The 116227-nt window shown below is 43.4% G+C and overlaps 1 protein-coding gene across 1 annotated transcript; it reads right to left on the reverse strand.

Annotated features, from left to right (window-relative positions):
* Positions 1 to 5789: 5789 nt before the first annotated feature.
* LOC135520013 (2-oxoisovalerate dehydrogenase subunit beta, mitochondrial-like) lies at positions 5790 to 100066 on the reverse strand. The gene is made up of 11 exons (XM_064945319.1): positions 99841 to 100066; positions 85809 to 85886; positions 85594 to 85662; positions 83025 to 83158; positions 74238 to 74393; positions 73887 to 73995; positions 66328 to 66425; positions 64812 to 64922; positions 24475 to 24561; positions 6892 to 7053; positions 5790 to 6275 (listed from the first exon to the last, which is right to left on the reverse strand). The coding sequence occupies exons 1-10, from the start codon at positions 100034 to 100036 to the stop codon at positions 6913 to 6915; spliced, it is 1179 nt and encodes a 392-aa protein (XP_064801391.1). The 5' UTR covers positions 100037 to 100066; the 3' UTR covers positions 5790 to 6275; positions 6892 to 6912.
* Positions 100067 to 116227: the final 16161 nt, after the last annotated feature.

Raw genomic sequence — 116227 nt, forward strand, 5'->3', positions numbered from 1 at the left:
ATACACTGAACGGTGACCAGCCCTCCCACCGGGTGGTTTCGTGTTTCATGTAAATATAGTGCCTAATGACACAGTGTCAGTGCATAGATGCTATTATACCCTCCCAACCAGAGGTCATCTCTGCTGCCTGCCACGCCCTAGGGTGTGGCCACCTCACCACTGCGGTTACAGGCCTGGCTTTTGCCCTAACCAAAATGACAGACATTATTTTATCTTAAAAATTTCTCAGGGTTTTCGCAGTCGGGGAGTGCTGAGAATTCTCGGCGAAGCGAGCATGAGGTTGGTAGAGACTGGGTGATTAGTGGCATTGTCTCAATGGCTCAACTTTCGTTACTTTCTCAGTTTATTTGGTCGCCTTTGAAAGCCAATGCCGCAGCTTCCTGTTGATGTGAACCGCAATAACTTTATGATAGGTGGTGTTGAATGGTTGCGGAAGAGGTCAAGGCATCCATCCATCTTACTTTGAAGTGATTGTGAGAGCCATCACCAACAGAGAATAAATATATTGCTCTCGGCAAAGCCCTGAATCAGTCCTAGGCATTGTAATACCTCAACTAATGTCCTTCAACTAATGTTCGACCTGCTTTTGTTAAAAAACAAAACAAAAAAAACAATAGGACATCACAGCAAGCAAAGAAAAGTAACACATTGAAAACATTTGCTCTCAACAACACGTCACTCCAATGTGTGGCCTACATTTCAAAAAACACAGAAAAAGCCAAAAGTGCACATTGACAAGTGGTCACAGTCCTCTCAGAACAACGTCCAACACTGTGTGTTTCTGATTAGGCCCACGAGACACATCCCCGATGTCCAGATCTCCTAAGCCACGCTGTCCAGGGCATCATACGAACAAGGCAGAGCCAGCTCCGTCCGCTTCATTTGATCTCATATGGCGCTGGCCATGAGGAAAGAATTACTGTACGCCAAGTGCTTGTTAGTGCTGCTTTGATGTACGATTCACCTTTCTCCTCCAAAGCGCGCCGATGGTTTGAGTTTTACATTTAGAATGCAAACTAATCCCCAGGATGAGGCCACGTACAGTATATTTGGCCGTGGCCACAGCAGGCCACTCCCTCATGCACTTAGTCAATATGAGTAAAGGTTTCATCGTTGCAAAGTGTATGAGATGATTAATCCTAACAAACACACACATTTTTTCACCCCGAAAATGTAAATCTTACATCATCTCAGGTGCTTCACACATTCCATCCCTAATCTTTCCAAAGGCTCATACTTTACGTGTAGGGGGAAGCTGGCCCTGTTATTGGGGTCATTTGTTTCATACTGTACGTTAAAGGGATAGTTCGGAATTTTGGCAATGAGGCCATTTATCTACTTCATGTATACCATTTTTACGTACTGTTTCTTTGTCCAGTATGAAGGAAGTTAAAGGTAGTTTCGCCAGCCAATACTAACTGGCTTTAGCACAAGGACTGGAATTCTACAGGAATAGCTAACAAGCTCGCTGTTCCCATAGAATTACAGTAATTGCTAGAAGGAAAGCTCTTTCAAACTACACAGAAACATTAATTCTGAACTATTCCAGGGCCGGCCAGAACGAATCAGTTGGACGGGCATTTGATTTCCATAGGGCTCACAGGACCACCTACATTTTTAAAATGGGTTTTATAGTAAAGACCTGTAATTTAACTGTAAAAATGTTTTACCTTTTAAAGTGGCATGAACACAACAAGTCATGAAGTTGTCATCTCACTGTCAAACAAATCACTTCAAAAAGTAAGTTACCTTCCCACGTTTGTCCAAAAATAATTCCAGCATCCGAACAGGCACTGTGCACCTGCCAACTTTAATTCAATTCGCTGAAATTAATCTCACCGGAGAAAGCATCCGAGCGAGTGAAACAGCGCCCCTTTGCCTTACTATACTGTATGCTGTATGACAAGCCATACTCTTTTTGTCCAGACAGCATCAGCTCCATGGGCTACACATACTGAGCCAGTAGGGCGCTGTTTCCTTCACTCCGATACTTTATCTGAGATTGATGCGTCTATGTCAGTGCGCATCTTGGTCAAATCAATATTCATTTTATTTGGATGGGCAAGGAGGTACGGTAGAGTGGGCCTCCCAAGGCCTGCCCATAACTCTGGCCCTGAGCCTAGTGAACATCTAACAGACAGTGACATACTGACCTCTAATACACTTTCACTGCTCTCAACTAAGGTGTAATCTGTAAACATAGTATCTATTGCACTCTAAATTGCAATTTTTTACTGAATACTTGAAACAATTTAAACCTAAGTGTAAAAAAAGTCATAGAAATACATAAAACATTGGGTATGCACATATTATAAATCACGTATTTTCATGTCAAGTTCAAGATTTATGAATCAGTCTTGGCATGGACTTTATTGTACGCACAATTTAAGATACAATCTGTGCATTTTATTATACTGAACAAAAATATAAAATCAACAAGCAACAATTTCAAAGATTTCACTGGGTTCATATAAGGAAATCAGTCATTTGAAATAAATTCATTAGGTGCTAATCTATGGCTATTCCCATGACTGGGAATACAGGTCTGTTGGTCACAGATACCTAAAAAAAAGTAGGGGTGTAGATCAGAAAAACAGTCAGTATCTTGTGTGACCACCATTTGTTTCATGCTGCGCGACATCTCCTTTGCATGGAGTTGATCAGGTTGTTGATTGTGGAATGTTGTCCCATTCTTCTTCAATGGCTGGAACACGCTGTTGTACACTTCAATCCAGAGCATCCCAAACGTGCTCAATGGCTGACATGTCTGGTGAGTATGCAGGCCATGGAAGAACTGGGACATTTTCAGCTTCCAGGAATTGTATTCAGATCTTTGCAATATGGGGCCGTGCATGATCATGCTGAAACAGTAGGTGATGGCGTCAGATGAATGGCATCGACATTGATAAAATGCAATTGTGTTCGTTTCGGTAGCTTATGCCTTATATTGTCCCCAGCACAAGGTACACATGTGTATGAACATTCTGTTTAATCAGCTTCTTGGTCAGGTCAGATAGATTATCTTGGCAAAGGAGAACTGCACACAAACAGGAATGCAAACAAACTTCTGTACAAAAGTTGAGGGAAATAAGCTTTTTGTGCATATGAACCATTTCTGGGATATTTTAATTCAGATCATGATTACATGTCATTAACACTTTAGGCCTCAGCTCTTTCAGATCATATTACTCTGTGGGTGAGACAAATGAGCACTGGAGGCCCAAAGTGAAATAAGATGCAAGGTGAGGTGCTGTTGAAACATGCACCCTGAAAAGGGAAAATAGATAGAAAGGCAGAAAACTTGGACTGCATGGGAGTTAACTGTACACTAGTCCCTCTATGTGTGTGTGTGTTGAAGTGTCTGACTCTGAACACCTGTGTGCAGTTACAGATTCTCAGGGTACTTAGTAGGAACACCTACAAGTCAGGGGATTCGGTAGTATGTCATCTAAACTCAGCAAAAAAAAAACATCCTCTCACTGTCAACTGCATTTATTTTCAGCAAACTTAACAAGTGTAAATATTTGTATGAACATAAGATTACACAACTGAGACAAACTGAACACATTCCACAGACATGTGACTAACAGAAATGGAATAATGTCTCCCTGAACAAATGGGGGGTCAAAATCAAAAGTAACAGTCAGTATCTGGTGTGGCCACCAGCTGCATGAAGTACTGCAGTGCATCTCCTCCTCATGGACTGCACCAGATTTGCCAGTTCTTGCTGTGAGAAGTTACCCACTCTTCCACCAAGGCACCTGCAAGTTCCCGGACATTTCTGGGGGGAATGGCCCTAGCCCTCACCCTCCGATCCAACAGGTCCCAGACGTGGTCAATGGGATTGAGATTCCTGTCTTGCAGGTAATCAGGCACAGAATGAGCAGTTTGGCTGGTGGCATTGTCATGCCGGAGGGTCTTGCCAGGATGAGCCTGCAGGAGGGGTACCACATGAGGGAGGAGGATATCTTCCCTGTAACGCACAGTGTTGAGATTGCCTGCAATGACAACAAGCTCAGTCCGATGATGCTGTGACACACCGACCCAGACCATGATGGAACCTCCGCCTCCAAATCGATCCCGCTCCAGAGTACAGGCCTCGGTGTAACGCTCAATCCTTCATCGATTAACGCGAATCTGGCCATCACCCCTGGTGAGACAAAACCGCGACTCGTCAGTGAAGAGCACTTTTTGCCAGTCCTGTCTGGTCCATCGACGGTGGGTTTGTGCCCATAGGCGACGTTGTTGCCGGTGATGTCTGGTGAAGACCTGCCTTACAACAGGCCTACAATCCCTTGGTCCAGCCACTCTCAGCCTATTGCCGACAGTCTGAGCACTGATGGAGGGATTGTGCGTTCCCGGTGTAACTCGGCAGTTGTTGCTGCCATCTTGTACCTGTCTCGCAGGTGTGATGTTCGAATGTACCGATCCCGTTACCCCAGGTGTTGTTATACGTGGTCTGCCACTGCGAGGACAATCTGCTGTCCGTCCTGTCTCCCTGTTGCTCTGGCCACATCTGCAGTCCTCATGCCTCCTTGCAGCATGCCTAAGGCACATTAACGCAGATGAGCAGGGACCCTGGGCATCTTTATTTTGGTGTTTTTCAGAGTCAGAAGAAAGGCCTCTTTTGTTTCGTAAGTTTTCATAACTGTGATCTTAATTGCCTACCATCTGTAAGCTGTTTGTGTCTTAATGACCATTCCACAGGTGCATGTTCATTAATTGCTTATGGTTCATTGAACAAGCATGGGAAACAGTGTTTAAACCCTTTACAATGAAGATCTGTCAAGTTATTTGGATTTTACGAATTATCTATGAAAGACAGGGTCCTGAAAAGGGGATATTTCTGTTTTTTGCCGAGTTCAGATACCCTAATAACAATGACATCTCTATCTGTGAGACTGTTCCATCATCAAAATCCCATAGGCCTCCTTGAAGCACCATTAAAGCTCATCTCTCGTCTCAGGGTCTGAGCTGTGGTATTTTGATTAAAGTGGATCAGGCTGTCTACGCTCCCCATGAGTCTTTTTAAGGTCTCTTTTCATGTGTGCATCTGGCTGGAGGGCTGGGACATCAGAGAGGGAGATTGATAGGGTGCCTGAAGGCAATGGACAGAACATGTGGTGACACACACTTTGCCCCGGGATGTGATTCAGTCATCCATTTCTGTGTTCAATCGGCCGCACTCATGTTGACTATCATTTATCAGGGTCGTGTTCATTAGGCACCAAGTGTAAGAACGTTGATTGAAACAGGGAGGGACTGTTTGGACTTTGCCCTAATGAGCACAACGCAGTTGAGGTATTCCACAACAGATTCAGTAGAGCTTACTCAAATATTCTCAAAGGTCACCTCCATAGCTTCATCATAAAGGTGAATGACCAGTATAAAGACTTCACCATCTCAGCTATGAAAACCATCAAGACATTAAAATGTGGCAATGAGCAGGTGAAACACTCCACGCCACTGTTTTGCCAAAAAGCTGAGGGATGGGGTGGGGAAATGTAACCACTCAAATTCATAGAGCTATGGATGCAAGGACCATTATATAAAAATTATAGTAACCATGTTGAGTCGATACAGTGTTTGTTTACATTGACTGTGTTTACAAACATTGGAGTAAAATAAGCTTATATTGTGGGTTTTGATGGGTTATGACAGTTGAACTCATGAGACAATTATAAGATATATTTTTCAAGAATCAATGGGTACATATCATTAATTTATAAGTTTAAAAAAATTGGATGTAGTTACTTCAGATTGCCCCTTTAAAGTACTGTCAAATATAATGAGGCCGAAGGTCAATTAGTTTATTTTCATAAAAAAAACAGGTCCATTATTTTTAGTACAGTCAACTTGATGTCAAACAAAACTAAGATTAGAAAGGCAAAGAGTCATTCAAAGAGTAAAATTAAACGGGGAAGACTGAGGCAGACACACATTCAACTATTCTAACAGTCAGTTCCTATAGAATAACAATTACTGGTACTCACACTAGTGTTTGTGAAACTGTCTGTGTGGATTTGTTTTACCATGGAAGCTCGAAAACGTACAGTAGTAAGAGAGTCAACCAAGAGGACATCTATTCCCCATTTACAGAAAACGTTCACTAAACCAGAAGTAACAGTCTGTGCTTGCACAGGGAGGGCCAAGAGCTCCATCTGGATGCTGCTTCCTGATTGGATGGCCGACAACGTGTATTTTTCTGCATGATGTCCATTGTTGAGAACAATGGAGAGAGAGAGCTCGGAGTCTTGGTCCTCCGAGAGGTGGCTCTGGGAAGAATAATGAGAAGAGAAAGGTTCAGTACGTCAGTCCGGATATCTTACTTGACATAGCAGAGGGAGAGAGAGGAGAGAAAGGCGGGGGTTGACCACTGTCAAATTCAATTTACCATCCCTTTATTGACTTCTTTCCAGGCTCGTTTTTACAACATGGTGCTCAAAACGACATAGGCAATTAAAAAAAGGATTAAACACAGCCGATCGAGGCGAATGACAACAGCGCTCTCCATTTCAAAGTGAATTACTCATCAATTCTGCCACAAGTATAGAGAATCGTTTGCAATACACAAACTATAAAATAACAGCATGGAGCTACACAAGTTAAATCGGAGACATGAACCATAATCATTAAATCTAGACGGGTTGTCAGTCAGCCATAGTGAGATGTTTGAGGACAATTGCAAGGAGCACAGAGATCACAATTGCATTCAGTGGAGTGTAATGTTTGATTTTTCAGATAGAAATATATCATGCAGAACAGGCGTGTTCCTCAGTCATGTCAAAAATGGAATCATGTCAGCTCCACAAAATATTGTGGGGGGGGGAATTCAAAAAGCTGCACAGTTAAAAACTACAAACTCCAGAGAACTTCCAACGTGGTACTCACCTGGGGATCAGTAGTTGGAGATCAGTAGCTGATCAACTTCTTGACAGCATCAAAGCATTTCCACTTGTCTGGGATGTAGAAGGGTTCGAAGATGTGGGGGAAGGGAGTGTCGTAGCCGCAGACTCTAGCGATGGGCGCCTCTAGGTTGAGGAAGCACTCCTCCTGTGGACACACAACAGGGACGTGGTCAGTTTCACTCTCTCAGCAGTCACATTACATCCCTCTTGACATGGACGACAGGCTCTGCAGGTGTGTGGGTAATCGCAACAAGTCGTGTTCAATAGGGCATACGTCGGAAAAATGTAGCAAGAGGAAATTCAGAAATATTTATTGTCCGACAAGTTGAAATAGAAACCTAGTAAAACGGGGACGTACTATCATTCTTGTGCCTAAACATGACCCAGTAAATGCAACTCTTTACCTGACTTTGCGGTACACGAGGCCAGAGGTTTTCATGACCACATTCTCTACGTTCTAGACCTCAGCTGAATCTGGTAATGAATTGTGTGGCTGTTGAACAAGTTGAGGAGACCAAATATTTTGACCTTACCTTAGATTAGAAACTATCATGGTCAAAACATACAAGATGGGGAGAGGTCTGTCCGTAATAAAGAGATGCTCTGTTTTTTTGACACCACACTCCAAAAATCAAGTTCTGCAGGCTCTAGTTTGGTCTAATCTTGATTATTGTCCAGTCGTGAGGTCTAGTGCTGCAAGGAAAGACCTACAGTTGAAGTTGGAAGTTTACATACACCGTAACCAAATACATTTAAACTCAGTTTTTCACAGTTCCTGACATTTAATCCCAGTAAAAGTTCCCCGTTTAAGGTCACTTAGGATCACCACTTTATTTTAAGAATGTGAAATGTCAGAATAATAGTAGAGAGAATTATTTATTTCAGCTTTTATTTCTTTCATCACATTCCCAACGGGTCAGAAGTTTACATACAATTAGTATTTGGTAGCATTGCCTTTAAATTCAAACGTCAAACTGGTCAAATGTTTTGGGTAGCCTTCCACAAGCTTCCCAAAATAAGTTGGGTGAATTTTGTCCCATTCCTCCTGACAGAGCTGGTGTAACTGAGTCAGGTTTGTAGGCCTCCTTACTTGCACACACGTTTTCAGTTCTGCACACACATTTTATATAGGATTGATTGAGGTCAGGGCTTTGTGATGGCCACTCCAATACCTTGACTTTGTTGTCCTTAAGCCATTTTGCCACAACTTTGGAAGTATGCTTGGGGTCATTGTCCATTAGGAAGACGCATTTGCGACCAAGCTTTAACTTCCTGACTGATGTCTTGAGATGTTGCTTCAATATATCCACATAATTTTTCTGCCTCATTATGCCATCTTTAAAAAAAAGTACACCAGTACCTCCTGCAGCAAAGCATCCCCAAACATGATGCTGCCACCCCCGTGCTTCATGGTTGGGATGGTATTCTTCGGCTTGCAAGCCTCCCCTTTTTCCTCCAAACACAACAATGGTCATTATGGCCAAACAGTTAAATTTTTGTTTCATCAGACCAGAGGACATTTCTCCAAAAAGTACGTTTTTTGTCTCCATGTGCAGTTGCAAACCGTAGTCTGTCTTTTTTTATGGTGGTTTTGGAGCAGTGGCTTCTTTTTTGCTGAGTGGCCTTTAAGGTTATGTCGATATAGGACTCGTTTTACTGTGGATATAGATACTTTTGAACCCGTTTCGTACGGGATCTTAACAAGATCCTTTGCTGTTGTTCTGGGATTGATTTGTACTTTTCGCACAAAAGTACGTTCCTCTCTAGGAGACAGAACGTATCTCCTTCCTGAGCGGTATGATGACTGCGTGGTCCCATGGTGTTTATACTTGAGTACTATTGTTTGTACAGATGAACATGGTACCTTCAGGTGTTTGGAAATTGCTCCCAATGATGAACCAGACTCGTGGAGGTCTACAATTGTTTTTCTGAGGTCTTGGCTGATTTCTTTTGCTTTCCCCATGATGTCAAGCAAAGAGGCGCTGAGTTTGAAGGTAGGCCTAGAAATACATCCACAGGTGCACCTCCAATTGACTGAAACGATGTCAATTAGTCTATCAGAAGCTTCTAAAGCCATGACATTTTCTGGAATTGTCCAAACTGTTTAAAGGCACAGTCAACTTAGTGTATGTAAACTTCTGACCCACTGGAATTGTGATTCAGTGAATTATAAGTGAAATAATCTGTCAGTAAACAAAATTACTTGTGTCATGCACAAAGTAGATGTCCTAAACGACTTGCCAAAACTATAGTTTGTTAACAAGAAATTTGCGGAGTGGTTGAAAAACGAGTTTTAATGACTCCAACCTAAGTGTATGTAAATTTCCGACTTCAACTGTAGTTAAGCTGCAGCCGGCCCAGAACAGAGCCCAGCAAATCTGGTTTCAAAAAACAGATAAAGCAACACCTCACGGCACAACGCCTCTCCCCTATTTGACCTAGACAGTTTGTGTATGCACTGTTACATAGGTTGCGTGTGCCTTTCCAAGAAAAAATGTATGGAGTTGTGTCCTTGTCCATTAATGCTCTGCATTATCTAGTGTTTCATGTTTACTGTCGACCCCAGGAAGAGGAGCTGCTGCTTTTGCAACAGCTAATAGGGATCCTGATAAAATAACTAACACCAGGAAAAACTCCAGGCCCCTGCTCTTGTGCTTGACAGAGAGACATTGGAGGGGAATCAGTTTCACTGTCATGGCTGTAGCCACAGTAAGACTGGAAATGATTCACTGGAACATTACTACCAGCTTCACTACCACCATCCTTAAAAGTTGGAGACAAATGGCTTATTTCAAATCACAGCTCAGAGCTGGCCAACGCGCAAAGCTTTGTGTTTTGGCAGCGCTGGAAAACAAGCCATCGCTTATGTCTCTATTGGCTTTTGACCTCCTCCCACAGCATCTGAAAGCAATGGAGGGGCCAATAGCTTCCACAGGAGAGGAGAGCCATCGCTGAGCCAAATTAACCATAGGGTCTTAGTAACTAGCATTCACACACACAGAGACCGACACACCACACATTCACACACCCTCTTAAAATGTGTATGTGATGTGTGCTCACAGCCCACCCAATCAAACCTACACAAGGCAAAAATCAGTCACAAACTTGAAAACTGAGACAAAGACGAGTAGGGAGTCGTTGAGCTTTTAGAACAGATTCTACAGACCCCTAGCTAAACTAAGGCTAGCCCTACTCTGTGGACATTGTGTTGTGTTTGCATGTTTCTGCAGCAATATGTTGTTCCATCTCCTCCAAAACATCTGGCAGGGTTCAGAAGAAAGTCAGGCTCCATGAGAAAGCCTTTGTGTGTCTCCTTATTTCATGGGCTGTAAAAACAACAGAGAGCCTGTAGATGCGTGTCGGCTCCACGTCCCCAGTATCATGCCAGGCCCGCCGGGTCTAATTTACAGATATAGCTTTAGCATTGCCAGCAGCGGCATGTCTCAGGTTGCTTTGATATGTTAAAAAGGAATTGGCAGGCGGACAAAAGGGTCCTCTGGGTCATTAGAGTTTACTGTACCACGCGACGGGAATACATACGCAGTATACATTATTACCACAGTGGTACAACAAAGGTCATACATCAGTGTTACAAGCAATTTTACATGTTTACAACGTACAGGGAAAACGATGGGCTCATGTGTATGGCTCACGGCCCACTGTAGTGTATCAAAGGGGGGTTGGGGGTGTCATTACTCAGCCCACTACAGGCAGCCCCGCTCTGCCTCGCTAATTAGTGGTGATTAGCTTTAAAAAGGATGCCAGCAGTTAGTGCCAGCCAGCATCCCCTCCCCATCCAACCCCACGCCGCCTGCCACTCCATGGCCAAGTGGGCCAAACGGTTTCTGTGGAGAACTCCTTCTGTCCTCTCCAACAGTCTAGGGCAGAGCTGGGAGACTGGACATGATGCATTGTATGTAGAAGACCAGAAGTTCACATATTCTATAGTCAAATATCTCTATTCCCCCTATTGCACCTCGTTGAGGCAAGAACATGAATCAATTTAGCCTCTAAGGTTTTCACAGTCCTAAAGAACTTGAATAGCTCTTCAACACTTGGAAGGTGGTTGATTTCCTTGATGCAGAACTCTCAGAAAGGACGCTCACAATGTCTGGCAGTGGCTAAGGAAAATAAAAAACATTGAGCTGCGACTAATTATATTCTTTGACCAGGTTTCCTTGTCTTGTTGCTCAGTGGGGGCTAGGAGTGTATCAGGCAGACACTTGTGTGGCAGCTGGAGGGGGCCTGCAGTGGACTTCAGTGACAGGATTGACAGCACACTTAATCACAGAGATAAAACGTAAAACAAATTAGATGAGTCTGGTCAGGCCTGCATTTTTGTAGAGTTACATCAGAAGTGTGATAAATCCTGTCAGACTTTTTGAAAGAATGGCTGAATCCGTATTGTGACTTGGAATCAACGTGGAAAATACATTGGATTTGAAATAAGTAATCAACCAGTTCTGCTTTGATCTCATTTGAACCAGCATTGTAAACATTGCAATTAGGGTAAAACTTTCACTTAAATACATTGACTTAACAACCTGTTAGTCAAGTTACATTAATCTAATTTCAACATAATCATCAGAACTATGTATACTGAAATTGCATTGAAAGTTCCATGTAGAAACATAAAAAATATTTTTCATCCTATATTAAATTGGGTGGTTGAAATTATGTTGAATTTCATATGTACTCTGGACATTTTTAGGACTGACCTTCGTTAGTAGACTGGTCAATTTTCTGATTGATAGGCTGTCGGTCAACCAATATATTTTTTTTAGTCGAGCAACACAAATATCGTGCCTTCGGGAAGTATTCAGACCCCTTGACTTTTTCTACATTTTGTTACGTTACAGCCTTATTCTAAATGGATAAAAAATAATAATAAGAATCCTCAGCAATCTAAACACAATACCCCATAGACAAAAGCGAAAACAGGCTTTAAGAAATGCTTGCAGTTATTAAATCTAAAAAACAAATACCTTATGTTAAAGGGTCAGAATGCTTATGTAGATGAGACTCGACATTGAGCTCAGATGCTTCCGGTTTCCATTGATCATCCTTGAGATGTTTCTACAACTTGGAGTCCACCTGTGGTAAATTCAATTGATTGGACATGATTGGGAAAGGCACACACCTGTCTATATAAGGTCACACAATTGACAGAGCATTTCAGAGCAAAAACCAAACCACGAGTTTGAAGGAATTGTCCGTAGAGCTCAGAGACAGGATTGTGTTGTGGCACAGATTTGAGGAAGGCTACCAGAGCTGTCCGGCCAAACTGTGCAATCGGGGGAGAAGGGACTTGGTCAGGGAGGTGACCAAGAACCCGATGGTCACTCTGACAGAGCTCTAGAGTTCCTCAGTGGAGATGAGAGAACCTTCCAGAAAGACAACCATCTCTGCAGGACTCCACCTGCCAGGTCTTTATGGTAGTGCCCAGACAGAAGCCACTCCTCAGTAAAAAAAAAGGCACATGAGAGCCAGTTTTAAGTTTGCCAAAAGGCATCTAAAGATTCTGACCATGAGAAACAAGATTTTCTGGTCTGATGAAACCAAGATTGAACTGTATACCAAGCGTCACGTCTGGAGGAAACCTGGCACCACCCCTACGGTGAAGCATGGTGGTGGCAGCATCATGCTGTGGGGATGTTTTTCAGTGGCAGGGAATGGGAGACTAGCAAGGATCGAGGCAAAGATGAACAGAGCAAAGTACAGAGTACCTTGATGAAAACCTGCTCCAGAGCGCTCAGAACAACGACCCTATGCACACAGCCAAGACAATGCAGGAGTGGCTTTGGGACATGTCTCTGTCCTTGAGACCAGTTTTTTCCCCCCACCTTTATGTAACCAGGTAGGCCAGTTGAGAACAAGTTCTCATTTACAACTGCAAACTGGCCAAGATAAAGCAAAGCAGTGAGACAAAAACAACACAGAGTTACACATGGGATAAACAAACAGTCAATAACAATGTCCTTGAGTGGCCCAGACTTGAACCCGATCAAACATTTCTGGAGAGACCTGAAAATAGCTGTGCAGTGACGCTCCCCATCCAACTTGACAGAGCTTGAGAGGATCTGCAGTAACTCCCCAAATACAGGTGTGCCAGGCTTATAGCGTTATACCCAAGAAGGCTGGCTGTAATCGCTGCCAAAGGTGTTTCAACAAAGCACTGAGTAAAGGGTGTGAATACTTATGAAAATGTCATATTTAAGTTTTATTTTTTATAAATTTGCACAAAAAAACTATTTGATTGTCATTATGGGGTATTGTGTGTAGATTGATGAAAAAAAAATCTATACATTTAATACGGCTGTTACATAACAAAATGTGGAAAAATTCAAGGGGTTTGACTATTTTCCAAATGCACTGTGTGTGTGTGTAATATATATATATATATATATTTCTAAATGGCACACAAGACACCTTGTCTGATTCACGCCTGTCTAAGTGGACTAATCCATTGCAGGGTAAGCCTACATTTCCAGTAAATTCCCATCATTTGTAATCTACAATGTTTGTTTGGTTATGGTCATTTCTGTTAATGCACTCAATATATTATGACAGTCGTACTGTTCTCATTGTAGGAATGGACACTGTTTGCAGAGAGCACAACCTCGGCTACACTTGTGATTAATAGGTGTTGGTTCATTTCATTCCATGTATGACTTATCAATTTATTAATCGTCTTTTGTTTGGTGCGCTCCTGTCAATCTTGAGAAAGGAAACACACCTGACTACATATAGAAGTAGGCCAAGGCTACCTTGCCTGGAAGCAAATGTAGGCCTATAAATGTGCCCAGATCTGGGGATCTGACACCATTTCTGATTATCTTAACTCACCATCACTGTGAGGCTTCTCAAAGTAATTTTTTCTTCGCCTCTAACAGCAAGTAAACAAAGTCTGTTTTTACATCCATTGAGAATGACAATAGTTCCTCAATGAAGCCTATTTGAAAAATCTTTCCAGGGCTCTCCCTTTTGATAACCACTCAGCATGAAAGGGGAAGAAAATGTCATGCTCTGATCGATGGAAACTTCATAAAATAGGCCTACCTGATTACTTCTTATCGCTTGCGCAAATAGCCTACAGCTGTGTGTCAGGAGCTCACTGGCGTGGGAAACTGAGCGCCCAGAACATTTTATATCATGTTGTAAGTTTGCTAGCACAAGCTTCGGGCTGGACCAAGTTAATAGTTGATACGTTTCAAGTTCCTTGCAGACAGACCATGTGTAGCTAATATGATTTATAGGATATTTCTTTTTATCAGGATATTGGCAGTGGTGGAAAAAGTATCCAATTTTCATATGAGTAAAAGTAAAGATACCTTAAAATATAATGACTCAAGTAAGTCACCCAGTAAAATACTACTTGCATAAAAGTCTAAAAGTATTTGGTTTTAAATGTACTTAAGTATCAAAAGTAAAAGTAAAAATCATTTCAAATATCTTATATTAAGCAAACAAGACAAAACATTTTTTTTAAGGCTAGCCAGGGTCACAGTACAACATTCATAATAATAATTCACCAACAAAAATATAAGTTAAAGAATAGCACTAAATCAAATCAAACTTTAAATGCACTTTAAAAAAAGTTTGATTTGATTTTGTCTTATTCTTCAACTTCGATTTTTGGTTGAGATGGAGGCATGAAGCCAACATAGTAATAACTTGTAGACTACCTTTGAAATCAAATCAACCATCCTGCAAATACAAGACAATATCCAAACGTAAAAGTGTTTTATTAATATCATGAATTTGGCATCCTAATTATAGGGCTAATGGTACATTACTAAAAGTATGTGGACACCTGCTCGTCAAACATCTCATTCCAAAATCATGGCATTAATATGGAGTTGGTCCCCCATTTGCTACAATATTAGCCTCCACTCTTCTGGGAAGGCTTTCCACTAGATGTTGGAACTTTTCTGCAGGGATTCACCTACAAGAGCATTAGTGAGGTCTGGCACTGATGTTGGGAGATTAGGCCTGGCTCACAGTCGGTGTTCCAATTAATCCCAAAGGTGTTTGATGGGGTTGAGGTCAGGGCTCTGTGCAGGTCAGTCAGATTCTTCCACACCGATCTCAACCTCTCTCTGTGCACTGGGATATTGTCATGCTGAAACAGGAAAGGGCCACCCCAAATGTTGCCACAAATTTGGAAGCACAAAATTGTCTAGAATGTCATTGAATGCTGTAGCGTTAAGATTTCCCTTCACTTGGAACTAAGGGGTCTAGCCCAAACCATGAAAAACAGCCCCAGATCATTATTCCACCTCCACCAAACGTTACAGTTGTCGCGATACATTGGGGCAGGTAGCATTTGCCTGGCATCCGCCAAACTCAGATTTGTCCATTGGATTGCTCGATGCTGAAGAGTGATTCATCACTCCAGAGAACGCGTTTCCACTGCTCCAGAGTCCAATGGCGGCAAGCTTTACACCATCCAGCCGACAATAGGCATTGCGCATGATGATCTTAGGCTTGTGTGCGGCTGCTGGGCCATGGAAACCTATTTCATGAAGCTCCCGACGAACAGTTATTGTGCTGACGTTGCTTCCAGAGGCAGTTTCGAACTTGGTAGCGAGTGTTGCAACCAAGGATTGAATACTGTATTTAAAAAAATACATTTCCAAACATTTCTTAAAACCTGTTTTACTTCGTCATTATGGGGTATTATGTGTAGATTGATGTTGTTTGGGGGGGGGGGGGGGGGGGGAGACAATTAAATCCATTTTACGATAAGGCTGTAATGTGACAAAATGTTGAAAAAGTCACAGGGTCTGAATACTTTCAGAATGCACTGTGTGGAGCAGTACATAAGAAAGCAACAGTGAGATCTCACTGCTGGGGTACTTTCCTCTGCCTCGTCTCTCAGCAACGTTTAAACTGTATCGTTGTCAGTCTTACATAGGCCATTTCAACACCGCTCTGACGTTGACAGCAGTCCATAGATTTTTTTCTCCATCAGTGTTCTTATTTTACTGGGTTTACAAGTAATACATGGTGTGGTCTATTTAATTTTTTTTAAATTTTAAGACATCTTGGAAAATCCATTTTGATCTTAAAAGTATTTGTTTATTTGCTTCCATGGTTCCCCCTGATGAACAAAGGTTTCAGAGGGTTCAAAGACAGCCGCAGTTAGTGGGTTCATCAACACTGGAGGCTTTTAGAGACTGATTAGAAGAGTTAATTATAGACTTCCTGTGTACTGGTACTTAAATATATTACTTACTAAGCACCTTCCTGGAAGGAAAACTGAATCACACATTCTGTGATCACCCAGTTGAAGGTCAAATTTAGGGGAAATCCTTACAATTTGGATTCAAATCTACCTCTGCAGGTAAAGGATGGCCCAGTATGGATGAATTAATACCCAAACTGGCCAAAGAGGGTTTCATGCTAGAATGTGGCCATTCAACCCATCAACTGGCAAAGAGGAGAACATGGAGCTTGGAGCGATACCTCATGTCCATACTCTACCACAGCCTGTATACTATCCAATTTTACCTTCCTCAGTGTGTGTGAAGCTTAACATCCCTCTGAAGGCGATTGGTGTATCCTGTGAGGGAGAGAGACAGAGGGTATCCAGCCATGGTTTTACAGTGGAAGAAGGTGCAGGAAAACAGGGCCTGAGGAAACAAACCAGCTATCTTTTTTTTCTTTTTTTAACCAGGAAGGGCTGATTGAGATTTTGAAATCTCTTTTTCAAGAGCGTCCTGGACTTGTTAAATGACCTGACAGGCAAACAAGGGTTCTGCTTCTGATTCGGGAAGGCAATTATGTCAGAGAACCGCAGGCTTTCAACTTGGACCAACCCCAACTGGGCCGGAATGGAAGACGGACCAGTAGTACCACAACTCAGCGATGTGCGTTGGGTTGGAGTTTGATGCGGGACTCCGCGTCATTCCCATTACACAAATAAAGGAAGGAACTCGGCAGAGCAACCAGTGTGGATGATTCCAACGCATCTGAAAGCTGTGGTAGGTCAACAGCAAAGGTTACGGGACCAAAGGCAGTGTATAATTAAAAAAATAAGGCCCGAGGGTGTGTGGTATATACCACAGCTAAGGGCTGTTCTTAAGCAAGACATAACTATTGCTATTATCAACTGGTTGCCAACTTAATTAGAGAAGTAAAAATATATGTTTTTTCATACCTGTGGTATACAATCTGATATAGCACGGCAGTCAGCCAATCAGTATTCAGGGCTCGAACCACCCAGTTTATAATCTGGGATTGGTGTTTGCAGTGACTGGGGAGATAGAGTATCAACTGTAGGTACTCAATAAAAAAATAAAATGGACGTTCTAGTTTTGCTTGTGTATCTCAAGTAATGCTAAGTGTACTTCCGTCTATAGCGTGAAACAGAGACTTAAAGCCGCAGTGTTGCTTGTAAGCACAGCCTCTACTGCACGATCCAATCCCAGGGGTCTAGCCTATAAATACTATATACTACCTGTCAAAAGTTAGGACACCTACTCATTCAAGGGATTTTCTTTATTTTTTACTATTTTCTACATTGTAGAATAATAGTGAAGACATCAAAACTATCAAATTACACATATGGAATCATGTAGTAACCAAAAACAAGTGTTAAACAAATCAAAATATATTTTACATTTGAGGTTCTTCAAAGTAGCCACCCTTTGCCTTGATGACAGCTTTCCACACCCTTGGCATTCTCTCAACCAGCTTCATGAGGTAGTCACCTGGAATGCATTTCAATTAACCTCTTACATCTATGGGGGCGCTATTTCATTTTTGGATGAAAAACGTTCCCGTTTTAAACAAGATATTTTGTCACAAAAAGATGCTCGACTATGCATATAATTGATACCATTCGAAAGAAAACACTCTGACGTGTCCAGAAATACCAAGATATTCTCTGTGCGTGCCCTAGAACGTGAGCTTCAGGCAAAACCAAGATGAGATGGCATCCAGGAAATGACAAGGATTTTTGAGGCTCTGTTTTCCATTGTCTCCTTATATGGCTGTGAATGCGAGAGGAATGAGCCTGCCCTTTCTGTCGTTTCCCCAAGGTGTCTGCAGCATTGTGACGTATTTGTAGGCAGATCATTGGAAGATTGACCATAAGAGACCACATTTACCAGGTGTCCGCCCGGTGTCCTGCGCCGAAATTGGTGCGCAAAAGTCACCTGCCAGTATTTTTCCATGCGATACAGAGAGGAAAGCAAGCTTCCACGAACTGCATATCAATGAAGAGATATGTGAAAAAACACCTTGAGGATTGATTCCAAACAACGGTTGCCATGTTTCGGTCGATATTATGTAGTTAATCCAGAAAAAGTTTTACGTTGTAGGTGACTGAATTTTCGGTTCGTTTCGGTAGCCAGACGCAATGTAGAAAACGGAACGATTTCTCCTACACACAGACGCTTTCAGGAAAAACTGCGCATTTGGTATGTAACAGAGTCTCCTCATTGAAAACATCAGAAGCTCTTCAAAGGTAAATGATTTTATTTATTTGGTTATCTGGTTTTTGTGAAAATGTTGCGTGCTAAATGCTACTCAAAATGCTATGCTAGCTTTGCATACTCTTACACAAATTAGTCAATTTCTATGGTTCAAAAGCATATTTTGAAAATCTGAGATGACAGTGTTGTTAAGAAAAGGCTAAGCTTGAGAGCAGACACATTATTTTCATTTTATTTGCGATTTTCAGAAATCGTTAACGTTGCGTTATGCTAATGAGCCTGAGGCTTTAGTCACAAACCCGGATCCGGGATGGGGAGTTTCAAGAAGTTAACAGGTGTGCATTGTTAAAAGTTAAATTCCATAAATGTTCCTTCTTAATGCATTTGAGCCTATCAGCTTTGTTGTGACAAGGTAGGGGTGGTATAAAGAAGATGGAACATTTCAAGAACTTTGAAAGTTTCATCAAGTGCCGTCGCAAAATCCATCAAGCGCTATGATGATACTGGCTCTCATGAGGACCACCACAGGAAAGGAAGACCCAGAGTTACCTCTGCTGAAGAGGATACAATCATTAGAGTTACCAGCCTCAGCCCAAATAAATGCTTCAGAGTTCAAGTAACAAACAACTCAACATCAACTGTTCAGAGGAGATAGCGTGAATCGGGCCTTCATGGTCGAATTGCTGGAAATCTGTCCTTTGGTCTGATGAGTCCAAATTTGAGATTTATGGTTCCAACCGCCATGTCTTTGTGAGATGCAGAGTAGGTGAACGGATGATCTCAGCATGTGTGGTTCCCACCGTTAAGCACGGAGGAAGAGGTGTGATGGTGTGGGGTGCTTTGCTGGTGACACTGTCAGTGATTTATTTAGAATTCAAGGCACACAACAGCATAGCTACCACAGCATTCTGCAGTGATACGCTTAGTGGGACTATCAGTTGTTTTTCAACAGGACAATGACCCAACACACCTCCAGGCTGTGTAAGGGCTATTTAACCAAGGAGAGTGATGAGTGCTGCATCAGATGACGTGGCCTCCACAATCACCCGACCTCAACCCAAGTGAGATGGTTTGGGACAACAAGTGCTCAGCATATGTGGGAACTCCTTCAAGACTGTTGGAAAAGCATTCCTCGTGAAGCTGGTTGAGAGAATGCCAAGAGTGTGCAAAGCTGTCATCAAGACAAAGGGTGGCTACATTGAAGAATGTAAAATATATTTTGATTTGTTTAACACTTTTTTTGTTACTACATGATTCCATACTTTTGACTGGTACTGTATGTAGCCCAGCGAGGTCCATGTGTTAATTATCACAAAGCTGTACGCACAGTAGTATGGGAGAGGCTGCTCAAGTTTACCATGGCCCTCTTTGTATCCCGGAGGTCCATTGTAAGTCAGCAGAGAAGCACTGCTCTGAGTCGAGGTCAGCCAATGACAACACCTTTAACGAGGTGCAGCTAATCCACCGAATGGAAACTTTCAAACCCTTAACGCCGCTGTTCCAAATTTGAAAGAAAGTCTAACTAATCCATAATTGGACCGTGCTTTCACTGCCCTGAGGCAGTTGGCTTTGAACCGATTATCGTTCAGCTTCACCCTGCTGTCCAGACATAATACATTGACAAAAGCCTTATGTATAGCCACTCCTGGAGTCACTAACACGTGGAAAGGGGTGGAAAGAGTTGGCACATGCCTCAGAGCCAGATAACAAAACAGCTGAACATTTGCTAAGACAAAACAGCTGAACGTCGGGATAAACCTACTGACGGCCTGATTTCAATTATTTATTCTTCAACAAACCAAATTAAACAACAAGCTCCAGGGTGGGTAAATCAAGGCATACTCCCAGCCCTGTCACTTCAAAGAAAATCTATTTGCACATCGTTCAAAGTATATTTCACATAAAGAATAGAAGAAAAGTTGAGTCCTGGACTCTGACAGCTGAGCATGCATTTCGTCAATTGTAATAGTAACCCATACCAAACCATAAGCCATTAGTATCACAGCCCTTCATTTCCGCCATGTGCCCCTGGATGGGATATTCCAGGCCGAGTCTTGCCTTTGACTTTGGTGGTAAGGTGTGGTGTAGGTCTCGCTCTCTGCTTCTGACTGGTTGTGAGGTGTGGTGCAGGTCTCGCTCTCTGCTTCTGACTGGTGGTGAGGCGTGGTGCAGGTCTCCCTCTCTGCTTCTGACTGGTGGTGAGGTGTGGTGGTCTCCCATCTCTGCTGTTGACCCTGGTTGTGAGGTGTGGTGCAGGTCTCCCTCTCTGCTGTTGACCCTGGTTGTGAGGTGTGGTGCAGGTCTCCCTCTCTGCTGTTGACCCTGGTTGTGAGGTGTGGTGCAGGTCTCCCTCTCTGCTGTTGACCCTGGTTGTGAGGTGTGGTGCAGGTCTCCCTCTCTGCTGTTGACCCTAGTTGTGAGGTGTGGTGCAGGTCTCCCTCTCTGCTGTTGACCCTGGTTGTGAGGTGTGGTGCAGGTCTCCCTCTCTGCTGTTGACCCTGGTTGTGAGGTGTGGTGCAGGTCTCCCTCTCTGCTGTTGACCCTGGTTGTGAGGTGTGGTGCAGGTCTCCCTCTCTGCTGTTGACCCTGGTTGTTGCACCCTCTCTGCTGTTGACCCTGGTTGTGAGGTGTGGTGCAGGTCTCCCTCTCTGCTTTTGACTGGTTGTGAGGTGTGGTGCAGGTCTTCCTCTCTGCTTCTGACTGGTGGTGAGGCATGGTGCAGGTCTCCCGTTCTGCTTCTGACTGGTGGTGAGGCGTGGTGCAGGTCTCCCTCTCTGCTTCTGACTGGTGGTGAGGTGTGGTGGTCTCCCATCTCTGCTGTTGACCCTGGTTGTGAGGTGTGGTGCAGGTCTCCTCTCTGCTGTTGACCCTGGTTGTGAGGTGTGGTGCAGGTCTCCTCTCTGCTGTTGACCCTGGTTGTGAGGTGTGGTGCAGGTCTCCCTCTCTGCTGTTGACCCTGGTTGTGAGGTGTGGTGCAGGTCTCCCTCTCTGCTGTTGACCCTAGTTGTGAGGTGTGGTGCAGGTCTCCCTCTCTGCTGTTGACCCTGGTTGTGAGGTGTGGTGCAGGTCTCCCTCTCTGCTGTTGACCCTGGTTGTGAGGTGTGGTGCAGGTCTCCCTCTCTGCTGTTGACCCTGGTTGTGAGGTGTGGTGCAGGTCTCCCTCTCTGCTTTTGACTGGTTGTGAGGTGTGGTGCAGGTCTTCCTCTCTGCTTCTGACTGGTGGTGAGGCATGGTGCAGGTCTCCCGTTCTGCTTCTGACTGGTGGTGAGGCGTGGTGCAGGTCTCCCTCTCTGCTCTCGACTCTTGTTAAGTAATGGATTAGGTCTCCCTTTCTGGTCGTTCCACTGAGAGCACTTGATACATTGTTGTTGAAGTTCCCAGAGGCTTGACCCAGGTCCGATAGCTCAGCACCTTCCTACTAAAAGCTCTATTTTTAGCGCTTTTTCCGTTTCATGGCATTATCAGCGTGGAACCCACGACACATACCCGTTGTTAGCGGGTGAGTCACCACAGTCCGGTGAGTCGCAGTACTGACCGCCACCCTTGGCCATCTGTACAGGCTGCAAGTGGGCCCTCTGGAGCCTGCGAGGTCACGTTGCCAAGGGAACTTGGCCCACGAGAGTGTGTGTGTGTGTGTGCCCTGCTCTAGAGGGGGGACAACGTGGCATGTGGCCGCAACACCTGGATACACTTAGACATGAGGTGCAAGTGCGTGTGATCATGTATTCTGTCAGTAGTGGTTGAGGATTCATTTGGCGTGAGATGAAAGCAGTCTCAACAATTCCTCATCATACACAAAGCTCATAAAGCTAATTGCTATGCACAATAAATTCTATAAACCGTTCTATTCACCATATGCTTTCTCACATTCAACAGTGGAGCATGGCGGTCCATTTAAAACCTTGGTTCATGACTAAAAATACTGCTGGTTACCTCAGGACACAAAACATGTGAAAACATGGCTATGACTCATAGACCAATAATCCTACCAATAAGCAGGTCTGGGGATAAACAACAACAACATGAGTGACAGCCAGGGAGATGAGAAGGTCCAATTCGAGGGCCCTCAGCGCCACACCAAAGCTGATGCAAACACACAGAGCATCATCCACTTGAGGTAATGCCTACACTGAATAGCATGCCATTAACTGGATTCCTTTGATTGTGGTCTAGGGGGGGGGGGGGAATTCTAAATAATAATTTTGAAAAAAAACACCCTGCCGACAAGGGTCATAATCATAACTCAGGAAAAGATCAAGGAAGTGAAACTATGGCTCAAACCCTCTCACGTTCTCCCTGAAATGAACACAGAATCAAAAACTTTGATCATGCCCTCACCAGGCCAGAGCAGAGTCTTCATTAGACAGAGGGCGGGAGGGAGGGAAAGGGGATACACCCCCAGTACATTCCATGAGCAGAAAATGTATCCACAGACAAGGTTGAGTATTAGTTTCAACTGGCTTGATTCAATATATATTACTCATTTCAACTGACAAAGTTTAGCAAGTTTCAGTATGACATATCTGTTTTAGAACACCTACTCATTCAAGGGATGTTCTTTATTTTTTAAAACTATTTTCTAGATTGTAGTGGAGACATCAAAACGATGAAATAACACATATAGGATCATGTAGTAAACCAAAAAAGTGTTAACAATTTTTACATTTGAGATTCTTCAAATAGGCACCATTTGCCTTGACAGCTTTGCACACTCTTGGCATTCTCTCAACCAGCTGCACCTGGAATGCTTTTCCAACAGTTTTGAAGGAGTTCCCTCATATGCTGAGCACTTGTTGGCTGCTTTTCCTTCACTCTGCAGTCCGACTTATCCCAAACCATCTCAATTTAGTTGAGGTCAGGGAATTGTGGAGGGCAGGTCATCTGATGCAGCACTCCATCACTCTCCTTCTTGGTCAAATAGCTCTTACATAGCCTGGAGGTGTTTTGGGTCATTGTCCTGTTGAAAAACAAATGATAGTCCCACTAAGAGCAAACCAAATGGGATTGCGTATCGCTGCAGAATGCTGTGGAAGCTATGCAGGTTAAGTGAGCCTTGAATTCTAAATAAAATCAGACCGTGTCACCAGCAAAGCACTCCCACATCATAACACCTCCTCCTCCATGCTTTACGGTGGGAAATACACAAAGAGTTCATCCGTTCACCCACAATGCGTCTCACAAAGACACGGCGGTTGAAACCAAAAATCTCCAATTTGGACTCCAGACCAAAGGACAAAATGTCCACCGGTCTAATGTGCATTGCTCGTGTTTCTTGGCCAAAGCAAGTCACTTCTTCTTATTGTTGTTCTTTAGTAGTGGTTTCTTTGCAGCAATTCAACCATGAAGGCCTGGTTCATGCAGTCTCCTCGGAACAGTTGATGTTGAAATGTGTCCTGTTGCTATTACTCTGTAAAGCATTTATTTGGGTTGCAATTTCTGAGGCTGGTAAATCTAATGAATTTATCCTCTGAAGCAGAGGTAACTCTGGGTTTTCCATTCCTATAGCAGTCCTCATGAAAGCCAGTATCATCAGAGCGCTTGATGGTTTTTGTGAATGCACTTGAAGAAACTATAAAAGTTATTGAAATGTTGACTGACCTTCATGTCGTTTCTCTTTGCTTATTTGAGCTGTTCTTGCCATAATATGGACTTGGTATTTTACCAAATCTTCTGTATACCACCCCTACCTTGTGACAACACAACTGAGGGTGGCTATTTGAAGAATCGCAAATATAAAATATATTTTGATTTGTTTAAGACTTTTTTGGTTACTACATGATTTCATATGTGTTATTTCATAGTTTTTATGGCTTCACTATTACTTTACAATGTAGAAAATAGTTCAAATAAAGAAAAACCCTTGAACGAGTAGGTGTTTTAAAACTTTAGACCGGTATAGTGTCTGTCAGTGTCTCTTAAGCTCAGATTTATTGCCTGACCCCGAGGACACCCACTGACAGACATTTGAACACATTTCAACAGAAAAAGCCCAACCCAAACCCCCATCCACACAGATATAGATACCCTACTGTCCATGTGCAATCCGTCCCACATCTCACCTCTGAAGGCCCCCTGGGATTCCAATAGAACCCTCTGCATGCATGACCACACACAAACACACTTACTTGCACTGTGGAGCTGATCTCGGCAGCAAAGCCTCCGGTGATTGGAGCCTCGTGACTGATAAGCAGCCGTCCGGTCTTGGCCACCGACTGAAAATCACAACACACACAGTCTGATCAATACAGTGTGACACATCACCCATTGACAAAAATCCATGGTTACTGTAGACATAATGTCTCTCCCAAGCCTGCCTGTGGTGTTCGAAGGCAAGCATGTGGCAGGCATTGAGACCAGCATTGTATTATGGTACCCATGACAAATGTACAACGGGGTAGAGGGTGAACATGATTTGAGTACGCAAATACAGTTTGTAGCAACCTTTCCCCCCCAAGGGACCCCGATCTCACATTTGATACATTGTAGTACAGTTAGTTCAGTCAGCACATGAGTAACAATTCATCACACTATGAATAGCCCCCGGAGATAATAAATACGCAAACTCAGACAAATCCCATTCTAAAAGTATTTGTGTAGCATATGTGTGTGTGCGCACAAACGAGTGCAGTATTTTCCACAAGTGCTGGCCTTTAGCGAAATAGCTTCAGATAGTTAGCCAGCTACTTTTTCCACTTAATTAACTAGGCTTCTTTCATTTAAACGTTTCAATTCACTTGCCAGAAAAGTCTGTATAGCCTTCTCCCAATAGAATGAACTAAACTCTGCAAAAAAAGAAAATGTCCTCTCACTGTGAACTGCGTTTATTTTCAGCGAACTTAACATGTGTAAATATTTGAATGAACATAACAAGATTCAACAACTGAGACATAAACTGAACAAGTTCCACAGACATGTGACAGTATCTTGTGTGGCCACCAGCTGCATTAAGTACTGCAGTGCATCTCCTCCTCAAGGACTGCACCAGATTTGCCAGTTCTTGCTGTGAGATGTTACCCCACTCTTCCACCAAGGCACCTGCAAGTTCCTGGACATTTCTGGGGGGAATGGCCCTAGCCCTCACCCTCCGATCCAAAATGTCCCTAACGTGCTCAATGGGATTGCGATCCGGGCTCGTCGCTAGCCATGGAAGAACACTGACATTCCTGTCTTGCAGGAAATCACACACAGTACGGACAATGCAATTTATTGCCCTGGCCACATCTGCAGTCCTCATGCCTCCTTGCAGCATGCCTAAGCATGCCACATACACACAGATGAGCAGGGACCCTGGGCATCTTTCTTTTGGTGTTTTTCAGAGTCAGAAGAAAAGGCCTCTTTAGTGTCCTAAGTTTTCATAACTGTGACCTTAATTGCCTACCGTCTGTAAAGAGGAGACTAGATTTAGTATTTGCCGGAGTAAATTAATTTGTAAGACTAGTTTTTCTGACTAGATTACTAATCTACCACCTTCCCTCAAAGTCCCACCCACAGTGATTGACAGGTCTGGAACCCTACCAACTCTGACTCACAAACATCCTGCCCCCTCCCCTGACAATCCCACCCACAGTGATTGATTAACTGTTTGTCAAAGGGACAGTTCACCTAAATTACAAAAAGACACATTGTTTCCTTATTTTATTTTTGTTTCACCTTTATTTAACCAGGTAGGCTAGTTGAGAACAAGAGTTACACATGGAATAAACACACGTACAGTCAATAACACAATAGAAGATTCTGTGTACAGTGTGTGCAAATGAAGTAAAGAGTTAAGGCAATAAATAGACCATAGTGGCAAAGTAATTACAATTTACACTGGAGTGATACTTATTTTCCACTATAATTTGCAAATAAATTCATAAAAAATCCTACAATGTGATTTTCTGGATTTTTCCCCCTCATTTTGTCTGTCATAGTTGAAGTGTACCGATGATGAAAATTACAGGCCTCTCATCTTTTTAAGTGGGAGAACTTGCACAATTAGTGGCTGACTAAATACTTTTTTGCCCCATTGTATATATATCTTTCAAGGAACAGAAACAGATCCTGGAACAAAAATGATCCATACTGTTCTGGAACAGAACCTTTATTTTAAAAGCTTGGGAACCAGGTAATACTGTTATTTTACATGCCACAACAAGGTTTCCAGTCCCACAAAAAAAGCAGCAAAGTGCCTACGCAAAGCCCTCACTCTGTCACTCAGAACCTTATTCAAGTGTCTGCCTGCAAGCTGAAAATCTTGCAAGTATGTGTGCGAGTTCAGGCTACCTGACCCTCTGAAGCATAGGCTACTGTACTGATGTACAAGCATGATTCAGAAGATATAAGCAGCTCCTCCTAGACAGAATTCTGTGAACCTAATTTAAATAATGCATGTCATAACAAGATGCCCAGTGCTTCAAGCCTCCTCAACACTCTCCCGCTAGCCGCAACATTTCTGTTGCATCTTGCTCCATAGTATACACTTGTCTGTCTATCATGCATGTAAACCACCAGCTTGCCTGCTCTATCCGCACTGATTGGTAAAGTCATTTAAGTAGCTAAATGTAAAAAAAAAAAATAATAATAATAATAATAATTCACAAGTTAAAAAAGGAATGATATAAACCGTTGCTTTTTTTGTGGTTCGAACTGCTTCAGAACTTTATTTTGCTGGTTGGAACAGTGGAACGGAACGAACAGTATGTTTGCACGGCCAGGCTTTGTGTGATATGGATGTTGGAGAGCAGTAGGATGTGTTCTTTCGAAATGTTATTGGGGTTTGACTTAGGCTTGTAGACAACGAGCTGGGTGACATGCTGAGAGAGCATGATGATCATGGAGATCTATTCTCTCAGGCTGTTCATCTGGCTTTACTGTGAACCCTGCTTTAACAGCAGCAGCAGCAGCAGGACAAAGAATAGGTTACGTTGGAGGAAGAAGCAACAGACCACAACATATAACTAATAACACTGTCGTATAGTCTGATCTCATCCAAACCTCGTCCGTCTCTCAACTCCATCTCTGCTCCGTCGTCTCCAAGTCTCCTAATCACATAGCTCTATCCTCAATAGATTATTTCCCTACTCTTGATTAGGAGACAAATAACAGTATAGCAATTATACTTGACGTAAGTACAGTTAGCTACTCCATCAATCCGGTCTGTAAAAACCTGCTGGTGTTGTGTGGTAGTAATGGACTGATTCAGCTGAAGTGATTCTATTGGATCGTGCAGCCCTGAGCTGTGAGTGGAGAGAAATTCCTCCTCCGGTTTGGAATGAGAATATTGTTTCCACAGAGATGATGCACTATACAGACAAAGCCGTGATTCTCCCATTGCCCTATACAAGACGGTCTACTGCAGGCATGTGACACACTGCAACTAGAACAGACAGTAAAGCAAATTATCACCTGGCTCCTCCACCTTCTAAACCACTTGGCAAGTGAAGTCCCAATGTATCACAACATGCCCCATCTGCAATACTGCAGCTTATATACAGGGTTATTTTTTTTACTTGGTGTGGGGACTCCTGACCTCACTCAAAACATACCCGAGAAATACGCAACATATGGATATAGAAAAAAAAGACAAAAATATAGTTAAATTTGTTTACACCAAAAGGACCACAGATACAGTATCAGAACCAAAAGTGTTCTGGGCATCTCTGATGTTCAAGAGGTTGGTTGAGTGTTTGTTGACGTTGCTGAGGTCCCTGGTTTGGTTGCAACACACTGACTCGGTCAGAGACCACATACTAATATGGGGATCTCACCATGACAGTCTCCAGAGTCAACTTATTGGAAGAATGCCTGCTTTGACAGCCATGGCATTTCTAGGTATGGACCTCCGGTTGGGAGTAGGACTGTCCGATCACTCAGGAATATATTTTTATACCATCCCTTTAAAATAATAAATTGCCATTAGATTTGTATCCCTGTCTACTGAGCATGATGAGTAACTGGAATCAGATCTGGAAATTGGGAGAACAAGAGGGTAACGGTGAAAGAGATAAAGCAGAGAGCAAAATCAGGCAAGGGGTGAAAGAGGGCACCAATATCATGCTGTGAAATGTTACGGAATATGACTCACAGGTAGAGTGAAGTCAGGCTACCGCCCAATTCCATGCAGCTAAATTGACCCCATTCCTCCTGCTTGTTGTCACACACGCACACGAGAGATTGTGTTTAAATAAGCATTGCACTTCACTATCTCAGCTAGTGCCAGGAGTGGAGCTGCACACCATACTCCAACACAAGCACAATCTTCAAATGCTTCTAACACAAACAGGCAGCAGCACTGTTATTTCAATTTCTTGAGATAGCATTTCACCCCCCGGGGGGCCTGGGAATCGAATGATCCATTTAGTAATCACACTCCAAATGCCTTCTGGATTTCCGCAGTACTAGGTGGGACGGTGGTCTGGGAAAGTCTCTCCCTAGGCCGACGAGTATTCTGATGTGTGATTGTGATTCCAGTGCATGCTGTGACATAAAGACAAGACAAAATGTCTGGAACACACCGTAGGGGTATTACTGAATGTAAAGCAGGGGTGCCCAAAATGTTGGACTATGTGGACTAAATAGGAATATGAGAACCAGGTGAGGCTTGGGCCAAAGAGTACGTGAGATCACACTCTTATTAATAGTCACAAAACATGTCATAAAATAAACACTATCAGATTCAAACTCAGGATTATTCCAGCTCGCAGATCGCTTGCCTCAAATGCTAGATCATACCCAGCAATTTTCTGTTATGAAGAAACGTACATTTTATTGTGAGCTAGACCGTTTAAAGCTATAATCACTGCTTATCCTTTTGGATAAAGAGTTTGTGGGACAGACAACTAAAACGACGGAGAAGAAACGGCTTCATGTCCATCTAATCTCTACTTTTCTCTCAACCTCCAACACGTCCGTCTGTCTTCTTTCAGTCCGTCTATTTTCCTTCTGTTTTCTGTCTGCCTTCCATCAGTCAGTCAGTCTTCCGTTTTCAGTCTTCCGCCTCTCGCGTGTGTCTGTCCATCGGTCCCTCGCCTGTCGGTGCGTGTCTGTTTGTCCATCTTCCTTCCGTCTCTTTTCTTCGTGTTCAATTTATCAAGTTCAAGTTTTCCGTCTGCCTGTCTCACTCTCTCAGTGTCTGGCACACAGCGCTTTTAAAAAAAGGGCAAATACCATGGTGGTTGCTGTCAGACCTCAGCTTATATTGCTAACCTCACTGGCACTGTCCTACTCACTCATCTCAAATCACTGCCTCACCCAGGGGACAGGGATGGGCCAGACACTTTTCTTGGACACACAATCTCTGACAGTGGTGTACTCATTTACTCAAAACATAGTAATTGAGGTCGGACCTTTAACCCTGACTCTTCCGAGGAGCCAGTGACCCTTTCTCAGAAGCACACTACCGATTTATTTCACTCATCAAAACCAATCATGGTGGTGAACATAGTCCCAATGTCGTAATGTCAATTTGCCTTATATAGACAGTTGTGGAGCAACAGCAGAGGCCCCATGAGCAGTAGGATTTATGTGCATGAGAATTATACGCTTGGAGCAATGAGAGCACACAGACATACCATGAATCTCACTGTACACTCCAGCCAGACAAAGACAGGCATGCATACTGACAGGAGGCTTTTATTGCTACGATTTTACTCCTTGGACAGTGGCCTGATGAATCAGTGTGTGTGTGTGTGTGTGTGTGTGTGTGTTGTGTGTGTGTGTGTGTGTGTGTGTGAGAGAGAGAGACCGAAGGAAAGGGAGATGAGGAGAGGAAGAGTGTGTGATCCGTGTAATCAAGACTCAAGTAGAGCTTTCAAAAAACCTCTGAAACGATGAGTACGGAGCTAGGAGGCTACGCGATAAATCTCTCCACCGCCTCCGATATGAAAGAGTAAAGCATGAGAAGAGGAAGACCAGAAGGTAGAGGGGGAAATGTGGGGAAATTAAAATAAGAGGAAAGGAAGAGCGAAAGAGGAGAGGGAAAAGGAAGGGAAATCTGAGAGAAGCAATGAAAGGCAGGAGTGTAGAAGGTCGGCAGATTTGGGTGGAAGGTAAGAACCCAGAGTCAGTCGGGTGGAAAGCAGAAAGGAGGAGAGCACAGAGAGAGTCAGCATGGTGTATGGTGGGAGAGGTTAATGTCCTCTCTGGAAAATATGGAAGACTTAAAAGAAAGGGTTGAAAGGGAAGAGAGAAAAGGAAGGGAAGGCAGAAAGAGGGCAACAAGATAGAGCGTGAGAAAATAGAAATGGATTTGAATGGATGTCCATTGTAGTCCTATTTCAATATGTGGGACAAAGGGGTTAATGTCCACTCTGGGTCTGTCGAGTCGCAGTCCCGGCGGTAGGGTGGCGACAGTGGTGACTGCACTTTACGGCTCATTGTGCTGCAGGGCTTTCATTAACCCGGGCCCACTCGCCAGAGAGGGAATGTCATGTTTACAGGCGTTCCCATACACACCCAACATAACGAGCAGAGCTCAGCTTCACTCTACTCTGCCTTGGAGTCCCAGGCCATGCAGCCTACGCTCCGGTCCCAACCACACTACCACCAACCAACATGCAGCCAGCTAACCCAGTAGCACAGCTGTCAGGCTTGACCCACTCAGTCCAACTCTGCCTCCGGGCCACTGGATCCACTCATACGGACACGGTTCAAGGCTAAAATCCCTCAGTCGAACAGAAACTTGCCAGGAAATCAATTGAAGTTGAACCTCGACTGATTGACAGTTCTATTATCGCCCAAGACCTGCCAACATTGCAATTCTGATGGCAGTTCAATAGATTTTCCTGGCTGCTTTGAAAATCTTCAGAAGCCAATATTGATGTCTCTGGGAAAGCAGAATGAAAGAGAGACACAAAGTACAAACACAAACTGATCATGGACTCTCACTCTGTAGGACTGTGTGCAGTCAGAGAAGCGAACAAACACTGCGGTTGAGTGGTACAGAAGAAATCAATGTGTTTCATATTGGCAAGTCCAACACAACAAGTTTTAAATGAGGAGAAATATTTTATAAAATGCACATGTGTGATCTAGCCTATACTTCACATGGCTAATTTGGTCCAACTCTTTCCAAGAAAACAAAAACAAATAGCAGGGTTCACAAAAACAAAATCCATCACACACGCTACACACACAAAAACATCCCGGGAGAGTCGCCAGAGCACCTGCAAGAAGAAGCTCCCAGCGTTTTCCCCAACCCTCCGTTTCCACAGGGCACTACGTCAAAAACCCCGGGACAGGAAGTGAAGACAGTGAACCCTGCCACCAGCGAGGAGTCGTGGCCCCGATGGGCTTTGAGTCGGCCTACCCACCCTGTAATCGCCGCCGCTGGGTCCTAATTCACACCGCCGCCTTGAGATCTCAATGACAAAATGGTAGTCGCGGCGCAGCTTGACTCGTTACACAGCCCTTTTAAGTGGCGCTGCACAATTAGCGAGAGGGGTGAGTGCCTGGTGAATGGGAGGCCAGTTAAAGCACCGAGTGTGGGAGGAAACACACAGTCTCAGCACTGGGCCCTTAGCCAAGCCTGCCTACAAAGAGAAGAGTCAGGACGCCTGGGGAGACCTCAGAGAGAAATAACTCCAGACATACCATAAAGGCCCAATAAACCCAATTCAAATCAATTACACTAACTTTCTGCCCTTAAACCATATTGCCATCAACAACTCGGAGTGCAGACCACAGGACGAACAGGCGTGAGCAGTGGTCTGTAAATGTAAGAAAGGGGAGGTAAACTTGTGTCATATGATCTTGTTTTTTAAATTTTACCTTTATTTAACTAGGCAAGTCAGTTAAGAACAAATTCTTATTTTCAATGACGGCCTAGGAACAGTGGGTTAACAGCCTTGTTCAGGGCCACAATGACAGATTTTTACCTTGTCAGCTCAGGGATTTGATCTTGCCACCTTTCAGTTACTAGTCCAACGCTCTAACCACTAGGCTACCCTGCCGTTCTTTGTAGCCAATGTGAGTAAGACCTTGAAACAGGCTAACATACTCAAGGCTGCAGGAACAGACAGGTTACCAGGATGCGTGCTCAGAGCATGTGCTGACCAGCTGGCAAGTGTCTTCAATAACATTTTCAAGATCTCTCGGACCCAGACTGTAATACCTACGTACTTCAAGCAAACCACCATAGTCTGTGTGCCTAAGAATGCCAAGGTAACCACCAACTACCACGCCATGGCACCCACATCTGTAGCCACCAAATGCTTTGAAAGGCTGGTCATAGCTCACATCAACGCAGTCATCCCAGAAACCCCAGACCCACAGATGACGCAATCTCTATCGCAATCTCTACTCCCTGACGACCGCCCCCAGGTGGTGAGGGTAGGTAACACATCCGCCACACTGACCCTCAACACTTGGGCCCCTCGGGGGTGCTCAGTCACCTCCTGTACTCCCTGTTCACCCAAGACTGCGTGGGCACGCACAACATCATCATCATTAAGTTGGTCGATGACACGACGGTGGTAGGTCTGATCACTGACGAGGATGAGACAGCCTATAGGGAGGAAGTCAGAGATCTGGCAGTGTGGTGCCAGGACAACAACCTCTCTCTCTCACAATGTGGGCAAGACAAAGGAGATTATTGTTGTGGACTACAGGAAACGGAGGGCCGAACAGTGGAGCGGGTCGTTGCTTCAAATTCCTCGGTGTCCAGATCACTAAGTACCTATCATGGTCCAAACACCAACAAAATCACGAAGAGTAAACAAAATCGTGCCTCTTCCCCTTCATGAGGCTTAATAGCTATATAGCTGCACCATTGAGAGCATCACTACTTGGTATGGCAACTGCTCAGCATCTGACCACAAGGCCATAAACATTTTCAAAGACTTCAGCCAGTCTAAATGACTATCAACCTGTATCACTCAGATCCACAGATGTTGCAATATCTATTGCACTTCACACTGTCCTTTCCTACCAGGACAAAAGGACCACCTACGTGAGAATTCTATTCATTGACGACAGCTCAGCATTCAACAACATTAGTTACCTCAAAGCTTATCACTAAGCTAAGGACCCTGGGACTAAACAGCTCCCTCTGCAACTGGATCCTGGACTTCCTGAAGGGCCACCCCCAAGTGGTAAGGGTAGGTAGCAACATATCCGCCACGCTGATCCTCAACACAGGGGGCCCTCAGGGGTGCGTGCCCAGTCCCCTCCTGTACTCCCTGTTCACCCATGACTGCATGGCCCAGCATGACTCCAACACCATCATTAAGTTTGTCGACCACACAAGTGGTAGGGCTGATCACCAACAACGATGAGACAGCCTATAGGGAGGAGGTCAGAGACCTGGTAGTGTGGTGATCAAGACATAGTTGAAGATTGTGGACTACAGGACAGGGAGGACCGAGCACACCATCATTCACATTGACAGGGCTGTAGTGGAGCAGGTTGAGAGCTTCAAGTTCCTTGGTGTCCACATCACCAATTTACTATCATGGTCCAAACACTCCAAGACAGTCGTGAAGAAGGCACGACAAAGCCTATTCCCCATCAGGAAATGAAAAAGACTCCTGAACAGCTAATCAAATGGCTACCTGGACTATTTGCACTGTTCTCCCCCACTTTGCACTGCTGTTACTCTCTGTTTATTATCTATGCATAGTCACTTTACCTCTACATACATACTACCTTGACTAACCTGGTCCCCCTGCACATTGACTCTGTACATAGCCTTCGCTACTTTTATAGTTGCTCTTTAAGTTAATACTTGAAGTTACTTTTCTTAAAACTGTATTGATGGTTAAGTGCTTATAAGTAAGCACTTCACTCTAAGGTCCCTCTCTTTCTCTCTCAGCCCCTGCTGGTTGTGCCAACTTATGAAAACTAAAAACAGGGATGACACAGCAGTTGAGTGTTATGGGGAATTGATGGCTCATTATTAACTAGGCCTATTCTCCATCACTGTGTGTGTGCGCATCTTTGCCAATGTGTGTGTATCTGTACGGTGCCAATGGGTGTGCATCACTCACTTGTATACAGTAGGGTTGTCTCACAGCACCAACACTGACTGTATGTCAACCCTGAACGTAAGCTTCCTCAGTGGCCAGTTAGACCACTTTAGATTCAATGTGTACCACATCCCTGAATCCCTCCAGGAAAAAGCACCTCCAAAAGGATAGAGAGCTCCTTGTTCCTCTCACCCTTCTTTAAATGCCTCTGTGTGGATTTAGCAAATGTAAGCCTGGCCTCCGCTAGAAGGTGACACAGAGAGGAATTCTAGAAATCTCCAGTGTCGAGGAATGTGGAACGAGGGCTGCAGCCTGGAAAGTCAAGGGGAAAGCAGTGTGAGTCAGTGAGTGATAGGAGGAAAAGGCGATGAGAGAGAGCGCCTGAATGAAGAGATGGAGATCAAGTGACACCATATTAAAATCGCACAGTGTTGAAGCAAAGGCAGTAAAAATCTAATCAACAATGGGCTTAATAAATCCCTGTAGTCTGAAAAGCTCCTCACCAATCCACCACAGTGTTAGCCTTTGGTAGTGTCGGGTTACACACCATACTTTCACCAGGCAGCGAGCGATAGAGCGGGGGGGTTCATTTTCCACTGATATAACCACCGAAACATCACCACAGTAAGGACACATGACAAGGTTATGACATACTGGCCAATAAGCACGCAACCCCACTGGGCCAGACCAGAGTACAGTGTTAATATTGTAATTACAGACATCGGCTACAACAATAAATATGTAGGAGCCATCCCCAAAACCACTGGGCTCTTTCTTCGTGAGACATTTTCTCAAGGGATTGTTTCCAGTGCCTTTCGGCCTACAGCGGACTAAAGATATTATTGAATAAGTGCGACCCAGGAAGCAGAAACAGGCTCTATCCTTGAACAAAAATACAAAATTAAAAAACACTTGAATGAGTAGGTGTGTCCAAACTTTTGACTGGTACTGTGTGTGTAACACTGCTTGCACCCAGCCAGTCGACTGTAATAACCGGTATTCTTAACTCAGACTGAGTTGCTTGCTGAGGACATCTACAGTGCATTCAGAAAGTATATTTACCCTTTTACATATTGCATATTTTGTTGTGTTACAGCCTGAATTTAAAATATATGAAATATTGGTTTCTCATCCATCTACACACAATACCCCACAATGACAAAGTGAAAACATGTTTTTAGAAATGTTTGAAAAAAACAGAAATATAATTTATAGGGTTGCACAAATATATATATAAATATATAAATATATATATATATATAAATAAAAATCGGTGAACATATCAGAATCGGTCGATATTAGCTAAATATGCCAACATTGGTATCAGCTAGTTTGACGCCAATGTTAAAACTCATGTCAAAGCTACCGTGCATACCTATAGAACGTAGGTACGACGCCACGTAATGTCTTGCGCTACACGTGCAACACAGCATTCCTAACCTAGCCCACATAATGTCTGCTGTGTGGATCGAGCAGTCAACAAGTAAGCAGTCATTTGAAAAACAACATTTCAGCGAGACAACTCAAAGGCGAAATCCGTTAAAGCCAAGATAATGGAATTCATTGCCCTTGACAATCAACCGTTCTCTGTCGTGGGTGATGTTGCAATAGTGTCACTGCTATTAGCTTCACGACATACATACTACTAGACAACCATTCTCAGGTCTAGCCATAGATTTCCAAGTAGATTTAAGTCAAAACTGTAACTCGGCCACTCAGGGACATTCACTGCATTTTTCTGTAAAAATCTACCGTGTAGATTTGGCCTTGTGTTTTAGGTTATTGTCCTGTTGAAAGGGAAGTTCAGACTGAACCAGGTTTTCCTCTAGAATTTTGCCTGTGCTTAGCTCCATTCTGTTTATTTTTTTCTCCTGAAAAACTCCCCAGGCCTTAACGATCACAGGCATACCGATAACATGATCCAGCCACCAATATGCTTAAACATATGGAGAGTGGTATTCAGTAATGTGCTGTATTGGATTTGTCCCAAACCCAGCACTTTGTGTTCAGGACAAAAAGTGAATAGCTTTGCCAATATTACTTAAGTGCCTTGTTGCAAACAGGATGCATGTTTTGGAATATATTTATTTCTGTACACACTTCTTTTCACTTTGTCAATTAGGTTACTATTGTGGAGTAACTACAATGTTGTTGATTCATCCTCAATTTTCCCCTCTCACACCCATTAAACTATGTAATTGAAATCCCCGAGCAGCTTCCTTCCTCTCAGCGAACTGAGTTAGGAAGGACGCCTGTATCTTTGTAGTGACTGGGTCTATTGATACACCATCCAAAGTGTAATTAATAACATCCCCATGCTCAAAGGGATATTCAATGTCTGCTTTTAAAGTTTGTACCCATCTACCAATAGGTATCCGTCTTTGTGAGGAATTGGAAAACCTCCCTGTTCTTTGTGGTTGAATCTGTGTTTGAAATTCACTGGAAAACCTAGAGGTTAGAGCGTTGGGCTAGTAACCAAAAGGTTGCAAGTTGAATCCCCGAGCTGACAAGGTCTAAATCTGTTGATCTGCCCCTGAACAGGCAGTTAACCCACTGTTCCTAGGCCGTCATTGAAAATAAGAACTTGTTCTTAACTGACTTACCTAGTAAAATAAAGGTAAAATAAAAAACTGTTACAGATAATTGTATGTGTGGGGTACAGAGATGAGGTCGTCATTCAAAAATCATGTTAAAACACTATTACTGTACACAGAGTCCATACAACTTGTGACTTGCGCATATTTTTATTACTGAACTTATTTAGGTTGCAATAACAAAGGGTTTGAAAAATGATGGACTCAAGATATTTTCATTCATTTGCAATAAATGTGTACTTTTACATTATGGGGTATTGTGTGTAGGCCCGTGACACCATAATAATTTAACCAATTTTAAATTCGGGCTGTAATGTGGAAAGTGTAAATGGGTGTGAATACGGTATTATTAAATATATTGATATAAGCCTATTAACTTGATCAAAGTGTCGAAACTGCAGTAGTCTACTGTGTGCGTTCCGTGTAACAAAGCCCGTCGCAATTTAATCTATTTTAAATTCTAGCTGTAACAACAAAATGTGGAAAAAAGTCAACGGGTGTGAATTCTTTCTGAACTCACTGGGTTCAGTAAAAGGTTAAGTGTAGAACAGGGGGTAAAGTCTAGACCCCTTTCCAGAACCAGGAAATACCGGCTGTACCAGTCGTCCTGGATCCGACATAGAAGCCACTCTGATTGCCCACACCTGCAGACGGGAGGATATTACCTGCCTCAAAACAGGCACCGAATCCTCAGGGACAGTTGAGGTGATGACCCTGCAGAAGAGTGGGGGACACGCAACAAATTGTAGCCTGTACCCCCAATCAAAGTTTAGTCGCGTACAAAGATTTGCAGATGTTATCGCAAAGGGGCAGCGAAATGCTTGTGTTTCTAGCTCCAACAGTACATTAATACAATACACACAACATTCAAAAAGTTCAAAAGAAAGAATGAGCAATGTCTGAAATATAGATATATTCTACCCAGGCTGCCACACCAAACCTTGTCACTGTAATATTGTTGTTGTGTTTATATTGCATATTTTAACATTGTATTTTATTAAGTGTTTTGCTAGTTCAGGATTTTACTATTTGATCATTATATGATGTTATGATTGTAAATTGGTTAACAATTCAGTCTGACTGAGAAACCAATAAAACCTACTACTAGAACTTACAACAGATCTTCCAGAACATTCTCTATTGATCCCCCACCTACATCACTTATGGAGGAAGATTTTAACCCACTTAACACCAAAAGTTTTCACCATCATTGTGAAGACCCTACTTATATACTCATTTCTGAAGAACATTTATTTTGTGTGATGAGTGATACATGTACATTTGTCCTTCATTTTAGGTTCAAACCTGCACACTGAACACTTGTTTTAATATGGTGAAACTATTCCTTGTTAAAATATTTTTTCAAAAGAAACATTGAACGTAAATAGTCAAATCATAGTGTGAAAGCAGGTGAGCTGGTTCTGCTCTTTTTGGTGATTTTCTGGGGTTTGGTGGTAGAAAACAGAGTGTAACCCATATAGATAGGTTGGCTAGGCATGTTTTAACAAGTAACCTTCTTGTTAAGCTTGCATTAAATTGCCCCTCCCTGATGCACACAACATGCTTTCATTCCCTGTCACTTGGGGAGTTATGGCTGATTTAAGATGAAATCGTCAACCCTTTTACAGTCAACCCTGTTACTTTAATTGGCACTTTTCTTAAATTTGAGCTCTTGAAATGGGAAAACATGATTTATGAAGTGGAACGTGCTCTTTATAGCAGAATATTAAAATGTGGTTAAATATATATATTTTCTACAGCATTGCACTACCCAAAATGTGCACTTTCGTTGAACAACCCATAAATAAAGGATTAATAAAATATTTTAAGAACTCATTGAACTTCATTTACTGGAAAGCATAGTCTTCTGTTGGAGCAGGCTCGTCATAAATCTACTTTAATTGAAAAGTGATGTCCCTGACACAATACTGGGGCCATGTTCCATGTTTGTTATTGTTTGTTTGAAGTCATGTTTTTCGATGCATATGTAAACTAATGAGAGATGGGTTTCTGCCAGTGAGTGGAGAGATGCTTAGACAAGTCAGCCTCCTTTAGCGCTCAACAACTTAACTCAAGCCTGCTGTGTCCCAGTCTCCCACTATGCAGTCTCTGTCTCGGCCATAAACACATGCTCTCACCGTCACCCTCGCAACCTTACGACAGTTCAATTAATTCACATATTAGTGTTCTGCGATGCCGTTTGCCAACTGACTCGCTTCGACACATCCCTGTGGCCGCTCAAGGACCTGGTGTTTGGATGCAGTCCATGTTATGTTCATACCTGAACAGAATCACAAAAGAAACATGGTTCGGTCCCTGAGACCCCAATGGAACTGGGCAAGCAGTCAGACAGCAGTACAGCCGGCTTAAAATGAAATGGAACTCACATTCTAAATCCAAAAAGGCTTTCAGGATCAGTTTTACAGTTCAACATATTTTGGGGGTATTTAAGGAGCTAACATCATTTCGCCAGTACTCATCCTGTACAAGCCAAAACCCTTCTATCAAACGTGTACCTTTTAAGTAATGATAAAAGGGAAGCAATCCAGCACAAAATCAACAGAACAAATTGAGGTTACTAAAATAGATCTGGATCTACAGGTCCAGTGTCCACAAGGTTTCTCTTTGAACTTCTCTTCTAGAAAGAAGTATAGCGCTAACTAGGGCTAACTAGGGCTGGGCGATATGGCCAAAATCTCATATCCCGATATAGGTCATTTCATATCCCGATAACGATACCATAGCACATTTTCTGTAAATTCAATGAATAAATAGTTTACATAAAATGACTACATGTAAAGGCTTATTTCACATTTTGAATTATACTCAACAAATAAAAGGCACTTACTCATATTTGATGGTCAATTAATCATGTGGCGAGATATAAAATTATGGATGTATAAAATCTAAAAAGGTAAATAGAAAACACTTCAACTATAGTTGCAAACATAAATAAGGGGCTTGCCTGTTTTGCATGTTGTTATTTTGGCATTAATACGTGTTACATATCAATTTGCATTTGGTACCTTCGGTCGAGTGTTAGCACCAACTCATGAAACCCACGTTTCTGGACCGTGTAAATTGGGGCCCTGTCTTTGCAGATGTAAGGTGTAACAGCAGCTGTTTTCTCCTTCCGTCTTCATGATTCTTTGCCATATGGTGTGCCGCGGGCAAAAGCCTCTTGCAACGTCTGAGTCGGGGTTTGTTTTGAGCACTCAACTGTACTTTTTTGGGTCTCATCTGTAGACTCTCTCTGTACTGTTTCACATGATTCTTGCGTAGGTGGTAAAAAAGAAAAAAAAAAAGGTGGTCAGTGGTGTTTGAGCCTGATGTTGGGACCGGTCTGCGGCATATTTAGCAGAGGACGGTTTTCTGGTCTGTCAGACTTTTCATACCCAAACCACGTCCATGCAACCGAAGTAGCCCCTCTTTGTATGAGCTCCATGTCTCCGTGCTCTGTGTCACGTTCACTCTCTTCCACGTTTGTTTGTGTTGCAAATTTCCTTCCACATTCCTTCCGCAAAGCGTTATCCAAACGAAGAAAAATATTGCCGTAAAGAGTGTGATTTGCGACACAACAAAATAAACGATACAGCATAATACGTTTTTTTCTATTGTCACGCGATATATATCGTCATATTGCCCAGCCCTAGTGCTAACCTGAAGGAAATTCTGCCCATTGATGTTCTGATTAATTTGAGTTGAAAATAATAAATACAAAAGTATGTGGACACCCCTTCAAATTAGTGGATTTGGCCATTTCAGCCACACCTATGCTGACAGGTGTATAAAATCGAGCAAACAAGCATGCAATCTCCATAGACAAACATTGGCAGTAGAATGGCCTTACTGAAGAGAAAAGTGACTTCCAACGTGCCACTGACATCGGATGCCATATTAACAACTCAGTTTGTCAAATTTCTGACCGGTCAACTGTTAGTGCTGTTGTTATTGTGAAGTGAAAAAGTTTAGGAGCAACAACGGCTCAGCAGCGAAGTGGTAGGCCACACAAGCTTAGAACGGGACTGCAGAGTGCTGAAGAGCGAGAAAATTGCCTGTCCTCGGTTGCAACACTCACGACTGAGTTCCAAACTGCCTCTGGAAGCAATGTCACCGCAATAACTGTTCAGCAGCAGCTGTTCAGCAGCTGAGGATGGCTTTCACTTCAGCAGTAATAAATTCATGAACTTCTTTGAGGAAAAGGTAATGATTATTAGAAAGCAAATTACGGACTCCTCTTTAAATCTGCATATTCCTTCAAAGCTCAGTTGTCCTGAGTCTGCACAACTCTGCCAGGACCTAGGATCAAGAGAGACACTCAAGTATTTTAGTACTTTTTCTCTTGACACAATGATGAAAATAATCATGGCCTCTACACCTTCAAGCTGCATACTGGACCCTATTCCAACTAAACTACTGAAAGAGCTGCTTCCTGTGCTTGGCCCTCCGATGTTGAACATAATAAATGGCTCTCTATCCACCGGATGTGTACCAAACTCACTAAAAGTGGCAGTAATAAAGCCTCTCTTGGAAAATCCAAACCTTGACCCAGAAAATATAAAAAACTAAAAATCGGCATATCGAATCTTCCATTCCTCTCAAAAATTTTAGAAAAGGCTGTTGAGCAGCAACTCACTGCCTTCCTGAAGATGAACAATGTATACGAAAGGCTTTTTTAGACCCCATCATAGCACCGAGACAGCACTTGTGAAGGTGGTAAATGACCTTTTAATGGCATCTGTCCTCGTGCTCCTAGACCTTAGTGCTGCTTTTGATACCATCGATCACCACATTCTTTTGATGAGATTGGAAACCCAAATTGGTCTACACAGACAAGTTCTGGCCTGGTTTAGATCTTATCTGTAGGAAAGATATCAGTTTGTCTCTGTGAATGGTTTGTCCTCTGACAAATACATTTCGGTGTTCCTCAAGGTTCCGTTTTAGGAACACTACTGTTTTCACTATATATTTTACATCTTGGGGATGTCATTTGAAAACATAATGTTAACTTTCACTGCTTTGCGGATGACACACAGCTGTACATTTCAATGAAACATGGTGAAGCCCAAACATTGCCCTCGCTAGTAGTCTGTGTTTCAGACATAAGGAAGTGGATGGCTGCAAACATTCTACTTTTAAACTCGGACAAAACAGAGATGCTTGTTCTAGGTCCCAAGAAACAAAGATCTTCTGTTGAATCTGACAATTAATCTTAAATGGTTGTAGTCGTCTCAATAAAACTGTGAAGGACCTTGGCGTTACTCTGGAGCCTGATCTCTCTTGACTAACATATCAAGACTGTTTCAAGGACAGCTTTTTTCCATCTACGTAACATTGCAAAAATCAGAAACTTTGTCCAAAAATGATGCAGAAAAATGAATCCATGCTTTGGTTACTTCTAGGTTAAGACTACTGCAATGCTCTACTTTCCGGCTACCCGGATGAAGCACTAAATAAACTTCAGTTAGTACTAAATACGGCTGCTAGAATCCTGACTAGAACCAAAAAATTTGATCATATTACTCCAGTGCTCGCCTCCCTACACTGGCTTCCTGTTAAGGCAAGGGCAGATTTCAAGGTTTTACTGATAACCTACAAAGCATTACATGGGCTTGCTCCTACCCATCTCTCTGATTTGGTCCTGCCGTACATACCTACACGTACGCTACGGTCACAAGATGCAGGCCTCCTAATTGTCCCTAGAATTTCAAAGCAAACAGCTGGAGGCAGGGCTTTCTCCTATAGAGCTCAATTTTTATGGAATGGTCTGCCCACCCATGTCTTAGACGCAGACTCGGTCTCAACCTCTAAGTCTTTACTGAAGACTCATCTCTTCGGTGGGTCATATGATTGAGTGTAGTCTGGCCCAGGAATGTGAAGGTGAACAGAAAGGCTCTGGAGCAACGAACTGCCCTTGCTGTCTCTGCCTGGCCGGTTCCCCTCTTTCTCTGCCTCTAACCCTATTACAGAGTCACTGGCTTACTGGTGCTCTTTCATGCCGTCCCTAGGAGGGATGCGTCACTTGAGTGAGTTGAGTCACTGATGTGATCTTCCTGTCTGGGTTGGCACCCCCCCTGTGGGTGTGGGGGCTGTGTTTTGGCAAAGTGGGTGGGGTTATATCCTTCCTATTTGGCCCTGTCTGGGGGTATCATCGGATGGGGCCACAGTGTCTCCTGACCATTCCTGTCTCAGCCTCCAGTATTTACGCTGCAGTAGTTTGTGTCGGGGGGCTCGGGTCAGTTTGTTATATCTGGAGTACATCTCCTGTCTTATCTGGTGTCCTGTGTGAATTTAAGTATGTTCTCTCTAATTCTCTCTTTCTATCTCTCTCTTGGAGGACCTGAGCCCTCGGACCATGCCTCAGGACTACCTGGCACGAGGACTCCTTGCTGTCCCCAGTCCACCTGGCCGTGCTGCTGCTCCAGTTTCAACTGTTCTGCCTGCGGCTATGGAATCCTGACCTGTTCACCGGACGTGCTACCTGTCCCAGACATGCTGTTTTCAACTCTCTAGAGACAGCAGGATTGGTAGAGATACTCTTCATGATCGGCTATGAAAAGCCAACAGACATTGACTCCTGAGGTGCTGACTTGCTGCACCCTCAACAACTACTGTGATTATTATTTGACCATGCTGGTCATTTATGAACATTTTGGCCATGTTCTGTTATCTCCACCCGGCACAGCCAGAAGAGGACTGGCCACCCTTCATAGCCTGGTTCTTCTCTAGGTTTCTTCCTAGGTGTTGGCCTTTCTAGGAGCCACCGTGCTTCTACACCTGCATTGCTTGCTGTTTGGGGTATTAGGCTGTTTGAGATAATTTGAGATATCAGCTGATTTGATTTGATCAGGGGCATCATGAAATTGGTTTCCGTGGCCGAGAAACCGCACACAAGCCTATGATCACCATGCGCAATGCCAAGTGTCGACTGGAGTGGTGTAAAGTTCGCCGCCATTGGACTCTGGAGCAGGGGAAATGATGAATCACGCTTCACCATCTAGCAGACGCAAATCAGGGTTATGCATAGTTCCAACTGTAAAGTTTGGTGGAATAGTCTGGGGCTGTTTCATGGTTTGGGCTAGGCCCCTTAGTTCCAGTGAAGGGAAATCTTAATGTACAACATACAATGACATTCTAAACAATACTGTGCTTCCAACTTTGTGGGGAAGGCCCTTTCCTGTTTCAGCATGACAATACTCCCATGCACAAAGCGAGGTTCATACAGAAATAGTTTGTCGAGATTGGTTTGAAAGAACTTAACTGGCCTGCACAGGGCCCAGTACTCAACCCCATCGAACACCTTTGGGATTAATTGGAACACAGTCTGCGAGTCAGGCCTAACGTCAGTGCCAAACCTCACTAATGCTTGTGGCTAAATGGAATCAAGTCCCGCAGCATGTTCCAACATCTAGTGGAAAGCCTCCCCAGAACAGTGGAGGCTGTTATAGCAGCAAAAGGGTGGACCAACTCCAGATTAATGCCCATGACTTTGGAATGAGAATGTTCGACAAGCAGGTGTCCACATACTTTTGGTTATGTAGGGTAGATTTGTTTCATTGTGGGGTATTTACTGAAAGATTGACTTATTAAGCAAAAAATACGAGGTCATGGCTTGGAAGTTTGAAACGCAGCGTGGAGGCTTCTTGTTTACCTCACCATCATAATATGGTTTTCTTCTAAACTGTCAAAAAAATCAGTTGTACAAACATGATACAATGCAAATAGCTCGGGTAGCCATTTCAATACGTTCAGGAGTCTAATGGCTTGGGGGTAAAAGCTGTTGAGGAGCATTTTGGTCCTAGACTTGAGGCTCCAGTACCGCTTAACATGCGGTAGCAGAGAGAACAGTCTATGACTGGAGTGGCTGGGGTCTTTGAAAAGTTTTAGGGCCTTCCTCAAACACCGCCTGGTAGAGAGGTCCTGGTTGACAGGAAGCTTGGCCCCAGTGATGTACTGGGCTGTTTGCACTACCCTCTGTAGTGCATTGCGGTCAGAGGCATTTCAGTTGCCGTACTAGGCAGTGATGCAACCAGTTAAGACGCTCTCGATGGTGCAGCTGTAGAAACATTTGAGGATCTGAGGACCCATGCCAAATCTTCTCAGGCTCCTGAGAGGGAATAGGCGTTGTAGTGCCCTCTTCACGACTGTCTTGGAGTGTTTGGACCATTCTAGTTTGTTGGTGATGTGGACACCAAGGAACTTGAAGCTCTCAACCTGCTCCACTGCAGCCCCGTCGATGAAAATGGGGACGTGCTCGGTCCTCCTTTACCTGTAGTCCACAATAACATCCTTTGTCTTGATTATGGTGAGGGATAGGTTGTTATTCTGGCATCACCCAGCCAGGTCTCTGACCTCCTCCCGATACGCTGTCTCATCGTTGATCGGGCCTACCACTGTTGTGTCATCTGCAATTTTAATGATGGTGTTGGAGTTGTGGCTGGCTGTACAGTCATGAGTGAACAGGGAGCACAGGAGGGGACCGAGCACGCACCCCTGAGGGGCCTCTGTGTTGAGGATCATTGTGGCAGATGTACTGCTACCTACCCTCACCACCTGGGGGCAGCCCGTCAGGAAGTCCAGGTTCTAGTTGCAGAGGGAGGTGTTTAGTGTAGTGGATAATGGTGTTAATGTGAGCCATGACCAGCCTTTCAAAGCACTTCATGGCTCCGAATGTGGGTCTGTAGTCATTTAGGCAGGTTACCTTAGTGCTCTTGGGCACAAGGACCATGGTGGTCTGTTTGAAGCATGTTGGTTTTACAGACTCAATCAGGGACATGTTGAAAATGCCAGTGAAGACACCTGCCAGTTGGTCAGCACATGCCCGGAGCACACGTCCTGGTAATCCATCTGGCCCAGCGGCCTTGTGAATGTTGACCTGTTTTAAAAGGTCTTACTCACTTCGGCTGCAAAGCGCGTGATCACACAGTCATCCTGAACAGCTGATGCTCTCATGCATGCATGCATGCATGCATGCATGCCTCAGTGTTGCATGCCTCAAAGCAAGCATAGAAGTGATTTAGCTCGTCTGGTAGGCCCTTGTCACTGGGCAGCACACGGCTGTGTTTCGTTTTGTGGCCTGTAATAGGTCCGACGAGCGTCGGAGCCAGTGGTGTACGATTCAGTCGGAGTCCTGTATTGACCATTTGCCTGTTTGATGTTTCGTCGGAGGGCATAGCACGATTTCTTATAAGGTTTTGGGTTAGAGTCCCGCACCTTGAAAGTGGCAGCTCTACCATTTAGCTCAGTGCGAATGTTCCCTGTAATCCATGACTTCTGGTTGGGGTATGTACTTATAGTCACTGTGGGGATGACGTCCTCGATGCACTTATTGTTAAAGCCAGTGACTAATGTGGTGTACTCCTCAAGTTTGCAATAAAGGCATTTCACTGTACTTGTACATGTTAAAAGCCCATTTTGAAAGACAACACAAGTAAAACAGTCTAAGTAAAAATGTATTCAAAAGTTGTTGTTTTTTAAGTACTACTCAAAAACTACAATACCACTACACCCACAGCCATAGACTGAGGAAAAGCCTGTTACTTCTGACATTGTATCCAAAACACTCCATCTATCTTAAAAACAGTGTTTGAGTTCTCCCGGGTGGTGCAGTGGTTAAGGGCGCTGTACTGCAGTGGCAGCTGTGCCACCAGACACTCTGGCTACACTGGTTTCGCGCCCAGGCTCTGTCGCAACCGGCCGCAACCGGGAGGTCCGTGGGGCAACGCACAATTGGCCTAGCATCGTCCGGGTTAGGGAGGGCTTGGCCGGTAGGGATATCCTTGTCTCATCGCGCACCAGCGACTCCTGTGGCGGGCCGGGCGCAGTGCACGCTAACCAAAGTTGCCAGGTGCACGGTGTTTCCTCTGACACATTGGTGCGGCTGGCTTCCGGGTTGGATGCGCGCTCTGTTAAGAAGCAGTGCGGCTTGGTTGGGTTGTGTATCGGAGGACGCATGACTTTCAACCTTCGTCTCTCCCGAGCCCGTACGGGAGTTGTAGCGATGAGATAAGATAGTAGCTACAATTAGATACCACGAAATTGGGGAGAAAAAGGGGTAAAATAAAAAAATAAAGTGTTTGCATTTCGCATTGCTTCCATCCCAGTTCATGACAAACAAACAAAGTCTGAACACTCCGTCTCACTGCCGGTACAGTATATTTGCTAGATTTCTTTGAGTAAGACGGCACTTAGTGGGCCAGATTGGTAAGTCTTAGCAAGTGAACAAGCTCTAGAGCTCCCGATACAGTCAGAAACAGTCTTGGAGAAAAGGCCACACTGCCGATATTGCATCCATGTCCCTCCGTTCTCATACCATCACTTAGTTCTCTCTCACTGGAACTGACGAGAGACATCTTCATTTAGCAGAGAGATCGGTGGGTGCCTCTTATGGGTTCAGCCAATGGGTTGCGTCACCTCGAGGGACTTTGAGGCAGTCTAACTGCAGGTATGACCTTTTCACACCATCGTACCAAAAAGGGTAGGCCCATACTCGTGTCACCAGTGGACCCATAGGCAGACAGACCTCTCCACTGTGCATTATTGATAACGTATACAAGTCTATGTGAGGGATGTGCTAAAATTTAAATTCTAGGCCGATACTGATTTAAGTGATATTTTCTTGGTCAGGATTTGGCCAAAAACCATACGAAGAGTCTTCCATTTACTGCTACAAATAAATCAATAGACAAATGGAATGACAGATGCTAAAACACTATGGATAATATACAGTTTCTGTAGTGACAATCACACCTTTCATATCCACGCCTTTAAGTACCCATGCAACCCTGGGGCTTTTAAAAAGAAAAAAATGTTCCACTCCCTGTGAACTTTGAATAAACAAATGAAACTGCCAGCCAGCACCTGCCCACCTGCCAACACATCTGTGTTACCATGGCAAGTGTTAGCCTTCAGTGTGAAGTGCCGACTGCCGGGAACACCAGCCCCACGGGTAACCAAGATCAGCAAGCATGCTATGCCCACACCACTCACTCAGAGCAGATAGAGAGAACATGTCACTGGCCGTTTGATGTTTACACATCCCTTTCTACTTGTCAAATAGGACACACCAGCAGCTATCTGTGGCAGTTGTGCTTGAATGTAGCAGAAGGATAGAGGAGTTTCCTTCATGTTGCGGAAAGTCACAGTGGTCTGTTAAGCCTTTGCTCTCCTTTACTTTTTGCTCTGTTACAGTGGGTGTTCTGGCTTTTCTTTGGCAAAGTCATACATATTTCTGGAGAGGAGGAAGGAGGAGAAGTGAGCACACACACATTTCCTGGGGTCATTAAGGGACACCATATGATGTGGCATGTGTGCTGAGGCCGGGGAAATGGGAACGGTGTGTTTTATGGGAGCAGATAGGACTTGCAGATTCCCAAACCAGAATGGACTTGCTGCCTGCGAGGAGGACAAACGCCACACGAAGAAATATTGTGTGCGATGACAATAGCAATGTTGAGAGAGGGGAGAGTAAGCAAGTGAGGTCAAGAAGGTAAAAGTAGTCAAGTAAAAGTGGATATCGATGACCAAGAGAAAGTTAACAGACCATGACCAAGTGTGTGGAGAGATGGGAGACAGGGAGATATCTAAAATAGCATTTCCCAGCCATGACCTAAGGGTGTGAGATCAATCCCAGGTGAAATAAGCTAATCTTGACAGTTCATCATGAAACAACTTATTTCATCAGTGCCTTGGTGACCTTAAAAAGAGTCTGAGAATAAGTCTTTGAAACATCTTTAAACCCACTAACTGAAGGCAATGAGGACACAATCAAATGAAACAGTACATGACCTCTGCCGTCCCGGATACTAAAAGGACAGTGCGTGAACCCTCCAGATGCCAACCACACGGACCTGGGTACAAAACGCCTTTACAAGTCTCACTGCAAAATCAAACAAACACATCAATTCACCGTGAATTGTCTCAAATTCATTTTATAGGGGACATGCGCGCATGGAGCTTGGAACCTCAAAGCATAAGCCCGAGTCACATCTTGATCACGTTAGCCAGTTTCTTTGCTTTGGAAAGACCCCGTCTGGAAGGGTATTGTGTGTCATGGGAGGTCGAAGCAGTCAAAATAGCCATTTTGGAGAGAGCTGAAGCTACGGGTGGAAAGTAATAAGAGATTCATTGTAGGGAGAGGGCCTGAGCTCCTCAAGGTCTTCCAGGTCCCAGATCCACCACTCTATTACTGACTGCACACCCTCAACAAACGGTTTCACACTGGCCAGATCGTAGTCTGACCAGGACTGGAAAATGCCTCTGAATCACTGACTAGGCACTAATATGAATCTGGACTAGTTTTGAATATTGACGAGGAGCCGTACGATGTGATAGAAATCTCTGATCAAAATTAGATTGTACAAGAGCCAACTCAAGAGTACTTAAGATGTAGGCCACTGAAAACAAAAACAGACTGAAGGTCTGTCAAAGAGGATGATATGGGTTTTTATATAAATTACCACACTGGCTTTTGACCCAGGAGCAAGAGAGAGGGAGACTTTCCACATTATATCATTTGAGCCTGGTGGTCTGGCAGGGCCAAACCAGCCATTTTGTTTATCCCTTAAATGAACGACTATTACATTTACTGGACTGCCGCAGACAGCGGCACAAAATACAGTTTTTCCCTCCATTTCTACAGCAATTTCTGTCTATTCCCTTTGTCAACAAGAGACTTGACTGTATATTTAGATCCCTGTGTCGCCGCCGGTTACCACCGGGGTGGATGGCTCCGGATGGAGGGAACAGGAAACCCAGAGCTATCGTGCTAATGATCACACGTACTAAGAGACACACGTCTATAAAGACCCACCGGGATCAAACAGATAAGAACTGATTGAACTGACTCATATGGACAATCTGGGCATGGATGTCCGCTGTTCAAAGACGCTGAGGAGAGATGCAGGAGCCGACTGTGACTCATAGATTTATATGTAGTCCTAATTGGACTCCCGTGTTCGGATGTGGGTCCATGGACCAACAAGCTGAGCGTGTGTGTACTCACTCACGAGCCCATCAACCCATTTAATGCAATACGATGTTAGCGCAGGCAGGTATTCCTAGAAACGCTGGAGATCAAGCGAACGACCACTGAATTAAAAACAGACTGAATTCTTTCTGACGTACTTGAGGCCAAGAACAGCACTGACAGTTGAAATCAATGGATCAGAGAATAATACTATTTACTATCCTCTGATGGTGCCAATTGTGCCAGCGATTTTTCTTTCCTTATGTCAGCATATAGACTGGCACATAATGAATCATAGGAATTCTCAAAGGAGTCGGAGAAAGCCAACTCAGATGGAACAGGATAAAGATTGGAGGTTACAATGCTCTGTGAGTTATTCCTCTGAGCAATCGTTTGATGAAATGTCACATCTCCCCTTTAGTAGCAAAAGATCTAAGGCTCTGAGGCCAGAGATGGCTGTGTGACTTGGGCAATTCTGGCCACAGTCGTCCTCTGTAAATCCAAAATAGCTGGTGAGTCAGAGGGCTCGGCGGGAGGGTGAGTCAAGAGAAGGAAAGAAGAGGTTTGTGACAACTGTGCCGGCTGACCGGCCCTACATGTGTAGGACTAGTTTCAATAAAATGCGAAATGTAAATTAATGTGGAAATTCCTGAAATAGCTGCCTTGTGTGAATGACCCCGTGTCTGAAAAAGGCTCAGCATCAGCAGAAGTTCTAGCCACAGAGCCAGGGCAGGGAGCACCCAGGGCTAGTCCTCAGTCAGTCAGAGTGACCAAGGGCACCAGGGTTTGACCTCACTCTTCACCTAACCTTTGAATATTAGGCCTACTTTAGGATTGGAAGTGGAGGATTCTGGGTAGTCAGAGGGGTAACAGAAGCAGTTGCGTAAGCACACAAAGGGTCTGTTTCACATTAGAGATTAAGCAGGGACGTGGACTAGATTGCACTTTTAGGTAGGATGAATGATAATTTTGTTTCATAGACATATTCCTGGACAGCAGTTCATTTGATTTAAAATGGTTCCACTCACACTCAATAGTTCTGGGCCGGTGTCTGATTTCCCAGTTACATCAATGCTAATTAAATACAAATTTTAGTTCTCCGTTACTCCTGGATTTATTCAATATGGGTTAGTGAAACCAACCATAAAAGTGAAACATTTCCCCTATCGTCAGGCAACTATGCCCCCTAAATTGCTGTGCAATGCGAGTACAATCAATCTAGCTCTTCAAATGCAGATATGGAAAGGTAGACTAGTTTCAAAGGCGACCTTTATGTGCTATACATTGTAGCACCTAAGGGGACCTACACTGGTAAAAACCTGTAATTCAACCACTCAGCAGCCAGCACTTCCCAACTAAGACGACAGGAGTATTTCACACAAGAAATCCATTATGGCACTCAGTGGATGAATACCTATGTCAAGTCTTGTCTAGTCTTCACTCTAACACACCCCCCATTGCAGAGGCAGACCATTGGCCACAGGTGGGAAAATAAAGTACACACTCAGACAGGGCAGACCATTTGCAATGATGATACTGAACCATGGGGGATTTGGTTTTCTGTGCGTTGTGACCAAAACAAGCACTGCCAAGACAGACAAATAAAAAAAAAAAATTAAAAAAAAACAGTACTTCAGCATAGCCATTTCTGGGTAACCGAACCCATTTCCCCGTCTACGAACCCACCTTTCGTGCATAAAAGGAGCCAATATTCTATTTCATGTCAGGGTTGTTTTCATTAGCTGGCCCCACTGTCTGAAAACATAAAAGGGATTCTCTGCTTTCACTTTGAGAGGAATCAGTAGTCTTACGTAAGCTTTTTATTTTTTTTAAACAGACACCCGCATTTGTTCCTAATTTAAATCTGGACCATGAAGTTTTTTATGATTCAGATTTATTAAAAGATAAAACAAAATATTTGAACGTTGCATTCATGACATATCGGGTACAAAGAACATGGCGATTATTTAGCCTGTGGTTAATTCATCCTCTCCAGTTAATTGCGTGATTAAAAAGCTTCTCCACTCATCCACAACCACCAAATAATGCCACATGGGGCATATAGGGCAACACACAGAGACTGCTGCACAACAACACATTCCCTGGCAGTGTTGTCGGCTTTTGAATTTCACGGCTATAGGGCTGAGTGAGGACATAATAACTTACCAAGAGAAAACAGAATAATATGTAATAAGAGAATGAGGAGATAGGGGGCTATGAACTGACAAGGAAATGGGGAAAGTAAAAAGGTATGAGGGTGGACAATCCACAACACGTTTAGCTGAAGGAGAGAGGAGAAAACAGTGGAGAGGAAGACAAGTGTTGTTGGCAAGGTGAAGACGGAGGCCTTGCCCCCGAGAACCATAAGCGGTGTATAAACACACTATTCAATTTCATAGAGCCGGTTTAATGGGGGCGGCCGTTGCTGAAAATCACCCCGTTTATTTGAGAAAATAGTCTCTGAACAAACGGCCCATAACAGACTGTTGCTGACTTCATTTGAAGCGTCCCGTTGCCAAGACAATAACAATATATGCCATCGATTCCAATTGGGCTCGCCTATTAAATTTCTGGTCTGAGACCATAATTTTGATCTTGTGCCTTAACTGTCAGTTATAAGATTTACTTGGCAGCGGCAGGCCTCGCAGAGCTTACCAACTGTGTCATGTGCTGCACCAGAGGGACTTTAAAACTGCATGATAAAACAGGCAATATAACAATCCATCCAGCACTTTTGCCAGAGTGCAGTGTCCCCAGCGGTTTGCCACGTTCACAACAAAACAGAATGTGGCGGCACGTTTGAAGTGGACCATTTAAAATACGTGGCATTGGCACATCACGGGGGGTGACAAAATACAGTGCCTTCAGAAAGTATTCGTACCTCTTGACTTATTCCACGTTTTGTTGTGTTACAGCCTGAATTCAAAATGTATTACATATATTTATTTCTCACCCATCTGCTGGTGAAGTAATCTCCCAGTGTCTGGTGGAAAGCAGACTGAGTCAGGTTTTCCTAAAAGATTTTGCCAGTGTTTAGCTCTTTTCCGTTTATTTTTTTTGCCTGAAAAACTCCCCAGTCCTTGAACAATTACAAGCATACCCATAACATGATGCAGCCACCACTATACTTGAAAATATGGAGAGTGGTACCCCGTAACGTATTATATTGAATTCTTCCCAAACATAACACTTTGTATTCAGGACTAAAGTCAAAAATGTGGCAAAGCAATTCAGTTAAAGTGCCTTGTTGCAAACAGGATGCATGTTCTGGAATATTTTTATTCTGTACAGGCATTCTTTTCACTTTGTGAATTAGGTTAGTATTGTGGAGTAACTACAATGTTTTGTTATCCTATCACACCCATTAAACTCCAACTGTTTTAAAGTGACCCCAACCCACCACACTAATCACTGGACCCTTATGATCACTCGGCTAAGCATGCCTCTCCTTAATGTCAATATGCCTTGTCCATTGCTGTTCTGGTTAGTGTTTATTGGCTTATTTCACTGTAGAGCCTCTAGCCCTGCTCATTATACCTTATCCAACCTTTCAGTTCATCTGGTTTCAATGATGTTTCTAGAGACAATATCTCTCTCATCATCACTTAATGCCTAGGTTTACCTCCACTGTATTCACATCCTACCATACCTTTGTCTGTACATTATATCTTGAAGCTATTTTATCACCCACAGAAACCTGCTCCTTTTACTCTGTTCCGGACGTCCTAGAAGACCAATTCTCATAGCTTTTAGCCATACCCTTTTATCCTACTCCTCCTCTGTTTCACTGGTGATGTAGAGGTGAATCCAGGCCCTGCAGTGCCTAGCTCCACTCCTATTCCCCAGGAGCTCTCTTTTGATGACTTCTGTAACCGTAATAGCCTTGGTTTCATGCATGTTAACATTAGAAGCCTCCTCCCTAAGTTTGTTTTATTTAATGCTTTAGCACACTGCCAACCCGGATGTCCTAGCCGTGTCTGAATCCTGGCTTAGGAAGACCACCAAAAACTCTGAAATCTTCATCCCTAACTAAAACATTTTCAGACAAGATAGGATGACCAAAGGGGGCAGTTTTGCAATCTACTGTAGAGATAGCCTGCAGAGTTCTGTCCTACTATCCAGGTATGTACCCAAACAATTTGAACTTCTACTTTTAAAAATCATCCTCTCTAAAAACAAGTTTCCTACCGTTGCCGCCTGCTATAGACCACCCTCTGCCCCCAGCTGTGCTCTGGACACCATATGTGAACTGATTGCCCCCCATCTATCTTCAGAGCTCATGCTGCTAGGCGACCTAAACTGGGACATGCTTAAAACTTGAGGATAGGGGGCAGTATTTTCACTTTGGATGAATTGCGTGCCCATAGTGAACTGCATCAAACTCTGTCCTAGATAGCTAATATATGCATATTATTATTACTATTGGATAGAAAACACTCTGAAGCTTCTAAAACCGTTTGAATTATGTCTGAGTATAACAGAACTCATAGGGCAGGCAATCTTCCAAACAAGAAGTGAAATTCTGAAAGTTGGGGCAACTTTGACGTCATCGCCCCTTCCTTTCACAACAAGATATGGATCTGGAAGCACTTCCTACGTCTTCCACTAGATGTCCTCATTCAGTAGAAAGTAGAATGGAGCATTTGCTGTGAACTTTGACCTAATGGGAGGGGAAATAGTCAGTGTCCCGACAGAATGCCATTTTCCTGTGGCGCATTTCTCTGTGGGTGCTACCGCTGTTCCATTTGGCTCCAGATGAAAACGTATGATCCGGTTGGAACGTTATTCGATATATATGATAATAACATCCTGAAGATTGATTATCTACTTAGTTTGACCAGTTTATTCGACCTGGAATATATCTTTTGGAAGTTTTCGTGCGAGTTATCTTGGACCAGCAGTCAGTTTTTGGGCACGTGAGCTGAAAGTGATAGCAAATGCAGCTACTTGGACACTAGTATTGGACATTATGGAACAAAACAACAATTTATTGTGGAACTAGGACTCCTTGCACTACATTCTGATGAAAGATCAAAGGTAAGGGAATATTTATGTTGTAATTTCGTATTTCTGTTGACTCCAACATGGCGGAGAAATACTGTTACTTCTGAGCGCCGTCTCCGATTATTGCAATGTTAGGCTTTTTCCGTAACGTTTAAAACAAAATCTGACACAGCGGTTGCATTAACCTGTTGAAACTCTAGGGGCGCAATTTCATTTTTGGATGAAAAACGTTCCCGTTTTAAACAAGATAATTTGTCACAAAAAGATGCTCGACTATGCATATAATTGATAGCTTTCGAAAGAAAACACTCTGACGTGTCCAGAACTGCAAAGATATTTTCTGTGCGTGCCCCAGAACGTGAGCTTCAGGCAAAACCAAGATGAGACGGCATCCAGGAAATGAGCAGGATTTTTGAGGCTCTGTTTTCCATTGTCTCCTTATATGGCTGTGAATGCGAGAGGAGTAAGTCTGCCCTTTCTGTCGTTTCCCCAAGGTGTCAGCAGCATTGTGACGCATTTGTAGGCATATCATTGGAAGATTGACCATAAGAGACCACATTTACCAGGTGTCCGCCCGGTGTCCTGCGCCGAAATTGGTGCGCAAAAGTCAGCTGCAAGTATTTTTCCACAGAATTCAGAGAAGAATGCAGGCTTCCACGAACAATATATCAAGAGATACACCTTGAGGATTGATTCCAAACAACGTTTGGCATGTTTCGGTCGATATTATGGAGTTAATTCGGAAAAAGTTTGACGTTGTAGGTGACTGAATTTTCGGTTCGTTTCGGTAGCCAAATGTGATGTACAAAACGGAGCGATTTCTCCTACACACAGACGCTTTCAGGAAAAACTGCGCATTTGGTATGTAACAGAGTCTCCTCATTGAAAACATCAGAAGCTCTTCAAAGGTAAATGATTTTATTTATTTGGTTATCTGGTTTTTGTGAAAATGTTGCGTGCTAAATGCTACTCAAAATGCTAAGCTAGCTTAGCATACTCTTACACAAATTAGTCAATTGCTATGGTTCAAAAGCATATTTTGAAAATCTGAGATGACAGTGTTGTTAAGAAAAGGCTAAGCTTGAGAGCAGGCTCATTATTTTCATTTTATTTGCGATTTTCAGAAATCGTTAACGTTGCGTTATGCTAATGAGCCTGAGGCTTTAGTCACAATCCCGGATCCGGGATGGGGAGATTCAAGAGGTTAAGAACCAGTGTATCTTTAATTATATGTAGAACCTGTATCTTTAGTCAAAGTTTATGATGAGTATTTCTGTTATCTGGCGTAGCTTTCTATAATTCTTCCGGATATTTTGGAGGAATTTCTGAACATGGCGTCAATGTAAACCGAGATTTGTGGATATAAAAATGCATATTATCGAACAAAACATACATGTACTGTGTAACAAGTCATATGACTGTCATCTGATGAAGATTTTCAAAAGGTTAGTGATTCATTTTATCTCTAATCCTGCTTTTGTGATTTTATCTTTGGCTGGAAAAAAATGGCTGCGTTTTTCCTTTGATTTGGTGGTGGTCTAACAAATATATATGTTGTATTTTCTCTGTAAAACATTTTAAAAATCTGACATGATGGGTAGATGAACAAGATGTTTATCTTTCATTTGAGGTATTGGACTTGTTAATGTGTGAAAGTTAAATATTTCTAAAGAATATTTTTGAATTCCCTGCACCACCTTTTCAGCTGAACGGGGTGGGGGGGGGGGGGGGGGGGGCCATAACAGGTTTTAACACCCCAGCCATTCAATCTAAGCTTAATGCCCTCAATCTCACACAAATTATCAATGAACCACCCTCAGATATCATCCTAACCAACTTGCCCTCTAAATACACCTCTGCTGTTTTCAACCAAGATCTCAGCGATCACTGTCTCATTGCCTGCATCCGTACTGGGTCAGCGGTCAAACGACCTCCACTCATCACTGTAAAACGCTCCCTGAAACACTTCAGCGAGCAGGCCTTTCTAGTCGACCTGGCCCGGGTATCCTGGAAGGATATTGACCTCATCCCGTCAGTAGAGGATGCCTGGTTAATTTTTAAAAATGCCTTCCTCATCATCTTAAATAAGCATGCCCCATTCAAGAAATTTAGAACCAGGAACAGATATAGCCCTTGGTTCTCTCCAGACCTGACTGCCCTTAACCAACACAAAAACATCCTATGGCATTCTGCATTAGCATCAAACAGCCCCCGTGATATGCAACTTTTCAGGGAAGTTAGAAACCAATATACACAGGCAGTTAGAAAAGCCAAGGCAAGCTTTTTCAAGCAGAAATTTGCTTCCTGCAACACAAACTCAAAAAAGGTTCTGGGACACTGTAAAGTCCATGGAGAACAAAAACACCTCCTCCCAACTGCCCACTGAACTGAGGATAGGAAACTGTCACCACCGATAAATCCACTATAAAATTCAAAAAGCATTTTTTCTACGGCTGGCCATGCTTTCCATCTTGATACCCCTACCCCGGTCAACAACCTGCACCCCCCACAGCAACTCGCCCAAGCCTTCCCCATTTCTCCTTCTCCCAAATCCAGTCAGCTGATGTTCTGAAAGAGCTGCAAAATCTGGACCCCTACAAATCAGCCGGGCTAGACAATCCGGACCTTTTCTTTCTTTATAAAACTATCTGCCGAAATTGTTGCAACCCCTATTACTAGCCTGTTCAACCTCTCTTTCGCGTCGTCTGAGATTCCGAAAGATTGGAAAGCTGCCGCGGTCATCCCCCTCTTCAAAGGGGGTGACACTCTAGACCCAAACTGCTACAGACCTATATCTATCCTACCCTGCCTTTCTAAGGTCTTCGAAAGCCAAGTCAACAAACAGATTACCGACCATTTCGAATCCCACCGTACCTTCTCCGCTATGCAATCTGATTTCAGAGCTGGTCATGGGTGCACCTCAGCCACGCTCAAGGTCCTAAACGACATCATAACCGCCATCGATAAGAAACATTACTGTGCAGCCGTATTCATCGACCTGGCCAAGGCTTTCGACTCTGTCAATCACCACATCCTTATCGGCAGACTCAATAGCCTTGGTTTCTCAAATGATTGCCTCGCCTGGTTCACCAACTACTTCTCAGACAGAGTTCAGTGTGTCATATTGGAGGGCCTATTGTCCGGACCTCTGGCAGTCTCTATGGGGGTGCACAATTCTCTTCTCTGTATACATCAATGATGTCGCTCTTGCTGCTGGTGAGTCTCTGATCCACTTCTACGCAGACGACACCACTCTGTAGACTTCTGGCCCTTCTTTGGACACTGTGTTAACAACCCTCCAGACGAGCTTCAATGCCATACAACTCTCCTTCCGTGGCCTCCAACTGCTCTTAAATACAAGTAAAAATAAATGCATGATTTTCAACCGATCACTGCCTGCACCTGCCCGCCCGTCCAGGATCACTACTCCAGATGGTTCGGACTTAGAATATGTGGACAACTACAAATACCTAGGTGTCTGGTTAGACTGTAAACTCTCCTTCCAGACTCACAATAAGAATCTCCCACCCAAAGTTAAATCTAGAATTGGCTTCCTATTTCGCAACAAAGCATCCTTCACTCATGCTGCCAAACATACCCTCGTAAAACTGACCATCCTACCGATCCTCGACATTGGCGATGTCATTTACAAAATAGCCTCCAATACCCTACTCAATAAATTGGATGCAGTCTATCACAGTGCCATCCGTTTTGTCACCAAAGCTCCATATACTACCCACCACTGCGACCTGTACGCTCTCGTTGACTGGCCCTCGCTTCATACTCATCGCCAAGCCCACTGGCTCCGGGTCATCTACAAGACCCTGCTAGGTAAAGCTCCCCCTGGTCACCATAGCAGCCAGCACCCACCTGTTGCACGCGCCGAGCAGGTATAGCTCTCTGGTCACCCCCAAAACCAATTCCTCCTTTGGCCGCCTCTCCTTCCAATTATCTGTTGTCAATGACTGGAACAAACTACAAAAATCTCTGAAACTGGAAACACTTATCTCCCTCTAACTTTAAGCACCAGCTGTCAGAGCAGCTCAGATTACTGCACCTGTACATAGCCCATCTATAATTTAGCCCAAACAAGTACCTCTTCCCCTAATGTATTTATTTAGCTCCTTTGCACCCCATTATTTCTATTTCTACTTTGCACATTCTTCCACTGCAAATCTACCGTTCCAGTGTTTTACTTGCTATATTGTATTTACTTCGCCACCATGGCCTTTTTTTGCCTTTACCTCCCTTATCTCACCTCATTTGCTCACATTGTATATAGACTTATTTTTCTATTGTATTATTGACTGTAGTTTTGTTTTACTCCATGTATAACTGTTGTTGTATGTGTCGAACTGCTTTGCTTTATCTTGGCCAGGTCACAATTGTAAATGAGAACTTCGAAGAGCCCTTACTGCTGCTCGATCATCCTATTTTTCCAACTTAATTGAGGAAAATAAGAACAATCCGAAATTCCTTTTTGATACTGTCGCAAAGCTAACTAAAAAGCAGCATTCCACAAGAGGGGATGGCTTTCACTTCAGCAGTAATAAAATCATGAACTTCTTTGAGTAAAAGATCATGATTATTAGAAAGCAAATTACGACTCCTCTTTAAATCTGCATACTCCTTCAAAGCTCAGTTGTCCTGAGTCTGCAGGACCTAGGATCAAGAGAGATACTCAAGTATTTTAGTACTTTTTCTCTTGACACAATGATGAAAATAATCATGGCCTCTAAACCTTCAAGCTGCATACTGGACCCTATTCCAACTAAACTACTGAAAGAGCTGCTTCCTGTGCTTGGCCCTCCCATGTTGAACATAATAAAACGGCTCTCTATCCACCAGATGTGTACCAAACTCACCAAAAGTGGCAGTAATAAAGCCTCTCTTGAAAAAGCCAAACCTTGACCCAGAAAATATAATAAACTAAACTATTCGGCATATATCGAATCTTCCATTCCTCTCAAATTTTTTTTAGAAAAGGCTGTTGGTCTGGTTTTAGACCCCATCATAGCACTGAGACAGCACTTCTGAAGGTGGTAAATTACCTTTTAATGGCATCAGACCGAGGCTCTGCATCTGTCCTCGTGCTCCTAGACCTTAGTGCTGCTTTTGATACCATCGATCACCACATTCTTTTGGAGAGATTGGAAACCCAAATTGCTCTACACGGACAAGTTCTGGCCTGGTTTAGATCTTATCTGTCGGAAAGATATCAGTTTGTCTCTGTGAATGCTTTGTCCTCTGACAAATACATTTCGGTGTTCCTCAAGGTTCCGTTTTAGGAACACTATTGTTTTCACTTTATATTTTACCTCTTGGGGATGTCATTTGAAAACATAATGTTAACTTTCACTGCTATGCGGATGACACACAGCTGTAGATTTCAATGAAACATGGTGAAGCCCTAAAATTGCCCTCGCTAGTAGTCTGTGTTTCAGACTAAAGGAAGTGGATGGCTGCAAACTTTCTACTTTTAAACTCGGACAAACACAGAGATGCTTGTTCTAGATCCCAAGAAACAAAGAGATCTTCTGTTGAATCTGACAATTAATCTTAAATGGTTGTAGTCGTCTCAATAAAACTGTGAAGGACCTCGGCGTTACTCTGGACCCTGATCTCTCTTTTGAAGAACATAAAGACTATTTCAAGGACAGCTTTTTTCCATCTATGTAACTTTCTGTCCAAAAATTATGCAGAAAAATTAACCCATGCTTTTGTCACTTCTAGGTTAGACTACTGCAATGCTCTACTTTCCGGCTACCCGGATAAAACACGAAATAAACTTCAGTTAGTGCTAAATACGGCTGCTAGAATCCTGACTAGAACCAAAAACTTTGATCATATTACTCCAGTGCTAGCCTCCCTACACTGGCTTCCTGTTAAGGTAAGGGCTGATTTCAAGGTTTTACTGCTAACCTACAAAGCATTACATGGGCTTGCTCCTACCTATCTCTCTGATTTGGTCCTGCCGTACATACCTACACGTACGCTACGGTCACAAGACGCAGGCCTCCTAATTGTCCCTAGAATTTCTAAGCAAACAGCTGGAGCCAGGGCCTTCTCCTATAGAGCTCAATTTTTATGGAATGGTCTGCCTACCCATGTGAGAGATGCAAACTCAGTCTTTACTGAAGACTCATCTCTTCAGTGGGTCATATGATTGAGTGTAGCCTGGCCCAGGTGTGTGAAGGTGAACGGAAAGGCTCTGGAGCAACGAACCGCCCTTGCTGTCTCTGCCTGGCCGGTTTCCCTCTTTCCACTGGGATTCACTGCCTCCAACCCTATTACAGGCACTGAGTCACTGGCTTACTAGGGCTCTTTCATACAGTCCCTAGGAGGGGTGCGTCACTTGAGTGGGTTGAGTCACTTATGTGATCTTCCTGTCTGGGTTGGCGCACCCTCTTGGGTTGTGCCGTGGCGGAGATCTTTCTGGGCTATACTCGGCCTTGTCTCAGGATGGTAAGTTGGTGGTTGAAGATATCCCTCTAGTGGTGTGGGGACTGTGCTTTGGCAAAGTGGGTGAGGTTATATCCTTCTTGTTTGGCCCTGTCCGGGGGTGTCATCGGATGGGGCCACTGTGTCTCCTGACCCCTCCTGTCTCAGCCTCCAGTATTTATGCTGCAGTAGTTTGTGTCGGGGGGCTAGGGTCAGTTTGTTATATCTGGAGTACTTCTCCTGTCCTATCCGGTGTCCTGTGTGAATTTAAGTATGTTCTCTCTAATTCTTTCTTTTTCTCTCTCTCGGAGGACCTGAGCCCTTGGACCATGCCTCAGGACTACCTGACATGATGACTCCTTGCTGTCCCGAGTCCACCTGGCCGTGCTGCTGCTCCAGTTTCAACTGTTCTGCCAGTGATGATGATTATTATTATTATTATTATTATTATTATTATTATTATTATTTTTGACCATGCTGGTCATTTATGAACATTTGAACATCTTGGCCATGTTCTGTTATAATCTCCACCCGGCACAGCCAGAAGAGGACTGACCACCCCACATAGCCTGGTTCCTCTCTAGGTTTTGGCCTTTCTAGGGAGTTTTTCCTAGCCACCGTGCTTCTACATCTGCATTGCTTGCTGTTTTGGGGTTTAGGCTGGGTTTCTGAACAGCACTTTGAGATATCAGCTGATGTACGAAGAGCTATATAAATAAATTGGATTTGATTTGTTCTCAACTTGCCTACCTGGTTAAATAAATTAAATAAAGTCACCATTGGACACATATAGTGAAATCCCTGAGCGGTTTCCTTCCTTTCCAGCAACTGAGTTAGGAAGGACGCCTGTATCTCTGTAGTGACTGGGTGTATTGATACGCCATCCAAAGTGTAAAGGGATATTCAATGTCTGCTTTATTTTTTCCATCTACCAACAGGTGCCCTTCTTTGCAAGGTATTGGAACACCTACCTGGTCTTTGTGGTTGAACCTGTGTGGTTGAATTTGAAATCCACTGCTCGACTGAGGGACCTTACAGATAATTGTATGTGTGGGGTACAGAGATGAGGTAGTCATAAAAAAAAAGTTTAATGTCCATGCAACTTGTCAAGGGACTTGTTTAGCAAATCTTTACTCCTGAAGTTATTTTGGCTTGCCATAACAGGGGCTGAATACTTATTGACTGAAGACATTCAGCTTTTCATAGTTTTATGAATTAAAATAAAATACACAGGCCTCGCTCACCTCCTCTCCTACAGTTACTTTAATCGTGCGACAATGTAGAAATACAGCCCTAAGTTGGAATTCAATCAATCACGAATGGCAGAAACTGCACTGTAGAGAAAAATAACATGGTTTCTGTGCCACATTGAAGGGCATTTTAAGTGCTAAATTAGACAGTCTACTGCAGGGATCATCAACTACACTGAACAAAAATAAACACAACATGCAACATTTTCAAAGATTTTACTGAGTTACAGTTCAAATATGGAAATCAGTCAATTGAAATAAATAAATTAGGCCCTAATCTATGGATTTCACATGACTGGGCAGGGGTGCAGCCAAGAGTGTGCAGCCAAGAGTGTGCCTGGGAGGGCATAGTCCCAGCCACTGGGGAGTCAGGCCCAGCCACTGGGGAGCCAGGCCCAGCCAATCAGCAAGAGTTGTTCCCCACAAAAGGGCTTTAATTAGACAGAAATACTCGTCAGCAATTAATTTTTTCAAGTTTAAGTCTGACCGTAAATCAGAGATTACTATGATGACACACCAAATGCGTTTGATTGATCGCAGGAATAGGATTTTGAAGCCTACAGTCCAAGCCATGTCTTCCAACAGTGCAACAGCTGTCGGCATCCAAAGATTGTCCAATCTAAATAAAGGGTAAGGACGATATCAGTTTATGTAGCCTACGAGCTACATATTATTTATATAGCGCATTGATGTAAATCACACTGCTGCCCTCTCATTTAGCCATTTGCGCCTTACGGATTGTGGTCGTTGTGGATGGCTATTCACAATTGAATATGTGTAACACAATAATGGTTGTATTTAAGAAGTTTAGGCTGCCTATCAATCAGTGGACAGGCTGTGAAAAATGCTCTCTTGCAACAGCTGCATAGTGTGGATCCCAGCCTATGGAATAAAAGTTGAAAAGATTGGACATGGGATCTCAGATCCGCAAAACAGCTAGACCATTGAGAGCATCTTGACTGGCTTCAGTACCGCTTGCTATGGCAACTTCTCAGCATCCGACCACAAGGCAGTACAGAGGGTAGTGCGTAGGACCCAGTACATCACTGGGGCCGAGCTCCCTAACATCCAGGACCTCTATACCAGGCGGTGTGAGAAGGCCCTAAACATTTTCAAAGACTCCAACCACCCAAGACACAGACCAAGTCTGGAACCAACAGGACCCTAAAACAGCTTCTACCCCCAAGCCATAATACTAATCAATAGCTGCACAGACAACCCGCATTGAACTCTTGACTCATCACATATGATGCTGCTACCAGCGTTTATTATCTATCCTGTTCCCTAGTCACTTTACCTCTACCTACACTACCGTTCAAAAGCTTGGGGTCACTTCGAAATGTCCTTGTTTGTGAAAGAAATGCATTTTTTTTAATCCATTAAAATATCAAATTGATCAGAAATACAGTATAGACATCGCTAAATGTTTTAAATGACTATTGTAGCTGGAAACTGCAGATTTTTTATGGAATATCTCCATAGCCGTACAGAGGCCCATTATCAGCAACCATCACTCCTGTGTTCCAATGGCACGTTGTGTTAGCTAATCCAAGTTTATCACTTTAAAAGGCTAATTGATCATTAGAAAACCATTTTGCAATTTTGTTAGCACAGCTGAAAACTCTTTTGATTAAAGAAGCAATAAAACTGGCCTTCTTTAGACTAGTTGAGTATCTGGAGCATCAGCATTTGCGTGTTCGATTACAGGATCAAAATGACCAGAAAGAAAAATAACTTCTGAAACTCGTCAGTCTATTCTTGTTCTGAGAAATGAAGGCTATTCCATGCGAGAAATTGCCAAGAAACTTAAGATCTTGTACAACGCTGTGTATTACTCCCTTCGCAAAACAGTGCAAACTGGCCCTAACCAGAATAGAAAGAGGAGTGAGAGGCCCCGGTGCACAACTGAGCAAGAGAACAAGTATATTAGAGTATCTAGTTTGAGAAACAGATGCCTCACAAGTCCGCAACTGGCAGCTTCATTAAATAGTACCCGCAAAACACCAGTCTCAACTTCAACAGTGAAGAGGCGACTCCGGGATGCTGGCCTTCAATTGGGAATTCATTTGTCTTCTTGTGCCTTAAGGGGAAAGCAATCTAAAAGTAATCAGATTACGTTACTGAGTTTGGGTAATCCAAAAGTTAAACTACTGCTAACAATTTCTGCTAACGACTAGTAACTAACGTATTACATTTAGAAAGTAACCTACCCAATCCTGAGTGTGTGTGTACACAAATTATATAGCCTAACATGCGTCTTACCTTGCAAACGGTCTCAGTGTCCCAAGGCAAGATGGTCTGTAGATCTATGAGTTCGCAGGACACACCCAGTTTCTCCTGAGCCATGTTGGCCACTTCCCTCAGCACATGGATCTGTAAGTCAGGAGTCAGCGATCAAGACCGTGCATTCCATTCTAATCCACAATGGATATTAGAACATTTTATAATGCCATCAAGAATCCTTTTAGAATCAGCAGAAAACCACAACACAGCACCCCTTATTAACTTTCAAGTCAGTTTGGACTAATGAAGGAAGTTGCTTGGATAGACTACATGTTTATTAGCAGATTAGAAAGCTGTATGTTTCCAGATAATGACTGCTGTGCCTGTGAATCATTGGCAATCTAACAGCAGGACATACTGGCTCCATCGTTATTATCCCCAAGCCGTGCATCAGTGCTTTGAGTGTGTCTATGAATGTGTGTGAGGGTTAATGAACTAAATCTATTCATGTGTGTGTCTTGGGTGATAGTCATGAGTCATAACCAGACAGCCAATTGATAAAAAAGAAACACAGCAATCTATAAACTTCTAACACATTTAGACAAGATTCGACAACAGGCATATTAAAAAGATAAATATTCTGGTTTTAGTCAACCATGCTAGAAATGAGTACTAATACACTGAATATTGCAGAAGCAACGACAGAGCCTAGTACTTCTGTCAAGACATGAACAGGTTTAAAGTGTGCAATAAAATGAAACTTTACAATATAACAGTAGGACTAACAAAATGAACCCCTCTGTTTCGCCCATTAGCAGGCCTTTAATGCAGGTTCCAGGCGCGGTTCCGACCGCTCCACTCGCTGGGAGTTGTTTTCTTTTCACTCGTCCATGGAGGGCTGATGGATTACCGGAGTAATGGTGTGGCATTTTAAAAAGCCCCGATTTCGACTACTTGGGTGTATTTTTCATCTCTGCAAAAGTGACAGCTTTGATGGAGATGATTTCCCAGTCATTCCCAGCCCTCAGGATTAGACCCCCACTGCTTTTCAGCTGTACCTATTAGTCTATTTTATCTGGGTGGGTTAAGCCCTTTAAGTGGGCGAGCAGAATCTTTGTAAGGGGCAATGACACCAAGAGCGCTATAGAGACCATTATCCTCTCCTGAGGAAAATAAATCATGGGGACAGGAGTTGAAGACAACGGAAGGCCTTGTGTAGACGTGGACTGTTAACACAGTGGAGCAGCAGCGGTCCAACGGAGACGTCAGAGTCGACACGATAAACCACAAACCCCTGGTGAGAAAACCCCTGTTGAGAGGCGTGGGCTTGTGATGGAGCTATGAGTTAATCCATGGCTCGTCCCTGTCGGCTTAAAAATGTCAAAGACCGAAGACGTAACGCGGATGTCCCTACCTCTGCCCACCTCCAAACCATAAACAATGACTTCTGGCTAAGGTCATGACACATGCACAGTCATAGATGGATATATAGCTCCATCTCATCTATGGCTCGAGTATGTAGAATCAACCCATGGCTCCTTCTTCCACGTCTCACCTGTGTTCCCCACGCGACCAGAGTGACGTCACTTCCTTCCTGTATAACCTCGGCCTGCGAAAGTGGGATGGTGTAGGCCTCTGTAGGGACCTGCTCCACTGCAAAACAAACAATGAAAAAAAAAAAAAAACCTTTATCTCAATTGTTTCAAAACCGGTACTCTCATTTCCTCCCCTTCATTTGCACAGATTGTAAATGACTTGACAGGTGAAAACCCTATGGTGGAAGTTAATCTTGCAAATTCTTGCAGATCAGTCCAGTGAAGGAGAATATCTTAAAATGTATGGCCAACATGACCTGATACACATATGCAACGACAGTACTACACACGACAGGAATATGATTGGGGGGTGGGGGGTCAATCCCGAACACACATCAATCACTCTGTTATGGCCAACTGTGGTTGCTCTGTCAAACGATGGTCCATAACCGCCCGTAGAGCTCAATGATGGAGAGGGTGACAAGGGAAATGACCGGCACACTCACAAATGAAAGCCTACAATCTGTGCTTCCAGTTAGGAACAAAGTCTCTGGCCCATTTGAGATGCTTTTTCCAGACCTCATCAATCACGCGGAGCCTTGTGTGCGCCTCGCTATGGTCCTCTGTACCCCCAATCCATAAAATGTATGCACACATGACTAAGTCGCTTTGGATAACAGCGTCTGCTGAATGACAAATATTATTACTATTACTTGCATTATTAATTATTATAATAATAAATAATACAATCAATGATCAATGTGGACAACAAAATATTTGTGGGATGGGATATAGTTCAAATTGTGTTCCACACACAAGGGACATTATATTCATGCATCGAACTTTCTCTTGGATCCTTTCCCAAAGAGACTAACCCTTTGGCACCCTATTTGTAGAAATGTTGGAGTTCATAAACACTTGGTGGCAAAACACCGGAGGCACCAACTATTATGTAGTTATGTGGTAACAACATTACACAGGTCTTTGGTGCTCATCATACACACGCTTCAGAAAGTGTGTGTGTGTGGGTGTTAAGTGGGGAGACGGGTGCTCTTTAAAAAGTCTCTTGCATGGTAACACATGAACTGCAACGGTCTTTGGGCGTACTATTGATACTCAAGGGCGACATTACGGTTTTCCAACTCCACAATATACTTCCCAGAACAGTCGGAATGACTTCCACCCATTCTCCCTCTAGAGGTTAAGAAACAGGCTGTCGACTTCAGGTTTCGGGAAGGAATTTCAAACGAGTGAAAAGAGCTACCTCTTGCAATCCTTTCACAACCCAATCCTGAAGTCAGTGTGTGTGCTGGTACATGGTTCAAAAAATCATGGATTGAATGTGAATGATAGATTCACCTATAGGCCACATGGGACATTTATTTACAATTAAATGGCTTCCAGATTTAAGTGATGTCAGGGATGGGAGGGTGTTTATTTTTGGTTAATCAGTATCTCTCAGAGCAAATCATCAGGGTGATTCAGAAAGATGTGGAATTGGAAAAATAAAAAAATGCACTCTTTCAAAATAAAAATAAACTCCAGAGACGGAATTTCAAATGATCCCTCTCTCTCTCGGAACATCTTGAGATGCTTATAATACGTAAGCATACAATAAGCTGAAATTCATAGATTTTTTCAGAATCTACTAAATTAAGCTTACACAGAAAGCAACAACAATCATCAAGTAAAACCCCTGCCACCATCGAACAAACGAGTGAACTGCTGGTGACTGGATTCAGGGATCTTTATATAGCGGAATTTCATCAACCTCCTCTGCTGTACACAGCTTCCCTGTTTGACAGTCATTTTACAGTAGTTGTGACCAATCTTACTCAAGAAGACCAATGTCAGGCGGTGATTGTCTTTTTCAGAATAAAGTACCCAATTCACTTAAAGGAAGTCCACTCAACAACCAGCTGTGAGATCATGAGATCACGTGACAAAGGTGATGTATAAGTCTTCATAAAAAAATATTATCTTAATATTGGCAATCTGTCACTAACTAACCTACATTTACAGTTGAAGTCAGAAGTTTACATACACCTTAGAAAAATACATTTAAACTCAGTTTTTCACAATTCCTGACATTTAATCCTACTAAATATTCCCTGTCTTGGGATCACCACTTTATTTTAGGAATGTGAAATATCAAATTTTCTATAGGATTGAGGTCAGGGCTTTGTGATGGCCACTCCAATACCTTGACTGTGTTGTCCTTAAGCAATTTTGGAAGTATGCTTGGGGTCATTGTCCATTTGGAAGACCCATTTGCGACCAAGCTTTAACTTCCTGACTGATGTCTTGAGACGTTGCTTCAATATATTCACGGTTGGGACGGTGTTCTTCGGCTTGCATGCCTCCTCCTTTTTCCTCCAAACATAAAGATGGTCATTATGGCCAAAAAGTTCTATTCTTGTTTCATCGGACCAGTGGACATTTCACCAAAAAAGTATGATCTTTGTCCCCATGTGCAGTTGCAAACAGTCTGGCTTTTTTATGGTGGTTTAGGAGCAGTGGCCGCTTCCTTGCTGAGCGGCCTTTCAGGTTACATCAATATAGGACTCGTTCTACTGTGGATATAGATACATTTTGTAACTTTTGTACGTCACAAGGTCCTTTGGTGTTGTCCTGGAATTAATTTGCACTATTCGCACCAAAGTGCGTTCATCTCTAGGACACAGAATGCGTCTCCTTCCTGAGCGGTATGACAGCTGTGTGGTCTAATGGTATTTATACTTGCGTACTATTGTTTGTACAGATGAACGTAATACCTTCAGGCTTTTGGCAATTGCTATCAAGGATGAACCAGACTTGTGGAGGTCTACAATATTTTTATCTGAGGTCTTGGCTGATTTCTTTTGATTTTCCCATGATGTCAAGCAAAGAGCCACTGAGTTTGAAGGTAGGCCTTGAAATACATCCACAAGTACAGCTCCAATTGACTCAAATTATGTCAATTAGCCTATCAGAAGCCTCTAAAGCCATGACATAATTTTCTGGAATTTTCCAAGCTGTTTAAAGGCACAGTCAACTTAGTGTATGTAAACTTCTGACACACTGGAATTGTGATACAGTGAATTATAAATGAAATACTCTGTAAACAATTGTTGGAAAAATGACTTGCACAAAGTAGATGTCCTAACCGACTTGCCAAAACTAAAGTTTGTTAACAAGAAATGTGTGGAGTGGTTGAAAAAAATAGTTTTAATGACTCCAAACCAAGTGTATGTAAACTTCCGACTTCAACTGTAACTACGGTCCTGATGAAGCCAGTCCTTGTGGTTCCATCCCCTCTGGCTGGTAAGAAAATAAAATGACTGCTTCAACGAAAAACATTACATGACCTCATCATCCAAACAAGCATCGCTCAGAGGGATTAGGACCCGGCACGAGGTAGTGCTTTCTGCACTTTTCGGAAATTAAAGTCATTCCCTAACTGCTACCAGTTCTCAGAGCCCTGTGGGAAACAGACGAGCGATTGTTGGGGGGGTGGATGTAGTCATTTCGCTATGGGAAACATAGCTAGAAGATATTTTGAGAAGAGGAGAGAAATATCCATTAGGTGGTAAACCATGGAACTATTACAGTCAGACAAGAGTGAGTCTTTCTCCTCACAGAAACACACAGAATCTCTCCCTCTCTGACATAGTTTGATTGTCTCATTGAGCCATAGACACTGTACACAATGTGGACCTGCATACCCCACTGTACTTCCAAGTAACTGGGTTTAGTCCATCTGAAAATGAAACAACAAACCCTACAGAAAAAAAAAGATTTAGGGTTTTGTTGAAGGATATAACTGGCGTTACTTCATTCACATTTTGAGAGACAGACAGTAAGTGCCATGACTCATGATTTACTCTGCAGTAGGAAAGAAAGGCTGCTCTTGACTTCCTGAGAAGCATCAAACACAATTTGACATCCAAAATAAAGATAAGGAGTGGAAAAATAAATGTGGCAACTGATTTTCTGTGCCTAGAACATTGCAAAACTGAAACATCATATCCTTGCAGGCCCTAAAGAGGTGGAATTCAACTTGATTGTTAAACCATATTACTGTGACTAACAGTTCACCTCACCATTTTACTGTCTGACTAGAGCTGGGTTTTCCAATAGGCTGCCCACAGGCCAAATTTGACCCCCCCCCCAAGTTCTTTGAGCAAATATAAAATATATTTGTCTTTGGACATAAAGACTAAAATCACCAGGAAAATCAGAGTTATTTTAATTTAGGAAGTTCACGACTATTCCCACGCATAATTACAGAGGCAAATGTGATCGTATCGCAATGTAAACAAGGTTGGAAATAATTGTTTCTGTCAAATACTATATCTGTTTGGGATTCTTGCGGTCAATTTGCAGTGGAGACATTATTTAAAACTATATTCTCACCCTCCGACCATCCCCTCAAGGAAATATCAACCCTGGGTTGAATGTAATTGGAGACCCCTGCACTTGAGGCAATAACACTTCAGACATGCATAGAAATGTCAGAGGTGCAAAATGAGTCAACACTGCCACATCCTATATTCTACAACTTGGAAGCATACACTCACGCTAACCTAATGACTACATCATAAAATGCACATTGATGACAGCATAGCTATACGCATTTGGAAGAATGTTGCATAGTGTTCTGTATATATCAATGATGTCGCTCTTGCTGCTGGTGATTCTCTGATCCACCTCTATGCAGACGACACCAGTCTGTATACTTCAGGCCCTTCTTTGGCCACTGTGTTAACAAACCTCCAGACGAGCTTCAATTCCATGCAACACTCCTTCCGTGGCCTCCAACTGCTCTTTAAATGCAAGGGTAAACTAAATGCATGCTCTTCAACCGATCGCTGCCCCCACCCCCCTCCATCTAGCATCACTTCTCTGGACGGCAATGACTTAGAATACGTGGACAACTACAAATACTGTAAACTCTCCTTCCAGACTCACATTAAACATTTCCAATCTAAAATGAAATCTAGAATTGGATTCCTATTTCGCAACAAAGCCTCCTTCACTTATGCTGCTTAACATACCCTCGTAAAACTGACTATCCTACCGATCCTGACTTCTGCAATGTAATTTACAAAATAGCCTCCAACACTCTACTCAGCAAACTGGATGCAGTCTGTCACCAAAGCCCCATATACTACCCACCACTGCGACCTGTATGCTGTTGGCTGACTCCCGCTACATATTCATCGCCAAACCCACTGGCTCCAGGTCAACTATAAGTCTTTGCAAGGTAATGCCCCGCCTTATCTCAGCTCACTGGTCACCATAGCAACACTCAGCCGTAGCACACGCTCCAGCAGGTACATTTCACTGGTCATCCCCAAAGCCAACACCTCCTTTGGCCTTCCAGTTCTCCAAACTGCAAAAGTCACTGAAGTTCCCTAACAGTGCCTCTTATCAGCACCTAACAACCCTTTCAAAAATTGCACACTCCACTCCCCATCCAACCAGGAGTGGTGTCTGAAAGTCTATGGGTACCATAAACTGACCTCTCAAACTCTCTGACCCGGCCCTGATTGGTTGCCAACCAAGTAGCTAGGTCAGTTGCTAGGGGGCCGGACACCCTTCTGACTCTCCAGGTCTCACACTACACAGTCTCCTTCAAGCAAACTCCTGCACCTCAGCCCTGCCCAACACAACTGGACTCCTCCATATATCTCCATGGACTTGTGGGATGGTGTGCGTGCACCAAGTGAGTTGCGTGACGCGTATACTGTTATTCATAGTTAGTCATATAACTACTGCCTATTGTGTGTTGCCTCTCTGTTTACTTTGTTACACCATGTAGGATTGGGCCATGTCAACCTTTGTCCTATCGTGACTATGTACATGATATACGATGGCGTCGCTCCCTATTGCCCATCTCAGATTATTATTTTTTAAATAAATGTGTAACAAAAACCTCAGCTAAAACCACCATTGGGCTACAGTGTGAAATCACATGCTACAACTGGACGAATCATGACGAAAGATAATCAAATCTATTTATATAGTATGGCCCTTCTTACATCAGCTGATATCTCAAAGTGCTGTGCAGAAACCCAGCCTAAAACCCCAAACAGCATGCAATGCAGGTGTAGAAGCACGGTGGCTAGGAAAAACTCCCTAGAAAGGCCAACACCTAGGAAGAAACCTAGAGAGGAACCAGGCTATGAAGGGTGGCCAGTCCTCTTCTGGCTGTGCCGGGTGGAGATTATAACAGAACATGGCCAAGATGTTCAAATGTTCATAAATGACCAGCATGGTCAAATAATAATAATCACAGTAGTTGTTGAGGGTGCAGCAAGTTAGCACCTCAAGAGTAAATGTCAGTTGGCTTTTCATAGCCGATCAGTAAGAGTATCTCTACCAATCCTGCTGTCTCTAGAGAGTTGAAAAAAGCAGGTCTGGGACAGGTAGCACGTCCGGTGAACAGGTCAGGGTAATATTGTTGAAAACCTGAGCAGAGGCTAAGTAAAGGGAAATCTTTTCTAAAATTAATTTCTGGTGGAGCTTCATCATGGAACCGGTTTGTTCTGTTTGTTTCTGTCTGTGTCTGTGTGTCGTGCATACCATGATGGAGCAAAGTGTTAGTCACACAGGCTGTCTTGCCATATTCATTCTGTGAGCTGCTTTAAACGACTACCAGTTGAGAGCTGCATGCTCTTACTACCAGACAGATTACTCCTCTAGGCTGAGTGTGGCGTGCATGTCATAAATAACCGACATAATGAAGTAACAGCTTCGGGATATGTGTCCGTTTCTTCATCAATTGTGTCGATTGAAAATAGCATTTTTTACAATATTTCTTTCACTGGCCCACTGACGTAGATGATTGACTGGCCCGGACGGTCTCCAAAACATCCTAGGCCAGCGGGCAGCCCTGTATGTAGAGCCCTGTATGGTAAAGGGAGATTTGATTAAACAGAGTTTAACACAATCTCAGAAGAGACGGAGGTAAAGACGGACATAAGGCTTGTTTGGACAGAGTGGTTTCAATACCGGAGATGAAAAATAATGTTCTGGGCATAATCACTTTCTAATCAAAACAGTCTCTCAAAAACAGTCTCTCAAAAACAGTCTCTCAAAAAGTCAGTTTGAGTATCTCACAACTTGATTTATTTGACTCTTATCACCCAAAGCTATCAATGTGTGGAAATTAGAGGCTTGGTTGAGAGGGTTAATAAGAGGCCATTCAGTTGTGAAGGCCATCTATCCCTGCTCTAAAGGTCGAAAAAACGATGTAGGCCAGAGGCAGGCGCCCGAGGCCAGAGAGGACAGCCAACCAGAGGACAGGGCACAGGCTGTCAGCAGGCTATGGCCCATTTGGACCAGCTGGTTCACACTTGCGATTGAATCTGGTGAACTCACTCACACTCAGTCCAGAGCCAAGCGGACAGGGCATAGTTTGTTTGCCGTTCTGTTCTCAAACAAAAAAATAACAAGCCATGTGTCACCAAGGAGACGAAAAGGCTGACAAAAGGCCATTGAGAATGCTTGAGGAAACTGAGCATAGACATGTTGTTGTAAACGCACCTCGCCTACAAACACACATCACCTGGGTCAGATTGGCTCCTTCACTCACCTGCTGCTCTGTAGAGGATCTTGGGCTCGAAGAATATGCAGGGGTTCTGATCTGCGATGCAGGACAGCAGCAGTCCCTTACACTGGACCGGACCTCTGGGTATTACAACCTGGAGTGAAACACATAGTACATTACCCTTTCACACCATCGTGCCAACCTGAACTGTACTGCTCGGACATTTTCCCATAACGTTGTCCCTTTTCTGCACGTTTCCAGCAACTATTAAGGGAGTGTACCCAGGACAACAGTACAGCATGCCTCGACTTAGTAGTGCAAATAGGGGGTTTCTGTACCCACACAGACCATACTATTCAACTGGTACGCAAGGGATGATAGGGATGAGTGTCAAACCTTGATGCCTGGGCAGTGGGCGAAGAAGGCCTCTGGACTCTGGGAATGGTAGAGCGAGCCGTGGCCCACGCAGCCCCACGGCGCCCGGATGGTGAGGTTCCCGCAGTCAAATAGGTTGCCGGAGCGATAGCGGTACTTGGCTGCTTCGTTTACAATCTGAAAACAGACAGACCGTGATACATGAATAATAATAGTCAGAGCGAGACATAACAATACCTCAGTCTCCCACAACATTAAGACAACACGATTGTGTAGGCTCGGCCCTAATTTATGGCTCTCTGTCACCTTCGGCTGCATGGCAAATGGCTCAGCAAAACACAAAAAGACCATGCCCGAGGACCAGTACACCCTTCCCACCTAAGACGGGCCAAACCTCTCCAACAGAAACCAGAGAATTGACTACAGAAATGTGTGTAAGGTACCAAACATGGCTGCAATAGTGTTATTCTATATTCAACTGAGATGACATGTACATGGATGTCTGATCTCTATGGTTACTTGTAGTTGCTCAGAATGACCTCTGTCGACACTGTATTAAATTGTCCTTGCCAGCCCACCCCCTCAGGTCATCACACATAGACCCACTTCCTAGAGGATGTTGGCTGGTTTGATGCGATATCTTAGTTTTACTACCATTGGTTGAGTCTGCGGGTTGGTCAACAATTGAGTTTTGAATAGATCTGGTAATAAATGGGATGAAGGTCTGTTGTTCTTGCTCTTCTCCTGTTTCCTGCCCATGGAAATAGGTTGTATGGACATTTTTATTTTGTGAGCTGCCAAGGCCAATGCCCTGAGTAGGTCTGATTAGTTCACGCTTTGTATCGTAAGCTAGTTAACCTTAAGATGTATATGACTAGAATTATGTTTTGTTAATGTCAGTACTGCCTTGTATGTGAATCTATTCATTTTACAAAGCTATTAAATAATACTTGCTTTCATATTTCGCTTATCATGAGTTCAGGACCATTCCATAATACTTGATTTCACAATAAATGTTAAACGGAGACAGATAAAGACTTGAATTAGGCCAATAGCATTGTCTTAATACAGGTCACATGTGAAGTAAACATTGAGAACACCTGCTCTTTCCATGACAGACTGACGAAGTGAACACAGGTGAAAGCTATGATCAACCCCTTATTGATGTCACTTGTCCACTTCAAAATCAGTGTAGATGAAGGGGACAAGTTAAAAACATATTTTTAAGCCTTGAGACATGAATTGTTTGTGTGCGCCATTCAGAGGGTGAATGGGTGAGAAAGTATTTAAGTGCCTCTGAACGCAGTATGGTAGTAATTGCCAGGTGCATCAGTTTGTGTCAAGAACTGCAACGCTGCTGGGTTTTTCATGCTCAACAGCTTCCAGTGTGTATCAAGAATAGTCCACCACCAAAAAGGACATCCAGCCAACTTGACACAAGTGTGGGAAGCATTGGAGTAAACATGGGCCAGCATCCCTGTGGAACGCTTGTCATCTTGTAGATTCCATGTCTCGACAAATTGAGTCTGTTCTGAGGGCAACCCAATATATGGTGTTCTTAATGTTTTGTACACTGAGTATATTCACAATGCATTCAGAAAGTATTCAGACCCATTGACTGTCTCCACATTTTGTTACGCTACAGCCTTATTCTAAAATATATTAAAATACCCCCCCTCATCGATCTCAAATCAAACTGTATTGTCACGTGCGCCGAACATACAGGTGTAGACCTCACCGTGAAATGCAAGCCCTTAACCAACAACTCAGTTGAAAAAAAAGAGTCGAGAAAATATACTCTAAATAAACTAAAATAAAGAATAAAAAGTTTCAACAAAATAAGGAGGCTATATACAGGGGATACTGGTACTGAGTCAATGTATGGGGGTAAAGGTTAGTTGAGGTCATTTGTACATTTAGGTAGGGGTAAAGTAACTATCAATAGATAATAAAACAGTAAGTAGCAGCAGTGTAAAAACAGGGGGGGGGGGGAGGTCAATGTAAGTAGTCTGGGTGGCAATGTGACACACAATATCCAATAACGACAAAGCAACAATTAGCAACAACATTTTTTGCAAATGTATTAAAACATTAATATCACATTTATGTAAGTATTCAGTATTCCCTTTACTCAGTACTTTGTTGAGGCACCTTTGGCAGCGATTACAGCCGGCCTTCTTGGGTATAACGCTACAAGCTTGACACACCTGTATTTGGGGAGTTTCTCACACTCATCTCTGCAGATCCTCTCAAGCTCTGTCAGGTTGGATGGGGAGCGTCACTGCACAGCTATTTTCAGGTCTCTCCAGAGATGTTCGATCAGGTTCAAGTCCGAGCTCTGACTGGGCCACTCAAAGACATTCACAGACTCGTCCCGAAGCCACTCATGCATTGCCTTGGCTATGTACTTAGGGTTGTTGTCCTGTTGGAAGGTGAACCGTCGCCGCAGCCTAAGCTCCTGAGCAGGTTTTCATCAAGGTTCTCTCTGTATTTTACTTCGTTCATCTTTCGGTCGATCCAGACTAGTTTCCCAGTCCCTGCCGCAGAAAAACATCCCTACAGCATGATGCTGACACCACCATGCTTCACCGTAGGGATGGCGCCAGGTTTCCTCCAGAGGTGACGCTTGGCATTCAGGCCAAAGAGTTACATTTTGCTTTCATCAAACCAGAGAATCTTATTTCTCATAGTCGGAGTCCTTTAGGTGCATTTTGGCAAACTGCAAGCGGGCTGTCATGTTCCTTTTACTACACTACCATAAAGGCCTGATTGTTGGAGCACTACAGAGATGGTTATCCTTCTGGAAGGTTCTCCCATCTCCACAGAGGAACTCTGGAGCGTTGTCAGAGTGACCATTGGGTTCTTGGTCACCTCCCTGACCAAGGCCCTTCAACGATTCCTCAGTTTGGCCGGGCAGCCAGCTCTAAGAATGATGGAGGCCACTGTGTTCTTGGGGACCTTCAATGGTGCAGACATTTTTTGGTACCCTTTCCCAGGAAGCTCGGAACTCTACGGACAATTCCTTCAACATCATGGCTTGGTTTTTGCTCTGATATGTGCTGCCAACTGTGGGACCTTATATAGACAGGTGTGTGTGCGCCTTTCCAAATCATGTCCAATCAATTGAATTTACCACAAGTGGACTCCAAGTTGTTAAAAGAACTCAAGGATGACCAATGGAAACAGGGTGCATTTGTGCACAATTTTGAGTCTCATAGCAAAGGGCATGAATACTAATGTATTTGTTTTTTTATACGTTTGCAAAAATGTCTAAAGGCGTGTTTTTGCTTTGTCATTATGGGGTATTGTGTGTAGATTGATGAGGAAAAATATATATTTTATCCATTTTATAATAAGGCTGCAACATAAAATGTGGAAAAAGTGAAGGGGTCTGAATACTTTCCAAATGCACAGCAAATACTAGAGGCCAACCGATTAATCGGCATGGCCGGGCTTTCATAACAATCGTATATCGGCCTTTATGGAAGCTCTTATGGCCGATTACATTGTAATCCTCAAGGAGACTGCATGGCAGGCTGACCACCTGTTACGTGAGTGCAGCATCAAAAGAACCTTGTGGCTGCAAGGAGCCAAGGTAAGTTGCTAGCTAGCATTAAACTTATTTTATTAAAAAACAATCAATCAATCTTCACCTAATCACTAGTAAACTACACATGGTTGATGATATTACTAGGTTAACTCGCTTGTCCTGCGTTGCATATAATCAAAGAGGTGCCTGTTAATTTATCATCGAATCACAGCCTACTTCAACTTTTCCAAAAGGTGATGATTTAACAAAAGCACATTCGCGAAAAAAACAATCGTTGCACAAATGTACCTAACCATAAACATCAATGCCTTTCTTAAAATCAATACACAGAAGTTTATTTAAACCTGCATATTTAGTTAAAAGAAATTTGATAGCAGGCAATATTGACTAGGGAAATTGTGTCACTTCTCTTGCGTTCAGTGCAAGCAGAGTCAGGGTATACGCAGCAGTTTGGGCGGCTGGCTTGTTGCGAACTGTGTGAAGACCATTTCTTCCTAACAAAGACCAATTCATTTGCCAAAACTTTACAAAATTATGACATAACATTGAAGGTTGTGCAATGTAACAGCAATATTTAGACTTACGGTTGCCACCCATTCGATAAAATACGTAACAGTTCCGTATTTCACTGAAAGAATAAACTTTTTCTTTTTCAAATGATAGTTTCCGGATTTGACCGTATTAATGACCACAAGGCTCGTATTTCTGTGTGTTACTTATATTATAACTAAGTCCATGATTTGATAGAGCAGTAGCAGGCCCGTAAGCATTCATTCAAACAGCACTTTACTGAGTTTGCCAGCAGCTCTTAGCAATGCTTGCTGCACAGCGCTGTTTATGACTTCAAGCCTATCAATTCCCAAGATTAGGCTGGCAATACTAAAGTGCCTATAAGAACATCCAATAGTCAAAGATATATGAAATACAAATGGTATAGAGAGAAATAGTCGACGCGTCATAATTCCTATAATAACTACAACCTAAAACTTCTTAACTGGGAATATTGAAGACTCATGTTAGAGGAACCACCAGCTTCATATGTTCTCAACTTAGACAATAGCTTTTTTACATGGCACATATTGCACTTTTACTTTATTCTCCAACAGTGTTATTGCATTATTTAAACCAAATGGAACAAGTTTCATTATTTATTTGAGACTAAATTGAATTTATTTATGTATCAAAAAAAATTGTTCATTGTTCATTCAGTATTGTCATAATTGTCATTATTACAAATATATCTATCTATCTATCTATCTATCTATATAAAAATTGGCCGGTAAATCGGTGTTGGATTTTTTTGGTCCTCCAATTATCGATATTGAAAAATAATACAAATTGGTCGACCTCTAGTAAATACTTAAAGTGGGGCAAAAAAGTATTTAGTCAGCCACCAATTGTGCAAGTTCTCCCACTTAAAAAGATGAGGCCTGTAATTTTCATCATAGGTACACTTCAACTATGACAGACAAAATTGGAGGAAAAAAAATCCTGAAAATCACATTGTAGGATTTTTTATGAATTTATTGGCAAATTATGGTGGAAAATAAGCATTTGGTCACCTTCAAACCTGCAAGATTTCTGGCTCTCACAGACCTGTAACAACTTCTTTAAGAGGCTCCTCTGTCCACTCTTTACCTGTATTAATGGCACCTGTTTGAATTTGTTATCAGTATAAAAGACACCTGTCCACAAACAGTCACACTCCAAACTACACTATGGCCAAGAACAAAGAGCTGCTGTCAAAGGACACCAGAAACAAAATTGTAGACCTGCACCAGGCTGGGAAGACTGAATCTGCAATAGGTAAGCAGCTTGGTTTGAAGAAATCAACTGTGGGAGCAATTATTAGGAAATGGAAGACATACAAGACCACTGATAATCTCCCTCAATCTGGGGCTCCACGCAAGATCTCACCCCGTGGGGTCAAAATGATCACAAGAACAGTGAGCAAAAATCCCAGAACCACACAGGGGGACCTAGTGAATGACCTGCAGAGAGCTGGGACCAAAGTAACAAAGCCTACCATCAGTAACACACTATGCCGCCAGGTACTCATATCCTGCAGTGCCAGACGTGTCCCCCTGCTTAAGCCAGTACATGTCCAGGCCCGTCTGAAGTTTGCTAGAAAGCATGTGGATGGCCCAGAAGAAGATTGGGAGAATGTCATATGGTCAGAAGAAACCAAAATATAATTTTTTGGTAAAAACTCAACTCGTCGTGTTTTGAGGACAAAGAATGCTGAGTTGCATCCAAAAAACACCATACCTACTGTGAAGCATGGGGGTGGAAACAACATGCTTTGGGGCTGTTTTTCTGCAAAGGGACCAGGACGACTGATCCGTGTAAAGGAAAGAATGAATGGGGCTATGTATCGTGAGATTTTGAGTGAAAACCTCCTTCCATCAGCAAGGCATTGAAGATGAAACGTGGCTGGGTCTTTCAGCATGACAATGATCCCAAACACACCGCCCGGGCAACGAAGGAGTGGCTTCGTAAGAAGCATTTCCAGGTCCTGGAGTGGCCTAGCTAGTCTCCAGATCTCAGCCCCATGGAAAATCTTTGGAGGGAGTTTAAAGTCCATGTTGCCCTGCAACAGCCCCAAAACATCACTGCTCTAGAGATCTGCATGGAGGAATGGGCCAAAATACCAGCAACAGTGTGTGAAAACCTTGTGAAGACTTACAGAAAACGTTTGACCTCTGTCATTGCCAACAAAGGGTATATAACAAAGTATTGAGATAAACTTTTGTTATTGACCAAATACTTATTTTCCAACATAATTTGCAAATAAATTCTCATTGTCTGTCATAGTTGAAGTGTACCTATGATGAAAATTACAGGCCTCTCATCTTTTTAAGTGGGAGACCTGCACAATTGGTGGCTGACTAAATACTTTTTTGCCCCCACTGTATATCAAATATTACCACACAACAGTTGACCTTACCCACCACGAAAAACTATTAAAGACAACAGGTTCTGAGGGGTCTTTTTGGTCTGTAGTTAATATATTACTTGCCAATACATTCCGACGATCATATAAAGTACCTCGGAACCGGATTTCAGAACCCTTTTCCACTTACAGTGCCTTGCGAAAGTATTCGGCCCCCTTGAACTTTGCGACCTTTTGCCACATTTCAGGCTTCAAACATAAAGATATAAAACTGTATTTTTTTGTGAAGAATCAACAACAAGTGGGACACAATCATGAAGTGGAACGACATTTATTGGATATTTCAAACTTTTTTAACAAATCAAAAACTGAAAAATTGGGCGTGCAAAATTATTCAGCCCCTTTACTTTCAGTGCAGCAAACTCTCTCCAGAAGTTCAGTGAGGATCTCTGAACGATCCAATGTTGACCTAAATGACTAATGATGATAAATACAATCCACCTGTGTGTAATCAAGTCTCCGTATAAATGTACCTACACTGTTATAGTCTCAGAGGTCCGTTAAAAGCGCAGAGAGCATCATGAAGAACAAGGAACACACCAGGCAGGTCCGAGATACTGTTGTGAAGAAGTTTAAAGCCGGATTTGGATACAAAAAGATTTCCCAAGTTTTAAACATCCCAAGGAGCAATGTGCAATACAAGGAGAAGACTGATCAGAGATGCAGCCAAGAGGCCCATGATCACTCTGGATGAACTGCAGAGATCTACAGCTGAGGTGGGAGACTCTGTCCATAGGACAACAATCAGTCGTATATTGCACAAATATGGCCTTTATGGAAGTGTGGCAAGAAGAAAGCCATTTCTTAAAGAAATCCATAAAAAGTGTTGTTTAAAGTTTGCCACAAGCCACCTGGGAGACACACCAAACATGTGGAAGAATGTGCTCTGGTCAGATGAAACCAAAATTGAACTTTTTGGCAACAATGCAAAACGTTATGTTTGGCGTAAAAGCAACACAGCTCATCACCCTGAACACAACATCCCCACTGTCAAACATGGTGATGGCAGCATCATGGTTTGGGCCTGCTTTTCTTCAGCAGGGACAGGGAAGATGGTTAAAATTGATGGGAAGATGGATGGAGCCAAATACAGGACCATTCTGGAAGAAAACCTGATTCTGAGTCTGCAAAAGACCTGAGACTGGGTCGGAGATTTGTCTTCCAACAAGACAATGATCCAAAACATAAAGCAAAATCTACAATGGAATGGTTAAAAAATAAACATCCAGGTGTTAGAATGGCCAAGTCAAAGTCCAGACCTGAATCCAATCGAGAATCTGTGGAAAGAACTGAAAACTGCTGTTTACAAATGCTCTCCATCCAACCTCACTGAGCTCGAGCTGTTTTGCAAGGAGGAATGGGAAAAAATTTCAGTCTCTCGATGTGCAAAACTGATAGAGACATACCCCAAGCGACTTACAGCTGTAATCGCAGCAAAAGGTGGCGATACAAAGTATTAACTTAAGGGGGCTGAATAATTTTGCACGCCCAATTTTTCAGTTTTTGATTTGTTAAAAAAGTTTGAAATATCCAATAAATGTCGTTCCACTTCATGATTGTGTCCCACTTGTTGTTGATTCTTCACCAGAAAATACAGTTTTATATCTTTATGTTTGAAGCCTGAAATGTGGCAAAAGGTCGCAAAGGTCAAGGGGGCCGAATACTTTCGCAAGGCACTGTACATATTCACGGTTGACAGAACCTGACCCTTCCACTGATGGTGTCCAAGGCTCTATTTCATCCAATATTCAGGTTGACAATTCTTTCTTGATTTTATGCATCTCTGGGGGCCATTTTGGAAAGAGAGAGAGGAGAGTAGTGTGTGTGTGTGTGTGTGTGTGTGTGTGTGTGTGTGTGTGTGTGTGTGTGTGTGTGTGTGTGCTATTTATAGCAGAAATGCGTCAGCAGAGTGTTAAAAGCTAATGTGTGGTTGGCATCTGGCCAAATTGCATCTCAGTTATAAATGCTTTGCTTTTTTTGACAGCGTTTGATTACAGCTTGATTGTGTGAAAACCTAATCACATGTGAGCAGAGAACTCACTAGAGAAAATATTATATTTACACTAATAACACAAGATTGACATGGATGCAAATGAGGCAGGTGTTTGTTGGTGGGTGAAAACACCTATGAACGAGAGAAGCAGAAATGGGAAATGGATTCCAGTAGTCCCTGATCAAATCTGTTCCCGTCACACGAGAGGCTGGGCTATGATGACAACAAATAAAACCATCTGTGTAATCAAACAGGCAAACAAGTGACTGAGAAATGACACTTTATGCACAAAGAGCAGACAGACTGGCTCACCTGGTCGAAGGCAGGGTAAATGTAGTCGGCAAACTGGATCTCAGCGATGGCTGTGGCGCCGGCAACCGCCGCACCGATTCCAAATCCTACGATGCCTTGCTCACACAGAGGAGTGTTGAACACACGGTCTTTACCTGGAGAGAGAAAGAGGAGGGGAGAGGGTTACTCAGCTATCATTTACCAAGGGGGCTGATGACGACAAATAAGAGCACACACATATCAAACCAACAGAGAGAGTTTGTGCTGTTTATTTCTGACTAATTTCTTCAAAAACATCCACTCATTCATTTTCAATTAGGGATGAAATCCAAGCAAAACACAGTGTAATAGAGCCAGGGCACATGGTAGATGACAAGGTATGTCAGTCACCCCCCACCTAACCAACACTTGCTTCATAAGTGTGTTTAATCATTGCAGTGTCTCCTTAAAATAGCACCTGGACTTAAAATAAGTGAAGTGACACACAGAGACAGAGGATTCCTCCTCAACTGGAGCAAAGTCGGCTGTGACGCACTAAAAAGCCCTCGTCTGAAAAATAAACACAAAAACTATTTTTCCATCCTCCACTCTATAATCTTGACAGTGAGCCGCAGGACTGGGGCTCTACATTTGGGGAGGAATGTTATTTTGGTTCTCTTGCTTTGTTTAATTGCTAAGAAGCAAGTATTTTCTGTCTTTGATCCCTCCGAACCTCGTTTCTGTCCCGTCCAGGGAGACCTGACCTCAAGCGCCCTCCTCTCACCACAGACCGGACACCATTTGAGCATCACAAGCCCTCATAAATTAATAATTAGGCCAAACCATCACAGTCCAATCAGAATCTTGTGTACTTGTAAAACACAGCCAGAGTAAACAAATACATCGGGTGGTCAACGAGTGACACAGTGAGCTCCAAACGTATTGGGACAGTGACAATTGTTTTGTTGTTTTGGCTCTGTACTCCAGAACGTTGGCTTTGAAATGATACAATGACTATGTTGAAGTGCAGACTGTCAGCTTTAATTTGAGTGTCTTTTCATCCGTATCGGGTGAACCGTTTAGAAATTACAGCACTTTTACAGCCTCCCTATTTTAGGGGCCCACAAATTCACTTGTGTATTAAAGTAGTTCAATGTTGAGTATTTGAGCTATACTCCGAGCACGCAATGACCGACATCAAAGCTTGTGACTCTGCAAAGTGGTTGGATTGCATTTTCTGTTGGTTTTTGGTTGCGTTACAGATGCTGTATGATGTCATTCTGGAGTCACTTCTACGTGAATGTGGATGCTACCATGATTACGGATGGGCCTGAGTGAATCGTGAATAAGGATGAGTGAGAATGTTACAGACGCACAAATATATCATACACACCACACATGCTAACCTATCACGATTACAATAAGAGGTAAAACATTTTTTTTTTGTGGGATATGATATTTTTGCATCTGTAACATTCTCACTCATTTTAACGTGGAAGTGTTCATAAACATTCTATTCTTACTTACAATTTAAAAAAATAAAAAAAAGTGAATCCAAAATGACGCAATACATTATTTACCGTTCATTTCAATTGGGCACAAACTAATCTGAAATACAAGCAAAACAAAACAGCAAATGTAGGAGTCACAAGCTTGATTTAATCATTGTTGTGCGAGGAATATGGGACCAAATACAACATATTTTGACTACTTTAAAACACATAGGTGAATTTGTCCCAATACTTTTGGTTCCACAAATATTGTGTCAATGTCCCAATACTTTTGGAGCTCACATTAGATGAATATGCACTGACCTCGCACGCGTTTGAGGCATCCATTGGCTACTCATTCATGACGGACTAATTTTCATTTAGGAGAAATAGAAAGACCGAGGTCGAAGTGGCTAGTCGTTTCCAGGTGGACGGCGCAGGAGACACTTCCTGTGCGCACGCTACTCAGTGGCGGACTAATGCATCACTGGGGTGAATGAGTCAGTCGGCCACACAAATAGAGATTAGCATACTTCCCATAAAGCTGCATGTGGTATAATGGTAGAGAGAGAGGGGGATTAAAAAAAAATCCCTCTCCGCCATCTACCTACCTAGATGAGATTAAAATAATGATCCCTAACAGAAGGTCAACACATCTGACGTCAAATACAACAAAAGAAAGCACAAAGAGGGAGATGAGTATTGGCTTTTCGAAAATCTAATCATATATTTACACCTAGCCAAAACCTGCACATTTGTAACAGCAGTACACCCGCACTAGTTAATCCACTCTAAAAAATAATTTCATATTAGGATAATAAAAGAGGAATTCAAGTGTGCAAGAATGATTACTACTATATGAAAAAATGACGCGATTATTATTAAAATCAAGTTTCTATCGAAAATGTGTCTCCTTGCAATCAACATTTGTAAGCAAGCATAGCTATAGCAGGACTATCACACAATTTTTGGAGTTTTGACCAATAGGTGTATGCATGAAAATGGTTCTCTGCTGCCATCTGGTGGTATCACAATGTCATTAATATTAAAATCAGCACAAACATACACAAACATACTGACATTTGTCCAAAATGGTAAGGGGAAAGTATTCAGCCTCTTACCATATTTGTCTCGGAGACCCACGGTGCAACGAAATACTCCACCAAAGGCGACATCTTCCCCAAAGATGACTGAAGTACAGATACAGGTACATCTCATATTGATTGACACAGTAACACATAGGCCTAACATTTCTAAATGGCATGTCTTATTCACGGATATCCTCCAAAACATTGATGAATACATGAACACATTAAATCCAGACCAGTTTTATTACCTGCGGTGGGGTCGCTGGCGAGAGTGTTGTCCAAGGCACTGGTCACAGACTGAAATAAGTTCATCTTTGTAGTGGGGCCTACAAGAAGTTTATGGAGCGATTAAAAAGTGTCAACAGAAATGATTTGAAATCCATTTTTCTTCTTTTGTATATAGATATTGAATTTGTAATGAACAGATGGAATGGTTTAATTCATAAATGTAACTTATTTTCATTTGAAACTGAATTGAATAAATATTGCATTCAGATTTCAAATTAGGTTCATATTTCAATTCTATATCAGTTTCAAAATTATAAATAATGGAATTCTTTGCATGTGTATCAAGTCTACAAACTATAATTCCCAGTTTTAGCAAAGAGAGGTACACACACACACACACGGAAGTTTACATACACTTAGGTTGGAGTCATTACAACTTGTTTTTCAACCACTCCACAAATTTCTTGTCAACAAAATATCGTTTGGCAAGTCAGTTAGGACATCTACTTTGTGCATGACACAAGTAATTTGTCCAACAATTGTTTACAGACTATGTAAAAATTCCCTGACTTAGGTCAGTTAGCATCACCACTATACTTTAAGAATGTGAAATGTCAGAATAATAGTAGAGAGAATGATTTATTTCAGATTTTTGTTCTTTCATCACATTCCCAGTTGGTCACAAGTTACATTCAATTAACATTTGGTAGCATTTCCTTTAAATTGTTTAACTTGGGTCAAACATTTCAGATAGCCTTCCACAAGCTTCCCACAATACGTTGGGTGAATTATGGTCCATTCCTCCTGACCGAGCTGAGTCAGGTTTGTAGGCCTCCTTGCTCACACACACTTTTTCAGTTCTGCCTACACATTTTCTATAGGATTGACATCAGAGCTTTGTGATGGCAACTCCAATACCTTGACTTTGTTGTCCTTAAGCCATTTTGCCACAACTTTGGAAGTATGCTTGGGGTCATTGTCCATTTGGGGTCATTGTCCATTCTTCCTTGCTGAGCGGCCTTTCGGGTTATGTCGATATAGGACTCGTTTTACTGTGGATATAGATACTTTTGTACCGGTTTCCTCCAGCATCTTCACATGGTCCTTTGCTGCTGTTCTGGAATTAATTTGCACTTTTCACACCTTCATCTCTAGGAGACAGAACACGTCGCCTTCCTGGGCGGTATGACGGCTGCGTGGTCCCATGATGTTTATACTTGCGTACTATTGTTTGTACAGATGAACGTGGTACCTTCAGGCGTTTGGAAATGGCTCCCAAGGATGAATCAGACTTGTGGAGGTCTACAATTGTTTTTCTGAGGTCTTGGCTGATTTCTTTTGATTTTCCCATGATGTCAAGCAAAGAGACACTGAGTTTGAAGGTAGGCCTTGAAATACATCCACAGGTACACCTCCAATTGACTCAAATTATGTCAATTAGCCTATCAGAAGCTTCCAAAGCCATGACATAATTTTCTGGAATTTTCCAAGCTGTTTAAAAGGCACAGTCAACTTAGTGTATGCAAACTTCTGACCCACTGGAATTGTGATACAGTGAATCATAAGTGAAATAATCTGTCTGTAAACAATTTTTGGAAAAAAATACTTGTCATGCACAAAGTAGATGTCCTAACCAACTTGCCAAAACTATAGTTTGTTAACAAGAAATTTGTGGAGTGGTTGAAAAACGAGTTTTAATGACTCCAACCTAAGTGTATGTAAACTTTTGACTTCAACTGTAAGTTTTAGATCTCAGCTGAATCTGGTAATGAATGGTGTGGCTGTTGAAAAAGTTGAGGAGACTAAATGAATTGGTGTTACCTTAGATTGTAAAATGTCATGGTCAAAACATAGATTCAAAAGGTTGTAAAGATGGGGAGAGGTCTGTCCAATAATAAAGAGATGCTCTGCTTTTTTCACAGCAGACTCCACAATGCAATTCCTGCACGCTCTGGTTTTATCTTATCTTGATTATTGTCCAGTCATATGATCAAGTGCTGCAAAGAAAGACCTAGTTAAACTGCAGCTGGCGCAGAACAGAGCCGCATGTCTTGCGCCGCATTGTAATCCGAGGGCTAATATTAACACTATGCATGCCAGTCTCGCTTGGCTACGAGTTGAGGAAAGACTGACCGCGTCTCTTCTTGTTATTATAAGAAACATTGTGTTGGAAATTCCAAAAATTGTTTGCATAGTCAACTTACACACGGCACTCACACTTTACCCACCAGACATGCCACCAATGGTCTTTTCGCGGTCCCCAGGTCCAGAACAAATTCACGGAAACGTACAGTATTATACAGAGCCATGAATGCATGAAACTGCCTTCCATCGTATATATAGCGCCAGTGAACAGCAAACCTGGTCTTAAAAAAAATACAGCAACACCTCACGGCACACCTCTCCCCCATGTGACCTAGTTGTGTGTATGTGCTGACATGTACGTGTAACAGATAATTGCGCGTACACACACGTTAATGCTTTAAATGTAAATTGTTAAGAAATGCTATTTGGCCCCATAATAATTCCTCATGTCATCTGACCACAACACCCGTTCCAATCCAATGTCGTTAATCAAATGCTATGCATTTACATTTGTTGGATGACATGAAAATATAGCTTTTTGGCAACGCACACCAGTGGTGAGATAGGCGTCAAATATAGAGGATAGCCTTATACCTACTGTAAAGTATGGTGGTGGATCTGATTTTAAAAATGGGGCCATTTTACTTCCACTGGTCCTGCGGCCATGGTTAAGGTCAACAGCATCATGAACTTTACCTAGTACCCTGATATTTTTGCCAAAAAACCTGGTTGCCTCTGCAAGGAGGCTGAAACTAGGTCGGAGGTGGACCTTCCAGCAAGTCAATAATCCCAAGTGACCCAAAATCCAAAGAAATTGTTAATTGACCACAAAAATCTACATTTTGCAATGGCCATGTCAGAATATCAAGGATCTGGAAATATTATGTATAGAGTTCTCCATTCTCATAAAACATTTTAGAAAAAGGCTCAGTGCCGTTATCCTCACAAGGTGGGTTCAAACTCAAGCCTACTGCACAACAACACTTTCTATGGCAAACAGAAGCAGAAGGTTCTGTGTACCCCAATGAGACTGCAACAGAGGTGGATTTGTGATCTATGCACGTGATGAGCAACATTATTACCTTCAACCTGAAGACATTAGTTTGACTGATGGGGTTTTAACCCAAGTCTCCTGTGCACCACACAATGTAACTTTTCAGGTCTCTAACCAGTTACTCATCACGCAAGCATCGCAAGTCACAGAATCAATGCCTAGGCCTTAGCTCCGCAGGCTAACAAACTCTTAACCCAGTCAGTCATGTTTTTTGAAAAAAACATTTAACCTTTATTTAACTAGGCACGTTAGTTAAGAACAAATTCTAATTTACAATGACGGTCTACCGAGGAACAGTGGGTTAACTGCCTTGTTCAGGGGCAGAATGACAGATTTTTACCTTGTCAACTCAGGGAATCGACAAGTACCCTTGACAGAGACATGAAACTAAAGTAGTCAGCATGCTTCAGTTTGGCTGGCGGCTAGCCAAACCGAATGAGTGTGCTCAAATGCTCCTTTAAAAATACCTTCGCTTGGCCTTACGAGGGGCGCAGCGGCACTGCATTGCAATGCTGAGCAGTCACTACAGCCTCGGGTTCATCGGACCTGGCATCCTTTCACTCCCTCCTCTCTACATTTTCCTCCTCTGTCTCTGCTGCTAAAGCCACTTTCTTCCACTCTAAATTCCAAGCATCTGCCTCTAACCCTAGGAAGCTCTTTGCCACCTTCTCCTCCCTCCTGAAGCCTCCTCCCCCTCCCCCCCCTCCTCCCTCTCTGCAGATGACTTCGTCAACCATTTTGAAAAGAAGGTCGACGACATCCGATCCTCGTTTGCTAAGTCAAACGACACCGCTGGTTCTGCTCACACTGCCCTACCCTGTGCTCTGACCTCTTTCTCCCCTCTCTCTCCAGATGAAATCTCGCTTCTTGTGACGGCCGGCCGCCCAACAACCTGCCCGCTTGACCCTATCCCCTCCTCTCTTCTCCAGACCATTTCCGGAGACCTTCTCCCTTACCTCACCTCGCTCATCAACTCATCCCTGACCGCTGGCTACGTCCCTTCCGTCTTCAAGAGAGCGAGAGTTGCACCCCTTCTGAAAAAACCTACACTCGATCCCTCCGATGTCAACAACTACAGACCAGTATCCCTTCTTTCTTTTCTCTCCAAAACTCTTGAACGTGCCGTCCTTGGCCAGCTCTCCCGCTATCTCTCTCAGAATGACCTTCTTGATCCAAATCAGTCAGGTTTCAAGACTAGTCATTCAACTGAGACTGCTCTTCTCTGTATCACGGAGGCGCTCCGCACTGCTAAAGCTAACTCTCTCTCCTCTGCTCTCATCCTTCTAGACCTATCGGCTGCCTTCGACACTGTGAACCATCAGATCCTCCTCTCCACCCTCTCCGAGTTGGGCATCTCCGGCGCGGCCCACGCTGGATTGCGTCCTACCTGACAGGTCGCTCCTACCAGGTGGCGTGGCGAGAATCTGTCTCCTCGCCACGCGCTCTCACCACTGGTGTCCCCCAGGGCTCTGTTCTAGGCCCTCTCCTATTCTCGCTATACACCAAGTCACTTGGCTCTGTCATAACCTCACATGGTCTCTCCTATCATTGCTATGCAGACGACACACAATTAATCTTCTCCTTTCCCCCTTCTGATGACCAGGTGGCGAATCGCATCTCTGCATGTCTGGCAGACATATCAGTGTGGATGACGGATCACCACCTCAAGCTGAACCTCGGCAAGACGGAGCTGCTCTTCCTCCCGGGGAAGGACTGCCCGTTCCATGATCTCGCCATCACGGTTGACAACTCCATTGTTTCCTCCTCCCAGAGCGCTAAGAACCTTGGCGTGATCCTGGACAACACCCTGTCGTTCTCAACTAACATCAAGGCGGTGGCCCGTTCCTGTAGGTTCATGCTCTACAACATACGCAGAGTACGCCCCTGCCTCACACAGGAAGCGGCGCAGGTCCTAATCCAGGCACTTGTCATCTCCCGTCTGGATTACTGCAACTCGCTGTTGGCTGGGCTCCCTGCCTGTGCCATCAAACCCCTACAACTCATCCAGAACGCCGCAGCCTGTCTGGTGTTCAACCTTCCCAAGTTCTCTCACGTCACCCCGCTCCTCCGCTCTCTCCACTGGCTTCCAGTTGAAGCTCGCATCCGCTACAAGACCATGGTGCTTGCCTACGGAGCTGTGAGGGGAACGGCACCGCAGTACCTCCAGGCTCTGATCAGGCCCTACACCCAAACAAGGGCACTGCGTTCATCCACCTCTGGCCTGCTCGCCTCCCTACCACTGAGGAAGTACAGTTCCCGCTCAGCCCAGTCAAAACTGTTCGCTGCTCTGGCCCCCCAATGGTGGAACAAACTCCCTCACGACGCCAGGACAGCGGAGTCAATCACCACCTTCCGGAGACACCTGAAACCCCACCTCTTCAAGGAATACCTAGGATAGGATAAGTAATCCTTCTCACCCCCCCCCCCCCCCTCCCCCTTAATGATTTAGATGCACTATTGTAAAGTGGCTGTTCCACTGGATGTCAGAAGGTGAATTCACCAATTTGTAAGTCGCTCTGGATAAGAGCGTCTGCTAAATGACTTAAATGTAAATGTTAAATGTTCAATCCCAGGCTGTGTTACAGCCAGCCGGGCCCGGGAGAGCCAAGAGGCGGCACCCAATTGGACCAGTGTCATCCGGGGTAGTGGAGGGTTTGACCGGATGGGTTTTTCGTCTCATCATACTCTAGTGACTCCTTGTGGTGGGCTGAGCGTCTGCAAGCTGACTTTGGTCATCATTTGGACAGTGTTTCCTCTGACACATTCGTGTGGCTGGCTTCTGAACCCAGCAAGCAGTGTGGGTTAAGGGTTAAGCAGGCAGGGTCATATTTCGGAGGACGCATGGCTCTCGACCTTCGCGTCTCCTGAGTCCGTAGGGGAGTTGCAGCAATGTGACAAGACTAAGTTGGATACCACAAAATCTGATGTTTCTATGTCAAACAATTGTGTTATAGTTCTTATAATACAAACTCTATTTACTACATTTCAACTCTATATCCGACATGGTACAGGTGTCTTTTTTAAGAACAAAACCATGTGTGTGAGGTGTATACTTTTGTTTCAAAGTAGATTTGTTTAAGACTACCAAGAAACACTCTGTGTGACCCTGATTGGAGTAAAAGATTAATAGCCTGATGGGATGGAAAGCTTCAAATGTTTTGTATATTTTATTGTATGGGCAGTCACATGTGTTTGAGGTCCTGAGTTCAACTTTCGATATAAGCGGAATTAGGGGGGAAGCGGTACTCGATAAGCAAGCGGTACATCATCCTTTACATTAACTTCCTCATCTCATCCCTATGGGCTTTAGCTAAGTGGGTTAACAGTCTTGTGACATCCAGTTCAATCTTTTACCCAGACTTCAGCAGAAATGTGGAGAAGCACATTTCGTTTTTTAAACGTTTTTTTAAAGAACCACCAGTCAGGAAGATAGACAGCTGATACTACACAGAGCAAAAATCAATTTTTAGTTAGTTGAAAAAAAAAATCCAAATGCACAAAAATCTAAGTTATCTTAAATTTTGAGCAGAAATGTGTTTTACGTCCCTGTTACAGAGCATTTCTCCTTTGCCAAGATAATCTATCCGCCTGCCAGGAGTGGCATATAAACATCATGATCATTACACAGTTGCAACTTGTGCTGGGGATAATAAAAATCCACTTAAAAATGTGCAGTTTTGTCACAGCTATTGCCACAGATGCCTCAAGTTGAGGGAGCGTGCAATTGGCATGCTGACTGCAGGAATGTCCACCAGAGCTGTTGCCAGAGAATTGAATGTTAATTTCTCTACCATATGCTGCCTGCAACATAGTTTTATAGAATTTGGCAATATGTCCAACCGGCCTCACAGACACAGACCACATGTAACCACACCAGCCCAGGACCTTCACACCCGGCTTCTTCACCTGCGGGATCATCTGAGGGGATGTGGGGGGTGCCGAGGAGTATTTATGTCTAATGATGCCCTTTGTGGGGGGGAAACTAATTCTGATTGGCTGGGCCTGGCTCCCCAGTGGGTGGGTCTGGCTGACAGGTGAGTGGACCTATGCCCTCCAAGGCCCACCCATGGCAGCAACCCTGCCCAGTCATGTGAAATCCATAGTTTTGGGCCTCATGCATTTATTTCAATTGACTGATTTCCTTATATGAACTACAACTCAGTGAAATCTTTGAAATTGCATTTATATTTTTGTTCAGTATATACAGGATACACCAGCGTGGCAGTTGTACTAAACTCCTAAAGGCATAAATGTTGTAAAATAATCCATGTGCATCATTAATAAAAATTACAATTGAATGCTTAGATAACCTATGCAGAAAAATGTATAATATGGAGAGCACTGCGATTGCGGGCGGTGCAGTTGCCGTACCAGGCGGTGATACAGCCCAACAGGATGCTTTATATTGTGCATCTGTAAAAGTTTGTGAGGGTCGTAGGGGACAAGCCGAATTTCCTTCAGCTTCCTGAGGTTGAAGAGGCACTGCTGTGCCTTCTTAATCACACTGTCTGTGTGTGGAGGCCCATTTCAGATTGTCAGTGATGTGTAGGCCATGGAACTTAAAGCTTTTCTCCACTGCGGTGTGTGGTGGACCTACAGCACGACACCTGAGGCATTGGTTGGATGTTTAATTCCATTGCTGTACACACAGATTTGATATATTTACATGACTACTACTCACTCCCTTGCTTCATTCCAGTGCAACCACTGACTAACTGTAGCTAGGGCATATCTAGCAAAAAAAGTGTTGCGTTAGAAAGGGTGGGAGATGAGGAAATTATGCACGGGCAATGAGGCACGGCTGAGTCAAATAGGAATCCCGACTTAATGAAGTGGTGATTAAAGAGCTCAGCCATGTGCTTCTTGTCAGTAACAACCACATCATCAACATTAAGAGATATGGACAGCTGTGAGGAGGAGGGTTTATTCTCCAGGTCTTTAACCTTTTTCCAGAACTTCTTGGGGTTAGGCCCACAGAGAGAGAACGGCTCCTTAAAGTAACTAATTTTTGCCTTCCGGATAGCCGAGTGCACTTACTTCTCATTTGCCTGAACGAGAGCCAGTCAGCCTGAGTATGCCGAGGGTTTTGCCAAATGCAATTCTTGAGGTGGAGTAACTCTGCAACATCACGGTCGAACCAGTGGCTGAACCTGTTTTTAATTCTAATTTTCTTTATGGGGACGTGTTTGTTAACAATACCACTGAAAATATCAAAAAAGAAGGTCCAAGCGTCTTCAACAGAAGGGATCAAGCTGATTCTATACCATTTTACAGAAAACAACTATTATGTAGAATTATTGAAAAACCCTGTTCATGACAGTATCGATTTGTTTAATCATATTAAAGTACGTCTTTGTGTTTGAAGCATTGAATTTCTGCAATCACGTACATTATTTCAATGTGTGCCAATGAACTGTTCACACCGTAACATAGGGATACACGAAATGTCACAAGGTTACAGTACACTTATGAGGTCTCCGTACAAAAGCGAATCACAGCAATATCCAGGAATTTCCCAGGATCAATGTCAATGTATAAATAAATTATTAAATGCTTAGTGCATGATCAACAACAAACAGTATCATAAATGTAGGAAAGAAAGGTTGTGTTTTAATGTCACACGATTTTTGCCAAATCTGTGAAGACTCCAAGCACGAGAAAGGTGTTGATTAAACTCATGAATAAGTAGCTGTAATGAATATATCGATGGCCCCCCTTTATATCTTAATGTATTCACATGAAGAAAAAAAAATGAGAAAAAAAGGATAATTTTGAATTACTTTGTTAGAAAGTTTGCAACAGCTCCAAACAGCTGTCCATGACAAGAAACGCTCACTGGTACCCTAGAACAGCGGTCCCCAAACACCAGGATGCGGCCCATTCACTACCGGGCCACACAAAGGATGAATCATTATTTATTTTAAAAATTGGTAAAAATAAAATAATTGTATACAATTATAGACCATTTGTGCAGTAATTACATTGGTGCAGTCCGTTGGTCCTTTTCTCACCACTCTAATATCTCGGTCACGCCCACAACAGTTTACAGATTTTGAACTTGAGTAATGAGCGTTCATCACGGTCTGCGTGAGCTGTGTTGCCCGCCAACTTTGTACTAGCTAGCTACGTTAGCGGACATGTATAAAAAACAACCATCGCTGGAGAGCTTCTTCTGAAGAGAGATAAAAAGACCCAACGACGATGTCGATAACGCAGAGACAGAAGAGCCAGAGAACGCAAAAAAAAATTAGGCCTCATTCAATATTAAATATGATGAGTCAAACCTAAAATTTGGCTTTGTTGCGACAGGTGACTTGAACGCTCCAAGTCCCCTGTGCGTAGTATGTGGAGATAGCCTCAAAACTGCTTTGGAAAAGCGAAACCAAGCATCCGGCACTGAAAGACAAACCTGTTGAATTCTTTAAGCAAAGAAAACGTGAACAAGGACAGAAGCAAGTCTTGAAAGACACCGCATTAACAAATGTGGCTGCACTGAGAGTCATACTTAATGGCTAGCCGTATTGCTAAGGCCAAGAAGCCTTTCACGATTGGCGAGGATTTGATTCAACCCGCTGCTAAGGACATTTGCCATGAACTCTTAGGAGAGGCTGCAGCTAAAAAGACAGCCAAAAAGAGGAACCTTTGCTATCACAGTCAGTTGGCTAATTAATGAAATAGCAAAGGACGTCGAGGCACAAGTGTTTAGAGGCTTAACGAGTCACTGTGGTATGCAATTCAGGTTGACAAATCTACCGATTAGGACAACAAGGCAATACTGCGCCGAATACAACCTTATAGTGAAATGCTTACTTACGAGCCCCTAACAAACAATGCAGTTTGAAAAAATATGGATAAGAATAAGACATAAAAGTAACAAGTACTTAAAAAGCAGCAGTAAAACAACAATAGTGAGACTATATATACAGGGGAGTACCGGTACAGAGTCAATGTGCTGGATAACCGGTTAGTTGAGGTAATATGTACATGTAGGTTGAGTTATTAAAGTGACTGTGCATAGAGTAAGAAGAGGGCAATACAAATAGTCTGGGTAGCCATTTGATTAGCTGTTCAGGAGTCTTATGGCTTGGTGTAAAAGCTGTTTCGAAGACTCTTGGACCTAGACTTGGAGCTCCGGTACTGCTTGCCTGTGTTGAGGATCAGCATGGCGGATGGGCTGTTACACACCCTTATCACCTGAGGGACGGCCCATCAGGAAGTCCAGGATCCAGTTGCAGAGGGAGGTGTTAAGTCCCAGGGTCCTTAGCTTATTGATGAGCTTTTGAGGGCACTATGGTGTTGAACGCTGAGCTGTAATCAATGAACAGCATTCTCTGATAGGTGTTCCTTTTGTCCAGGTGGAAAAGGGCAGTGTGCAGTGCATTAGAGACTGCATCTGTGGATCTGTTGGGGCAGTATGCAAATTGGAGTGGGTCTTGGGGTTCTGGGATAATGGTGTTGATGTGAGCCATGACCAGCCTTTCAACGCACTTCATGGCTACAGACGTGAATGCTACAGGTCAGTAGTCCTTTAGGCAAGTTACATTAGTGTTCTTGGGCACAGGGACTATGGTGGTCTACTTGAAACTGGTTGGAATTACAGACTCTGTCAGGGACAGATTGAAAATGTCAATAAAGACACTTGCCATTATGTCAGCGCATGCTCTGAGTACACATCCTGGTAATCCATCTGGCCCTGCGGCCTTGTGAATGTTGGTCTGTTTAAAGGTCTTACTCGCACCGGCTGCAAAGAGTGTGATCACACAGTCTTCCAGAACAGCTGGTGCTCTCATGCATGTTTCAGTGTCATTTGCATCGAAGCGAGCATACAAGTAGTTTAGCTCATCTGGTAGGCTTGTGTCACTGGACAGCTCTCAGCTGTGCTTCCCTTTGTAGTCTGTAATGGTTTTCAAGCCCTGCCACATCCGACGAGCGTCAGCGCCGGTGTAGTACGATTCGATCTTAGTCCTGTATTGACGCTTTGCCTGTTTGATGGTTTGTCGGAGGGCATAGCAGGATTTCTTATAAGCTTCTGGGTTAGAGGCGTGCTCCTTGACAGCGGCAGCTCTAGCCTTTAGCTCAGTGCGGATGTTGCCTGTAATCCATTGCTTCTCGTTGGGGTATGTAAGTACGGTCACTGTGGGGACGGCGTCATCAATGCGCTTATTGATGAAGTCAATGACTGATGTGGTGTACTCCTCAATGCCATCGGAAGAATCCCGGAAAATATTCCAGTCTGTGCTAGCAAAACAGTCCTGTAGATTAGCATCTGCTTCATCTGACCACTTTTTTATTGATCTAGTCACTGGTGCTTCCTGCTTTATTTTTTGCTTGTAAGCAGGAATCAGGAGGATATAACTATTGTCAGATATGCCAAATGGAGGGCGAGGGAGAGTTTTGTATGAGTCTCTGTGTGGAGTGAAGGTGGTCCAGAATTTTTTCCCCTCTGGTTGCACGTTTAACATGCTGATAGAAATTTGTTAACACGGAGTTAAGATATCCTGCATTAAAGTCCCCGGCTACTAGGAGCGCCGCCTCTGCGTGAGCGTTTTCTTGTTTGCTTAAGTTTACATACACTCAATTAGTATTTTGGTAGCATTGCCTTTAAATGGTTTAACTTGGGTCAAACGTTTTGGGTAGTCTTCCACAAGCTTCCCACAATAAGTTGGGTGGATTTTGGCACATTCCTCCTGACACAGCTGGTGATACTGAGTCAGGTTTGAATGCTTTCTTGCTCGCACACGCTTTTTAAGTTATGCCCACAACTTTTCTATAGGATTGAGGTCAGGGGTTTGTGATGGCCACTTCAATACCTTGACTGTGTTGTCCTTAAGCCATTTTGCCACAACTTTGGAAGTATGCTTGGGGTCATTGTCCATTAGGAAGAAGTATTTGCAACAAAGCTTTAACTTACTGACTGATGTCTTGAGATGTTGCTTCAATATATCCACATCATTTTTCTTCCTCCTGATGCCATCTATTTTGTGAAGTGCACCAGTCCCACCTGCAGCAAAGCACCCCCACAACATGATGCTGCAACCCCTGTGCTTCATTGTTGGGATGGTGTTCTTCAGCTTGCAAGTCTTCCCCTTTTTCCTCACAACATAATGGTCATTGTTTCATCAGACCAGAGGGCATTTCTCCAAAAAGTACGATATTTGTCCCCATGTGCAGTTGCAAACTCTATTCTGGCTTTTTTTAATGGTGGTTTTGAAGCAGTGGCTTCTTCCCTGCTGAGCGGCCTTTCAGGTTATCATTTTATTGTGGATATAGATACTTTTTTACCTGTTTCCTCCAGCATCTTCACAAGGTCAATGCTTTGCTGTTGCTCTGAGATTGACTTGCACTTTTTGCACAAAAATACGTTCAACTCTAGGAGACAGAACATGTCTCCTTCCTGAGTGGTATGAAGGCAGCATGTTCCCATGGTGTTTATACTTGCGTACTATTGTTTGTACAGATGAACGAGGTACCTTCAGGCATTTAGAAATTGCTCCCAAGGATGAACCAGACTTGTGAAAGTCTACAATTTTTTTTTCTGAGGCCTTGGCTGATTTCTTTTGATTTTCCCATAATGTCAAGCAAAGACACTGAGTTTGAAATACATCCACAGATACATCTCCAATTGACTCAAATTATGTCAATTTGCCTATCAGAAGCTTTAAAGGCATGACATAATTTTCTGGATTTTTCCATGCCATTTAAAAGGCACAGTCAACTATGTAAACTTCTGACCCACTGGAATTGTGATACAGTGAATTATAAGTGAAATAATCTGTCTGTAAACAATTGTTGGAAAAATCTATTGTGTCATGCACAAAGCAGATGTCCTAACTGACTTGCCAAAACTATAGTTTGTTAACAAGAAATTTGTGGAATAGTTGAAAAACGTTTTAATGACTCCAACCTATGTGTAAGTAAACTTCCGACTTTATCTGTATTTTATTGTACAAAGATGACACATTTGCTAGCAGGATGGAAGGAAATGGAGGTTTAGAAATTCTCTGAGGGCAGCCCGCCGTCCGGCACCTTTTTTCTCCACCTCGTCTTCACGCAAATCACAGGGATCTGGACCTTTCTTGAGAAAGCAGTATATCGTTCAAGTCAGGCTCGTCAAACTCGTTATAGTGGAAAAAAGGATTCTGCCAGTCCGTGGTGGGTAATCTCAGTCCTGATGTCCAAAAGTTATTGTCAGTCATAAAGTAGCGGCAACAATATGTACAAAATAAGTTAAAAAATATAAGTTCAGTTGGAGGCACTTGAAACGTCTGCCTTCTTCTCCAGCGCCATCTTACATGTCCAGCTGGACATAAGGAACACCCTTCAGGTGTCACTGTCTCCCATCACCTCTTGATGGGACGGTCTTGTTGCCGCGAAACAAGCTCAGCAACATGGTGAGTTGTAATGTTTTTATTATATGGTCATTAGAAAAAAATATGTGCATTATAATGTTTTTATAATATCACCATGTTAGACCTATTAAACTAAAATGTTATGAAAAAGTGGCTATACTAAACTTATAGGCCTAATTGATATTCCTTTCGTGTTTTGACCCCCTCCCCCAAAAAATAAATAATAATATAAATCTATATGAGACCTATCCTTGGTGAAAAAAAGGTTGGGGGCCACTGCCCTAGAAAGACTAATGCACCACAGCCAACGACAGAAGAAAAAAAGCAAAGCATTAAAAAAAAAATCCAAATTGAAAAAATGTTCAACAGAAAAAAACAAAGCATGAATGCAGCTGGAATAACGTTAACTAGCTAGCTAATGTTATCATGCTAGTTATAAAGCTAGCTAACTCATTTAGAAAAAATGTAGACCACGAATTGAAGATAGTCAAATGATCTTTACCTTTCAGCAAAGATAGTTGTCTGTATGACAAATTATTTGAGAATGCAAGGGCATTCACTTACCATACTCTGTGGGGACAGGGTCAGGGTGGTAGGTGAAGTGCGCAGCATTCCTTCTTTGTGTTTTTGTTTGGGATGAGCAATTCGGGGATAACCTCAGCAGAGTAATCCCAAACAAGCTCTGATCACCAATATTTACATTCGCGATGGAGGCTTTCGAGCCTGCACCTCTGAGCAGAAACCGTGCAGCAGCCGCCATTGCTGTTGTGAGTGGACTGAACAGGAAGAAGAGAATGATGACAGAGTCCCCTTTTAGTCGAAAGCGGCTGTGATTGGTTGAAACAGTGGGTGGTGTCAGTGGGTTCAGCCTCTTGTCCAATCGCCCTACATTGACCCTGAATACTTGAGGGAGTTATTTTACGCTGGCCCGCGTTGACGTGTCCGTCACGTCGTCTGGTGAAAGTGGGAAGGAGTAGCGCCCTTCTCAAATCGAAGAGTAATCTGCGCCCCTCGGTCATGTTATCATCAAAGCAGCATGGCATCGCCCAGAAAAGTACAACAGATATTTTCCATAAAATAAATGTTTTATATGTGTTTTATTGGGGAGGCAGATAAAGCAATCACTTTAGCATGGGAAAACACATAATCCTACTCATTACTTCACGTGTATTTTGAGACTACTTCGCTGTCGGACAGAGCGGGCACCGACTCAAGTGCGGGAGGCAGCAATTAACTTTCAGCCGATAGAAAACACGCCTACACGGGCGCCTGAGCGAGATTAATCGAACTCCCTGCTTGACTTTTGTCACGTTCGACATTGCAGCCCACTATTAAAGCGAGTCGAGACTGACAGATCTACAAAAATATATATTTTATTTTTTACCTTTATTTAACTAGGCAAGTCAGTTAAGAACAAATTCTTATTTTCAATGACGGCCTAGGAACAGTGGGTTAACTGCTTGTTCAGGGGCAGATCGACAGATTTGTACCTTGTCAAATGACCTTGCATCCTAAATAACTACTCAATATTATTTGTAGATCAGTCAGTCAGTCACAATTTACCCCTGATACCATCACGGTTTTGACGCTCTCAAACACCGCCATTGACTCAGGTAAAGAAATTGTGCCAAAGATTATGGATATACTGACAAAATAATCTCTCGCCCAAACACTTGAAATCGTTGTCCACAAAGTGGCACGGCGGGCTGTCTAGCCCCCGCACATCCTTTCTTTGGATTGGTGGATACATGTCATTATTGTAAATCTGTTTTTGAATATTCGATGAGGGTTGTTGACGTCAACCACCTGTATCAACGGAGAGTGATGCTACACTACTGCATCATTCAATGACTATGCATAACCATCTCGAGACAACGCCTTATAGTGTTTTTCTCTCAAAGTTGCTGTCACCTGTCCTACTTATATACGAACTTAAGCATTACTAAACGTATATTTGATCAAATAAACCTCACGTAGCAAAAAAACCATACAAATGTTTTTTGACCAAATTCGACACTCTCTTAATTGACCTTCATACAAAAACCTTTGCTTGGTCGGTGAAATGGAGACAGCTTTTCCTCCGAGTTGGGCCTCTCCCTCTTTCTGGTTGTGCCAAACATGAAAAAACGAATGACTTTTTATTGTGGGATGATGAAACTGTGTTGTCACTAGATACCACAGCCACAAAGTAATACATCGCGCCCATTCATACATTTTATCTACTTAAAATTGTATTTTAAACCAATGGCATCGGCAGAAATCCATTGTCGAAGGGCGGGCAAAAGGAGGTCCAAAATGTAGGCACTCAAACCATCATTAAATTATAAGACAAACCTTCCCTATACCCTACAGTAATCGATCACAAACCACAACCCATCGAACGTGATTTCGCATTATAGACCAAATAATTTTGTAGTCCTATGTAAATCCATGACTCTTGCATTTAACATGCTACTAGACCTACACATAATAAACTATAGGCAGGGCCGAATAATAAAGACTTAATTTAACTGTAAAAACAAATGGCCCTTTAATTTGGCATGAACACAACCAGTCATGATGTTTTCATCTGATTGTCAAACAAATCACTTCAAAAAGTAGACTACCTGTGCATGTTCATCCACTCCATGGACAGGGAGAGTGTGTGCAGCCATATAGAAATAAATGGTTTAAAGCATGACAGAGAGGTGGGGGTGTTTGTTTAATTTGGAAGAATTTTCATATTTACCACGGTTAAACATACTTAGTGGAAATTCTTACATAGGGACACGCAAAGTCAATCTTAAATGAACCATCCTTTATTTGTCAGCACGCTGGAGAGGTTCCAACCAACTCAATGCACCATAGTACACATGCCAATCAGGAGCTGTGCCTGAGCAGTCCCAGCAGTGACCGACCAATACTGGTTCATAACATGTGACCAATACCTCAGGCTTCTTCTCTCTAAGCTGAGACCTTGAAACTGAGATATCTTTTGTTCGTTCTCAAAACAAGGTCTGGGCTTACTGCCAAATTGCAGCTACTGATAGTGAGGATTTGTTCAGCCACTTGCATGAACAGAGAGATTGGTTCATAGAACAGCACATGAATACAGCACAGAAATTAGTTACCTAAAGACAAGATCAAATTGACAAGAGTCTGGCACAGAAATTAGTTACCTAAAGACAAGATCAAATTGACAAGAGTCTGATGGGTGAGAATAGTATCAATTGTTTCTATTCTATATGAAGAATCTGATTAACAACACAGCTTGGAATTGACACTGAGGCAGGGAAATGAAACCGAGTGCCATAAAGTGACTTTTGAAAATTCTCCTACACAAGCACTGCCTTCAGAAAGTTCACACCCTTTGACTTCTTTCACATTTTGTTGCATTTACAGCCCAAATTTAAAATTGATTAAATTGAGATTTTGTGTCACTGGCCTACACAAAATCCCATCATGTTAAAGTTGAAATGTGTTTTTAGAATGTTTTACAAATTAATAAAAAATGTAAAACTAATATGTCTTGAGTAAATAAGTATTCAACCCGTTTGTTATGGTAAGCCTAAATAAGTTCAGGAGTAAAAACGGCCACCAAAAATTCTGAGATTTCCATACCCAACTACAACATTTTCCGTCAAGATAGAACTGCCAAATGGGGAGGAGTTGCAATCTACCGCAGAGATAGCTTGCAAAGTTCTGTCATACTTTCCAGGTCTATGCTGTCATGTCTTGTTATGTCTGTTCCTGTCCTTTCTCTTCACTCTGTCTCTCTCTGCTGGTCTTTTTAGGTTACCTTCTCTGTCTCTCATTCTTCAGCTGTTCTACATCTCCCCTAACTAGCTCATTCACTCTTTCCCCACCTGTTCTCTCTTCCCCCTCTGATTAGGTCTCTATTTTTCTCTCTGTTCCTGCTACTTTCAGTGTCTGATTCTTGTTTGTGTTTTTGATGCCAGAAGCAAGCTGTCGTCCCGTTTGCTTCCACCTTGTCCTATCCTGTCGGAGTCTGCCTGGCAGGTGCATCCTGCATTTATTCTAACGTTCTTTTTGTTCCATTGACTACGTTGGAAGAGGATTTATGCCATTCCTGTTTTTTCATTAAAGAACTCTGTTTTCTGTTAAAACCGCTTTTGGGTCTTCACTCAAGTACATAACAGAAGAATCAGACCAAGAATGGACCCAGCGGCTCCGGACCCTTTTCACTCCGCCGTCGAGATCCAGGGAGCGATGCTAGGCAGACACGAGGAGGAATTGTCTGCTGCTCGACATGCCGTTGAGACCCTGGCCGTCCAAGTCTCCGACCTCACAAGACAGGTTCACCAACTCCACCTCGATCCACCGCCCACTTCCAGGGTTTCCGAGTCTCCGGAGCCCAGGATCAACAACCCGCCGTGTTACTCTGGGGAGCCCACTGAGTGCCGCTCATTCCTCACTCAGTGTGATGTGGTGTTCTCTCTCCAGCCCAACACTTACTCCAGGAGCGCAGCCCGCATCGCCTACGTCATTTCTCTCCTTACCGGACGGGCGCGTGAGTGGGGCACGGCAATCTGGGAGGCGAGGGCTGAGTGTATTAACCAGTATCAGGACTTTAAGGAGGAGATGATACGGGTTTTTGACCGTTCTGTTTTTGGGGAGGAGGCTTCCAGGGCCCTGTCTTCCCTATGTCAGGGGAATCGGTCCATAACGGATTATTCTATTGAGTTTCGCACTCTCGCTGCCTCTAGTGACTGGAACGAGCCGGCTTTGCTCGCTCGTTTTCAGGAGGGTCTCCTTGTCGAGGTTAAGGATGAGATCCTCTCCCGGGAGGTTCCTTCCAGTCTGGACTCCTTAATAGCTCTCGCTATTCGCATAGAGCGACGGTTTGATCTTCGTCGCCGAGCTCGTGGAAAGGAGCTCGCGTTCTCCGTTGCTCCCCTCTCCACATCACTGCCACCTGCCGCATCACTGCCACCCTCCTCCGCCGGCTCGGAAGCTGAGCCTATGCAGCTGGGGGGTATCCGCATCTCGGCCAAGGAGAAGGAACGGAGAATCACCAATCGCCTCTGTCTCTACTGCGGCTCCGCTGGTCATTTTGTCACCTCATGTCCAGTAAAAGCCAGAGCTCATCAGTAAGAGGAGGGCTACTGGTGAGCGCAACTACTCAGGCCTCTCCTTCTGGATCACGCACTACCTTTCCGGTCCATCTCCGCTGGCCCGGTTCATCTGCTTCCTGCAGTGCCTTGATAGACTCTGGGGCGGAGGGCTGTTTTATGGACGAGACCTGGGCTCGGGAACATGACATTCCTCTCAGACAGTTAGGGGAGCCCACGGCCTTGTTCGCCTTAGATGGTAGTTCTCTCCCCAAGATTCAGCGTGAGACGCTGCCTTTAACCCTCACTGTCTCTGGTAATCATAGCGAAACCATTTCTTTTTTAATTTTTCGTTCACCTTTACACCTGTTGTTTTGGGCCATCCCTGGCTAGTGCGCCATAACCCTTCTATTAATTGGTCTAGTAATACTATCCTATCCTGGAATGTTTCTTGTCATGTGACCTGTTTAATGTCTGCTATCCCTCCTGTTTCCTCTGTCTCTTCTTCACAGGAGGAGCCTGGCGATTTGACAGGGGTGCCGGAGGAGTATCACGATCTGCGCACGGTGTTCAGTCGTTCCAAGGCCACTTCTCTCCCTCCACACCGGTCGTATGACTGTAGTATTGATCTCCTTCCGGGAACTACTCCCCCGGGGTAGATTATACTCTCTGTCGGCTCCCGAACGTAAGGCTCTCGAGGATTATTTGTCGGTTTCGCTCGACGCCGGTACCATAGTCTCCTCCTCCTCTCCCGCCGGAGCGGGGTTTTTTTTTGTTCAGAAGAAGGACGGGTCCCTGCGCCCATGCGTGGATTATCGAGGGCTGAATGACATAACAGTTAAGAATCGTTATCCGCTTCCTCTTATGTCTTCAGCCTTCGAGATCCTGCAGGGAGCCAGGTTTTTCACCAAATTGGACCTTCGTAACGCCTACCATCTCGTGCGCATCAGGGAGGGGACGAGTGGAAGACGGCGTTTAACACTCCGTTAGGGCACTTTGAATACCGGGTTCTTCCTTTCGGCCTCGTTAACGCTCCAGCTGTCTTTCAGGCACTAGTTAACGACGTCCTGAGAGACATGCTGAACATTTTTGTTTTCGTTTACATGGACGATATCCTGATTTTTTCACCGTCTCTCTCGATTCATGTTCAGCACGTGCGACGCGTCCTCCAGCGCCTTTTGGAGAACTGTCTTTATGTGAAGGCTGAGAAGTGCACTTTTCATGCCGCCTCTGTCCCTTTTCTCGGTTCCGTTATTTCCGCTGAGGGCATTAAGATGGATCCCGCTAAGGTCCAGGCTGTCATTGATTGGCCCGTTCCTAAGTCACGCGTCGAGCTGCAGCGCTTTCTGGGCTTCGCTAATTTCTATCGTCGTTTCATCCGTAATTTCGGTCAGGTGGCAGCTCCCCTCACAGCCCTTACTTCTGTTAAGACGTGCTTTAAGTGGTCCGTTTCCGCCCAGGAGCTTTTGATCTTCTTAAGAATCGTTTTACATCCGCACCTATTCTTGTTACACCTGACATCTCTAGTCAGTTTGTTGTTGAGGTTGACGCGTCAGAGGTGGGCGTGGGAGCCATTCTTTCTCAGCGCTCTCTCTGACGGCAAGGTCCATCCTTGCGCGTTTTTCTCTCATCGCTTATCGCCGTCAGAACGTAACTATGATGTTGGTAATCGCGAACTGCTCGCCATCCGCTTAGCCCTAGGCGAATGGCGACAGTGGTTGGAGGGGCGACCGTTCCTTTGTCATTTGGACTGACCATAGGAACCTTGAGTACATCCGTTCAGCCAAACGACTTAATGCGCGTCAGGCTCGTTGGGCTCTGTTTTTCGCTCGTTTCGAGTTTGTTATTTCTTATCGTCCGGGCTCAAAAACACCAAGCCTGATGCTTTATCTCGTCTCTTCAGTTCTTCTGAGGTCTCCACCGACCCCGAGGGGATTCTCCCTGAGGGGCGTGTTGTCGGGTTGACTGTCTGGGGAATTGAGAGGCAGGTAAAGCAAGCACTCGCTCACACTCCGTCGCCGCGAGCTTGTCCTAGGAACCTTCTGTTCGTTCCCGTTCCTACTCGTCCGGCCGTTCTTCAGTGGGCCCACTCTGCCAAGTTAGCCGGCCACCCCGGCGTTCGGGGTACGCTCGCTTCCATTCGCCAGCGTTTCTGGTGGCCCACTCGGGAACGTGACGCGCGTCGATTTGTCGCCGCTTGTTCGGTCTGCGCGCAGACTAAATCTGGGAACTCTCCTCCTGCCGGCCGTCTCAGACCGCTTCCCATTCCCTCTCGACCGTGGTCTCACATCGCTTTAGATTTTATCACCGGACTGCCTTCATCAGCGGGAAGACAGTTATTCTTACGGTTGTCGATAGATTCTCTAAGGCGGCTCATTTCATTCCTCTCGATAAGCTCCCTTCTGCTAAGGAGACGGCTCAGATCATTATCGAGAATGTTTTCCGAATTCATGGCCTTCCGTCTGACGTCGTTTCCGACAGAGGCCCGCAGTTCACGTCTCAATTTTGGAGGGAGTTTTGCCGTTTGATTGGGGCTTCCGTCAGTCTCTCGTCCGGCTTTCATCCCCAGTCTAACGGTCAAGCCGAACGGGCCAATCAGACTGTTGGTCGCATTTACGCAGTCTTTCTTTCGTAACCCTGCGTCTTGGTCAGAACAGCTCCCCTGGGCAGAGTACGCCCACAACTCGCTTCCCTCGTCTGCTACCGGTCTATCCCCTTTTCAGAGTAGCCTCGGGTACCAGCCTCCGCTGTTCTCATCTCAGCTCGCCGAGTCCTGCGTCCCCTCCGCTCAGGCTTTTGTCCAGCGTTGCGAGCGCACCTGGAAGGGGGTCAGGTCGGCACTTTGCCGTAACAGGGCGCAGACTGTGAGGGACGCTAAAGCGTAGGACCAAGAGTCCTAGATATTGTTGCGGTCAGAGAGTATGGCTCTCCACTCAGAACCTTCCCCTTAAGACAGCTTCTCGCAAGTTGGCCCCGCGGTTCATTGGTCCGTTCCGTATTTCTCAGGTCATTAATCCTGTCGCAGTGTGACTTCTTCTCCCCGCTATCTTCGTCGCGTTCACCCGGTCTTCCATGTCTCCTGTGTTAAGCCCGTTCTTCGCGCCCCCGCTCGTCCCTCCCCCCCCATCCTTGTCGAGGGCGCACCCATCTACAGGGTTCGTAAGATTTTGGACATGCGCCCTCGGGGCCGTGGTCATCAGTACCTAGTGGATTGGGAGGGGTACGGTCCTGAGGAGAGGAGTTGGGTTCCCTCTCGGGACGTGCTGGACCGTTCGCTGATCGATGATTTCCTCCGTTGCCGCCAGGTTTCCTCCTCGAGTGCGCCAGGAGGCGCTCGGTGAGTGGGGGGTACTGTCATGTCTTGTTATGTCTGTTCCTGTCCTTTCTCTTCACTCTGTCTCTCTCTGCTGGTCTTTTAGGTTACCTTCTCTGTCTCTCATTCTTCAGCTGTTCTACATCTCCCCCTAACTAGCTCATTCACTCTTTCCCCACCTGTTCTCTCTTCCCCTCTGATTAGGTCTCTATTTCTCTCTCTGTTCCTGCTACTTTCAGTGTCTGATTCTTGTTTGTGTTTTTGATGCCAGAAGCAAGCTGTCGTCCCGTTTGCATCCTGCATTATTCTAACGTTCTTTTTGTTCCATTGACTACATTGGAAGAGGATTTATGCCATTCCTGTTTTTTCATTAAAGAACTCTGTTTTCTGTTAAAACCGCAAACAGAGCTTCTAATTTAAAAAATGTATCTCTCCAGAAATAAGTCTCTCACTGTTGCTACCTGTTATAGACCCCCCTCAGCCCTCAGCTGTGCCCTGGACACCATATATTAATTTATTGCCCCCATCTATCTTCAGAGTTCGTTCTGTTATGTGACCTAAACTGGGATATGCTTTACACCCCAGCAGTCCTACAATCTAAGCTAGATGCCCTCAATCTCACACAAATTATCAAGGAAACCACCAGGTACAACCCTAAATCCGTAAACATGGGCACCCTCATAGATATTATCCTGATCAACTTGCCCTCCAAATACACCTCTGCTGTATTCAATCAGGATCTCAGCGATCACTGCCTCATTGCCGGCATCTGCTATGGGTTCGCGGTCAAACGACCACCCCTCATCACTGTCAAACGCTCCCTAAAACACTTCTGCGAGCAGGCCTTTCTAATCGACCTGGCCCGGGTGATAACAGGATATTGACCTCATCCCGTCAGTCGAGGATGCCTGGTCAATCTTTAAAAGTTATTTCCTCACCATCTTAAATAAGCATGCCCCTTTCAAAAAATGTAGAATTAAGAACAGATGTAGCCCTTGGTTCACTCCAACCCTGACTGCCCTTGACCAGCACAAAAACATCCTGTGGCAGACTGCAATAGCATCGAATAGTTCCAGCGATATGCAACTGTTCAGGGAAGTCATGCACCAATACACACAATCAGTCAGGAAGGCAAAGGCTAGATTTTTTTTAAACAGAAATTTGCATCCTGTAGCTCTAAATCCAAAAAGGTTTGAGACACTGTAAATCCAAGGAGAACAAGAGCACCTCCTCCCGATAAATCCATGATAATCTAAAATTTCAATAACATTCCTCTACGGCTGGCTATGCTTTCCTCCTGGCAACCCCAACCCCAGCCAACAGCTCCGCAGAATATCCCTTTCAGCATTATGAAGTTATTAATTAGACTTTGGATGGTTTATCAATACACCCAGTCACTACAAAGATACAGTCATCATTCCTAACTCAGTTGCTGGAGAGAAAGGAAACAGCTCAGGGATTTCACCTTGAGGCCAATTTTGACTTTAAAACAGTTACAGAGTTTAATGGCTGTGGTAGGAGGAAACAGAGGATGGATCAACAACATTGTAGTTACTCCACAATACTAATCTAAATTACAGTAAAAAGAAGGAATCCTGTAGAGAATAATAATATTTAAAAACATGCATCCTGTTTGGCATAAAGTAAAACTGCCAAACAGTTGGCAAAGAAATTAACTTTATGTCCTGAATACAAAGTGTTAAGTTTGGGGCACAGTACCACTCTTCATATTTTAAATCATGGTTGTGGCTGCATTATTTTATGGGTATGCTTGTCATTGGCATAGAATAGGGAGTTTTTCAGGATAAAAAATAAATGTAAAGGAGCTAAGTATAGGCCAAATCCTAGAGTAAAACCTCGTTCAGTCTGCTTTTCCAGATTGATTCACCTTTCAGCAGGACAATAACCTAAAACAGAAGGCCAAATCTAGACTGGAGTTATTTACCAAGGACACAGTTAATGTTCCTGAGTGGCAGTTAGTTTTGACTTAAATCTACTTTAACATTTTTGTAAATACCTGAAAAGGGTTGACTAGCAATAATCAACAACCAATTTAACAGAGCTTGAAGAATTTTGAAAAGAGTAATCGGCAGATGTTGCTCAATCCAGGTGTGGTAAATTCTTAGAGACTTACCCAGAAAGACTCACAGCTGCAATCACTGCCAAAGGTGTTTCTACAAAGTATTGACTCAGGGTTTGTGAATACTTATGTAAATTAGATGTTCAAATCAAATCAACTTGTATTTGTCACATGCGCAGAATACAACAGGTGTAGACCTTACCGTGAAATGCTTACTCACAAGCCCTTAACCAACAATGCAGTTCAAGAAATAGAGTTCAGAAAATATTTCCTAAATAAACTAAAATAATAATTTAAAAAATATCAAAAAGTAACTCAAGAAATTGACATAACAATAAAGAGGCTATAAACAGGGGCTACCGGAACCGAGTCAATGTGCAGGGGTACAGGTTAGTCGAGGTCATTTGTAAAGTGACTATGGATTCAATCTTAGTCCTCTATTAATGCTTTGCCTGTTTGATGGTTCATCTGAGGTCATAGCGGGATTTCTTATACATTTCCAGATTGGTTTCCCGCTCCTTGAAAGAGGCAGCTCTGGCCTTTAGCTTGATGCGGATGTTGCCTGTAATCCATGGCTTCTGGTTTGGATATGTACAGTACCAGTAAAGAGTTTGGACACACCTACTCATTCCAGGGGTTATATTTATTTTTACTATTTTCCATATGTGTTATTTCATAGTTTTGATGTCTTCACTATTGTTCTACAATGTAGAAAATAGTCAAAAATAAAGAAAAACCCTGAAATGAGTAGGTGTGTCCAAACTTTTGACTGCTGCTGTGTATGAAGACTGTTTAGTGCCAAAATAAGAATTGAAATACAGTACATGTAAAAAAATATATATATACACTGTTCAAAAAATAAAGGAAACACTTAAACAACACAATGTAACTCCAAATCAATCACACTTGTGTGAAATCAAACTGTCCACTTAGGAAGCAACACTGATTGACAATAAATTTCACATGCTGTTGTGCAAACGGAATAGACAACAGGTGGAAATTATAGGCAATTAGCAAGACACCCCCAATAAAGGAGTGGTTCTGCAGGTGGGGACCACAGACCACTTCTCAGTTCCTATGCTTCCTGGCTGATGTTTTGGTCACTTTTGAATGCTGGTGGTGCTTTCACTCTAGTGGTAGCATGAGATGGAGTCTACAACCCACACAAGTGGCTCAGGTAGTGCAGCTCATCCAGGATGGCACACCAATGCGAGCTGTGGCAAGAAGGTTTGCTGTGTCTGTCAGCGTAGTGTCCAGAGCATGGGGGCGCTACCAGGAGACAGGCCAGTACATCAGGAGACGTGGAGGAGGCCGTAGGAGGGCAACAACCCAGCAGCAGGACCGCTACCTCCGCCTTTGCGCAAGGAGGAGCACTGCCAGAGCCCAGCAAAATGACCTCCAGCAGGCCACAAATGTGCATGTGTCTGCTCAAACAGTCAGAAACAGACTCCATGAGGGCCCGATGTCCACAGGTGGGGGTTGTGCTTACAGCCCAACACCGTGCAGGACATTTGGCATTTGCCAGAGAACACCAAGATTGGCATATTCGCCACTGGCGCCCTGTGCTCTTCACAGATGAAAGCAGGTTCACACTGAGCACGTGACAGACGTGACAGAGTCTGGAGACGCCGTGGAGAACGTTCTGCTGCCTGCAACATCCTCCAGCATGACCGGTTTGGCGGTGGGTCAGTCATGGTGTGGGGTGGCATTTCTTTGGGGGGGGCGCACAGCCCTCCATGTGCTCGCCAGAGGTAGCCTGACTGCCATTAGGTACCGAGATGAGATCCTCAGACCCCTTGTGAGACCATATGCTGGTGCGGTTGGCCCTGGGTTCCTCCTAATGCCAGACAATGCTAGACCTCATGTGGCTGGAGTGTGTCAGCAATTCCTGCAAGAGGAAGGCATTGATGCTATGGACTGTCCCGCCTGTTCTCCAGACAGGAATCCGATTGAGCACATCTGGAACATCATGTCTCGCTCCATCCACCAACGCCACGTTGCACCACAGACTGTCCAGGAGTTGGCGGATGCTTTAGTCCAGGTCTGGGAGGAGATCCCTCAGGAGACCATCCCCCACCTCATCAGAAACATGCCCAGGCGTTGTGGGGAGGTCATACAGGCATGTGGAGGCCACACACACTACTGAGCCTCATTTTGACTTGTTTTAAGGACATTACATCAAAATTGGATCAGCCTGTAGTGTGGTTTTCCACTTTAATTTTGAGTGTGACTCCAAATCCAGATCTCCTCCAGATCTCCATGGGTTGATAAATTTGATTTCCATTGATAATTTTTGTGTGATTTTGTTTGTTTGTCAGCACATTCAACTATGTAAAGAAAAAATTATTTAATAAGAATATTTAATTCATTCAGATCTAGAATGTGTTATTTTAGTGTTCCCTTTATTTTTTTGAACAGTGTATAATGTTTCCTGATCTTTCTTTTTACACTTCCGAACAAACTTTCTTTAGATTTTTTTTTTTTGGGGGGGGGGACTATTTGGTGTTCTGTGTAGTGAATTTGTTACTCAATGTGTTTATATGGGCTAATAGCAGTAAGACCACAAAATGTTTTTCATAAAGTTTAGTAAAAACCCCTCCCACGGCTTAGACAAGACTCTTACGGGTTTAAAAATAATGCAACTGCATTTTTGATCTGGGCTGAATACATCACAATTAAAGCGGATATCAGAATTGGAAATGTTGTTAACAACGTTCCAGCATTCTCAACAAACAGACTCGGTAGCGACTACTCTCTCCAAAGTCAAAACAGGGGGCAAGACAGAACTAAATGTATTGATAGGATGGAGAGCAGAATTTACCATCCATCGAGTTTGTTACACCCTGATTTGTTTCCCTCTCTTGTGCTTGTCTCCACCCCCTCCAGGTGTTTCTCATTTTCCCTATCATCCCCTGTGCATTTATACCTGTGTTTTCTGTTTGTCTGTTGCCAGTTTGTCTCGTCAAGCCTACCAGCGGTTTTTACCCATACTCCTGTTTCTCTCTAGCGCTTGTTTTTCTATATTTTTTTTTCCCGGTTTTGACCACTCAGTCTGCCCTTACCCTGACTGCCGTTCTGTACCTTTCTGACTCTTTCCTGGATTACCGACCCCTGCTTACCTGTTGTCTGCCTGCACACTGTTTTGTTAATAAACATCTGTGATTTGAACTGTCTGCATCTGGGTCTTATCCTGAGGTCTGATAGTAGGTACTGGCCTTGACTAACCCAGCAGACTCGGACTAGCTCCACAACCCTATCTCCTCCCAAGGAGCCACCATTGGAAGACACGAGGAGTTACATCAAGGTCTTATGGAAGGATTCCAGACCTTGGAGGAACGCCATGACCGTGCCTTCCATACATTGCTGGAGCAATTCCGTGGATTGTCTGTTAAGTAGCCCGCCATTACAGCAAACCCCCCAGAGTGTCAGTTACCCCGCTACCAGTGGCGCCTCTCCCCAATCTACCCATGCTTCCCGAGAACCCAACTTACCTCCTCCGGAGCGCTACGCTGGAGATCCAGGATCCTGCTGAGCGTTTCTCTCCGTGTTCTCTCATCTTGAGCTACAGCCCTCTTCATTTCCCTCTGATCGCTCGAGGATAGCGTACTTGATAACACTGATGTCTGGGAGGACTCCTGCATGGGCTACGGCAGTGTGGGAGCAGCAATCCACTGTTTGCCTCAGTCTGTAGGAATTCGTGGCAGAAGGTACATAAAGTGTTTGATTCTCTGTTGTCCAGGAGAGAGGAAGTTCGTAAACTGCTCCAACTACATCAGGACTCCTGTCGTGTGGCAGACTATACAGTGGATTTTCTCACAATGGCAGTGGAGAGTGCCTGTAACCCGGAAGCCCTGTTCGATGCGTTCCTTCATGGAGTTCAGGGGCCTGCTTGCATGCGCATTACCACTCCACTATGTCTCCCTGTCATGGGTTTTGCGCCATCAGCACAGATACCAACACAACACAAGCTGTCCAGTATTTAAAAAAATATAATCTTCTGCTGTTATGTGTTTCTATGGACACGGCCTTACTTTTTTAAAACCATTTATCCATTTTCGAGCAAACTGAATGAGCAGCAGCTATGTTTGGCTACATACGGACTGTTAGTGGAATTTCCGCGATAGAGTAACGATTAATGTGATTGGATGTTAATTATTTGACTAGGCTACCTGTATTTGACATTGTATTCGCTGAACACTTGATGGTTTAATTGTATTTTGGGCAGTGAAACGAGGGCTACTCAGGTGAAAAAAAAGCATCATCCAGATTTATAGCCCCGTTGGAAAATCCAAATGGACTGTTTGAAAATGTGAATCACATTTTTACTTGGCGTACCCCCAACGGCTTTGCGCGTACGCCTGTTAGGGAGTAGCTGCCTTAAATAATGTAAAATACGCTTTGGACCTGTTATTGCTCACACTCTCTATTTGGTACAAATTGAAAAAACAATGTAACTGGAAATTAAAACTCCAATATTTCAAAATAATGCCTTGCGATTTGGAGGACGGCCTTTTGCATCCCCCAATGGTCCAAATCCTTACCGATATCATGGACAGTAATGGTTTGAAAACATTCCAAGATTTGAAAGACACCTGCTCATTACCAGGAAACTCTTTTTTTCTACACTTACAACTTAGGTCAGCTATGCATATGCTATTTTACGATGAAATTGGCCCCAACTGTTCACTGTGTCCCCTAAATCAGTTAGGCACATTCCTTCATGTGATGTGGGAGTGCCTCACAGAAAAATGATCCAGGGACAAAATTACAGGATTCATGTTCAAGTTCATGAATGTAAATATTCAACATTTTGCATCTAATATGCTACTTAACGATGATAGCTCCTTGAATCTCTCAATAAATCAGAGATGGTTAATGCTGGCAGGCAGCACTGCCGCAAAAAAAGATGTTGGCAATCGTCTCACTCTCTCCCAATTCGCCATGGGATACAGTTACTATTAGAAGTTCTAATATTAGAATTATCGACAACGACAATTAATGATGCTTGTCAAGAAATAATTGAGGCCTGGACAAATACTCTTGGCTATGTAAAGACTAATCTCAGCTAAACCACATAAGCAATCTATAGAGCCCGAACATACAACCCCCCCCCCCCCCAAAGTAAAGAAACATATATACAGTACCAGTCAAAAAATTGTACACACCTACTCATTCAAGGGTTTTTCTTTATTTTTACTAAATTGTTGAATAACAGTGAAGACATCAAAATATATGGAATCATGTGGTAACCAAAAAAGTTTTAAACAAATCAATATATATAGAAATATATATTTAGATTCTTCAAAGTAGCCACCCTTTTCCTTGATGACAGCTTTGCACACTCTTGGCATTGTCATCTTCTTTTACTTTCTTTGCTTCTAGCCCCTCCGGGAAGAGGTGGTATGGAGAGGGTTTTTCTGGGGAGGGGAGGTGGGACTGAAAAGCAACCCTAGTTGCTAGAAGGGTTGTGAAGGGGTTGAAAACATGGTTTCTGGGTGGGGGGGTTATTGAAGGGAAACATGCTGGATGGGTGGGGTTGGGGGAATGGGGTAGCAGGTTGGGGTGGAGGCTCACCTTTCCCCCCCTCTCTTTACTAAATGTATTGTTACTTTTTGTCTCTGTATGGTTACTTTTTTAATGATAATAATTTGTGTATTGTGCATGTACCCCCCCCCCCTTCCCTTAATAGGAGAATGAAAAAATGAATAAAGATTTGGTATCGAAACAAAATAAATATAACCTTTTGGGGTGAAGAATTACTGCGATTACATGCGTTCCCCGTGTGCACTCGCAACACTAAGCACAGTAATATATTTAAACTCAAAATATGCAATTGCGTTGCAATAAATATTCTTAAATTCATAAATTCCTTAAGACCTGCCCTTAACAAATGTATTTTTTCGTGGATTTTCAGACTTAAATTGTTGTGTTTTAGTGTTACATAAACTAATGAAAATGCGATTGTGTTCTTTGAAATACATTTTCTTTCATATTCTAATGTTACCTAAGTCCTTCATAACCACAATCAAATTACTGTTCCTCCGATAGCATATATGACATGTACAGTGCATTCGGAAAGTATTCGGACCCGTTGACATTATTCACATTTTGTTATGTTACAAACTTTTCTAAAATGGATTAATAAAAAAAATGTCATCATCAATCTACACACAATACCCCATAATGACAAAGCAAAAAAAGGTTTTTAGAAAATTTTGCAAATGTATTAATCATGTTTCCATTGATCATCCTTGAAATGTTTCTACAACTTGATTGGAGTCCACCTGTAGTAAATTCAATTGATTGGACAGGATTTGGAAAGGCACACACCTGTCTATATAAGGTCCCACATTTGACAGTACATGTCAGAGCAAAAACCAATCTATGAGGTCGAAGGAATTGTCCGTGGAGCTCTGAGACAAGATTGTGTCGAGGCGCAGATCTGGGGAAGGGTAGCAAAAACATTGTGCAGCATTGAAGGTTCCCAAGAACACAGTGGCCTCCATC

This window comes from Oncorhynchus masou, chromosome 29 (genome assembly GCF_036934945.1).
Source record: "Oncorhynchus masou masou isolate Uvic2021 chromosome 29, UVic_Omas_1.1, whole genome shotgun sequence".
Lineage (NCBI taxonomy): Eukaryota > Metazoa > Chordata > Actinopteri > Salmoniformes > Salmonidae > Oncorhynchus > Oncorhynchus masou.

Excerpts from the sequence above, each read along its gene's own strand:
- LOC135520013 (XM_064945319.1), bottom strand. The coding sequence starts at position 100,036 with ATGGCGGCTGCTGCACGGTTTCTGCTCAGAGGTGCAGGCTCGAAAGCC. Across the intron at positions 85,663-85,808 it reads CGCCAGCGACCCCACCGCAG|TCATCTTTGGGGAAGATGTC; the intron begins GTAATAAAACTG and ends TCTGTACTTCAG. Across the intron at positions 83,159-85,593 it reads GGGTCTCCGAGACAAATATG|GTAAAGACCGTGTGTTCAAC; the intron begins GTAAGAGGCTGA and ends TTCTCTCTCCAG.